At 41.5% G+C, this 138,787-nt stretch overlaps 1 protein-coding gene across 1 annotated transcript; it reads left to right on the top strand.

Annotated features, from left to right (window-relative positions):
• Positions 1-34,977: 34,977 nt before the first annotated feature.
• On the top strand, positions 34,978-85,292 carry npffr2a (neuropeptide FF receptor 2a; the record flags this gene model as incomplete). The annotated part of the gene is made up of 3 exons (XM_081365106.1): positions 34,978-35,308; positions 60,064-60,163; positions 84,452-85,292. The coding sequence occupies 3 exons, from the start codon at positions 34,978-34,980 to the stop codon at positions 85,290-85,292; spliced, it is 1,272 nt and encodes a 423-aa protein (XP_081221232.1).
• Positions 85,293-138,787: the final 53,495 nt, after the last annotated feature.

The following is a 138,787-nucleotide window of genomic DNA, read 5'->3' as shown; positions in this document are numbered from 1 at the left end:
AAAAATGTAAATGCTGCCTAGCACTCAACTTTTAAACGAGTAAGAAGTAAGTTATACTCAGAATTTTTTTTATGAAGTTGTGGGTGAAGGAGAGAATATTGGAGGTCCAGTTTAGAAAGTTGGTCTGATATTTCTGCCATCCTGGTATTCTCAAATCTCCATAACTGACAGACATGCAAATATGTGGCAATGCGTGAAGGCTTTGAATGCCTCCCACAGTCTGTTGCTGCTAATAGAAACAGTGTCATTTATTTTAAAATATAGATTTATGAGATGTGAGGAAATCTTTGAAGATGTTATCAGAAAGTAAATGTGAACTGTCCATTATTTTAAATAAGTTTTGGCTTGTGAAAACCTAAAAATAGGTTTAGAAAATAGAAAACCCAAAGAGGTGGGGACATGATTGGAAATGACTACTAGGATAGTCACCGGAATTGACAGATTGCATCATTCTATTATCCAAAAGAAAAAAAAAAAGAAAAAAAAACTATCTGCGAGTATGAACGATGACCATGTGAAAAGAAAGAAAAGACTTTACTAATTAGAAACCTTGATCTCCATGGATCTAACAGGGCAATCTAGTCTGCCAGAGTTGGACAACATGGTATGTTTTGAAGACCAGTCCAATATTGTTGTCAGGAAAGACCAGGCATAATGACAGCAATATGGTGAGAGTAAAAGGTTTATTTTGCAGTGTAGTAGAAACGGGACAGACAGGTAAGCAATTTGATATAACAGACTTACCATCCACTTCATTGTGATGTGCTGCTATAGCAGCCACATACACTTTCAAGGTGGAAGAGGGCAGCCGGCCCTCCTACTTCTCCTGCAGGAAGGAAAGCACTAACCCAACTGCACATCTCTGTGAAAATGAGAACAGAATGATAACCAGAGTATTTACAGCTGGTGATGGAAAAACAAAATATGTTCTGTTGTCCCAATTGGGACCATACAGTATATGCAAGCTAAAACAACTGGGACGGTTTGTAAAATTCCGGACTCAATCACATAACAACCGTTTGGATCTGAGACCACTGTTTCAGGTTCAAAAGCAGTGTTCTTCTGTATAAGAATAACTGTCCCTCTTGCCTATACAGCAAATTGGGAATGAAAACAGTGACCAACCCATGTACACTTAATGCGAGAAACATTCAAGGTGCGAATATGAGTTTCTATGGAAGTAAAATAATGCCAAATGTTTTTGAAACAAAAAAGCCTGTTGAATTGCACTACTTGAAAAAAAAAAATGCATTGTATTAAACATGCATTGTATTTTTAGGGCTTGAATTTTTATGGGCTGAAATTCAGCATGGTTGAATATTTAAGCTGTGAATATTTCAATTCAAAACATTTCAAACACATTTTCATTATTCAAAATTCAATAATCCATATTCAACTTTCATATTTCACTTCCAAAATATTCAAACCGTTTAAAAATACAACCTATAATATTTCAACAGACAATTTTCGGTCCATTTTATTTCGCTTTGCAAATTTGCTCCCACAAATTCAGTGGTTCAAATTTAAGAATAAATTCAATGTTGACATCCAGGAACTGTAGGAATAGCAGTAGAGTACCGAGTTGTAATCGACCTCACCAGTAGGTGGTGCAAAAGCATGTGTTGTTGATGAAGACCAGAGCAACAGTTAGAGCAAGCCATTCATTCATAAAAACTAATTTACAGCAATGTAAGTGTATTTGTGATAATTATGACGGCTGTTTTATGTTAAATTCAGAACTTTTCCTGTGTAGCCTACATGCATCTTTCTCTACCGAAAAACAAGAATATAATGTTATTTCCCCCGATGCGGATGTATAGATCCAATGTTACATTTGAGGTAGACATATTTCTCTTGGTTGTTTAGTTGCCTTAACTTTATATTGCGGTGATGTGCTGCATGCAGTAGGCTACAAGGGTTTCCCTCAATACTTCAGGATTTCCCTGTTGGACATTTAAAACGCTTAACGTAGCTTAATGGACTAATACAGTGATATAAAAGACCAAACTCGAAGGCAAGCAGATGGACTTAACTTAACGCGCAAAGTTTAATGCTGAGCGTTTCCCAGTGATATACTGGCATAAAGTTGGCTTTACATTGGGCATTCACACATAGGGACCGTCTCTAAAGTTACATATGACATTGGTATACAAGTTTCTAACTTCAATTGCATTTGAAGATAATGACTTACAGTCATAAAACCAACTGTAAAGTGTTCATGTAGGTGTCAGGCATAATGCGCACCTTTTAGATTAATTTATATTTATTCAAATAAATTGAAGTTTGCTATTGAAGTTAGACACCTGTATACCAATGTTGTATGCAACCTTGGCGCCTTGGCTCTCATGTTCGCTTCTTGGATGTTTTCACTGTTTTAGTTACCATTTTAGACAGATACTGTTATTCAAAAGTTGTCGTAGTTTTTGTAGAGTGTCAGGAAAAGTCGGTGGGGTAGTTAAAGAAATAAAATAAGAGTGAATGGGGAAGAGAGACAGACACATCTACTCCATTACACTGCTCACCGGAAGTCAAGTCTTGATGTTTGTGCTGTACTGGCCCACCCAGACTTGGTTCTCGGAGCCGATGCTCCTTGCCATAGCCTCTCCCTGGTGATCCATGCCTGGTCCCTGGACAGGACATGGAAGACTTGTGTGGGCTATCACACATGGATACACACAATCACTCAGGATAGAGCCCCTTCTACGAGGTGGGCCTTTGCTTTGAAGCTTTGTTGAGCACCGAGCACTGGTGTGCTTCCCAAGGGAAAGACCCACAGAGATGTGCAGTTGGGTTAGTGCTTTCCTTCCTGCAGGAGAAGTAGGAGGGCCGGCTGTCCCCTTCCACATTGAAAGTGTATGTGGCTGCTATAGCGGCACATCACAATGAAGTGGATGGTAAGTCTTTAGGGAGCAATTCCCTGATAGTCAGGTTCCTCAGAGGTGCCAGCAGGTTAAATCCTCCTAGGCCATACCTTATTTCCTCATGGGATTTCTCTGTAGTCTTGCTGAACCTACAGAGAGCTCATTTTGAGCCTTTGTAGTAAGTAGAGCTAAGTTCTTTTCTTTTTGAATTCAGCTTTTCTGGCCATGCTCACTTCAATCAAGAGGGTTAGGGACCTTCAGGCAATCTCTGCCAGTGAAATGTGCCTTGAGTTTGGTCCAGCATACTCTCACATGATCCTCGGGATAAGGCAGTCCCAGCATTGTCGTTGCTGTGTCCAGTATGCGCCGTGTGTTTACTTGGACTGCAAGCAGAGCTTCAGAAGCTCTGAGCAGCTCTTTGTTGGTTTTGGCAGACAGCAGAAAGGGAAGGCTGTCTCCCAACAGAATATGGCTCATTGGATTGTGGATGCCATTGCCTTGGCATAACAAGCCTGATGCATGCTATGCCTTTTAGGAATGTGAGAACACTCCAAGACAAGTGTTGCATCCTCCTAGGCTCTAGCAAACGGCGCCTCTCTAATAGACATCTGTAAAGTAGCAGGCTGGGCGACATCCAATACCTTTGCGTGATTATAATCTCCGGCTTGAGCCAGTTTTATCCCATGTGTTACTGGGTACAAACAGGTAAGTTGCAGACAATGAACTGGGTGGACTGCTTGCACACAGCACCTTTCCCCTCCCTGAGATGATAACGTGTGCTTCTTTATCCATGCGAGTTTCCTAGACCGGCGAACTCTGGGCGTAAGTTTTTCCTCAGCAACCTTGACAGTCGAATTTGGTGGAGGAATTCAATGCCAGGCCTAGTACTCATGATGCATGCCTTTTTCAGTTCAGCGCAGATACTTGGGCTAGGTGCTCCATATGTAGTAATTCCCTGATGGTAATCCTATATTGATGCATTGTCCACGATATGGTTCCCTGCATGTAAACCCTTGTCTTCCCCTAGGCAGAGCTCTATCTCTACCTCTCTTTTTAGGTTGGACCTACCGCAGGGATCACTTTCCATGTGTGGTACTTCCCAGTTGGTAAGCCCATGTGATGTATTCTCCACATATTAACCTCCCTTAGGGCAGAATGTGGTCTCAGTTGTGTTCTTTCTGCTAAGTTCTGTCTTTTCCTACATGTAGTACTGTCCTATCTGTCCCTGCATGGTACGGAGGACTACATGGACGTTGGATAGGTTCTGATGTTGCGAGAGCGTTTGTTACACGACACGCAGGACTTGCCAACATCTTCACCACCAAAACCTCGTAACGCAGTTCAGCTGTTCTGGTGCTTTCTCTGGGGGAACCCTAGTGTAAGTCGTTGACATTGACACCATGTCCTTACGTTACGTTTGACAGAAGCTTCCATGCAACCAGATAATCTACTAAGGGAACCAGTCTCTCGAGGTGAACTGATGTACTGAGAGTAACCACTCCGGTGCCCTGAAGCGAATTGACAGGGAACAACTGACTTGACTGCTCTAATAACCTCCTCATAGGGTGCAAGCATTCCAGTGACACAACGTCTTCTGACAGACACTGAAAAAATACGCTTGCTGGAAGCTGCTGGACTTCAAGGCACAGAGGGTGGTGGGTTTGGCAGAACGGCCTTCTGAGGACATCAAGGATGAATGGGCACCATATAATGAAGTGTACACTACTCCCCTCCACATTATTTTTGAGGAGGGGCACAAGAAGCGACACTCTCTTTTTGTGTATGCTTTACCCACCAAAGCTGAAGAGGGTTTGAGTGGTTTGGTGGGTAGTGTTGGGGCCTTCAGGGAAGATTCCGTGCTTGGGGACAGATAGCTTGTCTGTTCCACCTTAGGCATTGCCCCAGACCCACACTCTTTCAGCCCCCTAATAGATGTGTACTTGAGGACTGAAAAGATGTGACGAGCAATGTTCCCTCAAATTTTTTTTCTTGCTGAGCAAAACTTTTCTCTATTGGGCGGACATTTTGGCCACCTGAGCAAAAACATTCTTTATACCAGACCAGATTTTTTTTGCAATGCAGCGCCAGGCACGACACAAGTGTTTTTATCTAGTTTCAGCCTGACGCAGTTATCTTTTTCACGTCCTCCACCACGTTGTTTAAATAGCAAATGCATTTGCGCCCATTTGTGCACCCCATGGGCGTGCTGGTCTGAAAACGAGGTGTGTTCGGGCGCATTGTTAGCGCGTTGCTATTTTGAGGCAACTGAAATAGACTGCGCCATTGAGTATTTTTTTTTTTTTTTGTTATTTAAAGGGTGCATTAGTAATATGCGCCTAGGTGGCTCCACAATGTCTGTACACTTTGTTTATTACACACACAGGGATGCGCAGAAGCACACAAACTAGCCAAATATTAAAAATAAAAGGATTACAATGTAAAAGATTAATATTGTGTACATACAGTAAAGATATGATGGAATCCAGCTTGTCCCGAAGATGGTCTGATTGTGCGCTTTAACCTCGCGCACGAGCAGATCCGTTTCCTCTCTGGAGATGCGTTCAGTCGTTCCACTTGCAAATTCCGCCATGTAAATAGCAATCCGCCATGGTGCAAAAGCAACTGGCTTTTAAAGGGAATGGAAGATGAGAGACTGATTGGTTTATTGCACGTTACGCCCAAAACACATCCATTACACATTAAGAGAATAGGGACAACACTTTCAGACCATGCACCGGGCGTGCCGACCATTTTTCCCGATGTCAGAGTTTTGTTAGCGTTCTGTGCCCATCATCCATTATTTATTCCACTACTTAATCAAACATGACAGTATTTCTACCGCGACTGATTAGGCTCATTGCCGCTCACATCATTCTCTTTCTATGAAACCTGCTTTTAGTGCAAAGGGTTCATGAACTGTATCTGATTTAGTTTGGGTATGCCATTTCTTGGGATTTTTTTCAAAAGCGGGGTTGCAGACTAACAGGTTAAAAATAACACTCACTACAAGATAATCTTTCCTGGTTTCCTAACTAAGAATTTTGCTGTCCAAGACTCAATGTAAGCATAACAATTGCTAAGAAATGGCCAGTAAGTCTAATACTGAAGCCAAAATTTGTAGATTAAATTATACGTGCATGACTTTGAGAAACAGAGAGCTTAATTCATGATTTTTCCATTTTCAAAAACTAAAGTTTGTTTCAACTTAAGAAGCACATTTATTTTTAGGGCCGACCATTTTATTTAGCACCTTCTGCCGAGGTTTCAACCTCGGGATTTTTCACACTTAACCATTATATTTTTAAATCCTCTCTCCATCTTTCTCAAATAGAATGATCCTTTCGGCAGACTATTTCAATTTTACTCAAATGACCCCAACTACCTTCGTGCTGCTTACCGTTGAAGATCCATTTCTTCGTAACTATGGCTGCAGAGATTCTAAGCCACACCATGGAAAGGATTTAATCTATAGTATAGATCAACAATTCCCATCCCAGACCTGTAATGGTCCAATAATCCAAAAGGTAGAGGTACATTATTAGTTCATATTGTTTTCAGCTAGGCGTTATGAAATCAGTTTCTTCTGTTGCACACTTTTCACATTCTCAAAATAACACAAATGAATGTTTCAGTCAAGGTAATCAATAAAATCTGCTTTGGCTGAGAGTCTGTTCTGCTTTTCAATCATCGGCATTACTACGCCACAGTTGCCATCATTTTCCAGACTTTAATAGACATATGGAGTCTTAGATCTTTGCTGGTTCACAGTACAAGTACACATTGATTTTAAGTATCTGGTGCACTGCAAGACCAGCTCAGATTTTTTTCATGACTCTTTTAGAGTGCCTCAGATCTGAGCACATTTGACTGATACAGTACCCATACGTATTTACAGACTTTAGGTCTTGGGCATATGGAGATTAGTGCAAAAGGCCATGATTTTAAATTAGCAGTTTAAAATCAGCAAATGAAAAGAGTTTGGTGAATACTTAGGCTTGTTCAGGCAGGCAGCATATATATTAAGTTTTAAATATATTTTTATGTTGTAACATTTTTATGTTGTAACAACTTTCACATTAAATTTCCAAAATAATGTAGAAACAATATAAAGATGGTATATTTTAAATATTTGTTTAATGGCATAGTTTTACTAAGCACTAAGATTGAAGGACTGTTACACTGATACTGTTACTGATGTCTCTATTAGGGATCTACTGTATTATGGATTCTTTCCTCGATTGTAGACATTAATTATAGCCATTGGACATTACAGAATAATAGAAAGCTATAATTTTTTAACATTTAATAGATTTAAAAATAGCATTACTTTTAATTTAAGTGAACTAGATAAATATACAGAATTTTTTTATATATATATAATTTCTGTATCTGTGAAGTTAAACACTGCAGTCTTCACTGCATAAATTATAAATTGAATATAGAATGATCCTTATTAACTACAAAAGTGATTCAGTCAAGAGCAGTGAGTGATTTTCTCTGTTCTGAAATGAGACGTCTTTTATGACGCATGAGGCCGACAAATGCAACATCCAGAGGCAACCTTCAAAATAAAACTCGTCCTTGCTTTCGCATACTGTCATCATCAACCGATCAACATAATCAATTTCAAAGATCAAGAATGCAAGTACAGTAATAATTATAATTATAATTATAATATTCATAGATCTAGCCTATGTGATGTGGTTGTGTATGCTTGGCAATTTGGAACAGGTCGGGAGGTGCTTGTAACGTATTCGGCTCGGCTTGTGATTCCTCTGACACAATGCGAGCTGCAACCATACGCGCATCAATGATTTCCAAGCAATTTTTCCAGAGGAAAAAAAATTGCCTTGTGTACAGAAGCTTCAAGCCTGTAAACTTTAAACTTCTTGTTCTCAGTTAAGAGATTCCTGCTGCAAGCTTGCAAATATGTGACAGCTCGTGAAAGTAAACATTTGTCCATTTCTTTTGCTGAATTTTAATATAGACCTGAAGAAAGCAGGTAGTACTTTTATTGGCATGTTAAAAAGAATCTTAACATTGACAAAGCATTGGTAACATTAAACCTACATACACATTTTCACAAACACATGCAGGAAAATAAAATTATAATATAATATAATATAATATAATATAATGTAATGTAATGTAATGTAATGTAATGTAATGTAATGTAATGTAATGTAATATAATACAATACAATACAATATAATATAATATGAAAATATTTTTTCCATGTATATATATATATATATATATATATATATATATATATATATATATATATATATATATATATATATATATATATATATATGGAGCTCTGGATTTCAATGGGGAAAGTAAGACTAATCTTAATGTTTAAGACCGATGGAGCACAATGCAAAAATCACACGCAGTGTCAGATATTATCAGATATTCAGCTAACCTTACATTTTAATGTGTCCTATCTGTATGCCCATCACTGCTCATGTGTAATGGGGAGAAATACAGTAGTCAACATTTGAAGTGGATCAAAAAAGTTCATCAAAGTTGTCCTAAGACAAGAACGGATATTGTTCAAAATTCATATATAACTTTGATGAAATTCATGATGAATCCACTTGTTCACTTGTTGATCCACAAATGTTGACTACTGTATTACATAATACGCACTGAATATATAAAAAACATTGTAAATTCAGAAAGGTTCCAGTGATACCTGCCCAGTGGATACTCTAAGTGACATGAACTTTATGAAAATCATGCTCACATTTTAAGTCATAATTATGCAGATTTTTTTTAAAGCTTTCTTTCATTTTTGGATTGTCCCTTTGACAAAAGATGCCTTTGTCACTGAGGGCCTGATGGGTTGAACAATGTGTCTTGTATAATCTTTCTGAGTATTCTGCGTGAAGTAGAGCATAATGTTTTGGCAAGACATGATCCTTGTATAAGCTAAACGATTTAGATGCGATGCAGTTGCATCTTTGCATAGGGTGAATGCAAATGGGACTAGTAAACATTTAAATGAAATAGCAAATTATTAGAATGTGCCCCAGACATTTTCTTTTACTCATCCTGTATCTGTACAGAGCATGAGATTATCTTTTTTCATAACAGCAGCTTCAAAGAAGCAACTGTTAAATCTTACTGAGGCTGCTGCGATCAAGGCCAGATGGCAGGTTGACACATTGGCATAGTAGATCACCCACCCTCATGCGAGATCATCTAGCTGTTTATATCCCTTTTCATTCTCGTTTACATTTTCATGACTCCAGGAGTCCAGGAAAGGATTATTAGGAAATATGCTGATATCTTATTGCCGTCTGACAGAGATGAAACGGCTGCTTCCTTTTAATTATGTATATATATATATATATATATATATATATATAAAAATCCACATCTATAGTTTATATCTTTTCTCCTATTTTCTATTAATTTTATTGTATTAATAAAATTATTAATACAGTATTCTTTTCATACTGAGCCTACGTTATGACGTTGCGCTGCCCTGTTACACTACGTGAACTCACGTCAGAGGCCCACACAGAAGAAAATGATTAGTTGAATAAAGTGATTATTTTTTTTAACACAAAAAGTATTCTCATTGCTTGATAAACTTATGGTTGAGCCACTGTAGTCACTTGGACTATTTTAAACATTGTCTTTACTAACTTTCTGGGCCAGCAAGTTTCAATAACATAGAAGCCTATGGAGGACAGAGACAGCTCTCAGATTTCATCAAAAATATCTTAATTTGTGTCCCGAAGATGAATGATAGTCTTACGGGGTTGGAACAACATGAGGGTGAGTAATTACTGACAGAATTTTCTTTTTTGGTTAAACTAACCCTTTAACGCATTATAGTCCTTCACGTCTATTGTGATCTCAAAATTCCGGCCAGTTGATAATACCTAGAATATCAAAATCGACTGCTGGCGGTAGATCTTTTTCATATTTAGCACCTAAACTTTGGAACAGTCTTCCTAACATTGTCCAGGAAGCAGACACACTCTGTCAGTATAAATCTAGACTAAAAACACATCTCTTTGACTTAGCATACACACATTATCAACTTGTATTATTTAATGTTAGGCTGCATAAACTAGGTCAGCCAGAACCAGAAACACTTCCCATAACACCTGATGTACTCATTACATCATAAGAAAAATGGCGTCTACGCTAATATTAGTCTCTGTTTATCCCAAGTTTTACCGTAGTCTGCCGGATCCAGGCAGTATCCAGATCTGATGAAGGACCTGCGCCTGGACACGACGACAACGCAGTCCTGAAGTGTCAACTATTCTCTCCTCTGTGAAGGCCTCCTTCCCTTTATCTCTGTACAGATAAAACATCATTATTAATGATTCCAGTTCGCATGGATATGCGGAAGCGACAAAAAATTCTGTATTATGCAGACCAGACAAGACATTTGGTGAGTGAGGTCAATTTTTAAAGAAAGACTAGGCGCCTATATATTAAAAAACGCATACCTATAGAATGAACACAACTTGTTCACACAGATTCACGTTTTTGAAGTTAACACAGAGATGATAACGTTTTTCTACATTTTTCAAAACTTCCACCTTGGAATGCATTTCAAAGTTTGCGTTCTCAAGCCACCAAACACTGTTGTCATGCAAATGAATGACCAGAACACATCAAAAGTTTTCTATAGAAGGTATAATAAATGGAGGATGAATCTGAGGTAGTATCAGCTATCAGAAGGACATATTATCCATGTACACAATAATTACATGTAAAACTTTAAAAAAAAAATTTTGGCAGGAAGAATAATTTTCTAATTTCATGCAACTGTTACTAAACTGTGCTTTTAATTCAGCTTATACCACCTGACTGAAAGGGGCTTCCAAGCTCTTAAAATTCCAATTTAATCCCTGTCTGTCTTCTCACAAGGAACTAGAAAATTAATAATTTATGATAGGCTACACACAATTGTTCAATGCACAGTGTGTTTTCTATATAAAGAACACACTCTAAAAACTGCTGGGTTAAAAAATAACCCAACCTTAACCACACGGCTGGGTCACTATTGGACAGAACACACGCTGGGTTGGTTTGACCCAAGTGCTGGGTTTTACCATTTAACCCATATTTCTGGGTCATTCATTTGACCCAACCAGTGGGTGGAATTAACCCTCTTGCTGGGTTAAGTCCTACTTATATGCTGGGTTATTTCGTGTCTCATTGCCTTAATAGAATTAGTAACAAATATTTGTTATATTACAAATATAAAATAATTATTGTCTCTGTAATACAATAAACCAGAGAGACCACTGTAAATTTGATTTAAATCTCGTTTAATTTTTAATTTTTTACATTTTTAATACATATCTTTAATAATTTTTTGTATACAATTATTACAATTATACAATGTATACTTCTAAGGTAATAAAAACATAACGTTCATTAAGTAAGGTCTTTATACACCACTGAAAACATAGTTATGTAGGCCTATATGATATTGCATTTCTGTCAACAGATCCTCGTAAATATTACACAATGCACCTTTAAAAGTCATTAAGCAACTCATTTGAACTTATACGATTACGAATTCATTTATTAAGATGTGTTAATTTATTAAGAACAGCAACAAACATTTAAAATGCGACTAAAGATCACGAGGGCCTGAAACAACTGTTGTCCTCAAATTGTACAGAGGAGGACTCTTTCCATTAATTTGATACATGGCATGCTGGAGAAACTCCCAGGCGGGAGTGTATTTAACATCAAAAACAAAAAAAGCTTTGAAACAAAGATGAACAGCCTTCAGCAAAGACTCGGTCTCGATGGCGTGGCCTGGAACAATGGCAAAGGTCTGACATGTCCCCCTCGTCTCATCCTTGAGGCACAGAATATGCAGCAATGCTCCAGTCATCTCATTTTGTGAATATTCAACCACGTTGGTCCCCACCTGTTGATTACACTCAATCACTTAGGGTGTTGCAATATAACTAACATGCAAGTTAAGCTTTTTTTTGTGGAAGTATCAAAAAAATGTTATTGCAAACATTACCAAATATGACTAAATGTGGCAAACAAACAAAATGTCTATTTAAATTCATTATTTGCAAACTGAATTATAGTAATAAAAGAGTACTTTGGACTAATATTTTCAACATTTAGGCAATAAAAGTAAAAATATTACTGTAGCCTAATGTTGATAGTGTCTTTCTTTAACATTAAAACTCACAAACCAACAAAGCTGCTCGTTAATCTCCTGACTGGCAGAGCTGATGATCGTCACGCTTAGATAATGTTACACAATAAAATGAAAGATGACATGCATGGCAGGGTATCATGTAAGTCTACATTTTTTAAGTTTTAAATATTGACGATCATTCTTAATAATTTTCTTCTCAAAACTGGCGCCTGTCCATTGACAATCCAGGCTGAAATTCCTTACACTATACTAACCAGATCACAATGTGACGGCGCGTATCGTGATGTTATTCCTCAGTTCATTTTTTTCTGAACGATCCCAGACATTACAGAAGACACACGCAGGAGGAAAATGCTGGAACTTACCCCAGTCGCTTCTTCTGACGAGTATTTCTACAATCTACCAGCACACTTTCCACACACAACTCACTCACTAGCTAGGCCTAGTAACGTTAGCTACAATAGCCTCGAGACTGCGTCTCATTTCTCTGTCTTTTCCCGCAATTTTACGTGCAAGCCCTGTGAGGGACTAAAATTATACCGCGCTTGTATGGATTTCATTCAAAACGCTTTCCTCACTTTTAAATACACAACGTCCACAATGAATGCGATAATTACGTGATGAATTTACAATTTAAACTGCATATTTTAAAAAGGCTGCTGATATAGGCCTAGCTGGTTTACAATTAAGGATTTAACGATGCGGAATTTTGTCAACAAATCTAACCGGCTAACTTAGCTGTGGCTATTTAGGTTTCACAGAATAAATACGTTACCCCTCTTACTTCCATATCAAAGACTGTATGTTGAACAGTGAAATTAGCTTGCAGTTACCACAACTTTTTAAAAATATAGGTAAACATTATTAACTTACCATAAAACACTGCCTGCTCCCGTGTGGCGTGCTCCTCGAGTCTGAGGATCCAGAAAGTTCCGCTAAGAATAAACCAGTTGCTGGGTCAAAATAACCCAACCAACTGTTTATTTGTAAATAACCCCCTTACAACTCATTTGACCCAGCATGAGCAACCCAATAATGTGTTTACAGTACCCCAAACAACCCAATATTTTGACCCAGCACAATCAACCCAACAATGTGTTTACAGAAACAACCCAGCATTTTTTTGAGTGCATGAATGCACAGCTTATAATGTAAATATAAAACATCAATAGACTTACTTAATATGCCTTACTGACGAGCAGAATTCAAAGGAATGCTGGGGAAACTAACAAAGCAGTTGTGAGTCATGTTGATTTCTTATCGAACTTACAGCGAAAAGCTTTTACAAAAAAAGAGAAGAGAAGAAAAACCATTCCACTCATTGCCTGCACACCGCTCTCCAAAGTAGGCTATCTTTGTTCTATCACTTACCCGCATTCTGTCTCGGGTTGCCAACCGTTCCTTACGAACGCAGTTTGTCCCGCAGCCTATTTTCAGGCATAGCCTACGCTATAAATTGAGAATTAACCATTCCTTTGAGACAATTAAATCTTTGTTTGATTTGCAAACATAGACGTTCGCGGAAGGCTTTAAGACCCAGCAGAATCCTCTCCCGGCTGTCGCTCCCGCTTCACAACCATCGGGACTCGCGCTTACGGCAAATCCATTATTTTACAGTCCGCGTTTTGATTCCGGCTAATCAGTTGGGCGACTGCAAACAGGGTAATTATTGTTCATGAGTCCACATGAGCAACACAAGAAAACATGCAATCTACCTAAGACGTTATCAAAAATAGTTCACTATTGTAAGTTAATAAGTTAAAGTTGTTAAATAGAGAAAAACATTTTACATTAAAGTAACTTGTATGGCTACTTGGTTGGACCACGTTATTGAAACACAAAATAACCAATAAAATCTCAAGCACCAAAAGCAGCATAGCCTACTAACAATCTAAGTTATTGTGCTTTAAAATGTTATGCCATCTATGTATCTTCCTGAAAAAAAAACAAAAAAAAAAAAACAAGAAAACGTACTCGGTTACTAATGTAACCTCGGTTCTCTCTAGAAGAGGGAACGAGTATTGCGTAAGGTTAGCTTACGCATCGGGAAAGTCTTCTTTCTTCGAGATCTGAAGCCATTAAATTATCCTTAATTTTGTATACATTGTCAACGCAGTGCAGCAGCCGACAGACCTAGGCAGGCTGTATAAGCGTGCTCATTGGCTGCTCGGCGGCAACTGCTTAAGCCTATCGGTGAGCGCTCTGAACGCGGCAACCAATGAGGGCGCTTCGCGCCCTCCACACCCTTCTAACCGTCAGAATGGGTGTGGCCAGCGTGTATATATTCAGCGCTCATAGGCTAAAATTCTGGTTTTCGCAGTCTGAAGCGCAAAAGCTCGTGGCGCGACAGCAGGTTACGCAATACTCGTTCCCTCTTCTAGAGAGAACCGAGGTTACATTAGTAACCGAGTACGTTCTCTTACGAGAGGTCTCTCGTATTGCGTAAGGTTAGCTTACGCATCGGGAACCCTTTGTCAACGCCGTGTGCGCCGAGCATCCAGCCCATGAATCCCAGGGAAACCGGGGAAAACACTCTGCTGGGAAAAGTGGCCGGTCGGAGAGACGGGCCAGCGCAGTACAGGCACTTCATGCAGCATATGAAATAGAGCGGCGCGGCCGGTCTATAAACATATAACAGTACAAATAGTAGGGCCGGCAGAGCGAGCCCATACAGTACATAAGCACTCATAAGGGTAGGAGAAAAACGACATAATCGGTCTCACATGAAGGGAAAAATTCCCGCGCGACAGAGAATAATACGGGCGGCCAGCAGCGCGGGCCAGCACCGACAACAGCGCGTAACGGGAAATAGGAAACAGAGCGGATCAGCCGGTCTGAGTCAAACACTTCACCCTGAGTATAGTACCAGAATAGCGCCAGCATATGAACGTAGTCTGCACACGAGAAATGGGCAGAGCATACATGTCACTTATGCTGACAGTATTTTTGCCTGTAGGGCAGGAACTTCCAGGTTATAAAACCTCACGAATGTTGATGGGGAGGCCCAGCCCGCCGCCATACAAATACCGTGATTAGAAATTCCGCTGGACCAGGCTCACGACGAGGCCATGCCTCTAGTGGAGTGGGCTCTGATGCCCAGAGGGCACTGCAGGTGTCTGGAGGCATAAGCTGCTGCTATCGCGTCCACTATCCACCTGGACAAGCTCTGTTTCGAGGCGGCAAGACCCTTGGTGCGTCCGCCGAAGGAAACAAAGAGCTGCTCTGAACGCCTGAAAGCGGCGGAGCGCGTGATGTAAACTCTCAGCGCCCGGACAGGGCATAGGAGGTTATCACTGTCCCCACTGTCGGATGCTGGCAGAGCCGAGAGGGACATAACTTGTGCCCTAAACGGGGTTCCAATCGCTTTGGGGATGTAACCGTGTCTCGGTCTGAGAATGACTTTCGAGTCATTCGGCCCGAACTCAAGACATGCAGGGCTAACAGATAGCGCGTGCAAATCACCCACTCGTTTGACTGAAGACAGAGCTATCAGAAAAACGGTTTTAAGCGACAGATACTTTAGATCCGCAGATTCAAGCGGTTCAAAGGGAAAAGCCTCTAGGGCCGCTAGGACCAAGGACAGATCCCACGAGGGAACCGAGGGGGGCCGCGGGGGATTCATCCGTCTAGCTCCTCTGAGGAAGCGGATAATGAGCTCATTCCTTCCCATTGCCCGGCCGCGCGTCGTCTCAGCGAACGCTGCAATAGCGGCCACATATACTTTGAGCGTGGAAGGGGATCTGCCCTTTTCCAACAGCTCTTGTAAGAAGGAGAGCACCCGCGGGACCCCGCATGCGCGCCGATTCAAGTTTTTAGTAGCGCACCATTTAGAAAACACCGACCATTTAGACGCGTAGAGCCGTCTCGTGGAGGGGGCTCTCGACTGTGTGATCGTGTTCACGACCCCTTCTGACAGGTCAACGGGTATCCGTTGATCACCCATGCATGCAGCGACCAGCGCTCTGGATGGGGATGCCAGATCGATCCACCGGCTTGGGAGAGGAGATCCTTTCTCACCGGGATCGGCCATGGGGGTGAGTGCGACAGCCTCACTAGCTCTGGGTACCAAGTTTGGTTTTCCCATCGCGGGGCTATAAGCAGCACTGAGTGGTGCGTTTCTCTGATCCTCGAAATGACCTGTGGCAACAGGGAGATCGGAGGAAAGCATACAGCGGGAGGCTGGGCCATGTCTGGGACAGCGCATCCTCGCTCTTCGAATAAAACTTCGGGCATTGAGCATTGTCTTTCGACGCAAAGAGGTCGATTTCCGCTCTGCCGAATAGGCGCCAGAGAAACTGGTCTGTCTGGGGGTGCAGAGACCATTCTCCCGGGGGAATGTTGTCCCTGGACAGTCTGTCTGAACCGACATTCAGGTGGCCCGGCACGTGCGCGGCTCTCAGCGAGCGCAGCGAGCGGTAAGCCCACACGAGAAGGCGTTCTGTCAGCCTGCACAGATTCCTGGATCTGACACCGCCCTGTCGGTTCACATAGGATACCACGGACGTGTTGTCCGAGCGGACTAGCACATGGTGATCCCGTATGAATGGGAGGAAGCGCCTGAGCGCGTTCTCGACCGCTATCATCTCCAAACAGTTTATGTGGAGGCATTTTTCCCAGTCTGACCACAGGCCAGAAGCCGGTTTGCCCTCGAACAGAGCGCCCCAGCCTGAGGTGGAAGCGTCCGTCGAGATAACTTTGCTGTGTGAGATAGCTCCCATTGTCACTCCCCGCTGGTACCAGTCGGCCGCTAACCAGGGCTTCAGAGCTGAAACGCAGCTCTGAGTCACTCTGATGCGGATACCGCCGGAAGCCCATGCTCTGTGAGGCACTCGGGCATTCAGCCAGCGTTGTAGCGGGCGCATTCGTAAAAGACCCAGCCGAAGCACTGCTGCGGCTGAGGCCATACATCCTAGTAACCTCTGAAATGTTTTGAGAGGTACAGTGCTGCCCGGCCGGAGGGACACGGCCAGGCGTCGAATGCAGCGCGCGCGCTGTGTCGACAGGCGGGCCGTGTACTGATATACCTGACCGTCGAAGGCGAATCTCAAGAATGGCCTGTGACGGGGTATTATCAGGATCTGAAAAGCACGCGTCTTTTAGATCGAGAGATATAAACCAGTCCCTCGGGCGAATTTGCGCGAGAATTTGTCTGGTTGTGAGCATTTTGAACGGTCTTCTCATAAGAGCCTCGTTCAAACGTCTCAGATCCAAAATTGGTCTGAGAGCTCCGTCCTTCTTGGGAACGAGGAAATAACGGCTGTAAAAGCCAGACTCGCTCATGGAAGGGGAAACCGGTTCTATAGCCCTTTTTGCAAAGAAGTGTAGCTATTTCTGCTCGAAGTAGATGTGCTACTTCCCCATTCACTCTGGTCTCGATACGCGCTTGAAAGCGCGGAGGGCGGCGAGCGAACTGCAGAGTATAGCCCTGTTTTACTGTGCTTAGCACCCGTTCTGATGCGCCTGGAATAGTTTCCCACGCTTTTGCGTGTGCAGCCAGGGGCAGAATGGCCTCCGGGCTCCGATCGCCGCGCATCGCGGGCTCGAGAGCTCAAAACGGAGGGGCGGGCGCGGCGCGCGCGCTCTTGGTGCTTAGATACGGTGGATCGCACGCAGCGATAGCTGGCCGTTTTACACACAGTGTCCCGGTGGCTTAGACGGGGAACATAAAGTGTGAGGCGCGACGCGCAATGGCGGCGTCGGGGCCGAAAATGTTCGTTAGTATGTGTGAGCGCTCGAGGGCGGGCACAGGACTTACATTCAGGGGCGGGCGCGGCGCGCGCGCTCTTGGTGGTTAGGTACGGCGGATCGCACGTAGCGATAGCTGGCCGTTTTACACACAGTGTCCCGGTGGCTTTGGACGGGGAACATATAGTGTGAAGCGCGACGCGCGATGTCGGGGCGAAAATGTAGTTAGTATGTGTGAGCGCTCGAGGGCGGGCACAGGACTCACATTTAAAACATGACCGGTCGTGCGAGGCCGTGTGACAGAGCGGGCAGTGAGTAGGTGTGGGCACGGAGAAGTGGACACGTGACCTACTTTTAACACTAAAGCGGCTTTTGCCTGCTTCATGAGAGTGGGCTCTGTGAGAGACACGGGATGTATAGTGCTTGTGTACAGGGGTGAGCACAGAACGTGGGCACATTCACTGTACTAGAAACACATACGGCGTCAGCCGTGCAACCAGACATTATGCTCTTTTGAAATTTTTCTGGGTTGCCGTGAGAACGGCGGATGCGCGCAGGCGAGCGGGTAGATACCGGCTCGTTGACTGCGGGGTAAACAGCTGCAGTAGCCGTGGCAACGGGGACTGACAGAGCGTTAAGCTTCGACGGTGGTCCAGCCGCAGGGCTGCGGGATTTAACCGTCTTTTCTTCTCTCGTGTTTAGACGCTCAAAAATACTCGAGCACCCTGAGAAGGTGTGGTGCGAGAGGCGGGTTCGCTTTCTGTAAGTAAGAAAGACTGGCTGCGAGCTCGGAGAAGCAAGCAGCATAAATTTTTATTTTCCCCGAGAGCTGGGATCGAACGCAGATCTCTCGCATGAAAGCGTATGATTCTGCCACTGAGCTACAGGGGAAACACATAAGCTTTTAGATAGCGCGAGCATATACAAAGCAACCTCATGTGTCGCGTCGGCGTTTGTTTGCAGGCGTGCGTGTGTTTAAAACAGGCTCGTTTACTGCAATAGTAATATTTCCAGTCGCCTGAACTTAAGAGGGGACTGAGAAATGTATGAGGATTGGCGGTTGTCCAGCCGTAGCGAGACTAACACACTCTCTTCTCTTTTCGCCGGTGAGTGAGGCGCGCACGCTGAACGCTGCTCGTGACCGTCCGCTTTGTCATCCCTTGAACGGCGCAATCTGCGCGGCCCAACGAGGGAGAGAGCGGGCTTGTTTTCTGTATGTAAGAAAAACTGGCGGCGAGCTCGAAGAAGCGAACAGCATAAACTTTAACTGCCGCGAGAGCGGGGACCGAACCCCGGTCTCTAGCTTGACAGTCTAGGATTCCGCCACTGAGCCACAGGGGAGAATACATTAGTATCATGTCTTGTGACGGCGTTTGCTTGCAGGCGAGCGTGTATTTATAACAGGCTCGTATACTGCAATAGTAACAATTCCAGTCGCCTGAACTTAAGAGGGGACTGAGAAATGTGTGAGAATGGAGGTTATAGTCCAGGCCACGGCGGGACGAAAACACTCTGTTCCCCTTTCACCGGTGAGTGACGCGCGAGGACGGGGTAGCTTTCTTGTAACGTAAAGAGAGCTCCAAGACCGTCCGCTCCTGCCATCCCTTGTGAGCGGCGCAGTTTGCGTGGCTCGAACAGAGGGAGAGGAAACTCGCTCCGAGACCGTCCGCTCCTGCCATCCCTCGTGAGCGGCTCAGTTTGCGCGGCTCGAACAGAGGGAGAGGAAACTCGCTCCGAGACCGTCCGCTTCTGCCATCCCTTGTGAGCGGCATAGTTGCACGGCTCGAACAGAGGGAGAGTACGGGTATCTATCACATTCGCCTCATCTCCTGACGCGGCGGCGGCGCGGGCAGAGCCGGCGGTTGAGCGGCCGGGAGGGAGAGGGCGAGAGAGAGCTCGAAGGAGAGGTTCCGGCGAGCTCCTCAGTCACAACAGTCTCCGGTGGTCGCTGCGAGCGGCGCTTCTTACTGCGCGGCCCGGCAGGGACAGGCGGAGCGACAGCTTGGTCGAAAGCTTCAAGTCGAGTCCGCAGGGTCGACATTGAAAGCTCTTCGCACTCAGAGAGTGCGGTGGCGGCGTGCCCGCGGCCCAGGCGGAGAGCGCAGAGAGGTGGCGGTCTCCGTTGCTGAGCGGGGCGCGGCACGAGCCGCAAAAACGAGGCGTTTTTACAAAAACGCCTCGTGCTCTTTTAGAGTACACACAGAAACAGTAATAATGTAAAGGATATGTCGCCGGATAGCGTAGCAGGCACGGATGGCTGAGGGCGGCTAAGACGGCCGGCTTCCTCGGGCGCTGTCCTAAGCTTGCTGGTCGCTGGTTTCAACGGCGGCGGCTCTCAAGATCCAGCGATGCGAAGAGCGTCGCTGAAGACAAGAAAATCAGAATTTTAGCCTATGAGCGCTGAATATATACACGCTGGCCACACCCATTCTGACGGTTAGAAGGGTGTGGAGGGCGCAAAGCGCCCTCATTGGTTGCCGCGTTCAGAGCGCTCACCGATAGGCTTAAGCAGTTGCCGCCGAGCAGCCAATGAGCACGCTTATACAGCCTGCCTAGGTCTGTCGGCTGCTGCACTGCGTTGACAATGTATACAAAATTAAGGATAATTTTTTGGCTTCAGATCTCGAAGAAAGAAGACTTTCCCGATGCGTAAGCTAACCTTACGCAATACGAGAGACCTCTCGTAAGAGAACGTATGTTTATCCTTTTAAATAGAGGTTGATGATACAGTAATATCTATTGGTGTAGCTATATTGAAAATGGGTCAAATTCATCAATTTGAACATGGAGCCACATTATATCTATGGGATTGAACCATATAGGGCCTTTAAAATAAAGATTACAAAAGAAAAGTTTATTAAGAATGAGAACAGAAGGATATTAATATCTTTATTACTTTAAGAGTTACAGGCACACAAACTTTGGAAAAATACTATTTATGGCAATCCGTAATGTTCAATTGTGTTGATAGAAAAAGGAAAATTAGATACATTTCTAGTTTCAACATTATTTGTTCTTCAGAAAATGTGCGACCATTGAAAATGTGTAGCCTACTAATTTACTCATAGAGCCACATTAACATCCCTATATATTGGGACTTAAAATTAACCATATTCAGCCTTAAAAATTAAGAAACCAAAAGAAAAGTTTGTTAAGAATTAGAATCTAAAAGGATATTAAGATATTTTTTAATATAAGTTGCAGGCATGCAAACTTTAGGCAAAACACAAAAGTATAGGCCTAGTGATTTTTTCCATTTTTAAAATGTCACCGTTGGCACAGCTATAATAAAACAAAGACGGCTAAAGTCAACCGATTTAGCTAATAGACCTAACAATCTCTGTGTAAAAGTAAAATAATGATGCAGTTAAGCTCATTTTAACCCCCCTGTAATCTGACTCCAAATCTCTGGTGAAAATTGACATTTTGATACATCCATCACATGTAGCCTAATATTTTGGCTTTATTCTTCATTTACGTTTGACTTCCTTCAGAATATTTTAAAAAAAAAATGTTTAAAAAAATTGAGCCTGGAAAGTTTTTTAAATTTGGTTGATTTTTCCATGAAATGAACCAAATGTGTTTGTCTGAGAACCTTTTATATGTCTTTTGTACACATATTTAACTGCAGATGCTAAAATGATATTCATTGTGTGGTACAGTACAAATATTTTGAGTGCCCCTTATTCTGTCCCATATTTTCCTATAAAGAACCACGATTGTCCCTTATTTTCCTTTCCATAAGTTGGCAACCCTACTGCTCATTGTTGTCAATGTATTGTTAATAACAATACATGTAATTTTGCCAAAGAAGACCTTTTTACTTTAAATAGCTAAATGTTAACTTAAAAGCAGCCTAGTTCAGTGTATAATGTTATGATATCATCACGCTTAACAATTTGAATTTGAAATGAAATGTGAAGATCGGGTGTGGATATAGGCCATGTCCACACTAATACGTTTTCTTTTGAAAACGTAGCCTATATTTTTCTCTCCGTTTTGGACTTCCTATTTATTAATGACAACAAAGTTTTTTTGAAAACGCACTCCAAAGTGGATACATTTGAAAACGACTGTGAAACCGGTGGTAGCCTATTTAAAAACGATGACGTAAATTTAGTCATGTGACGCATATTGTACCAATAGATATTCATGTTTATACCAGTACTGTGCCTGTTATGTGCTATTCACTTTCACACTGTTGCTAAAAATATTCTACATTGCACACTCTTTATATCACAGTCCTGCAAAGATGACAGAATTGACTCACATTTGCTGTCCTGCGGCAATACATGAGTAGCCTGACTACGTCAGACTTCGTACTTCCGCTCAATTTCATTTCGCTTCTGTACCAAGCGGCAACATTCTGATCTGAAAAATGAAGCCTACCCGGAAGTGCGAAGAACTGCAATACATCGGAAATCCGCTAGGGCGAGGTCCCAAAAGGGAGCAAATGTCCATAGCCCCCATGTTAAAATGTCCGTTTTCACAGCATAAATTCATGTTTTTACAGGTTGGTCCCATGGAATTTTATTGTATTTTTCGATAGGTTCCGAGTGCCTGACAACCATGAGGGCTGTGAATTTTTTTCTAACTCGTTAGTTTAGATCGTATTTAGATATAAAATGTATGACAATAAGGGCGTGGTTAACTTTGAGTGACAGCTTGATTGACAGCTGACAAGGCAGCGCCACGGAGAATGACAACATAAGAAGCGCCATTTTTTAATACAGTTGACATATAATACTACTGTTTCTGTATCATGAAATTTAGTTTTAAGAGTTTTTCAGGTGAGAATGTAGTTGTTTAAAGCTCAAATCAGTGGTTTATTTATAAAGATTTATGAAAATTGTATCCAGTTGTGAGATCCAGCGATGACCGGGCGCTCAGCGCGATGTACCCCGCCTGGAACAGCCTTTCCTCGGCTAGTCGTTCTGAGGTTTGCCGCTGACTCTGGTGTCTCTGTAGTGGTTAAACATGAGATATAATTCGTCTTGTGTATATCTAACGGGCGCTTTTTGGTCTTGTAAATCTATAATTTGTTCCCTGGCCAATCGTTTTAGCTGAGGGGAAGTTTCATAACTTTATAAGCTATTTAACTTTACCGTTGAATGGTTAGACTAGATCAAGCGCTGACTTTGTATGTTTGACTGAATTGTTTGCTTTATTATGACCGCCGCTAGCGTAGCTAGCGAAAGCGGTCATATAGGGATTGTCAAAGTTTTTTTTTTTTTTTTTTCCGTCACCTTACTGAATTTTTCGTCAACGATACCAGGGACACCGAAGCACCGGGGAACATGAAATTTGGTGGGCATGTAGCCCCACTAGACTTCTAAGGAAAAATTTCGTTTGGTCCCCGGGGGCCACTCCCCCCCTGCGCTGGGCCCCCCCAAACCCCAAAAAATGCAGTTTTTCCTAAATAACTACCTGAACCGTGGCACCGAGGATGAAGAAATTTTTATGGTATGTTGGTCTACTAGACTTTTACAGAAAAATTTCGTTTGGTCCCCGGGGGCCACTTCCCCCCCCGCGCTGGGGCCCCCTTAAATTTTTCGTCAACGATACCAGGGACACCGAAACACCGGGGAACATGAAATTTGATGGGCATGTAGCCCCACTAGACTTCTAAGGAAAAATTTCGTTTGGTCCCCGGGGGCCACTCCCCCCCCGTGCTGGGCCCCCCCAAACCCCAAAAAATGCAGTTTTTCCTAAATAACTACCTGAACCGTGGCACCGAGGATGAAGAAATTTTTATGGTATGTTGGTCTACTAGACTTTTACGGAAAAATTTCGTTTGGTCCCCGGGGGCCACTTCCCCCCCCCGCGCTGGGGCCCCCGTAAATTTTTCGTCAACGATACCAGGGACACCGAAGCACCGGGGAACATGAAATTTGGTGGGCATGTAGCCCCACTAGACTTCTACGGAAAAATTTCGTTTGGTCCCCGGGGGCCACTCCCCCCCCGCGCTGGGCCCCCCTAAACCCCAAAAAATGCAGTTTTTCCTAAATAACTACCTGAACCGTGGCACCGAGGATGAAGAAATTTTTATGGTATGTTGGTCTACTAGACTTTTACGGAAAAATTTCGTTTGGTCCCCGGGGGCCACTTCCCCCCCCGCGCTGGGGCCCCCTTAAATTTTTCGTCAACGATACCAGGGACACCGAAACACCAGGGAACATGAAATTTGATGGGCATGTAGCCCCACTAGACTTCTAAGGAAAAATTTCGTTTGGTCCCCGGGGGCCACTCCCCCCCCGCGCTGGGCCCCCCCAAACCCCAAATAATGCAGTTTTTCCTAAATAACTACCTGAACCGTGGCACCGAGGATGAAGAAATTTTTATGGTATGTTGGTCTACTAGACTTTTACGGAAAAATTTCGTTTGGTCCCCGGGGGCCACTTCCCCCCCCCGCGCTGGGGCCCCCGTAAATTTTTCGTCAACGATACCAGGGACACCGAAGCACCGGGGAACATGAAATTTGGTGGGCATGTAGCCCCACTAGACTTCTACGGAAAAATTTCGTTTGGTCCCCGGGGGCCACTCCCCCCCAGCGCTGGGCCCCCCCAAACCCCAAAAAATTCAGTTTTTCCTAAATAACTACCTGAACCATGGCACCGAGGATGAAGAAATTTTTATGGTATGTTGGTCTACTAGACTTTTATGGAAAAATTTCGTTTGGTCCCCGGGGGCCACTTCCCCCCCCGCGCTGGGGCCCCCTTAAATTTTTCGTCAACGATACCAGGGACACCGAAACACCGGGGAACATGAAATTTGATGGGCATGTAGCCCCACTAGACATCTAAGGAAAAATTTCGTTTGGTCCCCGGGGGCCACTCCCCCCCCGCGCTGGGCCCCCCCAAACCCCAAAAAATGCAGTTTTGCCTAAATAACTACCTGAACTGTGGCACCGAGGATGAAGAAATTTTTATGGTATGTTGGTCTACTAGACTTTTACGGAAAAATTTTCGTTTGGTCCCCGGAGGCCACTTCCCCCCCCCGCGCTGGGGCCCCCGTAAATTTTTCGTCAACGATACCAGGGACACCGAAACACCGGGGAACATGAAATTTGGTGGGCATGTAGCCCCACTAGACTTCTACGGAAAAATTTCGTTTGGTCCCCGGGGGCCACTCCCCCCCCCGCGCTGGGCCCCCCTTAACCCAAAAAAATGCAGTTTTTCCTAAATAACTACCTGAACCGTGGCACCGAGGATGAAGAAATTTTTATGGTATGTTGGTCTACTAGACTTTTATGGAAAAATTTCGTTTGGTCCCCGGGGGCCACTTCCCCCCCCTGCGCTGGGGCCCCCGTAAATTTTTCGTCAACAAAACCAGGGACACCGAAACACCGGGGAACATGAAATTTGGTGAGCATGTAGCCCCACTAGACTTCTACGGAAAAATTTCGTTTGGTCCCCGGGGGCCACTCCCCCCCCGCGCCCCCCCAAACCCCAAAAAATGCAGTTTTTCCTAAATAACTACCTGAACCGTGGCACCGAGGATGAAGAAATTTTTATGGTATGTTGGTCTACTAGACTTTTATGGAAAAATTTCGTTTGGTCCCCGGGGGCCACTTCCCCCCCCTGCGCTGGGGCCCCCGTAAATTTTTCGTCAACGATACCAGGGACACCGAAACACCGGGGAACATGAAATTTGGTGAGCATGTAGCCCCACTAGACTTCTACGGAAAAATTTCGTTTGGTCCCCGGGGGCCACTCCCCCCCCCGCGCTGGGCCCCCCTTAACCCCAAAAAATGCAGTTTTTCCTAAATAACTACCTGAACCGTGGCACCGAGGATGAAGAAATTTTTATGGTATGTTCGTCTACTAGACTTTTACGGAAAAATTTCGTTTGGTCCCCGGGGGCCACTCCCCCCCCCCGCGCTGGGGCCCCCGTAAATTTTTCGTCAACGATACCAGGGACACCGAAGCACCGGGGAACATGAAATTTGGTGGGCATGTAGCCCCACTAGACTTCTACGGAAAAATTTCGTTTGGTCCCCGGGGGCCACTCCCCCCCCGCGCTGGGCCCCCCCAAAACCAAAAAAATGCAGTTTTTCCTAAATAACTACCTGAACCGTGGCACCGAGGATGAAGAAATTTTTATGGTATGTTGGTCTACTAGACTTTTACGGAAAATTTTTGTTTGGTCCCCGGGGGCCACTTTCCCCCCCGCGCTGGGGCCCCCGTAAATTTTTCGTCAACGATACCAGGGACACCGAAGCACCGGGGAATATGAAATTTGGTGGGCATGTAGCCCCACTACACTTCTACGGAAAAATTTTGTTTGGTCCCCGGGGGCCACTCCCCCCCCGCGCCCCCCCAAACCCCAAAAAATGCAGTTTTTCCTAAATAACTACCTGAACCGTGGCACCGAGGATGAAGAAATTTTTATGGTATGTTGGTCTACTAGACTTTTATGGAAAAATTTCGTTTGGTCCCCGGGGGCCACTTCCCCCCCCTGCGCTGGGGCCCCCGTAAATTTTTCGTCAACAAAACCAGGGACACCGAAACACCGGGGAACATGAAATTTGGTGAGCATGTAGCCCCACTAGACTTCTACGGAAAAATTTCGTTTGGTCCCCGGGGGCCACTCCCCCCCCGCGCCCCCCCAAACCCCAAAAAATGCAGTTTTTCCTAAATAACTACCTGAACTGTGGCACCGAGGATGAAGAAATTTTTATGGTATGTTGGTCTACTAGACTTTTATGGAAAAATTTCGTTTGGTCCCCGGGGGCCACTTCCCCCCCCTGCGCTGGGGCCCCCGTAAATTTTTCGTCAACGATACCAGGGACACCGAAACACCGGGGAACATGAAATTTGGTGAGCATGTAGCCCCACTAGACTTCTACGGAAAAATTTCGTTTGGTCCCCGGGGGCCACTCCCCCCCCCGCGCCCCCCCAAACCCCAAAAAATGCAGTTTTTCCTAAATAACTACCTGAACCGTGGCACCGAGGATGAAGAAATTTTTATGGTATGTTGGTCTACTAGACTTTTATGGAAAAATTTCGTTTGGTCCCCGGGGGCCACTTCCCCCCCCTGCGCTGGGGCCCCCGTAAATTTTTCGTCAACGATACCAGGGACACCGAAACACCGGGGAACATGAAATTTGGTGAGCATGTAGCCCCACTAGACTTCTACGGAAAAATTTCGTTTGGTCCCCGGGGGCCACTCACCCCCCCCCCCCCCCCCCGCGCTGGGCCCCCCCAAACCCCAAAAAATGCTTTTGTTATTGCTTTGTAATTTGTAATTGTAAACATTTGTAATTGTTATGGTATGTTGCTCTTAAGGGCCCACATCAACCTAGCCCATAATCACTCATTTGTGATTTGCGCCCCTCCCATAAAAAATGAAAATGCAATATTATTCTGCTTTAATCGCCCCTATCTTCAGTGGAGATGTTCAGAACTGCACCATATTTCATGTGTATGATTAACTTGACATCCTCTGGGGGTATCCTCTGCTAAGTTTTGTAGAATTTCATCCATGGGGGGGTATAAAATAAATTCATTTATGTGCACATTTAGTGACTGTACACTCATCGGCCTGTAGATGGTGCTGTTGAGCGAAGGGTTGCTGGTTTAGGATGATACTGTCACACACACACATGCAGGAATACAAACAAACGCAAGCATGCACACACACTGACATCCACACGCACAGACACACACCCATACACACACATACAAATCCACATGCACAGACACACACACACAAACACACACGCGCACACATGTACGCACACATACATACACGCACAGACACACACACACACACACACACAGACACACACATACACACACACACACACACACACACACACACACACACACACACACACACACACACAGACAGACATGCACATACTATTACTTTTTTTAGGTATATACATAAACACGCAATACAGCCAAATTACTCCACGTCATTTATTTTTGTGGAAAGCCAGTGCAGGCCTGAGCGGCGGTCATATTTTGTACCGCGATGCGGTACATCTAGTTTTTATAGCTTCTTGTACCTTTTACTTATACTTTAATAATAGCTAATATTGATAAAACTGAAATATGATCTGTAATGTTGTTTACTGCAACATCTGTTGTTTAGTACAAATGCACATATTGCCTGGACCATATTAAAATGTTTAATATTTTTATATTATATTTAAAACGAAAAGAGGCAGGTTTGTGTTTTATATATATATATATATTTTTTTTATAAATAGGCAAACGTTATGTGCAGTGAATATAATCAATACGCGTTCCCTGAACCACATTTGTGTGGCTATAATGTTTAAGATTTCTTTAAATGAAAACGAAAAGAGTTAGTATGGTGTTTTATAACATATTTCGTTGCCTAAAATATACACAGAGATAACCGAAGTAGCAGAGCGAGCTGAGAGACGCACGCTGCGTCAGAAGGTGGGCGGGGTTAGGATTTCTCCAGATTTTCCAAGATGGCTCCGCCAATACCCCCCATAAATGGCTTCAAACCCGTTCTTCAGAAAGTCTATGGGTGACGTCACAGACGCTTTGTCCATATTTTTTACAGTCTATGTTCTGTACTGAGTCTGAGACAGCGTAATAGCTTTCCGTTTTCCTCCGGCCTGAAAACAGCCGGCCAATCACTGAACAGAGGGCGGGCTGAGAGCCGTGATGACGTAGACACTGACTGTACCGTGGATGCATAGATTTACTTCACATAATCTGCAAAAGTCGTTCACAGCCATGTTCACTTCGGTATTTCGCTTGATGGTTTTGTTTTCACATCATACATGTGTTTACAGTGGAAGTTAGATGCGGCTGAGCATGTGCATAACACACGCCATAACCAAACGTTATGTGATTGGCTTACGGGTGACCAATGATTTTAAACTTCAGACAAGCACCCCCCCCCCCCCGCGAGAAAGAAAACGCTTTTCTATTATGCCATTCCAGACTCTGTCTACGAAGCAAAGCGAAGTAGCAGAGTTTGGTATTACCAGGCTAATACATGATTCGGAATTTCAGAATTGGCCTCAATTCAATTCATGAATTTGAATTTGAATTGAATTTACTCCGCCCCACAGGACGTTGAATTGAATTTGAATTGGAATGACAGGAAGTGGAATTAAATTCATGGCAATTCAAAGAAATTCCACACAGTCACAAAACAGAAAGAATCTGTTGAGTCTTGCATGCATTCAGTGTTAGGAAGGTTACTTTGGAAATGTTATTGCTTACTGTTATTAGCATTATAAATGTGGTTTGGATTACTTTATTTGGATAACTTTATCAATAAGCCATTTCGTTTTAAGTTGATTAGTAACTAATTGAATTAAACATTTTACCTCAGTAATACAACTAAATACAATTACATTAATTTTGTAATTTAATAACAGAAATTTCATTTCATGTAACTATTTACTCCTCAGCCCCTGCATACATTTTGTTTTAAAATAGATATTGATCAAATTCTTGAAATAAATTACCCCCTCAATGTTGTTCATCAGCTATTCTCAGTTTAGTGATAGGCAGCTCCCTCGAGTTATGCTCAGCTGAACTTAATTAGTTTTGTTTTTAACATTGCTTTTAACATTCATTGCTGGGGGAAAACTTTTAATGTAATCTGTACAAGTAGTTCAAACTACTCATATCTGACATATACTGTAAAGCTTCATTGTTAAACACTTCACTTAAAATACGTATATGCATTTCTCTGAATTTTTATTGAATTGCAATTCTGCTTCCTTTAATTCAAATTCGAATTGTAATTCTAGATCCTGTTTTTGACATCAATTCAAATTCAAGAATTGAATTGGAATTAAGGAGTCATTCTCAATTCAATTCTGAATTGTGCACAAGCCTGATGTGCAGATGGTGGGCGGATGACTATTTTTAAAGCGGATTCAGGTGATGTTTCAGCTGATCCGCGCATCTCTAGTTGGGACGCAGATGTATTTTGATCAGCAAAAACTAAAAATTTTAACCACCACATATTTAAAGGGTAAAATTTAAATATTTAATTTATTTATATATTTAAATGTAATCATTGCAATCTTATTAAGGTTATTTGTTACTCCTTTAATATTTAATAGACTACATATTAATAATATACTGTCACGATCACCAGCTGGAGTGCCCTTGAGAGCCACCAGGGGGCACTCCATCTCGGACTATTGTTCATTGCCATTCCATCCCCCATAATCCGCTGTTGTTTCATCATCACTGATTGTCTACAGCTGTTACTCATTAGCTCTGTCTCACAAGGACCTAGAAAATTAATAATTTATGATACACAATTGTTCAATGCACAGCGTGTTTTTTATATTGAACATGAATGGACAGCTTATAAAACATCAATGGACATAGGCTATGCCTTATTACAAAATACTGGCACAAGCAGAATTCAAAGGACTGCTGGGGAAACTAACAAAGCAGTTGTGAGTCATGTTGATGCATGTCTTATTGAACATAGCGAAAGGCTTTTACAAAAAAAGAGAAGATACATTCACTTTCTCAATCCCCAAGAGAGTCATCCTTTGAAGGTTGTTCAGTTATCCTACAGTGCACTCAAAGAACTTCAGTATGTAGCCTATTTGTGACTCAAAAAACCTTTGCCTAAGAACTCCAGTGGTCCCCAAGTATCTTTCCATGTTGTACATAGTAGCTGCATAATTTTTTTATTTTTTTTGCATAATTTTGTAACAGTCACAGCCTCGAACGGAGCAACACACACATTCATCATTTATTACAGAAAACAATGAACATGCTTGCAATTTTGTATTGTTCAACTTTTCACAAAACATGAAGTCTCTTATCACAGTTACATGAAGGCTTTTAAATCTCTATTCGTGGCTTCATTTTTACACTCTGTTAAATTGTGTTATTCTAACCTCTTTTGAGATGCATGACCCATACACAGCACCGCATCAGAAAAGATTAGCTGACTCTTTGCAGAACCTAATGCTTATCTCTCCTATTTCAAAACAAAATGGTCCAGTTTTTTATGTCATGTAGATTTATACAGCACACCTGCCTGTTATATAAGCCTTCATTAGGCCACAGAAGAAAATGGCAATAAAAATGGGCCCCTTCGCCCCTAATTTAGGTGCTACTGTTTAGCCTTTAGATGATTCACCATCCCACTGACACTGTCCCATTGGTACAGAGCACATAAAATCAAACAGAATCTTCATTAAACAATATACCCGTAGCCCTGAATAAAAAGCTGATTTTTATCACATTATCATATTAGTGCAGTGAGGCAAACATTAGTATATCCATTGGGATTGACTTTGAATATGCACCTCCTGAACTTTCATTTGCAACCAGATAAATCCTAAATCTTAGAAATCATAAATCTTAGAAACATTATAGAGAATGAGATTTATGCTGTATGCAGTACTCACACACTTGCTCACTTTTAGATTATTTGGTATGAATCAACATTGTTGCAAAAATACCATAGTTACGTACATGGTAACATAGCTAAACCATTTATTTATTTGTTTAGACAAACTAACAAATACATTCTATGACACATTATGCTAAAATGAGAAGAGTTACTGTAATACCAGTTTTCTCATTAGTTTGTTTTAGGCAAATAAATTAACTAAATAAATCTAAAATGAAAGAAATAATGTTCAGACATAATAATCATAACTGATGTGTCTGTCTCTCTCTCTTCTTTGGAAGCCCATTTTCAGCTAATTGCTAACTGACAGACACTTAAGACTTCCTTACACTTAAGAGTTCCTTACAGACTGTGAATGACACTTTTGCTCAATATTTATATCTTTAGCACATTCTATCCCTCTATTCAGTAATAACTATATGTTTCCACTTTATTTAGATCACTTTAGACATTAACGTTGCAAGTACGTCAACTATCAGTCATAGACTGTAGACTGTCAGTAGACTTTTAGGTTATGGTTAGGTGTTAGGATTCGGGTAGTAGAATAAGTTGACTTGTAGTTGCCAAGTTACTTATAGTCAGTAGAATGTCTGTTTGGGGAACATCAATAAAGTGTTAGCAGATATTAAGCAGACAGTCTACTGATACTCTAATGAGAGTTAGTTGACATGTAGGCTACTGTAAACCCTAACGCTCAAAATAATTAATTGGTTTGAGTAGGACAAACTTAAATTAAACTAATTAGTTCAGTCAAATTAACTTTTATGAGTATTTAGCACTTTCTTTTTCTTTCAAGTACACAGAACTGATATATTTTAAGTAAACTGAACTGTTTCATTGTTTTGAGTTTTATGAAATGATTTATTTTAATTTAAACAAATTTAAGTTTAACTGAAACGGCTGGGATGTCTATTTCCCAGCATGCTTTGCCGATGGCACTTGAATGGGAGAGTAAATGCTAAAATTAAGTGTAATATAATGTTTTTTTTTGGTGCAAGATTAATGTTAAGTGGGAGATTGAGTATTGATTAATGTTTTGTTATGCTAATTCAGAAGAATTTCTGTTAATGTTGGTTTTAGGATAGTTACCATCATGGTGACAAGTGGTGCATGCGGCTTGATTTGAGAGCAAATATAATCTTTATTTTGTTGCACTCATGCAGCAAGTGCTGTAACACACTATTGTTAGCATGATAACAATAGTATGTTAGCAAACTAGCTTTTTAAAACTATAAGTTAATATTAATGAAAGTGTTCACATTGAGATTACATGAAGGTTTTAATTTAAATGTATGAAATAGTGTACTCTGATTTTAATTGTTCTTAACTTGAAATGTTTAAGTACAAACTTAAAATCTGCCAGTTCTGCTTACTTAAACTTTGAATTTCAAAACTTAAAAAAATTGAGGCAATCGATTGCCTTAAATTTTTTGATTTCTGCTAACTTATTCAGGTTAGTAGAATGTCTGACTATCAAAATAAAGTCTTACATAATAGTTATTCCTGCATGTCATTATTTTTTTTATTCATGTGCCCTCATATTATTTAATCTAAACAACTGCCTTCCTCTTGCAACGACATCTCTTCTCTTCTAATATGTCTGTAACAGAGTTGACAAACAATACTAGAAAGAAATAATTTTTTTCGTTAAAAGAGAAAAAAGAAATATCGTTTTTGGCAAGCAATGAATAATTAAAATGGAATATGTTTTCAATAAGATACTGGAACAAATTTCTGATAGTTAACAGTTTTTTTTCTTAACTTTTTTGAAATGCAAAATGTATCTCCAATTATAGAATCATTCACATGTTTTTCAGTGTGAGGGAGGGACAACCTGTCACTTGTCACATGAGATCACAGCAAAGCAAACCACAATGGTCCAACGATCCAGTTAAACAAATGATAATATCCTTTTCACTTGGATATATAGCGAAGAAAAGACCATCGCAACTTCTTTCATGCATATTTTAAAACAATTAGTTCACCCCAAAAGTGAAAACTCACCTCACCTAAAACACAAAATCAGATGTTAGACAGTAAGACAGTTACCATTCACTTTCATTATCTGGAAACAGATCCAGTGAAAGTGAATGGAGACTGAATCTGTCTGTCCCCAACTTTCTACTAAGCATCTTATTTTGTGACCCATGGAATAAAGAAATTCATGCAGGTTTGGGACAACATAAGGGTGATTAAATAACAGAATTTACATTTTTGGGGAATTATACCTTTATGTAGGAAGGAATCAGTGGGAATGGGTGCCCTGTTCACAAACACTAGTGAATAGTGCCCCCTATTGCTGATACACATAGCTATGTCAATATAAATACGATCACAGAACGGTGATAACATGATTATATAGAACCTTAAAAAGCACTAATACAATTGTAAATTAAATTGAAATCAATTGCACCAAATAATTATTATATAATTGATTAAATAAAGCAAGAATCTCAGCTTCAAAGCAAAAAGGTCACCCAGCAAAATAAATAATAAAAACACTTTGTGCTTTACTGTTTACCTTTTTGATGTTTTGTGTGTCCTGTAGTCCGAAGCTGAAACTATCACACTGGACGCAAGTAGAGCCTAGACTAGAGCAATTCAATGCTGTGTCCATCACCATGCGCGCTGTGACGCTTAAAAGCGCATCATCACTCCGCCAGTCTCTCCGCCAGTCTCTCTCTCCCCTTCTCCATCGTGCTCGCGCATTGTTCACTGACAGTTCGCTGAAGATTGTGGAACTGACACCGGCAGCTATGCTTCGCTTGGAAAACTTGCTGAAACTACGAATTATGGCACGCAATATGTCGGAGTTCTCTTTAAGAGGAAATTAAATTCATTCGTAAACAATAATTCAGGTGTTACTCGTTATAAAAATCTTTCAAAAGACTATGTCCTATGTCTCTCCTTGGAGGACCAAGCGAACGAGGAGTTCGTTTTTACCTGGAAACAGGTAGTACTTTGGGGAAACTGGGTATATAAAAAGGTAAGAAAGACTGATATTGCCTGGTTGGCTACAAGAAGCACTCTGTCTGTGTATGTTTTTATTATTATTTGTTAATATATTTAAAAGTGTTAATGACACAATGTGTAATGTTGTTGTGGTAAAAATTAGATAATATCAGTAGGGATATGCATATAATTAATAGACTAGCTCTAGTTGCTACTCTGCATTTTAGTATTTACAAGTAGCTGAAGCCCATACTGTATAAGTGCTCTCATTGTAATTTTCTGATAGATAAAACGGCCTATTATAAGCACTTTAAAGATATGTTTATCTGTATTCTGTTCGATTTAATTTATCCTCTGTGAGATGTATGGTGATTATTTAATTGAAAAAATAAAATAAATAGAATCTTTACTTCAGTTGCATGCCATATCAAAACAATGTGAGTGTCAGGCAGAATTGACACATGATTATTTGATCCAGACTGTATTTCACGACTCTGTTAATTGTGTGCTTCACAAATGAACTCCCAATACAAATGAAGTAGCCAATAAAATATTTCAGATTACATATAACCAGGCTCAAAGTCATCTGAAGTGTTGATGTGTCTACATTCTTATCAATTTTGAGTGATTACAGAGGCAAATGTTATTGCAGAGTGTAGATCACTGCAAGCCACTTTATGAAAAGTAGGTTAGTGGTAGGGCGTTATTTGTCAATAATCAATAGCTTACAATATGCTTAATTAATTATACAACTGGAGGTCGGAGAGATAAACAGATTTGTTCAGTAGCAACTGCATACGAGAGAGGTTGAAAGCAAAAAAGGGAGACTATAATACCAGAAAGACAAAGGCTTGATATTGTTTGAGGGGAACTGTGGGAATAAAGCCCATCTCTCAACTCTATTCTATTATCCTCAGATCTAAAATGAACGAAACACTGGACCTGAACTTTACCCTTGTGGATGATGGTAACTGGACTTTTCTCAATGGCTCTGGTGAATTCTTCTTACCTCAGAACAACATCACATATGTTGGATATTACCTCCATCAGCCATCGGTAGCAGCAGTCTTTATAGTGTCCTACCTTCTCATTTTCCTGGTCTGTATGGTCGGAAATGGAGTGGTGTGCTTCATTGTGTTGCGGAGCAAAAACATGCGCACTGTCACCAACCTTTTCATCCTCAACCTCGCCATCAGTGACCTTCTTGTTGGGATTTTCTGCATGCCCACAACGCTTCTTGACAACATTATTACAGGTCAGTGCAATGCCAGGAACCATATATGTAATTATTTGCATCTTCATTAAAGTCTCTTGTTCTAGCTAAGGTTATAAATGCTTGAATATTCAACTGACATTTATGAATCTCCCTAGGGCTGTCGTGACCAGAAAAGTGACCATCTATTCTAGTAGTATTCTAGGCTTCAGTTAACACTGAGTTAATGTTGTGTGTGGCAGTAGAGGATGCTGTTCACCATTAGAATGACAGATTTAAGATAGGAACATGAAAAGCTATTCATGACAAGTTGGACCACAATTTTCATAAAGATTTACATTTAGAAGTGCTGCTAGACTATAAAAAATGTTTTTGGTGCCACCCATTAGTGATAGGGAGTCACCATCAGTTTCTGAAATATAGTCATATGTTCTTGCATTTGTATCACATAACCATAGCCACAAGACAAAACTGCTACAAATTATGTATGCTTAGATAAACGAGATATACAGATAAAGTTGGTTCTTTACATAGTCTGTTTATTTCAAACAGACTGTGCCATTGCTTTAACTGCATTGACATGTCTTACAGATGTGTTTCAGCTATTCTGAAACCGCTTAAATAAGATCCAGCTCTGAATCTAAAATAAAATGCCTTTGCATCTTGATTATGAGATTGTTGCTAGTTATGCAATTTGTTTTTGTTGTTCTGGCAAAGTGCTAATTTCTCTGGTGTGTATGAAGTAACCATAACAAGTTAGTTAATTAGAAGCGAATGGATAATACCAAATCATAACTGATAAACTATACTTCTGTCATCTACTGCCACTATATTTATGTGAACATTACTTTTATGTAAAGAAATTTGAGTGTATATAAATTAAGTTGAGGTGGCAATTTACCTCCAGCACAAAATGAAAGGACGCCAAGTGTCATACACATACATGTGTAACAACACTGCTGCTATATTCACTCACTGTCAACTCACTCACTCACATTTGTATTTAATATTCTTTTTTTTTTTTTTTTTTTTTTTTTTTTTTTTTAACTGCAAGACCATTGCCATATTAATAACTGATATACTCATGGCAATTTATAACTATGTTACGTTTTGGTGAATTGGTGGCGAATTGTATGAAATACTTTCTCTCTCGTATGTGTTAAAACAATCTGCTGACGGCCCACTGATGGTTAGTTTTAGGGGTGGGGTTAGGAGTGGACCTACTAATCAAATCCCTTATATTAATACAAATTTGCTACCAATTACCAAAAAAAAAAAAAAATCATGACAAGGCTGACAAATTCATGAAAGTACTTTTAGTACTATTTTAATGCTGTAGGTAGAATCAGACACTGAAAGAGAAACAAATTGGATTCTAAGAAAGCACAGTCTTTCTTTGGAACCTTCTGCTGAGAGGTAGGAATTGTGTGTTTCCATAGAGACAAAGTCATTGGCAAGTTGGGAGTAGTGTACATTGGTGAAATAACAAATTACAAATAAAGAAATTTAAATTGTACTTCAAGTAGTTTAAAAATGGTGTACTTTTACTTGAGTACATTTTAAGTGATGTGACTGTACATTTACTCTAATATCTTCGCTCCGTTTGTGGTTGTTACATGCTTGTTTTAATTTTATTTTATGCATCTGGGGAAGTATTTGTATCATGCAATGCCTAAATCAAAAATTTTCATTAACTGGATCATTGAGGTTGCATTTAACTCAACTTTTAGACATACTCACAAACTTCACCTCAGGGGAATCGCCACCGCCATTTTGAAGTGTGTTAAATTTCGTCAAGTGGACGAGGGAAGTTTATTTGGACAGACCCTCGACCCCTTGATTTTGACAGAGGGAGCGAGTCTACTCAACATGTACACTTCAGGCAGATCCTTAGACCACGATGCAACATGATTGTGATGTCACAGCAGATCACGCTTAATTTACTTCCACCCCACACAATTAGTGTGTGATATTGCCGTTATTTTGAGATTTAACCGCATTTATGATTGTACCATTAAGTTGACAGTTCTTTTTTTTTTTTTGGCGGACCAGATTCAGTATGCACCTTATTGGTGACCCATGTCATTATTTGCATCTCTGTCAGTGCGTAATGTAGATGTGATAAAACTACAGCTCGTTAATAATCAACATTTTTTGTGTGATCCATTTCATACAGTCATACAGTCCATCTTCATTTAGTGAGTGCACTTGCACTAGGGCTGCACATTTTGGTTAAAATGCCATACGATTATTGAGGTAAATATTGCGATTGCGATAAGCCATTGTGATATAATAACCAAATGGTTTCATGAGTCAACTTGCTTGGTTCTCAAGGAAAATGCTCTCACAGATTATTGATAATGCTGAAATGTGTATTTCTCAACTCGTACTAGCAACAACAACTAAATGATTGAGAACACCTATAATGATCAATAAGCCATTGATGTCTGGATAAAAGGGATTCCGTCATTGCAATTGAAAGCTATCAATTTTTAAAAAACATTTATTAGGCTTAAAAAATATAACTTTTAATTTAAGTGAACTTCAAACAATCCCCACATAAAGCCATAAAAAAAAAACAATAAAAAAAACACTCACATATCATATTTACCTGTGTCCTTCCTGTCTTACAGGTAGGACATACATAAATTGAATAAAGTTATCAAACAGTCTGTGCTGCATAATTATAAATTATAAATTATATATAGACTAATCCTTATTAAAGTTACAAAAGTTATTTAGTCAAGAGCAGTGAGTAATTTTCTTTGTTCCATTTGTTCTTTGAATAACTTTAAAGACAGAGATAATTAGTGGCTACTGTGTACTGACCCTTTAAGTCCAGCCGCTGCTGACAGATCTCGCGCGTGCTTCATTCTCTCTCACGAGTTACAACTCTTTACGTTCATCATAATGCTGCGTTCACACCAAACGCGAATAGAGCGTCTGGCGCGAGTGTTTTCCATGTTAAGTCAACGCCTAGCTTAAAGGTCCCGTTCTTCGTGATCCCATGTTTCAAACTTTAGTTAGTGTGTAATGTTGTTGTTAGAGTATAAATAATATCTGTAAAATTATAAAGCTCAAAGTTCAATGCCAAGCGAGATATTTTATTTAACAGAGGTTGACTACATAAAACGGCTCGTTTGGACTACATCCCTCTACTTCCTTCTTTAATGACGTCACTAGAACCGTGTTTTGACTAACCTCCGCCCACAGGAATGCTCCCTCAACTCTACCGAAATTCGTTCATGTACTTGCGCACTTCTTATAACTTACTGTGTTTACTCAGCTCTTACGGTGATTTTCTGAAGTAAAACTGACGCTTCATCTTTTGTGTGATGTACAATAAACTTGATTAAACTCATCAGTATATGTTTGATCATCATTCGGACCTGGTCCGAAACAGCAGACTTGTAGGCTATTAATAATGGATACATACAAGCAGATGACAAATACGTTATAATAACCGTAATTAGACTACTAAACTATACCTGGCTGTTCCATCTCTATACAGCACTCTGACTCTGTAAGCATTATTGTCCGACTCAAAATGAACACCGTTACTGAGAGTTTCTGATATTATCATCATTCCGTGAGATGAAATTGTCCTGAGAGACTGAAGCCGAGCTCATGAAGCTCCGCCCCCTGGGTCGTCCAGCAGCAACTTATTTGCATTTAAATAAGTGTGTATTTAAATTACCACTGTGGGCAGGACCAATACATCTGGGGAGGCGAGACCCGAACTGAATTGTGTAACCCTTTTCAACTGTGCGCATAAGGTCTCCTAACAGGTCAGCCTGGTAGGCTTTCAGCAGTGATATTGTGTGAAGACCAGCTGCTGAATAAGCCTTACCCACCAAAGGTTTGGTTGGTTATGTCGGGGCCTTTAGGGACGATGCAGTCTGAGAGGAGAGAGAGCTGGCCAGCATCTCTTCCACCTTAGGCATCTCCCCATAACCGTACTCTTTGTAGTCTAATAGCTACGAATAGTGTGATGTTTGTGCACTATACGCACAATAAGAGACTGGCTTATTCCATGAACTCAACACCTCGGTGTGGAAATTGGGAAAAAACGGCAGTCCCAACGAGGAGGCTGTGACCTAGAGGGCGGGAAATGTGCATCTAATTTACTTTTGGGATGCATGCTCTGCTTCTTGGCTGGTCAGTCGATGTTTAACCTGGCAACAGCGCAAGTCACAAACTCCACCAGCTCCTCATATGCAGGAGAGTGAGGTGGCGAATCCTCAGTATCTCCTGCATCGATGATTAAAACATCTAACTCCTCAGAGCTAGAATTGCAGCACCGGTGCCTTGCTTGGGGCAACAGAAACCACAGCACGTGCTTCCAAACCCTGAGAAAATCATTGGACTGATTTCTATCACGCGGAGCGTTCCCACAGTGTCATTCAACACAGCGTGAGTTCCCTTGAAAGGGAATTTCATTCAATATGTATTTTAAATATAATACATATTCTTTTAATTCAAGTGTTCAATTTGCACTTAAGTATATTATTTTAAAGTATATTATTTCTGTAATAAGTACTCTTTTTAAAAGTGTGATAGACTGTACTTTTTCACAAGGTGTATGACCTCATATAGATGAACTCAAAGATAGATGGATGACACAGAGACTAAAAGCAACAAAACTCAAATTCTGAATTCTAAATTCTGTTTTTTATAAACATTTAAAATCCCCCTGTAGTCAATCATTTTATCACTTAAAACTCGTTTGATCACCAAAATTACATATTTAAATGTTTTTTTCCTGTGAAAATAATTTATTCATGCCTTAAAACAGCTTGAATGTATCTCTGCATCCTTGCTTTATTTAGTATACGTAGTCCATGAATATGCACATTAGTCCCCTCCTCCACTCAATCACAGCAGCTCAGACTACCTGATCCACTCGGTCAACTTTACTGTAGTAAACACTGCAATACCGGTTTAATTTAGCCATATATGTTTGAACCAGAAACCGATTCAGAAGAAGAAGAGGAAGAGTTAGGCTTGTCTACAAGTCGATGTTTCAGAATGGTAACACGTTTTATGTATCGCTCTCAATGTCGCACACAAGGGCGTAGATTTGGTTTGAACATTGGGGGGGTTGAAAAATTATTCTGCATTATTTTTCATGTGATCATGGTATAAATATTGGGGGGGGTTGTAATGCAAAGATTTAAATATTGGGGGGGTTATCTCCCCCCTAACCCCCCCCACAAACTACGCCCCTGGTCGCACATATGACTAATTGATATGAATAGTCTTTGACTACATTATCAAACAGCAAGTAATGTGTTGCTAATGTTACACAAACACTTTGAACAATTTAGAACGTCAGTAAAAAAGGCATATAGTTCATCATAACATTGTTGTATGCATAATATACATATTTTACCAGCTATATTGCTAAATCCAAATTTTTCAGATCAACAGAAAAATATACTAGGATAACCTGGCTTCTCTTGATGCTATAAGAAAATGGGAATGTGACATCATGATTGACAGCTGTGATTGACAGCTTCCCTAAATGAAGTAGTCACTGAGGCACCAATGGACATTTTTGGGGATTTTTAGGAGGAGATTGGAGTTTCAGCTTTAATTTCTACATGCCCATGACTGTTTATTTCACACTTACATAATGAGTTGATCTGCAGTAAACTGATTGATATTGCGGCTCTGTCATGTAGAGAAATGCCGAAAGGCCTGGGAGAAGATAGGAAGGCTCAGTACAAGGGAGTGGTTTTCAAAATTCCAGACGTGATTTATTTTAGAAGTTGCATCTTCAAGAAGCAGTCCACAAGGTGCACAAAAATAAACAAAGAAACAAAAGAAACAAAAAAAAAACACTTAATGCAACAAACACTGGTGTTACAAAACCAAAAATAAAATGCTGTGAGCAGCAAAACTGGCACTAAACAATGCCAAGTGGCACATCCACATTGGTAACAGCATGTCTCACCTCAGACAAGTTCAAATGTTTGCACAGAATTCACAGGATGCAACCTCCTTTACTCTGCTCAGACCTTTGTTTAAATACACAAGTTTCCCGCCCAAACACTGGTGGATCAAACCATATGCCCGGGGGGAACCTTTCTCCAAATCACACAACAGACTTTCACAGCAAAACATTTGTAGCTACATAACTAATATACATTCTCATAAACTCATTTTTTCCTAAAGTAACCATAATACAAACATACATAACATGCATAACAAACACTCAAACATTAACACCTCATAGCACTCATGTCTCCCTCCATTTTGTAAAATGGTACGTTCCGGATATGCGCACTACCAGAACCCATCTCTAAACACTGGATTAGACAGACAAGATCTAATATGTGCTGTAGAATGCAAACTTACACAATAAATAATTTAACAAACAAGGGCTCTTGTATCCTTCACCACATTAACACATGGAACACATGATCTTGGAACTGTCCATCAACATACCCATTGTCAACACACAAAATACAACAAACTTTAGGCTGGCACCCTAGTGATGATGTAATTAACCTAGCCCATCATCACAGGCTCCACTTCACGCTCACAACTGCGCAGACTCTGGTCCTGCGCTCACTACTGCACAGAATCAGGTTCCAAATCTGCAAAAGATGTCAGTGCCATAGGACTTTGGCGGCTTCACTTTTCACCAATGGAAAAGAGTGAAGGGGCGTCATCCATCTTTTTTTAGTCTATGATTTGCACATAATTTGTCTTAAAACATTAAAAACACCACATAGTCATATAAACAATGTAAGGATGGCGCCAGTATGTCTGGTCGACCCCTCGATGAAACAAAAGGCCCTCCTGAAAATTAACACTTGAACTATCTCCTGCATATGTAACAGGGATTTCTGAGATGCAGCACACAGTGCAGTTCACACTTCACACACACTCCCCTTCATCCCCCCTCCTCCTCACCTAAAATACACTGAAAACCTATGCAATGTAAACTATGTACAAGAAGTATCTATGCATGTTTGATATCATTTAAAGTGTCTCAGTGCACCTGGTAAAATGTTCTCATTCTCCCAACCATAATGAAAAGTTAAAAGAAGTTATAAAATATGAGAAAAGTGAATCCCTTAAAGGTGTTTCCCTCCCCCAGATCCTCCATTCAGACTATACCTCCTGTATGTAAAACAAGAACCTATTCAAATACAAATTCTGATCTCACAGTGTGAATCCCTGAATAGGGAACCAAAATCTAATTATAATGACAGACGCCACCATTTGGTAAGAATATTGAATTATCTGGGTATATAAGGAAAATGTGTAGAAAAGTTAGAGGAGTCTGTAGTAATTTTGTTGACAGGTAATTTCTACAAATTCCGTGATTTCTTAATTATTATTATTATTGGTATGCTTCACTGATGATTTTATTCTTTTAAATTGGATTTTTAATTATTACTTCATTACCTGGTCAATAAATTGGAAACGTTTGATCTTATTCTGACTGACTCTGAGATTGTTTTTTCCCTTATTGATTATAGGATCCATATATTTCCACAAGCCTGCGCTAGACATTAGTGATGACTAATACTGATATCAGATTCAAGTGTACTTGAATGAGGGGGGCGAGTTATTTCCCTCTAGAATCAGCAAATGCTGTTTGATCAACCTGGATTCGGGTGCGTCCATAACCTCTGTTCTAATTTAATGTTCCTTTAGATAAGTGTACGTGGAAATACCACAGGCTTGACTAAACTAAAGCCATTTTAAGAAAAGTAAGTTGATCGACTAACGTCTTTTAATGGTGGTCATGATCTCTACTAGCCTAGAAATCTAGACGCACCCTAGCGGCATCAAAATGTATTGTGCAGCCAGGGTAGTCTAGCAACTCTCCGTTGACTTTCGGAGCTGTAAAAACCTGAATTGGGTCAGGCCAATCACATCGTGTATAGAGTAGGCGGGGCGGGCTTAACATAATGATGACAGAGTTTCAACGGTTCCCTGCTACTTGAAAACAAAGAATGGCCGCGTTAGCTCCTCTGTTGGGAAAACGCTCTGGTTGGTTGAAGCGCTGTCCTATTGCATGCAGAGGGAATTTGAAAGAAAATGTCTATGGTGAGTTGCCAGACCTGACATCTTGATGTAGGTCTGGCTTGCCAGGTTAGACCTCTACTAAAGTGAAACGATTTAATTAAGTTCCTGAGGTGGCATTCAAGGGGGCTATGTAAGTGTCTTGTTATTTTGTACATGTGAAAATGGCAAATCTCAGATATTTAGCCAATTACCTATATAAATCAGACTGGCGAGATTGTGATCATGCAACCTCGAGAGAAGGACTGCAAAGCGATATAGTTTCCTGATCTAAACGGGTAAAATATAATCAGAGTTTAAAAGAATAATCAAATATTCGTTCACGTTTAATGATGCACAGATATCATTAAAACCTTTTCATTTATGGAGTCAGATGAAATAACGAGAAAATACATATGAGAATTGTGTTCCATTTAATCTTGTTGTGTTGCGTAAAAGGAAAGACAGTAACGCGCAGAGAAACCTTCCCCGTACTATTGGAAACCCCCATTGGACCAATAGACGGGCTTACAACAATGTTAAAAACATGACCACAGGGGGTCTTTAAAAAGCAGTTCTATCATAACTCTCAGAGTGTTTGGTCTCGGAATACATCTGCGCTGCTGCTGTTGCTGTTGGTTATTGCTGCTGCAGAGCAAATTATGGGACTTGCAACTGCCAATTCATGCACTGCTGTAAGCAATTCATACATGCTGTTGCTGTACAATATAGTGCACATGAATTGCCCACAACAGATCTATACTGGTGCAGCTGGGGAATATGGAGGGCTTCTGAAAGCACGCTGCACTGCTAAGGCAAATGCTAACCAAGTATTTCAAGGTTTAGTGTGCAAGCTCATTGGCTACTGATACAGCGGGAACCAATCAGCTGTGCCCTATACAATGATGTAATTGCAATCAGGTTGTGTTAAAGGTCCCATTGCATGGATTATTTTATTATTTTAGAATGTTTCCTGGGGTTCCCTTATAATGTTAGTATGTTGTTTAGATAAAAAGTTGATATAATTTAGAAATAAAAGGCATATTTGCTAGCCTGATTTTAGCCTCTGATTTGAACACTCTGTTTGAAGGGGCGTGTCTGCTGTGAGACTTCAGTGTAAACGCCCACTGCTGTGATTGGCTGACATGCCTGCATATGAAATATCCAGAGGTGGACAAAGTATACAACTTCCTTACTTGAGTGAAAGTACAGATACTACTGGTCAAATATTACTCCGTTACAAGTAAAAGTTGTAAAGACTGATTTTTACTGTAAAACTGTAAAACTGTAAAACTGTAAGACTGTAAAAGTACAAAAGTAGCCTACTCATTTTTAAAAGCACTGAAGTATCAAAAGTAAAAAGTAAATGTCAATGCATTGTTTTATTATTGTTGCATTGTAGTCGTATGTAATACTTACAGTACCTTATGCCTCTGAATCCATGCCTGCCTACCTACCCTCATATCAATATCAAATTTATTTCTAGAACACAGTTCCAGTAGTGGGATTGAATAAGTGTGAATAAGTGAATAAGTGACACCCAAATGGCTGTTCCTTCAAATAGTGCCCTATTTAAAGTTTTTTGGCTTTTAGTATGAATATGTTAGCCTTACCGTTATCTATAAGTTAGTGTGCTCCAAAACAATGGCAAAATTCGCATTTAGAAGACAAAACCCAACGTTGAAAACGAAAAGCAGGTTGATGTCAGCATCCAACGTTAGATTGACGTTAATCTCCAATGTTGTATTGTGGTTGAAAATGAAAATTGGTTTGACGTCAGAAACCAACATCAGCCGGGTTCTTACGTCAACCCGACTTTCATTTCCAACCAAAATGCAACCACTGCAACCAAAATTATCCCCTGACTGACGTTAGGATTGTACTTTCTACTCAAGGACCTTGACAGAAATGTAGTGGAGTAAAAAGTACGATATTTGTCTTTCAAATGTAGTGAAGATAAAGTAAAAAGTTTCCAGAAAAAAAGTACAGATACTCAAAAAGCGTACTTAAGTACAATACTCAAGTAAATGTACTTTGTTTCTGTCCACCTCTGGAAATATCTAGCATTACATGTGGAACTCTCTCGAAAACTTTTACTATTACAGCTATTATACATTTTTACTATTACAGCTTAAATGGATTAACAAATCATGAGAAGTTTTTTAAGTATTTAGATCTATTCCCATCACATAAAAGGTTGCAGTGATGAGCATTGAGCAGATGACAGTCTGTTGATCGCGTGAATGAAGAATGCACTCTCATTAATGCTTTCACCAATGCAAACATGAGGTAAGAGCTTTGTTGTGCAGTGTAACAGCATCATTGATTTCATAACGAGTTTTGGCAAGTATCCAGATAAACTCGCGCTGTGTGATTGACAGCTTGGGTGATTGACAGCTTGGGTGATTGGAAAGGCATTGTTCTTTGATCGCTTTCTGTATATATATATTAATCACAGTTTAAGTAAGATTATTTTCATCCTACTAAGAGAAACGATGTGAAGTTGATCGTTTAGTCACTGGCTTGATTTACTGATGCATAAACAGTGTTGAACGATTTTGAGAGAAGGATTATCTGTCTGAACTTGAACAATTACACATCAGAAATTCACATTACCCACTGGTTCTTCGGAGGCTCGGATGAAGGAACTAAAAAAAAAATACTTTTGTGTTCATTTGTACATACAAACACTGAGCAACTGCCATGCTTCGCTCGTTTGCAAGCCATGATGTCTCTCGAGGAAAAAACAATATCAAGTCAAGTCAAGTCAAGTGTATTTGTATAGCGCTTTTCACAATACAGATTGTATCAAAGCAGCTTCACAGTATTAAATTAAAATAATACAACAAGGTTTGTTTCTAATGGAATTTATTGATTGATAAAATTAAAATTAAATATCCACAAAATATCCCCAACTGAGCAAGCCAAAGGCAACAGTGGCAAGGAACCGAAAAACTCCATCAGGTGACCTATTGGAGAAGAAAAAAAACCTTGGGAGAACCCAGGCTCAGTCGGGGGCCAGTTCTCCTCTGGTGTTTATGAACTAGAGACCTGATTTAACTGTAAGATTAAAAATATTATATGAATGCCTGGCTGAAGAGATGCATCTTTAATCTAGTTTTAAACTGGGAGAGCGAGTCTGAGCAACGAACAGTATCAGGAAGGCTATTCCAGAGTTTTGGAGCTAAATGTGAAAATGCTCTCCCTCCTTTGGTGGATCTGGATATCCTAGGTATGACCAAACGCCTCGAATTTAGTGGTCTTAAAGAGCGCGATGGATTATAGGGCGATAGAAGATCCGTTAAATAGACTGGAGCTAAGCCGTTTAGGGCTTTATAAGTCAGTAGCAATACCTTGTAGTTAATACGGGACTTTATAGGTAACCAATGTAGTGATATTAAAATCGGTGTTATATGATCATATTTTCTTGATCTAGTAAGAACTCTAGCGGCTGCATTTTGGACTAACTGTAGCTTGTTTATTGAGGATGCAGGACAACCAGCTAATAAAGCATTACAGTAATCTAGTCTCGAGGTCCTGAATGCATGAACTAACTTTTCTGCATCAGAAACTGATAGCATATTACGTAGCTTAGCAATGTTTCTAAGGTGGAAGAATGCTGTTTTTTGTAACATATGAAATTTGATTTTCAAAAGACAGGCTGCAATCTAATATAACTCCCAGGTTCCCTTTCGTCATCAGGGAACTCCGACGCCTCGTCGGGGGAGTTCCCCTGACGAATTGGGATCACACTAGGGAGACCAACTGCCTTCGAGTGAATTAAAACGAGCCAATGAACATTGGCATGCAACATTTGCATTCCGCAGCCCTCCTACGAGTGCGGGTATAAAGGCGGAAGCAAGCGCATACACAAATGCTTTTTGCTTCGGAGCTGACCGGTTGTGTCCTTTCTGAGTGAATGAGCTTTAAGATTGTATCTTTCTTACGTTCTACGAGTCTGCTGTTTCGGGAGGGGATCTCTCTGTGTTGGTGAGATGGCGTTTCAGTGACCACGCGATTCCTGTCTGCCGGCTACGTCTACTCACTGTTAATTCAAAAGCTGTTTTCACAGCTGGTAAACGGTTGAGTGCGCACAGCAGGCTTGCAGTTTCCCCGCTGTGTAGCCGCGTTGGATCCCTGTGTGCTTCAGCATAATAAAGAGAGTACTTTCTTCCTGAAAGAGCAACACGAGTGAAGATCGCGTCCTTATCAGGATGACGTTTCACTCGTGTTTCTGGATGCGATCGTTTTCCTGTCCTCATTGACGGCCACGATCGCTGTTTCACATGCCTAATCAGTGTGTTGAAGCTGCGTTCGTGGGTGGTTCATGTTCTCTCATGAGTGCATGACCACGTCGGCACGTTGTTCGTCTCTCCCTTTTCGTAAGGGCTTGAACCCAGCGCGCGTCATTTGGCGCTCAAGATGCGCGGTCATGATCAAGACTCGCGTGCCTCTATGAAGTGAGTCCCTTTGTTTATTTCCCGATCTAGTTTCTCTTCTGGTGCACCAGAGGAGGGCTACTTTGGCAAATAACTTTGGTGATCTGAGGGTTACAGTGAGCATGAACCACTCACTCCTCTAGCGCATCGCAAACATGCTGAGACTGTGTTCGTGGGTGGTTTATGCTTTCTTATGAGAGCATGACCACGTCGGCACGTTGTTCGCCTTGCCTGCAGGCTTGAGCGCCCAGCGTGCCGTGTGTCATCGAGGCGATGGCCACGTTCACTGTCTTGCATGCCTGGTTGACGGCCACGATGACTGTTTCACATGCCTAGAGAGTGTGTAGACTGTGTTCTTGGGTGGTTCATGTTCTCTCATGAGTGCATGACCACTTCGGCACGTTGTTCGTCTCCTCTTTCTCGTAAGGACTTGAGCCGCTCAGCGTGCCATGTGCCATAGATGCTTTCGGATGGGGTTCTGGTCCTTCTCATGAGGGACAGAGCATTTCATTCGGGGCTCCAGAGGAGGACAGATGTCGATTACTACATCGGAGAGAGGGCTGTTATACTCTGAAAATGATGCTGATTTCCTACTATAATGGTGTGTTCTCATGCTGAAGATTCAGACTTGGCAGCCACACTTTCCTGGGCTATTCTAAAGTGCCTGGATGTGTGTGAAATTTTTTTGGCAGTATGGAAGCTTTTTGGTGCCAATATGGCAAGCCAAACATGCCTAAATCTGCAGAAGTTTTTCCTCTCTCACTACCCCTACACTTTCACTGCACGTGGGTAGTTCTGACTCGGGGTGGAGCTGCGCTTAGTGACTGACCGTGATTAGTCACAACGCTGGCCCTCGGTCAGACGATGTCCACACTGGTGGTCCAGAAGCGCCTCAAAACCAGCCTGCTCAGAGTCTGTTTCCCCCCAGCAAAAGGAAGGGAAATGACCCTGAGAGAAGCGACCCAGAGTATGTGACGTTCTGCTCTTTGGGAGTGTGTGTCATCACCACTCCTTCCCCCGGGGGAGGGCCGGGTGGAGAATTTTGTTTCTGTTCCGCCGCTGGTCATCCAGTCAGCGGTACCCAAAGTTTGAGCAGTCCACTTCCTCTGAGTCGCTCACAGGCCCCAGCGCTCAGATGGCAGTGAAGGCTTCGGCCTCATCACTCTCGTCTCTCGCTGGGTGAGGCGGAAACCAGGACTCGATGCCCCCGGCACCGTTTCCCCTCAAGGTCGAGATTGGCAGTAAAATAAGACCAGTCTCCTCCGTCCGAGAGGGTCAGAATGGCAGTGTGCGCCGCCCCGAGCTGCGCCGCTCTCGTTCCCCTCTCCCCAGCTCTCAGATGGCAGATGGGCCTCGCTCCTCATCTCCTCCCCTTCTCTCGCCAGGTGACAGCCCGCAGCAGAATACTCTAGGGTGTTCTCTGCCATCTGTCCCCCGGTGGAAGCAGGTAGGTGTTGTCCAAGCACACACCCAGGCCCCGCTCTCGGCCGCTACAATGCCACCGGAGCCGTGTCCCTGCCTTTCACCTCGCTACCCCTCCGCGGGTACGCCAGCGGTGCGGGTGGGCTCGTTGCGGCAGTTTCTCGGAGCCTGGCTAGCGCTCCCGAGGCCGTTGCACTGGCTCATCCACACCATCCGGCTCGGCTATGCAATTCAGTTTGCACGCCGGACTCCCAAGTTCAAGGGCATCCACTTCACCCGTGTGCGTCCAGTGGATGCTCCTATCTTGCGGTCCCTCCAACCGATATGAGGTCAAGGTTTTACAGCCCTTACTTCATTGTACCCAAGAAAGGCGGTGGGTTACGGCCAATCCTGGACCTGCGAGTATTGAATCTGGCCCTGCACAAGCTCCCGTTCAAGATGCTCACGCATAAACGCATTTTCGAATGCATCCGTCCCCGGGATTGGTTAGCAGCGATCGACCTGAAGGACGCGTACTTTCATGTCTTGATTCTTCCCCGACACAGACCATTTCTTCGGTTTGCTTTCGAGGGTCAAGCATATCAGTACAAGGTCCTACCCTTCGGGCTGGCCCTGTCACCCCGTGTCTTCACGAAAGTCGCGGAGGCGGCCATTGTTCCCATGAGCGAACAAGGCGTTCGCATTCTCAACTATCTCGACGACTGGCTCATTCTGGCGCACTCGCGAGATGTGTTGTGCGATTACAGGGACATGGTGCTCCGGCACCTCAGTCAGTTGGGGCTTCGGGTCAACTGGGACAAGAGCAAACTCTGCCCCGTGCAGAGGATCTCTTATCTCGGTATGGAACTGGACTCGGTAGCCCAGACTGCGCGCCTCACGGAGGAACGCGTCCAGTCAGTGCTCAACTGCCTCAAGTCTTTTCGAGGCAAGTCAGCGGTCCCACTGAAACACTTTCAGAGACTCCTGGGGCATATGGCAGCCGCAGTCGCAGTAACGCCGCTTGGTCTGTTGCATATGAGACCGCTCCAGCACTGGCTTCACGATCGAGTCCCGAGGAGGGCGTGGCAGAGCGGCACATTCCGGGTCAAAGTCAACCTGCACTGTCGCCAAACCTTCGTCCCTTAGTCGGATCCTGTGTTTCTACGGGCCGGAGTGCCCTTAGTCCAGGTTTCCAGGCATGCTGTGGTATTCACAGATGCTTCTGCCAAGGGCTGGGGGGCCACGTACAAAGGGCATGCAGTCTCGGGTCTGTGGATGGGGCCCCAACTGCATTGGCACATCAACTGCCTAGAGTTGCAAGCAGTACGCTTAGCCTTGTGTCACCTCAAGGGCCTTCTCAAACACAAGCACGTACTGGTCCATACGGACAGCACTGCAACCGTTGCGTACATCAACCGACAAGGTGGTCTACGCTCCCGTCGTATGTCGCGACTCGCCTCCCACCTCCTCTTATGGAGTCAGGAGCATCTGAGGTCGCTTCATGCCGTTCATGTCCCCGGGGAGCTCAATCATGTGGCCGACGAGCTTTCACGTCAGCCTCCCCTTCCGGGAGAATGGCGACTCCATCCCCAAGTGGTCCAGCTGTTTGCCTCTCCGGACACGACCCATTGCCAGTGGTATTACTCCCTGACCAAAGGAACTCTCGGCATGGATGCCCTGGCACACAGCTGGCCCCGGGACCTACGCAAATATGCGTTTCCCCCAGTGAGCCTTCTTGCACAGAACTTGCGTAGCACAGGCCCCGTATTGGCCAACCCGGACTTGGTTCCCAGAACTCATGCTCCTCGCGACAGCCCCTTCTTGGCCGATTCCTCTGAGGAGGGACCTACTTTCTCAGAGAAGGGGCACCCTAGTGCACCCGCGTCCAAACCTTTGGAAACTCCATGTCTGGTCCCTGGACGGGACGCAGAGATTCTAAATGGCCTGCCACAGGCAGTGGTAGATACCATCTCTTCAGCTAGAGCCCCCTCTACGAGGCGCCTCTACGCTCTGAAGTGGAACCTGTTCGTCGGCTGGTGTTCTTCCCACGGGGAGAACCTACGAACTTGCCCGGTCAGGGTCGTGCTCTCCTTCCTACAAGAGGGGTTGGAGCGAAGGCTGTCTCCCTCCACTCTCAAAGTGTATGTTGCCGCAATAGCCGCACATCACGATGTAGTTCACGGTAAGTCCGTAGGGAAGCACGACCTGGTCATCAGATTCCTCAAGGGTGCTAGGAGGCTAAATCCACCTCGCAATTTGCACCCTGTACCCTCTTGGGACTTAACTTTAGTGCTTAGAGCACTCCAAAGTCCTCCTTTTGAGCCTTTGACGACAGTTGAGCTTAATATCCTGTCCATTAAGACAGCGCTCCTGTTAGCATTGGCTTACTTCAAGAGGGTAGGGGATCTGCAGGCTTTTTCAGTCGACGAATCGTGTCTAGAGTTCGGGCCTGGCCTTTCTCATGTTATATTGAGACCCTGGCTCGGATATGTGCCCAAGGTTCCTACCACTCCCTTCGCGGACCAGGTAGTGAACCTGCAAGCGCTGCCCCAGGAGGAGGCAGACTCAGCCCTAGCTTTTCTCTGTCCCGTCCGGGCCCTCCGGGTTTATATAGACAGAACGCAAAGCTGAAGCGAACCTCAGATAAGCTCTTTGTTTGTTATGGAGGCCAGTAGAAGGGCAAGGCTGTCTCCAAGCAGAGGTTAGCCCACTGGCTAGTGGATGCTATCACCAGGGCTTATGAGTCCCAGGGTGAGCCCTGCCCACCCAGGTTGCGGGCTCACTCCACTAGGAGTGTTGCCGCTTCCTGGCCTATGGCACAAGGCGCCTCGCTAACAGACATTTGTAGAGCTGCGGGCTGGGCGACACCGAACACGTTCGCTAGTCTTTTTGCTCCGTTTGGTTACCCAACAAACGGCCAACCTCGAGAGTTCCTCCATCACCCCCTCCGGTGCCAGGCGTTGCGGACCGCCCGGCACCAGGTCTGCTACCTTCAGTAAGTAGTTGCTAGTAGACTGGGTGCCTTTTCCAGTGGTCCCTGCGGCGTCCCATGATTGCCACGTGCAGTTCAGCCGTGTCTTCCCCTTGACAGACTCATTCTGTCGATCCCAATTCGTCAGGGGAACTTCCCTCGATGAGGCGTCGGAGTTCCCTGATGATGAAAGGGAACGTCTCGGTTACGTATGGTAACCCTCGTTCCCTGAGTCCAGGGAACGGAGATGCCTCGTCCCGTCGCCATGCTGCTGTACCTTCGCGGAAGACTGGACACCGTCCGGCTCCTAAGCGAAAAGTATTTGTGTATGCGCTTGCTTCCGCCTTTATACCCGCACTCCTAGGCGGGCTGCGGAATGCAAATGTTGCATGCCAATGTTCATTGGCTCTTTTTAATTCACTCGAAGGCAGTTGGTCTCCCTAGCAAGATCCCAATTCGTCAGGCGAACTCCCCCGACGAGGCATCTCCGTTCGCTGGACTCAGGGAACGAGGGTTACCATACGTAACCGAGACGTTTTTTACTGTAGAGGATAAAGTAACAGGACATCCTACTATGTTAAAGTTGTAGTGTGAGAGGTTTTGTGGGTGGTTTTTTGAACCAATAAGTAGTACCTCTGTCTTGTCTGGATTTAATAAAAGAAAATTACGCGTCATCCAATCTTTTATATCTTTAACACACTCTGTCAGTTTAGATAATTTAGCGTTTTCATTCGGCCGTGATGAAATATGTATTTGAGTGTCATCAGCGTAACAATAGAAACTAATTCCATGTTTCCTTATAATATTTCCAAGTGGCAACATATATATTGAGAATAGTAGAGGGCCTAACACAGATCCTTGCGGCACTCCATAGTTTACTGGAGTTATGATCGATTTTTCTCCATTTAAATACTGTAAGTATGATCTCAACCAGCTTAATGCTTGTCCTTAAACGCCAGTATAATTTTGTAGTCGATCTAAGATTATTGTGTGATCTATAGTATCGAACGCAGCACTAAGATCAAGTAAAACTAATATTGAGATACAGCCTTGGTCAGAAGCTAAAAGTAAATAATTTGTGATTTTAACGAGCGCAGTTTCAGTTCTATGGTGCGGCCTAAAACCAGACTTTTCATAGATGTCATTTTCTTGCAAGAAAGAGCCCAGTTGAGCGGACACAACTTTTTCTAATATTTTAGACATAAATGGAAGATTTGAAATTGGTCTATAATTTGCTAGGTTATTATGATCTAATTGTGGTTTGTTAATGAGTGGTTTTATAACTGCCAATTTAAATGTTTTGGAACATAACCTAAAGGTTAAGATGAGTTAATAATATTGAAGAGAGGCTCTTCCACTATAGGTAACACTTCTTTCAGTAATTTAGTTGGTATAGGATCTAATAAACATGTTGTTGTTTTAGAGGAAGTGATAAGTTTATTTAGCTCTTTTTGTTCTATAGTTGTAAAGCACTGTAATTGTTCTTGCGAGGTGATAATTGAGGCTGAATTATAAGGCGCGATTGAAGATTGAACGTTTACAATTGTGGTTCTGATGCTTTCTATTTTCTCAGTGAAGAAGTTCATGAAATCATTACCACTAAACTGTAACGGGATATTTTGTTCTGGTGACGCTTGTTTATTTGTTAGTCTAGCCACGGTGTTAAATAAAAACCTTGGATTGTTTTGGTTATTTTCTATTAGTTTGCAGAGATGCTCAGCCCTGGCCGCTTTTAGGGTCTTTTTATAACGTGACATACTGTCTTTCCACGCGATTCTAAAGACCTCTAAATCAGTTTGTTTCCATTTACGCTCTAAATTACGGGTTTCTCTCTTTACGATGAGTGGGACCAGTGATGTTTTGCTTGACCCCAAAGGAGTTTAATAAATCTGTAAACGCAGTCTCTAACGCATCATTTGAATTATCTACGTGTATGTCAAAATCTCCAACAATTAATGCTTTATCGACGTTGACCAATAGATCTGAGAGAAAATCTGCAAACTCTTTTAGGAAATCAGCGTAAGGCCCTGGCGGTCTATATAAGGTAACCAAAGCTAAAGATAATTGGGATTTTTTTCTTACATCTGAGAGCGTAACATTTAGTACAAGTACTTCAAACGAATTAAACTTGTCACCTGTTTTCTGGGTAACATTAAGAATATCTCTATAGATTGTTGCAACACCACCAATCAGACGGGGCTCATGCTTATATTAGTATCCAGAAGGAGTAGACTCATTAAGACCGAAATGATCATTTGGTTTAAGCCAGGTTTCAGTAAGGCAAAGTACATCGATGCTATTGTCTGTGACTATTTCATTTACAATAACTGCCTTAGGTGTGAGTGATCTAATGTTTAGAAGACCTAGCTTAAGAAATTGTTTTTGTTCACTAATAGCGAGATTTTCTGTTTCAATAACAATTAGATTTTTCCTAGATCCTGCAGTAGATTTATTTGATCTCACTAAACGAGGAATAGACACAGTTTCTATGCAATGTTATACACTAGTATTTATATCAATTAAGTTGGTGCAGCAGAGACTGTAATTTGAACTTTTGGTTACTAGTCAAACGGTATTTAACGACTTGGAGATGTAATCAGACAGAAGATCTGCTCCGATTCTACTTGGGTGTAAGCCATCAGCGCGGAAGAGCCTAGGACGCTCCCAAAACAGATTCCAATTATTTACAAAGAGCAGTTTCTGCTCATTACACCATGACATTAACCATTCATTTAGCACGAATAATCTACTGAACTTTTCATGCCCTTGTCGGTACGTGGGAAGCGGTCCAGACACAATGATCGTTTTTTTAGGCGATGTGCTGCGTACCGTCTCGATCAGGCTCCAAAAGTCTTTCTTCAGAACCTCCGTCTGCCGCAGCCTGATATCGTTCACTCCCGCGTGCAACACGACGGCTCCGACACGCTCCTTATCGTTCAAGATCTCGGGTACCCGCGCAGCGATATCGAAAACACGAGCACCAGGAAAGCAGTGAGTACGCACCTTACTTTTACCGAACGTAGCGTGGACGTGCCGGACGATGGAATCGGTGATGATCACAGCATCGCGTTCCGTTTCGCGAAGAGGGGAGAAGCGGTTCTGGGTGGAGATCTCGAAAACCGGGAAGGGCGGAGAGATTCTTGCTCTGATCCTGGCCCGCGTCTTCCGCTGCGGAACCATCCAGGGTTCGTGGTGGCGTGTCGGAGCCGGAGTGAACGAAACCATGGCTGATCGTGGCCTGGGCGCTCGGAACCAATGCAGAGAAACGCACGGAGTAGACGAGGTCAGAGTCAGCGGGTTAGTAACGGTAATCACTGATTTGTGTGCATCGGCGCGAGATGTTTCAAGAGCTAAACGCCGGTCCCTCAGCTCGGCTTGTCTCACTAAAAGGTCGTGGATCTGTTTCTCAACAGCTTCTAGCTCAGACTGCAGTGCGTGCAGCTCAAATGTGTCCTCACCTGCACCAAAAGGTAGACTACTTACATCTGATATATACGCCATTTTAACAGATGGACAGTAAGTTAGCAAGGACGCTACCAGTGATGCTATCAATATTAATACTAATTTATGACTGAAGTCTTGGATATAATCCGTCTTTTTAGTGGTACGGGTGTAGAGTAGATGCACGATAGGCGAAAAAATTTTTGTTTGTAAGTGAGTGTGGAGAAGTCGCGTTCAGCCGTGATCCACAGGAGTAACCTATAAGAGTATCCGATGTTAGATCACTAATAGGCTTGAGACGCGTCTGCTCAACAGTCCGCGTTGTAACTATGAGGTGAGGAAAAGTAGAAAATGTTTGTTGTAAGTGAGTTTAAAGAGAAAATCAAGAATTATAAATCAATCGATGGAGCTCCAAAGACAACAGCGCGTTCAGACGCGACGCATGCGCATTCGTCAACAGGAAGTACGTCGTGCTCGTGTATATTGTCATATTCTCATGGGTGGGCCAAATTCTTTTTGCGGGCAAAGAAGAGAAAGGGGAGGTAACCTTTCTCCTTATGACGACATAAAGGGAATATTTCTACAGTAGATTCGCCCGTCTGAGCTTTCATTTTCGCAAAGATACCCAGGGCTTGGATTACACCCATCAAAATGACTAGCCTCTGGGGGACCATAGGCAGGCTAGAGAAACTCATATTAATGTTAAAAAACCTCATAAAGTGAAATTTTCATGCAATGGGACCTTTAAGGACCTATTAGCTTGCGCTATCTAGAGTTTCATGACAGAACTTTGTATTTCAGACTGATGCAAGAACATATCCTGTGTGAACGGTCACTATAAAACACAAATTAATTCTGTCTCCTACACACACACACTCCCCACCCCCACAGTGAAATATAGTTAAGCCTTTCCCTAAGCCAATTCACCTCCTCCAATCATACACAAAATACATCAAATCCCACCAGATGGTAAGTGTGATTGCAGCAACTGACCCACATGCTGTATTCACCTTATTTTCCATGACAACAAGGGCAGCGCCATTACGCTCATTTTGTCATCTTACTTCCGGCTGAGCGGGACTTCAACTTCCGGCTGAAAGGACCTACGCTAGTTTCTAGCATAATTCTATAGTTGTAACGGTAAAATATGTTAAGTATTATATGCTCAGTTAGGGGCTGACATAACAATTGGATTAAGATGATAGAACGATTTAACCAACGGTGTTACGAACACAATGTAGCTAAAGCGATCGGAGTGTTGTGGTGTGCTTTACGATTTACACGTGGAGCACCTAAGGCAATGGCGGAAGGCGCTAAACTTGAAGTGCTCACCCAAGCGCTTTGTGTTCGTACCATGTGTGTTATGTGTGTTCGTACCACTTTATGGACGGGAGCAGACTGACGAACGAACACCCTTACACCGAGTAAAGGCTCGGCTACGATGTTCTGGTAAAGAAGTCCCGCCGGGTGCTGAACAGGTTGTCAGATTCAGGTAAGCTACCTAACTGTTGTTACCTAACTTACCTATCTATGTGCTTGTTAGCCTAACGTTACATGAAGTCCGTTCTATGAATACATTTAAGATTAGTAACGAGCTGTTCACAAAATACAACGAATCTTGCATGATTACCATTGGCCACCTATATGTCATATTTCTTATATTTCGTTTACTTTGTTATATGGACCTAAGGGTCTGAAATAAAGAATGAATGAATATTCACGATAGTACACTATATTATGGTACATTACAGTCTTACAATAGCTCACATTATTCCTGTAAGGAGGCCAGCTAGCTACATCTCTCACTCAGATATTGATTTTGACCTACGGCGAGTTAGGAGATTGTGTGTATACTGTCTCTTTTTTAATGCATCTCTCTTTTTCACACTGTTCTAAGTATGAGTGCCATCATAAATTAATTAATTCTCATGATCTATTTTAAGTACTAATGTAAAAATTTTTATTGTTCTATTATTTCCTTAGATCATCGATGAGAGTCAGTGTTGCAGTGGACAACTGTGAGGATGATCACAGCCACATGCCCCAGACCTGTGATGCAGAAACACAATGGGAGGATCCATCCGTCTCTGATCCAACTACACTTCAAAATCTCAACTCATCCTGAAGCCTACTACATCTGAAATTGGAACACAATGCGTTGAGCCAGTGCCATAGTACATAACTCTGCTGAGAAACGACCACCTTTGTCAGCTCTACACAGGGTCGACATTGATGCATTCCACTTGCTCCTGATGACTCTGATGAAGCTGCGTCTTAAAGGGTTAGTTCACCCAAAAATGAAAATTATGTCAGTAATTACTCACCCTCATGTTGTTCCAACCCCGTAAGACCTTCGTTCATCTTCGAAACACAAATTAAGATATTTTTGATTAAACAGAGCTGTCTCACTCCTCCATTTTTTTTTTCTCAATTTGTGTTCCGAAGATGAACGAAGGTCTTACGGGGTTGGAACAACATGAGGGTGAGTAATTACTGACAGAATTTTCATTTTTGGGTGAACTAACCCTTTAATTGCAGGGTGATCTTGCTGAAAGGTTTGGTGTTTTTCAGTCCATTGTAAGCAAGGTGATTTCGTGTTTGCGTGACATCATGGAGGAGAAGTGTTTCAGAGAGCAGTTTCCAAACACAACATGTAGAGCACAATATATCAAAATATCGCAAATGTATATATTGCAATATGCATAATTTTTTTTTGCTTTAATAAGCTTTAATCAGTTTATATAATTCATACAGTGAAAAACTATGCAGTGTTTTACTTTTACATTTGATTATTCAGTTTCTGTTGTTAAATAGACCTAATGTAGGATAACCTGAACCCCGTGGTTTACACTGATGTTAAAATAACACATCTTATATACAGTAAAACACTGATGTTCACTTTCACAAGTTGAAGGGATGTTTTCTTGTTACAAAAAAAATGTGAAACACATATGTAGGTTACATAATTTTAAATCTAATTTAAGTTAATTTTATATACTTTAAGCATTATCGTATCGCATATCGAATATAGCATTGTTTAATGAGTTATCGCATATCGCATTTTTCTTCAATAACTTAATAACTTCGTCCAGGCAATGAAATAATGGCAGACAGAGGCTTCACCATTACTGATCTCCTCTATGAAAGGAAGGTGAAACTTGTCCTCCTTGTGAATCTTGTAAAACATATGTTACCTGTTGTGAATATAGTTATTTTTATAAACATTTACAATGTGCCCAGATGTTACCTGTTATGAAGTTTTTTTAATAAACCTTTACAATGTGACCAGATGTTACCTGTTATGAAGTTTTTTTTATAAACCTTTACAATGTGACCAGATGTTACCTGTCAGTTATTTATTATAAAACAATATAATGTGAGCTCTGTAGATTCCCCTTAAAACTTAAATGAATTAAGTCTTCTAGTTAGAAGGAATAAGTCACGTCAAGTTTGCAAATGAATACCATCTTGGTTTATTACTTATGAAATTTAAATGGTGAAATGTATCTACATGAAGGTCAGTAGAAGGTGTCTCTAGCTTCCTGAAAACATCAAACACTTCTTACAACTGATTTTATACAACTTATTTAATCGTTCATTTAACCAATTACCTAATCTCCGATCCTTAACCCTAAATATTCTAATTCCTTATTATTTACAAATATTTTTTTATTGCTGCTCCGTCAGCTCCTTCTGACAGGACGTAGTTAAATATTCCCATAGGTTAACGTTACCTCTGGCCACGTTAACAATGACGATGGATGAGACAATGTGTGACGAACTGATAGTAGTACGAAGTTTTCTCCGTGCTCCCAATTTAAAACATTTACGGTATTAACGTTATTTGTCATTTTGATAAAGTTTTGGCTAACTATAAACAATCTTCTAACGACTGAAATAGCTACCGGATGTGCCGTGTCAGTTTAACGGAAGTCGGATGACAAAATGCGGAAGCGCAAAGTATTAAAAGTGGGCGGGGCGGAATAAGGTGAATACTGAGGCAAATCTGAAGGCATCTTGCTGTTCTGGCCCACATCAGTGCGTTGTTTAAACCCCAGTCAAAAATTAGCCTAATTTTAAAGTCAAAACTTGCTAAATTAATTGAAATGATTATCAGTATCGTTAACCATGAATTTGATTTTTGTTTATAAGGTTTTCAATCTGTCATAGTTTCCACACAAATGTTAATTATTAGCTCAGTCAAAAATGGATTTCTAATATCTGTATTTCTGATTTTTTTCCAACATAAAGTGGCATTTTGTCAATCTGCAAAATACCATCCACTGTACATGAAATTTAGTACCCCAGCTGCTTGGGTGACTCTATGTGTCCCAAATAGATGCATGCCAAATGACACTCAACATGATGAACTGCATCATTGTAAACGCTATGAAAGTGCATACATTATTGGACACCATTTACAATAATTTTAACAGACATTAATGTTATCCAATTAATGTGTATATGCCTGTATAATTTAGCCAGGATTATCTCTTAGTATGTGATCTCACTCTTCTCCACAGGTTGGCCATTTGGGAGCATGGTCTGCAAAATGAGCGGTATGGTCCAGGGCATTTCAGTCTCAGCATCAGTTTTCACCTTGGTTGCCATAGCGGTTGACAGGTAATGTCATGGTAATATCACATTGTCCCTCAGCTAAGGCATTAATGATGCACTCTCAAAAGATCAAATATTCAAATAGCATTTGAGCTTGATTATTTAAAATATTTAAGTGGTTTCTTAACCTTTGTGACTCGAAGGCCCCTCATTATCCAACACAATATATATAAAGGCTGGGATATTTCTGGCGTTTCTGCTGTAATCATGACAAAGCTGCTTGTTTTCAAACTTTTTTTATTAACAAATCGTGAGTATTGATGTATAAAAAAAAAATAACTATGTGTACTTTTGTGTTTTGTGATTTTATCTTGTTTTCTTGTTTTCTTTTTTACTTTTTTTTAAGATTAGTGTTAAATTCTTTGGATATATTATTAATAACAATGTATTCATGTAAATACTTAAAGTTATCCTGCTGCCCCCTTGGTGTAACGTGTGTGTTCTGTTTAGTTCCGGGGTTTAAGCCTGCCTGAGTTTGTACAGTAGTTTGTTTCCTTGGTAACTCGTTAGTTAATTATTCTGTTCAACTTTGCGTGTTTAGCTTCCTCATTTAGGGCACGTTTATACAACAACGATATGCTTAAAACGGATAAGTTTTTACTTTGAGTTTTTCGCATACAGATGACACCTTTGTCAAAAAGCTCCCAATTCACACGGATCCAAGAAAACGACTAAAAACCCTGTTTCAGTCAGGACCACTTCGCCAAGCATATACATTTATTACATTTATTACAATTATAGCATAGTTAGTGTTTGGCGGTATGGTTCTGTTCTGGGCAAAACTCGCATGCAGCTATGCCTTGACAGAGTGGGGAGAGCAGCAAGTCAAACCCCCGTGGGATACAGAACAATTACATGAGTTGTAAAAATAAAAATAAAAACTTGATAGAAAAGCTTGCAATGTATTGAACTGTACGGAAAAAAATAAATAGTCAGAATGATTAAAGGTTCGGTGGAGTTGGGGTTGGAGGAGGGAGTTTAAATGCGAGCAGCGATGCTATGGAGGAAATGCTGAAGGAATGGGAATTTATATGTGCCGCTGTGATAGATGTCGATGCTGGATTGGTACACGTCAGGAACAGCTGGCTATCAGCTGATGCGAGCTTGGCTGACATGGCCTGCCTGAACTAACGTAATGCTTGATTTCAGTCAGGACCATGACGTCATCGTCATCAGAGATTCATGTTTTTGTTGTTTACACGGAGACTGTTTTCAAAAACTTGCTCTTTGAAACCCGTTTTCAAAACTTTGCCGTTGCCATATAAACGAACGGCCGAAATGCCAAAAAGGTGTGACGTTTTTAGTTAAAAACAGTGTTGTGTAAACAGCCCCTTAGTTTGTGTATATATTCTCCCAATTTTGTTCAGTTCTTTGTCCGTTCTCATCGATGTTAAGTGGTTGTGTTATCTCCTTAGTTTCTATGACCTGTTATCTGTTGGATTATTGGATTAAATACTGTTTATTTGATCTACTCCTGTGTTGTGTGATTTATATTCGCAACCCACACCTGTGACAGAAGAAAGAACCCATAAAGATGGACTTACCGGCAATCCAACTGTTTTGCCTCGAGCAAAAGCAGCAAAGCATTGAGGGCCACTTTCATGGATTTCTCCATCTGGCGAGCCTTACGGACTATCCCGATCCTGTCCCTGCTGGTCCCGTCTAGTTCTCCTGCATCTACGATAATTCCACCCAGCTCAGAATTTCTTGCCTCCCGGCTGGTTCCATCCTGCTCAAAGTCTCCAGAGTTCCCACCCAGCCTCCCTCTCCTACCTCCTCTTCAAACTTCAGGCAGTCCCTCGTCTCCTCCTCCTCTGCCTCCCCCCTGTGACATGGATCCACCTTGGGCCTTCCAGCATCCAGCTCCTCCTGGACGAAGGTATCCCCTGGCTCTGCCTCCAGCCATTGATCTCGTCACTCCACCTCGGCCCATCGTCCAGACTCCTCCACCTTGCCTCCTCTCTCTCTCCGTCGGCTCCACCTTGGACCATTGGACTTATGGCTCCACCGGGCTCCCTGGATCCTCTGGCTCCACCTTGGTCTGACATTGCGAGCCGTCCGCTGCACTCCATCTCTCCACCCCTATGGCTCTGTCTGGCTCCTCCAGTCCTCGTTTTTATTTAATCTGTTGAATTCAATTCACTGAGATAATTTAAGAAAGATTTTGTTTTACATGAGTGATTTACACAGAAATTCAGCTTGTTTCATGAATGAGGCCTGTGAATAATTAAATTGAATAATATTTAATTATTAAATATTATTAATATTATATATTTTATATATATATTTTGACAAAAACAGCCAATTCTTATGCTTTTTCTTTAGCATTTAAATCTTCATATAAAAAGTCCTGCGGGTCATACAGAACTTTGTTTCTCCACTTCCTATCATCCATTGTGCAGCCTTCTAGTACCATGTAATTCTCTGACCACCAGCCTGTCACGTGATTTTCAATTTCTGCAGAGATGTAGGGCCCTTGCCCACGCATCTGGCAGTTTTTAAACTTAAACATAATTCTTAAATTGAAAAAAAATAAAAAAAATAAAATGGGTTTAGTATATAGCTGCGAGCAGGGATGACTGGCCCAAGCCGGTGCAATATTGACTGTTTTTGTTGTTTCAGCAGCGAAAATAGTTAAACAAAGATCACAGCAGAACCATCACGCATCTCACAGCAACGTGTTAAAATAATTAATAAAATAATTTATTTCACATTTTCATCATTTAGAATACTGTAAATGGTTAAACATTTTCTTGTTTTACATGAATTTGTTGTTTTAATACCCAAGTTATTTTTAATTTGTTTACAACTTTGAGCCAAATCTCAAAATCGTCCTATGGTGTGATGGTAGACAAAATTATTTCATAAATATTAACTTAAATAAATAAAGAAAAGAATGTTTAAAAATCTTAATGAACACTCCTGGCATAATTGTGCAAGTGTCTATTTCACTAAGTGGCCATCACTTTTCCTATACATACATTTCTAAAAGTGTAGTAATTTCATAAAGTTTGTCACAGAAAAAAATGTCCTTTGGTGTTATGCAATAACCTGATATTAAGTTGGGCAATATCATGGACAACTACATTTAGTTGAAAGACCCCATTCAAGGTCATGTGACTGAAGACCCCTATGAAGCCCATGAGCAGTGCACATGGCAAGTATTTTTCTCAGAATTGTTCAAATATTTAACTATGTTTTCAGACCACTGTTTTTTTGTCTTTTGATGTGACACCCCTAAATGTCATTTTTTAATTCAAATTTGTATTTTTAACAGCAGGACTATGTAATATTATGCAAATGTATCATGCCAATTGCTAATGACAGTTCAGCTAGTATTAGCATGGTTATTAACTGCCACAAAAGTTCAAATGTCCTTTGGTGTGACAGGAAATGTCACAGGAAATGTCCTTTGGTGTGACACTTTGGCCTGTCACACCATAGGACACAGATGTCACACAATAGGGCAAGACCTCCTTAAGAAGCTATTAAAACAAATAGATAAAGTTTCAACAAAAAAACAAATGTCCTCCTTTATAATTGTTACAATAAACTCTATATATTCTGACTCTTTTTATGCAATGACTATCTTTGTCCTTTGGTGTGACGTTTTATCCTATGGAATGACAAACATAAAACAACAGAAAAATATTCTGATTTTAAAATATCTTTTAAAAAAAGAGTCAAGTTTGGCATTAGGGGAGTAACAATAATATCTCCTCTTAGATAGGTACAATTTCAAACAGTTTTGTAAGGTTGGCGAAAAAGTTTCATTGACATTCGTAGGGAAAAGTTTATTAAGTTCATCTATTCATGGTGAAAATGATTCTAATTAGTACTTTCATGTAAAATAAATATCATTTTAAGAAAATAATGTTTTAATAATGTGAACAATTCTGTCTCAAGTATTTTTTTATGTTATTTAATATAATTTCTTAGTACTTTTTAAATGTCACACCATAGGGCACATTTACAGTACTGTTGAGTGAAAACGTGAAAAAAAAAATGAAGTCATTGACAAAATGAGTGACCACTACTATTTTCTGAAACTGCAGTTTTCATACTCCATAAATATATGTATTTTTTCTTAAAAAGTTAAGTTTTCCAAAAAAAGTACTTTTTCTTGGCCATTTGTCAACTACCCATATACAGTATATATATATATATATATATATATATATATATATATATATATATATATATATATATATATATATATATACACTCACCTAAAGGATTATTAGGAACACCTGTTCAATTTCTCATTAATGCAATTATCTAATCAACCAATCACATGGCAGTTGCTTCAATGCATTTAGGGGTGTGGTCCTGGTCAAGACAATCTCCTGAACTCCAAACTGAATGTCAGAATGGGAAAGAAAGGTGATTTAAGCAATTTTGAGCGTGGCATGATTGTTGGTGCCAGACGGGCCAGTCAGAGTATTTCACAATCTGCTCAGTTACTGGGATTTTCACGCACAACCATTTCTAGGGTTTACAAAGAATGGTGTGAAAAGGGAAAAACATCCAGTATGCGGCAGTCCTGTGGGCGAAAATGCCTTGTTGATGCTAGAGGTCAGAGGAGAATGGGCCGACTGATTCAAGCTGATAGAAGAGCAACTTTGACTGAAATAACCACTCGTTACAACCGAGGTATGCAGCAAAGCATTTGTGAAGCCACAACACACACAACCTTGAGGCGGATGGGCTACAACAGCAGAAGACCCCACCGGGTACCACTCATCTCCACTACAAATAGGAAAAAGAGGCTACAATTTGCACGAGCTCACCAAAATTGGACAGTTGAAGACTGGAAAAATGTTGCCTGGTCTGATGAGTCTCGATTTCTGTGGAGACATTCAGATGGTAGAGTCAGAATTTGGCGTAAACAGAATGAGAACATGGATCCATCATGCCTTGTTACCACTGTGCAGGCTGCTGGTGGTGGTGTAATGGTGTGGGGCATGTTTTCTTGGCACACTTTAGGCCCCTTAGTGCCAATCGGGCATCGTTTAAATGCCACGGCCTACCTGAGCATTGTTTCTGACCATGTCCATCCCTTTATGACCAGCATGTACCCATCCTCTGATGACTACTTCCAGCAGGATAATGCACCATGTCACAAAGCTCGAATCATTTCAAATTGGTTTCTTGAACATGACAATGAGTTCACTGTACTAAAATGGCCCCCACAGTCACCAGATCTCAACCCAATAGAGCATCTTTGGGATGTGGTGGAACGGGAGCTTTGTGCCCTGGATGTGCATCCCACAAATCTCCATCAACTGCAAGATGCTATCCTATCAATATGGGCCAACATTTCTAAAGAATGCTTTCAGCACCTTGTTGAATCAATGGCACGTAGAATTAAGGCAGTTCTGAAGGCGAAAGGGGGTCAAACACAGTATTAGTATGGTGTTCCTTTAGGTGAGTGTATATATATTTACATGTATATATATATATATATATATATATATATATATATATATATATATATTAGTGGTGGGCCGTTATCGGACTCTTATCGCGCGATAAAAAAAATATCGCCGTTAATCTATTCTCCAAGTTGGGTTGGGAGCTGGCTCAAGCTACACAAGCTATGATGACGCAATCTACCCGCGGCCGCGAGGAAGACACGGCTGCAACGCATCATATTCGTCGTCATCTTAAGTAAGCACGGCTGAAAGTTAAAGCTTGTGTAAAAGATCGTGCAACATCCATTATTTGGACTTGGTTCGGATTTAAGCCGTCCGACGTAGACTGTGTGGTGTAACAGTTCGGTAAGTTAACACACGACTAATCCGTTCTACCACCTCAAATTCAAAACGAAACATATCACTGAATACCAGCGCGCGCGTATTATTCCCAATATATCTGAGTGGTGTAGAACATAATCTCTGTCTGCGCCCGATTTAAAGAATCGTTGTTGTGTTTCTTTTTAACTGAAAAGACATCAGTTAGAATATTCTAATTTTAAATTTGGGGTTTCATAAGCTCCAAGCCATAATAAACATTAGACCTACTTAAGTCTCTGCAGCTAGTGTACTTAAATTTTATTTATCTGCAAAATGATGTTGTATACTTACAGTTTTGCACAATATATGTTCTCAAAACTACATGCACCCTTAAAAAAAAAAAAAAAAAAAAAAAACATTTAGCAGTTGTTTAGCAGGGTCTGTGTAACCTGTTCTGAAATGGTTTTATTATAATATCGTTATCGCAAGAGGCTGCAATGTATATCACAATATGGATTTTAGGCCATATCGCCCATCCCTAATTGATAGCCTATAGTAGTTGATAATAACATAGGCCTACCTAATGTTGCCTACGGACGGTAACAGTACAGTAGTAACTTTTTACAGTCTATGAGTAGAACAGCTTTCTCAAGCAGTTTGTGATGCATTTTGGAAACAGGAGATGAGCCCCTGGTCTAATGCGCCACCTGGCTTGAGAAACCCGTTCTCAAAGACTTACTTTTATAGTCATTATTTGGGTAGCACACATATTCTGAATGCCTTCGGCAGAATTCAAATGAGCCATTTTAATCTAGATTAATCTAGATTAATTTCAAAATTAATCTAGATTAATCTAGATTAAAAAAATTAATCTATGCCCACCTCTAATATATATATATATATATATATATATATATATATATATATATATATATATATATATATATATATATATATATATATATATATATATATATATACACACACATATTTATATTATGGCAGTCCACTCTGCTTATTGTTTTTCGAGAATGTTGCACTCCTGTTTGTCATTGTGCATGAAACTTCACGCCAGTAAATCATCAGGAATATTTGCTGACATGTGCGCCCTCTTTACATTCGTCCTAATGCCTGTTAGTTGTCCGTGGATTTGCCCATATTTTGCGTTTAAAATGGAAACGTCTTTAGACATGGAAAATTGATTTGACAATCGATTCAATGAACACTTACGTCTCAAAAATCGAACAGGATTTTTTCACAAAAGTGACAGCCCTAGTAGTGGTGCTATAACTTTGACTCACAATAGTCACGTCCATGTGATCGGCCTCTTACAACAAACACGCTGCTGAAGTTTCATCTAGATCAGTTAATGTATGCTGAAGTTCACAGCCTGTTCATTATAGCCTTAATAAAATATAAAAATAAAAAGTCAACCTAACATATAAAAATTACACTGCTCTGTTTAAATAGTCAGTAGTACAATTCGTACATTCACAGTAAGCACCGCTCCACTGTGATGTTTCCAAGCACATTTTTGCGCGTGTGAAGAGGATGATTTGTTCCATCAATATTGGAACGTGATTGAAGTACAAAGCCTAAGTCCAATCTGCCCCAAACTTCACATGTTTGATAGAAGTCCTGCACTGAACACATCTACATAGCAAAATTCAGATATAGACATAGCCTCACCTACTGGCAACAGAAACTGACATGGTTAACACGGTAATGCAATACTAACCACATAATTATTGTGTACTAAGCATGCTAGAAACATACTTGATGAAACTTCAGCAGTTTGTTTGTTGTAAGAGGCCGATCACATGGATGTGACTATCGCGCCCGCGCCACACACACACACACACACACACACACACACACACACACACACACATACACACACACACACACACAAACACACACACACATTCCAGCATTGCAATCTTGACATCGCAGCCTGTGCCCGTCATTGCTGCTATATTTATATATATACAGTACCAGTCAAAAGTTTGGAAACATTATGTTTTTGAAAGAAGTCTCTTATGCTCATCAAGCCTGCAGTTAAAAAAAAACAGTAATATTCTGAAATATTATTACAATTTAAAATAGTGGTTCTCTTTTTTAATATATTTTAAAATGTAGGCCTAATTTATTTTTGTGATGCAAAGCTGAATTTTCATCAGCAAGTACTCCAGTCGTTGGTGTCTTATGATCCTTCAGAAATCATTCTAATATGATGATTTATGATCAATGTTGGAAACAGTTGTGCTGCTTAATATTTTTTTTATAACCTGAGATACTTTTTTCAGGATTATTTGATGAATAAAAAGTTAAAAAGAACTGAATTTATTTAGAATAGAAATCTTTTGTAACAATATACACTACCGTTCAAAAGTTTGGGAACAATAACTATTTTTTTTTTAAGAAATTAGTACTTTAATTCAACAAGGATGCGTTAAATTGATAAAAGGTGATGATAACGATTTATATTGTTAGAAATGTTTTTATTTTGAATAAATGCTGTTTTTATGAATAAATGCTGTTAACGTTTTACTCATCAATGAATCCTGAAAAAAGTATTCCAAAAAAGTATATTAAACAGCACAGCTGTTTCCATCATTGATAATAACTGAGTATCAAATCATCATATTAGAATGATTTCTGAAGGATCATAAGACACCAAAGACTGGAGTACTTGCTGATGAAAATTCAGCTTTGCATCACAAAAATAAATTACATTTTAAAATATATTAAAAAAGAGAACCATTATTTTAAATTGTAATAATATTTCATAATATTACTGTTTTTTTTTTTTTTTTGTTGTAGTTGTTTTTTTTTAACTGCAGGCTTGATGAGCATAAGAGACTTCTTTCAAAAACATTAAAAATAGTAATGTTTCCAAACTTTTGACTGGTACTGTATAAAAACGTGGACCGTTTGAATGAAACCAATTCTGCGTGTATCTAATTAAGTCTCTGTACTCAGTAAAACCATGCAGAAAGACTGGTATCATCACTTTTGCACAAGAAAAACACGAAGTGGTATAACTTCTGCATACATTGACTGATCTTGATGAAACTTCCGCAGTGTGTGCATGGTAAGAGGCCGATCAGATGGATGCAACTATTATGAGTCAAAGTTATAGCGCCACCAACTGGCAGCAGGAAGTGTGTCACTTTCAAACGGGCGTTAGTCCACTGGAAGGTCCAGACTGTGTCCAGACTGTTGTTCTCAGATTGGTTCTGTTCCTTTAGATTGGACATCTGGGTTTCCATACCCACCTGATGTCATTGTTATATCATCACGACATGGGGCCTTTGGGGGAAGCAGTGAAATGAAAACTATCAATGCTGGATTGTGTGCGTGTGTGTGTGTGTGTGTGTGTGTGTGTGTGTGTGTGTGTGTGTGTCATCGCTGTAGTGCATCTGTTCCTGCTTAATACTGCCAGACGGTGAATTAGAGTGTTAAATTAACCCTCATCTCCTCTTACATTTTTACACATGGAATCACATTTAATTATGTGTTAAGTAGTCATCTGAGGTCATGTTTTACAGTGTTGTTGTTTCCTGTCTGTATGATTCTTTCACAGCTGCATAGTGAGTATCCTGTCTGTAGTTTGTAATTGATTGTTCTGGCTATCAATATATTGTGGATATCTGTTTATAGACAATAAGGCATTATAACAAATACTTCATAGTACACCACAAAGCTTAACTATTTTAGATTCATCCATTACTATGTAGTGCATAAAATCAATTATACACTAATTTAGGCAAACATTTTAGTCTGACCTCAGTTTTCAAGTTTGTTTTTTATTCTGACCATTCATATGAAATGTGAAGGATGTATGGATAAGTCATGGACCCCCTCAAAATAAATTGATTTCATGGCCAATGTGCCTGTAATAGGGGAGTGCGGGGCACAACCTAAAGCGGGGTTAACACAGACCTTTTACATAGTTAGTCAGGGTCAAGGAGGTTGTGTTTACGCTTTTTTTCTATTGTTGCCAGAAGACGGTCTCCCACAGATTTGTGGAAAGTTTTGATAAGATTTCGTGAAGATACTGGACAAAGAGTGTTTTGACACCATGCAAGTAAATTTTTTCATCATACGTTTTTTTTTTTGGTTTCTGAGTTGGGTGTGTATGTCACCAAATCTAACTTTATATTACCTTAATCTCTGTCTTCTTGGCTAAAACATAGCATTTTGAAACATATCAGCAACTCAGTAGCTAGGCTTAAAATATTTTTTACACAGCGGGGTTAGTTGTAGCACAGTGTTAAAACTAAGCCACCAAGTGTACAACGATAATAAAATGAAAACACGGAGCCACACAGCTTTTCACGTTTGAGTATTTATTTATAATTTATTTTGCCACATTTAACTTTGTTGGACTTTCACAAACAATGTTGGAATTTAAATGTCAAAGTATGATTTTTTTTTCACATTTGTTTACTATGCATTGATCTTTGTTTATTAATTAAAAATATAGCCTGTTTTCATCCAATAAACCATTTAAAATGTGATTTTGAGCTTGTTTTTATTGTTATTAATAATAATAATTTTACATGCAGATGCCACACACAAATATAATTCAATTGCAATTACAATAATTGATGATTTGATTTATTTATTTATTTATTTGTTGCAAAAATGTGCAGCCCTTTCCTATATCTCTATTCATGATATTGATCCATAAAAGAAGGATGATTGGATAAGGGATGGATGTATGGATATCTATATACATATGTACAAATAATATCAAACTATACTGATAAAATAGTACTGAGTTATGTCTGTTACACACAAGTGTTACAACTAACCCCTCTGTCTGTTACAATTAATATTGGGTAAGTTGTAACATTTGCACTTCTGTCACTTTCAGTGCAACTGTACGAAAATGGTAGGTCCTAGTAAAAAAACTTTGTGTTCATTTGTAGCAGAGATGTGTATGTTGCTTGTGTAAAAAATAACAGTAAATCTAACTTAATTATTTTTTTAATAATTGAGCCAAAACTAAAATGTGTTGTGCCCCGCCCTCCCCTATGCTGTTATAATAATACTGTAAATTTTCTTTGAAGGTTAAAAAGTCAAAACTTTCAAATTTAATTCAAAACCAATCTGCATTTTGGGTTTGTAATATATCTTTAAATTTTTTAATCAACCAGTACAAAATAAAGATTTCAGTCTTTTTGCAATATGGGTAAAGGCCCGTTCACACCAAGCACGATAACTATAAAGATAACGATAAAGATAACTATATATGTGTCCACACCAGCGACCGATAACGGACTTTTTATTCTAAGCACGCGCGTGCCCAGATGATCCAGATCCATTTTAAATGCGCGAGACCTTTAAATTAGAATGGATTCTGATTGGCTGTCAGTGTTTTATCGTTCGACAGCTGGAAAAAAATCGTTCTGAAAGTGATCCCAACGATATCGTTCCTCATATCTTTATCGTTATACTGTAGTTGGGGTGTGAACTCTGTTATTATTTAATATGGAGAACGATTTTTAGAATTATATCTTTATTGTTATCTTTATAGTTATCGTCCTTGGTGTGAACGGGCCTTAACACTGTATTGATATGAATACATGTGCGCTATTAATCAGAGTGCATTATGGTTATAAATGAGTATGCAATATATAGGGAATGAAATTGTCAATTGAAGCCGGGTGCACACTGTGCGATTTTGGCCATGATTTGGCCATCTGAGACAAATTTTGAAAAAAAAAAAAAGAATCCTCTGATCATTGCCTAAAATCTAAAGTCTTTGATCGTTAGTTTGAAATGTTCACCGACAGCCGATTAATGACCGTTGTGATCAAATTTGACCTCAGACCTCAAGATTTTGACTCCTATGACAACCATCAAATTGTCTTTGTTTTTCAAGACAAGCCGTGACCAAAATTAACGTTAGATTTCAATTCCGCGTGTAATGCAGCTCACTGTCACTGAACATGTCATTGATTGATTGATGATGTAAAATCCGGACAAGTTTTCTTGTGTGCGTCCGTTTTTAACGCGTCTTAACTGTCCTACAGTCTGACATTAATGACAACTGAGATCTTGCAGCAATGATCATGTTCGTACAGTCTGAAAAGCAACGATCGTAAATGACTATTATTAATCGCACAGTGTGCACCAACTAACAGGGTGGTTTCGGACACAGCTTGCAGAAATACATTGTATATGGCATAGAAAATATAGGCTACATAAATGTCCTAGGTGTGCAGTTGAAGGATGTATTATATGCTGTAGCCTACATAAATTCATGGTAAGTGGTGACTCACCCCGTGTTTCATGTCAGAGCGCTCTCTGGTTTTTCCTGATTGTTTGTGTTACTGTACCTTGCCTGTTTCTAACCTCTCTGACTGTCTGCAGCCTGCCCAGTGACCGCCGCCTGTACCTGGACTCTGATTCTCGCCGCCAGCCCTGAACTTTGCCTGTCTACAGTTTTCCTGTTGTCTGCTGCCTGCCCCGACCCGAGCCTGTTTCTGATCTTGAGTTTAGCCACTGCCCTGGGCTCCTGCCTGGACCTTTTCAAGCATATCTGCCTTTTGTTATCCTTCTACTGAAACGCTTTATGTTTGCTTGAGACTGCTTATTAAATTGTTGCAAATGGATCTGCTTCGCATGTCTGATTCATCACAGAATACTTCGCCGAACGAGGATCCAGCGACAATGTCTGTTCTGTCGGCCGCCTTCACCGCCCAAGCCTCTCAGCTGGCCACCCATCACCACCAGCTGTCCCGTTTGACCACTCTTATGGAGGAACTGATTTCAGTGGTTCAAACCCTGCAGAAGTCTACCGCGGAGTCCACGGCCGCTTCAACGCCCGCCGCGCCTGCTCTTTCTCCAGACCCACTTAATGCTGCGAGCACAAGCCCACGCCTCGCGCTTCCCGAGAAATACGAGGGAGACCCAGGTAAATGCAAGGCCTTTATATTACAATGTTCTCTGTATCTCGCCCAGCAGACCTCTCAACACGCCACAGATGCAAGCAAAATCGCCTTTGTATGCTCATTACTCACCGGACGCGCGTTGGAGTGGATCACCGCGGTCTGGAGATCGGATGGGTCCACCTTCTCATCTTACGGAGAATTTCTGGAACGTTTCCAAGCCGTCTTTGAACATACCAAGGAGGGGAAAGGAGCTGAGGATTTTCTCTTGGAGCTCAAACAGGGAAAGTCACCCGCCTCGGAGTACGCGCTCACATTCCGAACTCTGGCGGCTCAAACCAACTGGACGGAGAAGGCTCTCAAAGTGGTTTTTCGGAGGGGTCTCAGCCACGAATTACAAGCCGAGCTGGCCTGTCGTGACGAGGGAAAGGGCTTTGATCAGTTCGTTCACCTCACCATCCAGATTGACAACTTGATGAGCTCACGTCGCTCCAGCCACCGCTCAACGAGTGCTTTTATGTCTAAAGATTTTGCCCAGGTCCATGAGATAGCTCTAATTCCCTGCACATCTCCGCTTTCAGTTGAAGCTATCGACGGACGCCCACTCAGCACAGGACGCATCACACACATGACACAAGAACTTCACATGCGTACTGGTCTGCTTTATCATGAGAAAATCCATTTCTATGTTCTCCAAGCTCCTAACACTCCGGTAATTCTGGGCTTACCCTGGCTAAGGAACCACAACCCTCATTTGCAGTGGATGACTGGACAGATAGTCAGCTGGGGAGAGAGCTGTTTTTCAAGGTGTCTGTCTACCGTCAAACCCTTGCCGGTCCGAAGTATCTCCGAGCCCCGAGATGAATCCATGCTATCCCGTCTGCCAGCCGTGTACCACGATCTAGCCGAGGCCTTCAGTAAAGTCAAAGCTACCCAATTACCACCTCATTGTGAATCTGATTGTGCCATTGATCTCTTACCTGGTACCACACCACCCAGAGGCTGCATCTTCCCACTGTCCCAACCTGAGACCGAAGCCATGCAAAAGTACATAGAAGAGGAGCTCGCAAAGGGATTCATTCGTCATTCAACTTCTCCAGTGTGGGCTGGTTTCTTCTTCGTTAAAAAGAAAGACGGGGGACTGCATCCTTGTATCGACTACAGATCACTAAATGAATGCACTGTTAAGTTCCGTTACCCGCTGCCTCTGGTACCTGCCGCTCTAGAGCTCTAGAGCTCCTTCGCACGGCCAAATACTATACCAAGCTGGACCTACGCTCTGCCTATAACCTGGTTCGAATCCGAGAGGGGGACGAATGGAAGACTGCATTCTCCACAAGCACTGGGCACTATGAATATCTCGTTATGCCATTCGGGCTTTCAAACAGTCCAGCTGTCTTTCAATCCTTCGTCAATGATGTTTTCCGTGATCTGCTCCACCGAAGTGTAATCATCTACATAGACGATATTCTGATCTATTCAGACACCCTCGAAGCCCACATCCAGCATGTCCGAGCTGTTCTTCAAAGACTCATCCAGTTCCAACTCTACACCAAGATAGAGAAATGTGACTTCCATCAGACTTCCACAACCTTCCTGGGATACGTCATCAGTCCAGAGGGCGTGGCTATGGATGAGAATAAGGTTAAAGCAGTGGTAGACTGGCGCCAACGCTCCACTTTGAAGGAATTGCAGCCTTTCCTGGGCTTCGCTAATTTCTACCGTCGTTTCATCAGGGGATTCAGCTCCGTGGCAGGCCCTTTGACAGCTCTGGTTCGGAAGGGCACGAATCGACTTCCTTGGAACAAGGACGCTTCCCGGGCTTTCAAGCAGCTCAAAGTCAGTTTCACTTCTGCTCCCATCTTGCATCATCCTAACCCTGAGTTGCCCTTCGTGGTAGAGGTGGATGCCTCGAACACCGGACTAGGAGCGGTTCTCTCTCAACGTCAGGGCGATCCTCCCAAGCTGTATCCCTGCGCCTTCTACTCCAGGAAGTTGAACTCAGCGGAGAGAAATTATGATGTCAGAGACCGTGAACTATTAGCCATGAAATCAGCATTCGAGGAGTGGCGTCACTGGCACGAGGGAGCTACTCACCCGTTCACAGTCTACACAGACCACAAGAACCTGGAGTACCTACGCACGGCCAAGAGACTGAACGCACGTCAAGCCAGATGGTCACTATTCTTTTCCCGGTTCCACTTCACGGTTACTTACCGTCCCGGCTCAAAGAATACCAAGGCTGACTCGTTGTCTCGGCAATTTGACTCCGAAGCAGCTGTTGGGATATTGAAGCCAAACTTTATTCAAGCCAATGCTGACATTGAGATACCTCCTGACTGTCCTCCTGGGAAAATCTTTGTGCCAGAAACATTTCGTGACAAGGTGATCAACCATGTGCATGCCCTTCCCAGCTCCGGGCATCCCGGAATCACTGCCACCATTGTTACGTCCCAGGGCGTAATTGTTGTGTGTACAGTGTTTTGGTGGTTTTTTTTTTTTTGTTGTTGTGCTCTCTCTCTTTCCCCCTCCTGAGTGCAAATGAAGACCAGCTGACACCAATTACCATCATCTCCTGGTTGTCAGTGATTGGTTCTTGATTGAGAAGGCTTGGGGATAAAGCTGGAGAGGAAAACCCAGTTTGCTGAGCTCCTTTTTGACTCCAGGCTGCCAAGACTGTCTTCTCCTGCCTCACAGTTGTAGCATGTGTGCTAAAGTTCTCATTGTCGATTGTAACTTGTTGGTTGCTTGTTGTTGTTGACCTAAGCAGACTTGGACTGCAGTTGAGCTAAGTTTTCTTAATTTCATTTGATTACTGTAAGAGCCTTGTTTAAAACATTAACAATTTTGACTTTGATTATTAAATTTTGGTTTAGTTAATTTGGGAAGCCGTAGGGAGGTGGATGCCATTTTTGTTCACGTCCATGTTTTCTCCTGTGTTTGGTTAGAGAGGGAGTAAGGTAAGAATTTTGTCATTTGTTTTGAATCTTGCTTTGAAAGGTTTAGAAAGTATACCCCCTAAAAGGTTAGAACTTTGTGTTTGTTGTTTTGGCCTTGTCCCCTCCTGAAGCCTATTGATGCTTTCCCTTTTTTTTGTACCAAATAAAGTCATTCTTGAGTGTTACAAAAACAGTGTGATTTTTCTTTGTAGAGAGGTGGGACAGGAGATGAGAGTTCTTGGTTGCCTACTCTTTAGTTATTTCCTTGTTACTGCCTCCCTGACCCCCTAGACTGGGAGGCACGTAACAATTGGGGGCTCGTCCATTTTTCCACCAATTCGGAATTGTGTTGTTGTAAAAGCATATTTTTGTTTGGCTGCTTTAAACTTTGGTGGGTGAGGAAGTCGCATATTGTTGATAAATATGGATTTCGATTTGATCAAATTTACGCTGTCTCCTACGTTAGAGGAATTCAATCATTGTAGAAAGAAAGACCTGCTTGTAATTGCTGACTTTTATAATGTAACGGTTGCTAGGACAGCACAGAAACAGGTGATAAAAGATGAATTGTACAAGAAATTGGCAGAGGTAGGTATTTTTCCAGAACTGGTAGTAGAGCATGTGGTCGACACTGAAATCAACACAGAAGTTGCGTCCAGTGATTCCAGTTCAGGAAGTAGTGTTAAAAAAGAATCTTATCAAGATCCTCAAGTGGTGCTTAAATTAAAAGAGCTTGATCTGGCATTAAGAAAGCAGAAGCATGAGACACAACTGCTTCGTCTGAGAGCTCTTGAAATTAAAGCTGACCGCGACATTCAGCTGCGTAAGCTTGATCTTGAGGCGCAAACCTTTCGTGATCGACAAGTTCCTATTCCGCCTTCCCCTACTGATCTTGTTGAGTCTAAATCTGACTTTGAAATGGGTAAGTACATCAAGTTGGTACCTCCTTTTCGTGAAGCAGAAGTAGACTCTTATTTCGTCGCTTTTGAACATGTCGCCTTTAAATTGAAGTGGCCGAAGGACATGTGGGCTTTACTGCTTCAGTGTAACCTGGTTGGCAAAGCACAGGAGGTGTGTGCGGCTTTGCCAATTGAGGAGTCATTGGACTATGACACTGTGAAAACCGCAGTCTTAAGGGCATACGAGTTAGTGCCGGAGGCGTATCGGCAAAAATTTAGAGCATGTTCAAAGCAAGCCAAACAAACTTATGTCGAATTCGCTAGAGAAAAGAAATCACTTTTTGAAAAGTGGTGTCTTGCCAGTAAGACTTCAACTTATGAAGAGTTGCAAGAGTTAGTCTTACTGGAAGACTTCAAGACTTGTGTACCGGAAGGTGTTGTAGTTCATTTGAATGAACAAAAAGTATCAAAGCTTTCAGATGCCGCGGTATTTGCAGATGAGTTTGCGATCACCCACCGAACCGTCTTTTCCATTGGTCGTCAACCAAAAACTTCCTTGGCTACAGAGTCTGTGGTTCGGGACACAGCCCGTGGTAATGTCAGTAAGCTTAGTGGGGGTAAAACTGTCTCTAAAGATGTGGAAAGAAAGAGAGTCTGCTTTTACTGTCTTGATCCTGGCCATATAATCTCTGACTGTCGGGCTTGGAAACAGAAGACTGCAAATGCAAGACCTAAAAATGTTGCACTCGTACAATCTGTTCCCGACTTATTTGCCACTGACACCGCGTCCTATTCACCATTTCTTCTGACTGGTTATGTGTCTTTGGCTGACAGTTCTGTAGTTGAGTGCGTGCGGATTTTGAGAGATACTGGGTCAGCTCAGTCCTTCATTCTGGATGGTGTTTTGCCTCTCTCTGATGCTTCATACACTGGTGAAAATGTCCTTGTTCGTGGCATCGAAATGGGCTGTGTTAGTATTCCATTACACACTGTTAACTTAAAGTCTGACCTTGTTTCGGGCTTGGTTCAGTTGGGTGTATGTAAAAAATTGCCAGTAGACAACGTCAGTCTTATATTGGGAAATGATCTTGCAGGTGGTAATGTCTTTCCCAATCCAATTGTTGTCAGTGAGCCAGTTGTGTGCAGCTCAGTTGATCTTTCTGGAAAATTTCCCCTGGCTTTTCCTGCGTGTGCTGTTACTAGGTCCCAGTCACGAAAGTTTCAAGATGTTGTCGGTCTTTCAGACTCTTTCCTAGCTGTGCAGCCTAATCCAGTAGAATGCGAGTTGTCAGTCGAGACTGAAATGGTGCCTAGTCATGAGTCCCAGCCCATCACTGATCCTCCTCCTGTGTTCGGTAAGGAACATCTGGTTGTTGCGCAGAAATACCCTACTCTCGCAAGGTGCATTAGTGCTGCAGTTGACAATTGCGATCTCTTGATAGCGCAGGTAGGATACTTTTGGGATGATGGGGTTTTAATGCGTAAGTGGGAGCCAAAGTCTTCAGAAAGGTATGATTGGCAAACAGTTTTCCAGATCGTTCTACCTTCCAGTTACCGTTCCCAAGTGTTAAAATTGGCACATGAAAATGTTCTCGCTGGACACCTCGGTGTCACTAAAACGTTTCAGCGGATCACTAAACATTTCTACTGGCCTGGGGTAAAATCCAGTGTGTCTAATTTCTGCCGGTCATGTGATGTCTGCCAGCGTGCAGGCAAACCAAACCAAACTGTCCCAAAAGCTCCTCTTAATCCAATACCTGTTATAGGAGGGCCCTTTGAAAAACTGCTAATTGACTGTGTAGGACCTCTCCCGAAGTCAAAACATGGGCATCAGTATATTTTAACAATAATGTGTACTGCAACCCGTTACCCAGAAACTGTACCGTTGCGTTCGTTGAAAGCACAGATGGTGCTGAAGGAGGTCGTAAAGTTTTGCACCACATTTGGTTTGCCCAGAGTAATTCAAACTGACTAGGGGTCAAATTTCACTTCAAAGGTTTTTGGACAGATGTTGAAAGAGTTGGGAATAAAGCATCACATGTCTAGTGCTTATCACCCCGAGTCGCAGGGGGCGATAGAACGCTTTCACCAGACCCTGAAGTCTATGATCCGTATCTTTTGTGTAGAAACTGGAAAGGATTGGGTAGATGGCTTACCGCTCCTCATGTTTGCTGCAAGGGAATCTGTTCAAGAGTCACTAGGGTTTAGTCCTGCTGAGCTTGTGTTTGCTCACACTGTTCGAGGCCCCTTAAAGTTGTTAAAAGAACAGTTAGTAGGTAAGAGTGATGCATCAGTCTCTGTTCTAGACTATGTCAGTTCTTTTCGTGACCGTCTGCACAAAGCTTGTGAACTGGCAAAGACCCATTTAGCCACGACACAGTCTAAGATGAAATCTTGCTTTGACAAAAACGCAGTACAGCGCAATTTCCAGCCTGGTGAGTCTGTACTTGTGTTACTTCCTGTTCCTGGCTCAGCTTTTCAAGCCAAGTTTTCTGGGCCATATGCCGTTGAACGGAAACTTAGCGACACAGATTATGTTGTGAGTACCCCCGATCGCAGACGAAAGAAGAGAGTATGCCATGTTAATATGTTGAACATTATTTTGCACGTGAAGTAATTAAACCATCTCTTCCTTCTGCATCAGTGTCTAAACCCTCTGTTTTAGTAGAGTGTACAGTAAGTCCTGCCTGCGAAGAGTTGTTCCTGGCTGAAACGCAAACTCCTGAAGTGCGTTTGAACAATTCTGCTATAATGGCTAGTCTAGATTCACATTTGTCCTATCTGCCTAAATTTCACAGAGTGGATGTTGTAAAGTTGTTACAAAAACATCCTGTCCTGTTCTCTGATGTTCCTGGAAGAACCCACGTGTTGTCTCATGACATTGATGTGGGTAACGCTGTTCCCATCAAACAGCATCCATACAGAGTGAACCCTGCAAAGCGAGAGATCATGAAGGCCGAAGTAGATTACCTGCTTAAAAATTCACTGGCGGAACCTAGTCAAAGTCCCTGGAGTTCTCCTTGTCTGTTAGTACCAAAGTCGGATGCTTCCTTTCGCTTTTGTACAGACTACCGAAAGGTAAATAGCGTCACCAAGCCTGATTCCTTTCCCCTACCACGAATGGAAGATTGCGTGGATAGAGTTGGTGCTTCAAAGTTTGTCTCCAAGTTAGATCTGCTAAAGGGCTATTGGCAGGTTCCGTTAACAGCACGTGCACGTGAGATCTCTGCATTTGTTACCCCGGACAACTTCCTGCAGTACAATTGTATGGCCTTTGGGATGCGAAATGCTCCAGCAACATTCCAACATCTAATGCAAAAAGTTTTATCAGGTTTGCCTAATTGTGAAGCTTACCTGGATGACATTGTAGTCTTTTCAAGTGAATGGAAAGACCACCTCTGTAGTTTGGAAAGTCTGTTTAACAGATTAAGTGATGCTCAGCTAACCCTGAATCTGTCCAAGTGTGAATTTGCTAAAGGGGTGGTAACTTACCTTGGGAAAAAAGTGGGTCAGGGTTACGTAAAACCTGTTACAGCTAAAGTAACTGCCATTGTTGAGTTTCCTACCCCTAGTACCAAGCGTCAGTTACGCCGGTTTTTAGGTATGGCCGGGTACTATAGAGGTTTTTGTAAAAACTTTGCAACGTTAGTGTCTCCCCTTACTGACCTGCTTAGTACTGTGAAGAAATTTGTTTGGACTCCTCAGTGTGAATGTGCTTTTGTTGCTGCCAAAGACCTTCTCTGCAATGCCCCGGTCCTATCAGCTCCAAACTTTTCTCTTCCATTTAAACTACAAGTAGATGCAAGTGCTGTGGGAGCGGGCGCAGTCCTGCTGCAGGAAGACGGTGCTGGGGTCGAGCATCCCGTCTGTTACTTCTCTAAGAAGTTCTCCAAATGTCAACGCAACTACAGTACCATCGAGAAGGAAGCTCTGGCGCTAGTGATGGCACTTAAACATTTTGAAGTGTATGTGGGAGGTAGCTGCATTCCTCTGGTTGTCTATACTGACCATAACCCTCTCACTTTTCTTTCTCGCATGTGCAACCAGAATCAGCGTTTGATTCGCTGGTCACTCTACCTGCAAGAGTTTAACTTGGACATTCAATACAAAAAAGGCTCAGAGAACCTGCTGGCAGATGCACTCTCCAGAGCCTGTGACGGAGATTAACGTGTTACGGTACCTGTGAAAGAAACTGTACATGTAAAGTATTTACAAGCCATTGGTTGTAAATTTGGTGATGGGGGTGTTACGTCCCAGGGCGTAATTGTTGTGTGTACAGTGTTTTGGTGTTTTTTTTTGTTGTTGTTGTGCTCTCTCTCTTTCCCCCTCCTGAGTGCAAATGAAGACCAGCTGACACCAATTACCATCATCTCCTGGTTGTCAATGATTGGCTCTTGATTGAGAAGGCTTGGGGATAAAGCTGGAGAGGAAAACCCAGTTTGCTGAGCTCCTTTTTGACTCCAGGCTGCCAAGACTGTCTTCTCCTGCCTCACAGTTGTAGCATGTGTGCTAAAGTTCTCATTGTCGATTGTAACTTGTTGGTTGCTTGTTGTTGTTGACCTAAGCAGACTTGGACTGCAGTTGAGCTAAGTTTTCTTAATTTCATTTGATTACTGTAAGAGCCTTGTTTAAAACATTAACAATTTTGACTTTGATTATTAAATTTTGGTTTAGTTAATTTGGGAAGCCGTAGGGAGGTGGATGCCATTTTTGTTCACGTCCATGTTTTCTCCTGTGTTTGGTTAGAGAGGGAGTAAGGTAAGAATTTTGTCATTTGTTTTGAATCTTGCTTTGAAAGGTTTAGAAAGTATACCCCCTAAAAGGTTAGAACTTTGTGTTTGTTGTTTTGGCCTTGTCCCCTCCTGAAGCCTATTGATGCTTTCCCTTTTTTTGTACCAAATAAAGTCATTCTTGAGTGTTACAAAAACAGTGTGATTTTTCTTTGTAGAGAGGTGGGACAGGAGATGAGAGTTCTTGGTTGCCTACTCTTTAGTTATTTCCTTGTTACTGCCTCCCTGACCCCCTAGACTGGGAGGCACGTAACACCATTCAGCTCCTTCAAAACCATTACTGGTGGTCCACGCTCTCCCGAGACACAAGCGAATTCATTCAGCGCTGCCGGACCTGTAACACCCAGAAATCTATCTACTACCAGCTGGTCTTCTTCAACCTCTGCCTATTCCTCAACGGCCTTGGTCTCATATCGCTATTGATTTTAGCACGGATCTGCCTCCCCTCAGAGGGTTACACCACCATTCTCACTGTCATTGACCGCTTCTCTAAAGCATGCCGGCTCATTCCACTCACCAAGCTGCCCACAGCTCTTCAGACAGCTGAACATCTATATAACTTAGTATTCCGGTTTTATGGATTACCAGAGGATATTGTGTCCGACAGAGGTCCTCAATTTACTTCTCACGTCTGGACTGCCTTCTTTGAGAAACTTCAGATCAATGTGAGTCTCACTTTAGGGTATCATCCCCAGGCCAACGGGCAAGTTGAACGTCTCAACCAGGAGATTTCCCGCTTCCTTCGTTCCTACTGCCACAGTCATCAGGAGTATTGGTACCGATATCTCATGTGGACCGAATATGCACAAAATTGCATACTCAAGCACTCTACAGGGATGACTCCTTTTCAATGTGTCCTTGGATTTCAGCCGCCTCTGTTCCCCTGGTCTGGTGAGCCCACCAGTGTCCCTGCTGTGGATGATTGGCTCAGGCGCAGTGAGGAGACCTGGAACCTGGCCCATACTCATCTCCAGCGTGCTGTAAGGCGTGGCAAGGAACAGGCTGACCGTCGTCGCAGGCCAGGTCCAGAGTACCAACCCGGCCAATGGGTATGGCTATCCACGCGAGATCTATGCCTCAGACTACCCTGCAAGAAACTGGGGGGGGGGGGGGCTCTGTTACGGCGTCTAGCCCTGGTGATCCCCTGCACTCTCAGGAATACTGAATACTAAGTGTCTCATACTTCAGCTTAGTATGGATCGTTACGCTCTGATTGCATTACACCTGTTCCGTATGAACTCTGGTCCCTAAGCTATATCTGCCTTGTTAACTCAGCGTCCTGTGCGAAGTATTGACTCACCCCGTGTTTCATGTCCGAGCGCTCTCTGGTTTTTCCTGATTGTTCGTGTTACTGTACCTTGCCTGTTTCTAACCTCTCTGACTGTCTGCAGCCTGCCCAGTGACCGCCGCCTGTACCTGGACTCTGATTCTCGCCGCCAGCCCTGAACCTTGCCTGTCTATGGTTTTCCTGTTGTCTGCTACCTGCCCCAACCCGAGCCTGTTTCTGACCTTGAGTTTAGCCACTGCCCTGGGCTCCCGCCTGAACCTTTTCAAGCATATCTGCCTTTTGTTATCCTTCTACTGAAACACTTTATGTTTGCTTGAGACTGCTTATTAAATTGTTGCAAATGGATCTGCCTCGCATGTCTGATTCGTCACACCTCCGATGCAAAAGCTTCTGCCACCTATTTCAAAAATGAGATAATAATATTGAGTGAATGCTCTCCGCATGTAGGATACATTTATCAAATACTTTTAATGTCGGTACTTAGGTAGAAACCTATACATAGGAGCCTGATAAAAATGTTAATATTAAAGAAAAACGTTAGACAGACTTAGAGGCTTTTGCATCTGAAGTCTTCATTTGTTGTCTATTCTGCAGATAATAACACTTTACAGTGACAGTCACTATAGTCGTTACTCTTCCACTTAGAGATATCATTAATATTCTTCCTTCTCATAGCTTCTCATTTGGTTTTGTTTCGTTTCTTCCAATTAAGTGTTTTTTTTTAAAGAGTAGTTTTCACTGAAGAACGTCTCTAAAACATCAAGTTAGTATCCTTGTTTTAAACCGTTTTTTTTTTTTTGGGGTTAAGAATCAATTGTGCTTTAGGACTATTAAGAGTGCTGAGAAATCGAGTGCACTTTTCATTTGTGTATTTTTTTTACACTATTCAACACTATTAGGCTGACCACTTCTGTTGCGGGTCAGCAGACGTGATTTTGCAGGACAATGCAGGACCTGTGGGAGAGCAGACTTTGTAAATATTGATTTATGTTAGATGTAACATTGGATGATAATATGATTTAAATTGCAAATAAGCTTTATAAAATGTTAATTGTGACCAGCTCTGTGATTGCACTCAATTTTCAGAGATTTGGGGAAAATATTCCGAAACTCAAATTTTAGAGAAAAAAGACCGAATTGCAAGATAATACATTGCATTTAACATTTAGATTTTTTATTCCATGGTGGATATGGGCTTCCATCATTAGTGTGACAGATACAACTATAAATGGGATAGTATAAATCATTCTATCATACTAACCATCTATAGTGAAACAATCTGGTCTATAGAAACCTTTTTCAGATTTCAAAATTATTCAGCAAGTCTAAAGAGTGTTTTATGTTCTATTCAGGTGTGATCTAAGTGCATGTATGTTCTTTTCATGTGTAATGTGTTCTGTTTGTGTGGTGGGGTGTTCTCCTGTGCAGTTATGTGTGGGCGGGAATTGGGGGAAATTTTGGAGTTGGCCGCACAAGTGCTCAAGTTAATAAAACCGTTAAGTGAGTCCATCATTTTCTCAGTTCGCTACAGTACTATTAACCAAGAAACATTGAGTTGAGAGAACATGAAATGAGAGCGAAAAATCTTTTGAAAAACTGTCTTCCTGTTCATCTACAAAAATACTGGAAAGAAGAAACTCTGAAATAGCCTCAGTCATTAGTCTGACCATGATAAAAACAGAACTGTTTCTTCATAGAGCTGTTAAATGTTTAACCTGTTGCCTGTTGCTGTCTTTTGCAGATTCAGATGTATTGTATATCCCTTCAAACAGAAATTGACAATATCAACAGCCACCCTCACTATTGTGATAATCTGGGTCCTGGCAGTGTCCATCATGTGCCCCTCTGGCATCATGCTTCAAGTGACTAAAGAACAAACCATCCGCGTGTTCCTGGGAGATGGCAACCGAACAAGCCCTTTCTACTGGTGCAGGGAAAACTGGCCCAACCAGGAGATGAGGAAGATCTACACAACTGTCCTGTTTGCCAACATTTACCTAGTTCCTCTGTCCCTCATAGTGATCATGTACGCAAATATTGGGATCACTCTGTTTAAAACGGCTATGCCAGCGGGGGCCAAACCTGGCCACGATAACCGTCACTCTGTGTCGAAGAAAAAACAAAGAGTGATCAAAATGCTCCTCATCGTGGCCTTGCTCTTCATCTTATCCTGGTTGCCTCTGTGGACGCTGATGATGCTAACAGACTATGTTAAACTTACTGAACATCAGTACAGGCTTATTAACATCTACATCTACCCCTTTGCCCACTGGCTAGCCTTTTTCAACAGCAGTGTCAACCCGATAATTTACGGGTTCTTCAACGAGAACTTTCGCCGTGGATTTCAGGCCATCTTTAAGTTCGGCTTGTGTCCTGTCGGTGGTCAACATCGGACCTATTCTCACAGGGTGCAGGGGAATTCTGTGCAGCCGGTAAACCTGCAACCCTCCACAGAGCCCATCTCTCTTAATAGCCTGGAGAACCACAGCTCGAGGAGGATGAACCACGTCAACGAGCAAGACTTAGTGATGGAAGATTTAGAGAAAGTATCTGAATGCAGCATGGAAGGAGCTTCTCTTTAAGGGCTTCATAGAAGTGAATAATAATGGGCAGACGGTTTTATATCATGACAATGATATAGGATACATAACAGGCTCATTTCATCTAATGACTATTATTTCATAAAAAAAAAATTGAAATTACATATTGTTAAGATTATATAATTGTGTATAAAATGGATTTTACTCACATTTGTTTTGAACAGTCATTTGCTGTTAACATGAATGTACTTTCTGGCACATCTGGGAGTTTATCAACTGTAGTCTTGTAAACTGCAATTTGTAAAGATAAATTCAGTTAAAAAAAACTAAGATTATTGTAAAATTATGTATAAACAGAATCATTTTGTTTATTCACTACTGTATACTATTGTAAACATCTGGGATTTTACAGCACATTATTTTATTTATTTATTTATTTAATTTTATATGCAATCTGAAAGTATCAGAACTGCCATAATCCAGAATTATTAATTGTTTCTGGGATTTTAGGCACAGCACAGGCACATCATAATACTAAAATTAAACATACCTCATTTGTGACAAATCCCTCTAAATGCTGAAATAAATTTCAGTGGGAGTTCTTTTTTTAAATACCATATTTTTTAAACTCGTGCCAAAACCGGGTAAAATGAGCCTTTTAAAATGAGATTTATCTGATTGTTCACTGTACAGAACTTGTAGTAAGTAACTCTGTTCATCAGTGTTGACTTTTGTTAAATTGTTTGACATAGATAGAAAGAAGTAGGTTTTGTATGGGCAAAAATAATAGTTGACGCTCATGATTCTGGATGTATGTAGCACTGTGATTCACTGGCCTAAAGCTAATTTATTCTTCAAGCATGCTTTTACCTGTCTGTGCCAAAACCAGTCATCATTTAATTATTCATTACCATTTTCTACCCTCTCTGTTTGCATGTGGAATAAACCACTTGCTTTCCTTTCAGGTTTTTTCTAGTATATTAACTACCCCTTCCTTCGGCCTGCATTATCTTGTGACAGCTTCACAAATTAATCTATATTGAAACTGTTAAAGTCAGACTGGAATCTCTTTAAAGATAAACCTCAGCTCTCTGTTAAGGATATACGGAGCAAAAGCCAGGACAAGCACAAAGTTTAGGAATAATTGTTTCTGTCTGTCCTACTTTGTACTTTTTATTCACAGTGATTTAGAAGAACAGAACAAGCTGTTTTTGCGGATCAGTTTCAATAAATATTTTTATTAAGTACGCATATATTCAAACTGGTAAGGATGTTCTGAAAGTCGCAGTAAGACTTTTGACTTATTTTGTATCTTTTTACTTATTTACACCCCCACTTCAGTTTGCTTTGGGTGAAGTTCCAGAAAAAAATGCCATGCAGTGTTTATTTATCCCAGTTTATTTATTTTTATTTCATCTTGAATGAATGAATGTCCTACATTCAATGTGAATGTCAGCAGAAAAGTCTTTTCTCTCCCTCAAACAGAGCAAAACATTTCCATTTCCTATAGTATTTTTCATTCAAATACTGTGACAGGAGTTTGTTGGATTACTTATTTGAGCCATTAAAGGCGTTCATACAGAGGATTTGTCTTCAAGTAATTCTAGAGTCTGTTGTCGACAGTAGATTAAATCTGTCGGCAGTCAGAGCTGTGTATTTATGATTATCATAGCAGATGGGAGATGAGAATGTTAATTCTGCCCTCTTCTTGACAGCAGACACAACATAAACCAATGTGATCTCAACATGATTAAGGCAGCATCACTGTATAGTGAGATTGAAAATTAGCTGACGGAATGTGTGATAGAAACAGACAGAATATGAAGAAAAAAAACAGGTGACTAACTTTATGGACTCTCTAGGTCTTGAAGAAAAATGTCTAGAAGAAACAGTCATTTTTATCTCACTGTTTACTAAACATGAATATGCTGTTTATGAACAACAGAGTACTTACTGTGAAATTGTTAATTTGTGTATTTCTAATTATGTATTTGCAAAAGCAATGCTGTAAACTCAGTATTTATGGCTTCATGAATCTTGTTATATTAGTGTTGACTACATGATAATAGTGAGTACAGTTGTTTCAAAAGTAATTGTGACAGACTAATTTTGATTTTATAAATGCACTTTTCAACAAGGAGTAAAGCAATCTGTGTTCAGGGTTATCTTTTGGATATGGGCTAAAATGGTCTGTCCTTCAGAGTGCTTTTTATATTGTGGAGATGCCATCATTTGATGTAGATTAATAAAGCAGTGTAACTCAATTGCTCTTTTTGATTTATTTATTTTCTTTTTACACTGCAAAAAATGTTCTTGTTTTAAGCATAAACTCACTTAATTTAGATACTTGTTTTCATAACGAATATCTTATGTCATTTTGCTTCTCAAGTAAATGGATCTTGATTTAAGAATGCTTAGATATTTGTACTGGAATATAACACAAAAATACCAAGAAAGAAAATTATTTTTGTACATCGGTTGTTGTCTTGACTCTTGACACACTAAAATCATCACTGATTCTGTCACCGTTTCCTTTTCCTGAATGGCTGCAAATTATTCTTTATGTGTGCAAGATAATTGCCATAAGCCTGCAGACTTTAGTGTTGAAGTACACAGCATTTCAATGTAAAGCAAGAAATGTCTGATCAAACTGTCATGTGATTCATCACTGATCTATTCAAACTGAACTTTCTGCTGTAACCAATGAGGGAGCTGAGATCGGCTCTTGGTAATGTAATCAGGCGTTGCATGGCCCAGGGCCAGGACCTCTGACGTCGCTGTAAACAGAACAATTCTGGCCATGATTCAACCTGCTGTGCTTTCAGTTCATAATGAAGCACTGGTTCACAGTGAGCACTGGTGCGAATCTAGTGACGTGTGAGTACGATGTTCCAAGTAGCAAGACAAAAACTGTCACAAAGAGTCAAATCAGAGAGTATAGAGGAGACTGGAGTGAATGACGTATTCATTCAGGTCACTGCTGGGGAACTTGAGAAATGATTCATCATACTTACGATTTTAATGTAATGTGTTAGTGATGTAGACGTGATGTGGTCACAACTCCTAGTGCCAATGAGGCAAGTCATTTGTCATGATCCGGTCACTGACCTTAACTGCATGTGTAAACATTCATCATGTGCAAAAGTAAAACATATAGTAAAACATGTTGGCCGAATTGATGGCACTGTTGAAAAGGACATCAATCATACAGACCTGTTATTGTGGCAACATTTTAAAATTGAGGGAAGTGAATAAAAGAAAATGACTGTACTTCTATGTTTGTTTCCAGTGATCGTTGTAATTTGTCAGAATGGAGTCCAAGGCTTGTGAGTTTCAGAGTTATGTAATACAAATGTGCTCAGGGTAATAAATCAATGTGAAAGGGCTTGAATACAAGTCTCTTCTTCATTTGCCTCTGTGTGCTGAGCATCAACGATGTGATGCTCATTTTTGTCTGGATCCGATTTCCTATGTTAATACATTAAAAATGCCATTCATACATACTGTACAATGACTTGAATACACATCTTCTATTATAAGCATGTTTTTAATTTCTGAATTAAAATTCTGAATTTTGGGGGCATAAAGTAGAACATGTCAAGGTGATACAACTGTTCTAAAATCATAATGTTGAGAAAAAAAATCTTATTAAAAGGACGAAATTCATGACAAGAAAAATTCATGACAAGTTGTTTGGCACAATCTTTCATTTCAAGTTCAAAGTACAAGTGTCTTTAAAAAAAAAAAAAGATTTGAAAAATGTTTCTGTCAAAGTCAAGTGGTGCGACCAACATGCATTAAACAGCATTAAAAAGGTAATGGTAGCAAGGATCAAATCAATTAAATAATTTGACCTTTTTTATGATGAGATAAGGTTAGTTGTCATGTGATGTGATCCATCCATCCATCCATCCATCTAAACCATTTGTCCTATGTAAAGTCACAGGGATGCTGGATCCTATCTCAGCATGTCTAACATAAACTAACAATGAACAAAACATTTGTTACAGCATTCATTAATCTTTGTTAATGTTAGATAATAAAGATACAGCTGTTTATTTGTTTGTTCATGTTAGTTCACAGTGCATTAACTGTTAACAAATACAACTATTATTTTTATAACATATTATTAAATGCTGAAATTAACATTAACTAAGATCGATAAATGCTGTTGAAATATTGTTGATTCTTAGTTCATGTTGTAAAAAAAATTAATAGCACAATAATACTGTAACTTCTAAAACTTATATATTTTTCATTTTCTTTACCTTGAATACCTATATTTGTCACTGACTCTTGTAAAAAGATCAACTTTAGTATTAAATGAGATAACTGAAATGTGAATCAACATAAAAGGCCAGTAGCTTTTTGAGTTTGCAGGAAGGATGTCAAAAGGATTTGCACCTACATGACACTGCAAAACATTCTCAGACATGTCTAAGATGGAGTTGTTGTTCTCTTAAAGCCATGTTAACCAGGAAGATCATCTTTTTTTCTTGCTGTCACTGTACAAAGACTACAGAGTCAGAAATCATAGTGACTATAAAGAGATCACAAAAGAATCAAAGACACACTTATTCATTGTAAAATATTCTCAGTGATGTTATGTGACCCCAGATTTATGTCTGAGTCCTTTATTTATATATATATATATATATATATATATATATATATATATATATATATATATATATATATATATATATATATATATATATATATATATATATATATATATATATAATTTTTTTTTTTTTTTTTTTTTTTGCTCAGTCGCCTTTGAAATCCACTGTTTAAGTATTTGCTGGAAGTTGCATTCAAATTACTACAATCTAGTACACTTCCAAGAATGAAGAAACACTCCAAGAATTATGGAAATCGAACAAACCCAAATAACTCATAATGACTCATGTTTTCATTAAATATGTTTGATTCATTCAGAACTGATTGTACTTTTTCTTCTAAACAGCCATCTGAATGTTTTGGGCACAAGAAGCCTAAAGCGTGCACAATCTTTAACCTCTGAAATTCCCTTTCCATAGTCTAAATCCAGCATGAAAAGGCTTATCCTCTGCTTTTGTCCCACTTGGTTGCAGAGTGTAAAAGCCTATTAGTGTTCTGGACAAGATCATTTAGACAACAAAGAAACCAGCGCTCTGAAATCTTGGCCTTGGACTTGGATTGTTTGTTCTGCCGAATAGCTGCAGGAGTAAGTGGCCATGACATCCATCAAACGTTTCCTCTGCAGACTGCTCCACTGATCTCTTATGGGATCATTCAAACCTTGACAGAGTAATTCGTTGTGGAATTAGAAGAAAGAATAATTTAGTGCATAACAGTTCAAATTCTCACTTGTATGCACAAAATAGTAAAAACAAGAGTGAAGAGACATTGTGGCTTTCACTGAATGTTTTTAATTGGAGCATGAGGAATATTACATTGAGGTGCAGACAGATGACCATAAGCACAGTTATTGTTCATTTCTGAAAAAATACATTACCATCTGATTCTCATTCTATTCTACTATCTCATCTCTGAAGCCTCAAAAGCTTTACTCAGGCTACAACAACAATGGAGTTCAGTTGTTAAGCTTGACATTCGGGCATCTGAGGCATAGTTCTGTCATTATTTGCTCTCCTTCAAAAAACAAAAAAACAAGAAAAAAATCCTAACATGATTTAGAGGTGAAGAAAAATGGGAGTATTTATGGGGACATTTCATAGACATAATGATTTTTATACGGTGCAGCTTTTCTGTATTTTTACAATTTTTATACAATTGTTATATCTCTGCTGGCACATATTTAAACAAATTTATACAATCAAATGAACGCACACACAAACATGCACAAACATTGATTTGAACAGATGCAATCCAATCATACAGTATTAATGATGACTATATGCAGACATGCCCATGTTTTGTATGGAATTGGAAATTATTATTCTATGGAAAACAGCAGTGAATATTTTTTGTGTGGTTGTGTGTGTTTGTGTGTGTGTGTATGTGTGTGTGTGTGTGTGGTTTATGAGGACACAAATATGTATAATGACATGGGTATTACAATGTAAACATTCTGTGTCACTTCCTGTGTCCTCATAAACCAAATGGCTTAAAAAAACATACTAAAGGGTGTTTTTTTTAAATAAATAAAAAAATGCAGAAAGTTTTTGATGATGGGTATAGGGTAGGGTTAGATGCACAGTTTGAATATGCAGTTTGTACAGAATAAAAATAATTTTGTCTATAGAAAGTCCCCATAAAACATGAAAACCCAACATGTGTGTGTGTTCAGTGGATATAGGTGTGGAACAACTAGAAGGTGAGTAGGCCTACATGATGATTCATTTTTGAGTTAACTATTCTTTTAAAGGAGTCATGAAATAATAACTCAAAATTCCATTGATCTTTTGACATACAATAGGTCTTTAAAACATCTTGCAAGTTTCATAGCTTAAAACGTCCTCATCATTATAAAAAAGCATTTACTTAATCAAACTCCAAAAATGGTTCATTTGGATATTGTGGGAAATCCATGTCATGACCCCTTTAAATTATGCGACTGAATAACTTTTTTTTTCATGTCGTTCCCCCGGTAGTCCCAGACTAAAATGCATGTTTTAACTTATAGCAACTTGCACTGACATATCTTAAAATACGTCAGTGCCATTGTTTTGTCTCAAGATGCACACCCGTACTCCCCCCCCCCCCCCAAGGTATGTTTATAAAAGCTATTTAAATAACCTAATTGAACTGAGGCCTAATTCTGGCTTAATCTAAGCCCTGTCTGTGAAACCAGGCCATTATCTCTTTGTGACATTACAAACAGTTTCCTTAATTTTTCATGTATCTTACACAAAGGTTTGAAATGCCCCTCACGTAACTGTTTGAATAAACATTAGAAGTTCATCATATGATTCAGTGTAAATTAATTATCTCGGTTTATCTTAAGAGTCTGCATAATACAAAGGGCAGCAGAGGAGGAGGTCAAGTTCTCTTCTATCATTACACACACCTGATAAAGTTGTGGCACTAGAAACTGCTCAGTGCACACAGGTCTTAACATTGCTCTACTGAATGTATATTACAAGTGTGGGTGCACTGTATATAAAAAAAAAAATAAAAAATACGGTAAGCAGCTGGCAGCTTTTCCACAATCTGAGAAAGTTAATACTAATAAATATATATATAAGCTGCACAGTTTCATTCATACAAACACTATACATCATCATGGTAACACACATGAAATTTAAAAAATGCAATAAACATTAATTTAACAACATTAAATGTAACATAAAACCCTAATGTACATAACTGATTTGAAAAAAAAAAAAATAAGAAAAACTATGAAGAAACAGTTATTTCAACAAAAATGTATCAAATGTAAAGTGTCACTCAGTAAATTGTGGGAATGTCCATTTATGTTTTTTCACTGTAAATTATACAATGAATTTTTCTTTTTCACTTCCAAAAACTGTAAACTTTTACTGTAAAATTACATTAATTGTACGGTAAGATCGATCACAGTTATTCACCTTATATAGTACAAAAATCACATTTTTTTTTACAGTGTGCCTTTTAATTGGTGAGGGTTTAAACCTTTCATATACAAAGAACATAACAATTCAGGGTTTTTACAAGCATTATATAAAGCAACTGATACTACAAAACGTCTTAGACAAAAAGTTATGGTTCACCCAAAAATTAAAATTCTGTCATTATTTGCACCCTCATGTCTTTCCAAACCTAAATGACTTTCTTTTTCTGAACATATACATATACATATACATATACATATACATATACATATACATATACATATACATATACATATACATATACATATACATAAAATATAATCCATCAACATAAACTCATAAATACACAGGAGAAACAATATTAAACTACAATGCAACATTAAAGAGAATGGACAAAGAACTGAACAAAATAGGGAGAATATATTATATACACTTCTGTCATGACAACTCTCTGAGTGTTTGACATGGTAATGGGTATGACAATATTGATATATTTGGTCTTGGCTGAATACATCTACTATGCTGCTGCTGTTATTTGTTGCTGCAGAGAAAGTACAGGGCATGACACACTGCTGCAGTATATAGCATACATGAATTATTCATACCAGATCTATACATGTGGACCTGGGGAATGTGGAGGGTCTCTGAAAGCATGCTGCACTGCTAAGACAAATACTAACCAAGTATTTGAAGGTTGAGCATGCAAGATTATTGGCTACTGATACATCATGAACCAATCAGCTGTGCCCATTAGAGAATGATGTGATTGCAATCAGGTTGAGTTAAGGACCTATAGAGCTGGTAAGTCCCGCCCCTTCCGCTAACCCCACTGGACCTCTAGGTTGAAAAATCGTCAATGCAAGTGAATGTGAGAAAATAATTATTTTCTGGTCCCGTTTGGGTACAAAACACACAGGCATCTCGATCTGTCTCCATAGATTATCGCAGCATTAGCACCGTGATTTGACAAGTGCAGGGAAAATGTGTTATGGGGTGACGTCACATAGGCGACATGTAGTCTTTCTCGTTATTCGAACCCCTCACCCGTATGTACTTTCAATGGCAGATTATAAACTTACGAGAATACTTTATTACTTGAAAGAAGTAAATATACATTAATGAGCACATATATTTTTGAAAGAACAAAGTGTTTTTTGCTAAGAATCAACAAAAAAATTTACACAGTGTAGCTTTAAAAGAGAATTTTTTTGTAAATTTGGAGTGCTGTCAGCACAGAGAACAACGACAAAAATCGGTGTTGCCTACACCGTGTTATCCTCTTTTTAAAATTTGCACCCTGTTGACTTAAATGGGGCAAGTTTTAAACCTGCTTTTAGCCTCTTAACATCCTTGATGTGTCATAAAAGTAATGTTAATTCAGCCAGCGCACATACCTGTATTTACTTCCTGTTTTCGGTCGAAGTCCACAGTAGTCGATTGTCGAGTTCACGCGTGTGATGTTAGGTAACTTAACCTATGCATGTGAACTCAACAATCGACTACTGTGGACTTCGACCGAAAACAGGAAGTAAATACAGGTATGCTTATATATATTTGCTTTTATATATATATATATATATATATATATATATATATATATATATATATATATATATATATATATATATATATATATATACCTCCCTGAAATTACTTTTTGCAGGTTGGGATGTCTGAATTCAGTGGCCTTGGAGTATACAACTAACAAAAAAAAAAAAAAAAAAAAAAAATCCCTTGGTTTGTAAGCCTTTGGAAAATGGGTGATCCATAGAGGATGGTCACAGTAACCTACAAATACTGGTCTCAGATTGGCTTCACACTGAATTATTCAGTATATGCTACAAGGACAAACTTGTATTGACTGATCTGTTTTTCTATGTTCTGACAGGTTGTTTACAATCTGAGCGATTAAGTGCAAAGGTCAATGTTTCAGAGTCCTATTTGAGAAAAATAGATCACATGGGATGCAACTGACAGAAATTTGCCATTTTCTCATGAGGTAAGGTTGAGAGAACTCTAATTTTATTAAGCACTTTAATGGTTTGTATAAACACAAACAAATTTAGTCAGGAAATTAGTTATAATGAGGCTCTTAGTGAAGTTCAATTTAAAGGGGTACTTCACCACTCAAGTCTTCAAGTCTTCGTCGTCGTTTAGGAACCTGGGTGTGCTCTTTGACACCAGTCTTTCATTTGAAAGCAACGTTTCTAGCATCTGTTAAACCGCATTCTTGCATCTTAAAAATACATCTAAATTACGCCATATGTTTTTAAAGAAAAATGCGGAACAGTTAGTTCATGCGTTCATGACCTCGAGGCTAGATTATTGTAATGCTAGTATGGGTGGTTGCCCTGCACGCATAATAAACAAACCACAGCTGGTCCAAAATGCAGCAGCTAGAGTTCTTACTTGAACCAGGAAGTATGACCATAGCCCGGTTCCGTCAACACTGCATTGGCTCCCTATTAAACATCATATAAATTTTAAAATATTGCTGATTACTTACAAAGTACTAAATGGTTTAGCTCCCCAGTACTTGAGCGAGCTCTTAACGCATTATAGTCCTTCACGTCTATTGCGATCTCAAAACTCTGGCCAGTTAATAATGCCTAGAATATCAAAATTGACTGCTGGCGGTAGATCCTTTTCCTATTTAGCACCTAAACTCTGTAACAGTCTTCCTAACATTGTCCGGGATTCCAGGAAGCAGACACACTCTGTCTAGACTAAAAACACATCTCTTTAACCTGGCATACACATATAGAATTATACATTCCTATTATTCAAATCAGTTAAATGATTATTAGGCTGCATAAATTGGGTCAGCCGGAGCCGGGAAAACTTCCTATAACACCCGTTACATCATAAGAAGAATGGCATCTATGCTTATATTAGACTTTTTGCATATTCCAAGGTTCACTGTAATCAGCTGGATCCAGGTCGTATCCAGATCAGATGGTGGACCTGCGCCTAGACATGACCACAATGCATGATGTAGTCAGCCGGATCCGGGCCATATCCAGACCAGATGGAGTACCTGCACCTAGACATGACCACAACGCATCCATTAATTGTCAGCAGAGATTGTGTCAACTAGACTCTCCCCTGTGAAGGCCTCATCGTCACGACAGCCATCGGCACTGATCCTCAACAAACCCATCTCCATACCCTTTTGCTAAATAGGTAGGAAAACTTCAACACCCATAATCCACTGGGCTACTGCTGTCCAAGGCCACTCCCACCAGTGTGCGCGCTCACCAGTCAAATGCCTCCTTGCTTTAGTAGGAAATACTTTTTAGCAAACTTTTAGTCATAAAAGTGTCAACTTGTATTGTTCTCGGTTGCATGAATTCAAAGATCAAACATTTTGCGAGAGTGAGTAACATTCGGTTTCCAGTGAAGGATCCAGCGTGTTGTAGGCAGTGTCTAAAGGCTGCAAAGAATCTTAAATACGGAGAGAATGCAGAGACCGAAAATCTGAAAAATCTCCATGTTTGTAATAAACATTTCAAACTGGATGACCACAAACACAGTTTTTTTAACGGAGGGGAAAAACTGAAAGAAACTGCTGTTCTGTCAGTTGCAGCCAACCCCCCGAAGCAAGACGCCGTCATGTACAGGTAAGAAAGCTGTTGCCATATTGTTCCATTTTTTACCATAATCAGTGGCAGTTCTAGAGGGGGGCCAGGGGGGGCCAGTGCCCCTGTGACAACAAGCTTGGACCCCCTTGTGGCCCCCCTAAATGTGGAGTGTGAAATAATTTTTACAAAACTGTTTTTTGCTATTGTTGTTTTTCACATCTGTTATTAGACCGTGGCAATGCGGAACACAAATGTAACCCACACATTTTCTAGAGGGACTGCTTAAATCGGATCTGCAGGGTTTTTTTCTATTCAGAAATTGGTGGACGTTTTGCGCGAATATTATAGGCTAGTTCAAGCAAAGGAGGAAATATAGAGGTGAGTAGTTGTTAATATGTTGTATTTGTAAGAAGTGTAACGTTAGAACAGCTAATCTTAACCTGGCCGTTTGTTTTCGGCAGTTTGAAAAAGGATAAAATATATGATGATCAACAAACAACTCAGGGTGCTGAGGATTTTCAGGGATGCAAACAGCACGCTTTGGTGCCTCCCGTTTTTTTCACGTCAGTTTGGGTGACTTGGGTCTGATTATTTTCACAAAGTCATCTGAAGCCATTCTATAGCTAATGTGAGGGACAGAAGTCTATTTACATCATTAAATTATTAAAATTTACGGAAACTCGTTTTCCCTCCTCTACGGCTGTCAATCATTCTCCATTCAGTATTCAAACAGCGCGTGTGCCTCGTCCGGTTACAGCAGGATGCACGGTAAAACTCTCTCCAATATGATATATTCACATTATAATGCTTGATATGTAGATAAAAGGCTGTGGATTTGCAAAAAATTACTTTATTTTGTGTATTTGTATTTTATGTTTGTTGCTGTTTTTAAACGACTCGCTACCGTGTGCCTGTTAGATCACTCCACAAGGACTATGAATCGGCATCAAACGCACAATAACTGGAATTTAAAACTGTGAAGAAACAAATTATCAGTAAACTATTGGACAGATATAGGCTACACTAGGATTTGTGCGATCGACATTTCTTCGCTTTGTGCCGTGAACTTTTAAATGCACACTTGTGCAGTGCTGCTGTGACACCACGTTGCTTTGAGCACATCATTCTGCACCCGCGATGCACATACGCGCTTTGTGCGCTCTGTTTTGAAGCGTTTCATATTATCATAGTTTTTCCTATATTTTTTATACCTAGCCTGCACAATACATTTAAAATAAGCATAATTTAATTGTATATTATATTGTATATGCACTAAAGCTGGTGAGAACCTATTTCAGGTCCACAGTGTCAGATGACAGATTAAGCAATTTAGCTGTTCTAAGCATTGAGTCAAGGAGGACAAAGGCCTTAAATCTAGATGAATTTTCTGATCTTTTTGCAAAAAAAAACAAAAAAAAAAAAAACAACCCCGTAGAACACAGTTAATGTGACTGATACTGAATATGTAATGCAAATGTAAAAATATAATGGAAATGCAAATACATTGTTGAATGATTGTAAACATGGTATTTTGCCTGTTAATGCCTGGCAGTGCAGAAAATGATATGACAACAATAAGGTCTAAATGTAACTGGCCCCTCTAACAGTACAACTGGCCCCAGTTTTTTCTGAATTTTCGGAGAGCTCCTACCTGTACCACGTGACCGCTGTACAACCTGACCACTACAGATTCATTTAGGTGTTGATAGTGTTGCCATGGGTGGCTCAGTGGGTAGCACTGCAGCAAAAGGGTCCCTGGTTTAAGTCCCGGCTGAACCAGGAGTCCTTTCTGTGTGGTGTATGTTCTCCCTGTGTGTCAGTGTGGGTTTCCTCTAGGGCTGGGCGATAAAACGATAACGATATGTATCGCGATAGACACGTAATCAATATCAATAAAAAATGCGTTCGATAAAACGTTCGATAAATTTTTATTTTTTTTCCGTCGGAAGAAAGCAAGTTTGATTGCATGAACTAAGCCACTCACACGAGTCTCTAGTAACATAGCAACGTAGAAAGTGACACGCTAACAGCCAGTCAGTATGGTTGCGCAATATTGTTGTCTCGTGTTGGATTGTGTGACATTCTCTAGTAACATAGCAACGTAGAAAGTGACACGCTAAGAGCCAGTCAGTATGGTTGCGCAATATTGTTGTCTCGTGTTGGATTCTTCAGTAACAGAACCGGCGTAAAGTGAAAGTATAAGATGAGTAAAGTAGAAAATGAGTGCCGCAGCGATTGTTGATAAAACAGGAAAAGTCAGCTCGCCCGACTTCAAGTCTGACCTTAGTCAGACCAATGTCGTCTGCAGATTATGCAAGACCGTCGTCAGTTTCTCTGTTATTCGCGTGCTGATGCCTGTTCTAGCGTGTGCGTTTCTCAGTGCGTAACGTTACATGTGAAGCTCACATGCACTAAAAGCCTGTCTACCAGCGCCTGAATAGTGGACTAAGTTATCTTTTCGAGTCTTATTGTGCTAATACTGTTATATATGTTGCCCCCTCCTGGTGGGCGATGGCAGTACTGACTACGCCACCCCTTGGACAAGACTGGTGAGAGCAAGGGGACTCTCCTTTTTTTTAAAAGAACCACGCACAGGCTTGGTTTAGCAAGTAAAAAGATACAATGTTTATTTTATCTTAGTTAAAAAAATGTCGCTTTAGATAGTCAATAAATAACACACAAATTCATAATTTAACAGGGATAAGCCATAGTAGAGTGAGCCACCAGAATGTAAGCTTAAACAGGCCTAGGTTTCGTTACCACCGTGAGCTAAAGCACACCACTTTAGAGTAGAACAAACACTACAAACTCAGCTTACACACCACAGCAACGTTGCTTGTTGAGCTATTACAACAGATGCACGCTTCACAGCATTACACTGCACACCTCAGTTTCAAATTGGTGAAACACTCTAAGGAAACCAGACTAGAGCCCGAAAGTCTAATCTATCTTATGGGCCCAATCCACAGTAGGCTATTAATAGGGAAGGGGGGGAGACAACAAGCAAAGAGAAGAAACCGCTAGCCGGTGGCCACCATCAGTTCACTAACACACATATCTTACAGCCCACCGGCTAGTGGTAAAAGAAAAGAAAAAAAAAGAAAAATACAATAAATCAATAAACCAAACGAAAAAAAAAAATGTCTAAGAAGCAGCACCTGCACATACACATTCAAACACATTCAAGAGAACAGCAGCCGGCAATCTGATTGCTGTAGCCTCTATAAAAACAAACAAACAACAAAAAAAAAGAAACAAAAGAACCAGTTGAGTGCTCTGTGCGCCTAAGAGTCATAATCAGTAGTCTGTTTACATATAGCTACTAAATACATGCGCACACACGGCAAACGCGAGACCCATAAATTACATACTGTTAGATCCTAATCAGACGTGAGCCAGTAGATTTACTGCGAGAAAAACCCTCTACCATTACTTCTTTAGCAAAAAACCATAAGCACATAACTTTGTTACACGTTTTGCTTTTTACCAAACACCTTATTATTAAAGCCATAACATACCTTTTGCAAGCTAGCGATTGGGTGAGTAGACAGTGTTCCGTGCTTCACGCATTCACCAGGGTCACTGGACGCTAGCGAACATAACAACGGAGCCCCATTACAAATAACGTAATAGACCAACAGAGATATGCTAAAACAGATGAAATAAAAGGGTACCTTCTCTATACGCTTGTCACTCTAGGCATCCCCAACGTGTTTTGGAAACGCATGCACACACACAAGACAGTAGCGCCGTTGGCAATCACTCGGTAACACCTTAGCCCATCAAGAAAACATTAAAACTTCCCTTAGTGCACTGAACGCAAATAACCATTATAGTCATTCAACAACAGCTAGTTTAGACCTACCTTGCACGACAAACAGCACCCAGGAACACTGCTGCACTCCAACGCGTCAATAGCTAGCTACAATGAATGGCTACCGGCATGAGGACCCCAGGTGCTTATACACCTGCCTGCGCTTAATTGCCAACCTCTCCCACCCACATTAGGTGACGTAGCAATACGGGAAAGAGTGAACATGAGCGAGAGGCGAAGAAAGATGGAGAAGAGAGGGAAAAGAGAGCACCCCAAATCCACAGGCTACAATCCACCCCCTCCAAATGAATCGGCGGCCCGACGATGACACCTCATGCCCGGGAGTCTTCATCCTCTATTCCTGATGGGCCATCATTTCTGCCACAAGTTGGCCGGGGTAGATGGTAGAGATTGGAGTGCTGCCCTGCCGTAGACCTCGCTGACCGGCGCACAGCCACCGTATTGTCCTCAGGCACCTCAGCCATATCCTCAATGTCAATGTCGTCAGATGCTGAGGTGCCGGTTGGCGCAGGTACAGCTTGAGGTTCTTGTTCCGCCCCATACCAAATGATCACATCTCGGGCATCACTATCGTTCCCGGCAAGAGGATCTTTGAGGGTCTCCTCTTCCCAAGCTGGACCAGGAACACCACCTGGCCTGGGCCCCAATCCCATAGGGATGGCGCGCATCTCAAAACGATGTACCTGTCGAACAGGTCCACCCGCATCCGCAGGGGTCACCGTGTATACCGCTCCTGCTCCAGAAGGACAGCGTACAACTCGATAGGCCACAGAGTTCCAGTAGTCCTGGATTTTATTTCTCCCATGTGGATGGTTCCGCAGATAGATCAAATCTCCCTCTTGGAAGCCGGCATCGTTCACCTGATCATTGTGGTTCTGGTTCCGCCTAAGGGCCAGTTCTTCTGATCTCTGCCTGACATGTTCATGAGTCATCCTGACACTTTGCTGGTGCTTTTCAACCCATTCTTCCAGGGTGTTGGTGTCTGGAGCAACCTCCCTGATACCAAGCAAGAAGTCAACTGGCAATCTTGGGTGGTGGCCAAACATCAGATAATATGGTGTATGCCCTGTGGTCTGGTGTGGGGTAATATTATAGGCAAAGGTGAGCTGAGGCAGATGATGTGGCCAGCGACGCTTCTCTGTCTCAGGTAGTGTGCGCAGCAAGTCATGGAGGGTGCGGTTAAACCGCTCACACTGGGCATTCCCTTGAGGATGGTACGGAGTGGTGCGGCTCTTTTGTATACTGTACATCTGACACAGTTGCTGGATCAAGAGGCTCTCAAAGTTTCGCCCTCGGTCAGAGTGTATACGAGCTGGGGGACCAAACCTATGGAACCATTGCTGCACCAAGGCCCTGGCCACAGTAGGAGCTTTTTGATCTTTAGTAGGGACAGCCTGCGAGTACTTTGTAAATATGTCTGTGAGAATCAGGACATTCTCTCGTCCATCACTGGCCGGCTCTAACAGAGTGAAATCAAGAGCCAGGATTTCATTCGGTCTAGTGGCTTGCATCGTGCTCCAATACGTACGGACTTTGGGCTGGACGGCCTTCCCCAGAACGCATCGCTGACACTGCTGGCACCACTGTTCAGCATCTTTAGTCATACTGGGCCAAAAACATCGGCTTCGGAGTAGCTGGAGTGTTCTTTCCAGGCCTTGGTGCCCTTGCTCATCGTGAACACTCCGTAGGACTTCAGCTTGCAGGCACTGAGGCAGCAACAGCTGGAGAGTCTCTGGACCCCCCCCTGGTGCATGAATCCGGCGATACAGAACTCCTTCCTCGTTAACTAGGCGGTCCCAGTGCCGGAGCAGGGCTCTACTGGACTTGGGTAACGCTTCACGCTCCATTGCACCTGGCCGTCGCCCTTCTTGATAGTACTTCCTCACGGGCCCGATGGCTGGGTCAGCTTCCTGAAGCGAGCTGAGATCCTGAGGTGTACGCCCCGGTAAGGCCACCACCTCCTTGCATTGGCCCTCTATGGCCGGTGTCAGACCAAGGCTGGTCAATGCGCCCTACACGGGGACCTCTGTCCCTAAGGTGAAGCGTTCCAGATACTGGCGAGAAAGAGCGTCCGCATTCTGATTGCTCTTGCCCGGACGATATCGGAGGGTAAAATTGAATGACGCCAGTTGAGAAGCCCACCGCTGCTCGGTTGCTCCCAGCTTTGCCGTGTGCAAATGGCTCAGAGGGTTATTATCAGTAAGGATTGTGAAATGGTTCCCCAGCAAATATTCACGGAACTTTTCCGTAACTGCCCATTTTACCGCAAGTAGTTCGAGCTTCATAGAGCTATAGTTCTCCATATTTCTTTCGGCAGCTCTGAGTCCCCGACTGGCAAACGCAACTGGGCGTACTTTCCCTTCATGCTCTTGGGAGAGGACTGCACCAAGACCTCCGTGGCTGGCATCTACCTCCAAGATGAAGGGCTTCTTAAAGTCGGCATAAGCCAGCACAGGAGCCGAGGTGAGTCGCTCCTTCAGAGACAGAAATGCTTGCTCACATCCTTCATCCCATGCCGAGGCCAGAGAAATTGGGGGGGTCCTTCCCTTCCTTCGAGGTCCACTGAGTTTTCCTACCAGATGGTGGAGCGGGGCTGCCAGCTTTGAAAATCCCTCCACGAAACGGCAATAATAGCTCGCGAAACCCAGGAAAGATCGTAATTCAGCCAGATGTCCAGGGCGTCTCCACTCCTTAACCACCTCTATCTTGGCGGGATCCGTAACCACTCCCTCAGCGGAGACCACATGCCCCAAGTAACTAACCTGGTGCTGGAAGAAACGGCATTTTGACAGTTTTACTTTTAGCCCCTGTTTTTGCAGACGGGAAAACACCTCTCCCAGTCTTCCCAAATGCTGCTGGACGGTGGTGGAAAAGACGATTACATCGTCCAGGTACAGTAAAACGGACTGGTATCTGCAATCACCAAACATGCGCTCCATTAAACGCTGGAACGTTCCAGGCGCATTACACAGTCCGAATGCCATTCTGTTAAACTCAAATAGGCCAAAAGGCGTACAGAAGGCGGTCTTAGGTTTATCCTGCTCCACCATTGGCACCTGGTTGTATCCACTTGCAAGGTCCAAGGTGGAGAACCATTTTGCTCCTGAAAGTGCATCCAACGATTCTTCGATACGGGGAAGGGGATATGCGTCACGGCGGGTTTTTGCATTTAGCTGCCTTTAATCTACACAAAGGCGCAAACTCCCATCCTTCTTAGTCACCAAGACTATGGGAGAAGAATATGGACTGCTACTTTCTCTGATGACTTTACTATCTAAGAGCTGTCGGATGTGCGCTTTTACAGTTTCATACTGGGAGGGTGGAATCCTACGATATGGCTGTCGAACAGGAGCATTGTCCAACAAGGGAATCTCATGGCTGATTAAGGACGTGCATCCTAGGTCTCCCACCCCTTGGGAAAAGATGTTACTATACTGGACAAGGAGGGCCCTGGCCTCAGCAGCTTGTTGCTGGGTCAACCCCGGAAAGTCTGGCACCATGAACTCAGGAACACTGCAGCACTCAACTACCTCCTGGGTGGATACATAAGCTTGACACTGTTCCCATGAAGGGTCGACTGATATAGAGGCAGCGGTTCCTGTTACAGCTGCTGCCACAACTTGTACAGTACCAATAGGGCGGCAACCATACCTTTGTGTTACCCACATTCACTACAGGTGCATATAGACAACCCTTTCTAGCCGGCACCAGGGTAGGGGACACTAGTAGGCCTTCGGGCAATTGCTCCTCGTCAAAGTCCAAGGGCTCCAGCAAAAACTCTACGGACTCAAGCAGGGGGCATGTAACCGGGACCATGGTTAGGGCTCCTGCCTCCAGGCAGACTGCCCGTTTCCCATGGACTTTCACTTTGAACGGCTTTGGTGCATTTACGATGGCCTGGATCTGTTCGCAGTGTCTCAACGCACGTCGGGCTGCCGGTGCCGCCGATTTCACAGGGAGGGAATGAAAGAGCTGTGACCCATGTTGTTTAAAAAGGACCTGATAGCATTCCCCAATTACATTCATTCCCAGTATCCCGGGTGTTACAAGCTTACGATCTTTAACCTGTTAAGCTGCAACGCCACTTTTGAAAAATCCCCAGAAATGACATACCCAAACTAAAACAGATACGGTTCATGAACCCTTTGTACTAAAAGCACAAGTATGATCTCGTTTGAAAGCTGACACCTGGCAGTTTATTGTAAATGTAGAATTAATTATTGTCGTAATGACAAAAAATGTTATAAATAGCTTCAAAGTTTTGTAAAGTTATTAGAAATTATTTTTTATGAAACATCCTCATGAAAATAAAATTGAAATTGGCACTGGAGCAATCTAGAAATGCACTACAGCTAAAGCCACATGTCTACACATTTTATGTTTAAAATCTGAAGATAATAGGGTAAACGTACCTATTAAGCTCAAGTACCCATTAAGCACACTACCATCTTGGAACTCAGATTATAAAAAGAAACAGCAATGTATTATCCTATTTGATGTATTAACCAATTGATGTGTTTGTTACTATATACCTCCTGTAATTTTAAACCAATCAGACCATTGCACACTGAGATATGTGTGTCCATGTGTTCACACTGTCTGGCGGCTATTTTCAAAGCTGTCTGAAAACTTTCACCAGAAGAGGAGCCCCTCAGATGTGCATTTTTTATATGTTTAAGCCTTTATTTTGAAGAAGTACATCTTCTTATTGCAAAATTAAGAGATTAATGTTTAGACTGTTGAATATTATAACCTGGAACCTGGATGTGGGAAATAATTACAGTTAGATCTAAAAGATAGTTTTAGCAACATAGCCCAGATGCTACGAACATAGCTAGCTTACTAGCTGTATAAGATTGTGTGCTACATTAATATATTACTTCACAGGAATTAATGGCTTGTACTTTTAAATCCATAATATTATAATTTTACATTTTATTGATAGTCTGTGGTTTTAAACTGCTGTAATTTTTAAAGAATTCATATTATTGTTAGGTGAGCTTAAAGGGTGCACTACTATGACAATCACACAGCTTCAGTGTGACATCAATTAGAAAAAGCATAATTTCATAGATATTGTCTATAATAGTTGTTCATATTAAAATTGGTATAAACTTAATACATTACCTAGATTATTAATTTAGCTAAATATTTTCCTTTAAATTTTAATTTAATATTTATTAATTAAAAAATGTTTTTGCTCCAATTAAGCACAGCGTGTGCTCCCTTTAAGCTCACCCACATTAAACGTCTATGTAAATACTTAATAATCAGAATTTAAATATTAACTGATGGTTGTCACTATGTTAATCTTCAAAAAAATGATTAATAAACTTATTTTCACAGTCTTAAGATGACAAAAGCTAGACGAAACTATAGTGTATGCCCAAAGATGAAAGAGGCATGTCATACAAAGAAGGAGCCATCAGAAACCTGTCGTATCTGTCCAAGAAGTTTGGAGTAGACAGGAAAGCTCTGACCCAGAGAGTTAAAGGGATACTCCACTTTTTTTGGAAATAAGCTCATTTTACAACTCCCCCAGAGATAAACAGTTTTACCGTTTTCTAATCCATTCAGCCGATCTCCGGGTCTGGCGGTACCACTTTTAGCATAGCTTAGCATAATGAATTGAACCGGACAAGACCATTAGCATCTCTCTCAAAAAAATTACCAAAGAGTTTCGATATTTTTCCTATTTAAAACTTGACTCTTCTGTAGTTACCTCGTGTACTAAGACCGACTGAAAATGAAAAGGTGCGATTTTGAGAGTATAGTTCCTAGCCATATCAGCCTAGAAAATTTAAACTTTACATTTTCCGTCGGTCTTATTACACGATGTAACTACAGAAGAGTCGAGTTTTAAATAGGAAAAATATCGAAACTCTTTGGTCATTTTTTTGAGAGAGATGCTAATGGTCTTGTCCGGTTCAATTCATTATGCTAAGCTATGCTAAAAGTGGTACCGCCAGACCCGGAGATCGGCTGAATGGATTCGAAAACGGTAAAACTCAACTGTTTAACTCTGGGGGAGTTGTAAAATGAGCCTATTTCCAAAAAAAGTGGAGTATCCCTTTAAGGAGCACATTGGTTTGTTTTGTTATTTGATTTTTCAATATAGGTTACCAGAACGTGGACTAGTCTAGATGTTGCAATGAGTTTGAATGACACGTCACTATGAATAGGATAGGCTACCTGATCAAATTGAATGCCTTGTTGCTTGATTTTAGTGTTCTGTTTTTTTGTGATTGACTCTGTACCTTCAAATAAAACTTTTTTCAATTATTCCTTAAAAAGGTTGTTTAAAATAAACAAGAATTTTTAATAAAACTTGTTGTGAGCTTATTGGGAACAGGGGTGTGCTTAAAGGGTACAAAACGTACCCATTAAGCACAGCCAGACTTTTTATATTTAATAATGTACATCTTAATTGAAATACTTTTGTCATTTAAAATAAAATGAAATATTATAGTGTGAGAGATTAATATTTTATTTTAAAATAACTTCTTGTACTAAAACCAATATCTTGTGCACTAAAAATGTCTCAATGTAGATTTTGGTGAGCTTAATAGGTACGTTTACCCTAAGCCCAAAACTCTGTATTTAGTTAAATGTTTTTCAAGACCATGTCATGTGACTAACAGTTAGGGCTAGCTAGCATGTTAGCTTAGCACACCATCAATACACGACAATATATGAGATTAAAACCATATTTATGCTCAAAACGTACTTTATAACTCAAGCCGAATGTTTTAAATAATCTTCTGTGATCTAATTTAGCTTCAGATAAAAAAATCAGACAGAAAATATATTATTTGATAGTATTATGCACAATGATGAAGTCTATATAGATTAGCATTACATTATAAATATAATCTATTATTATAAAAATACCTGGCATGGCTTGAAGAACACAGGCAAATCAGATATCATTGCAATCATGTTTATTGTCTTCAAAACATCTTTTATCTGCATGATTACAGCCGATCTCTGTTAGCTGTGTGTGTGTTCGAGGCTTCCTGGAATGTCACATGATCATGGCTCTTCTTCATGTGCCATATATGGACTATATTACTGTGCATATAGCGCCCTCAGGCTATTGGTATGAATTGAAAACACTGTGAATTAGAATACCAAACGCTCATAAAGATTACATTGACGCATTTGGGTATAAATTCAATAAATATTATTCCTGTCTATAGAAATATGATGTGAATCTAAAAGAATCTATCAATATTTCTCCAAATCTGCACATTTTTGAGCTAAAGCCCTGAGGGACGTTGTTTTGTGTATCGCTGTCATGACGACAGCACGGGAGTTTTTTATGAATGAAAGCGGCTGACGCGCATAATTCATATCAAAGGTATCGACTCATTTTTTCATTTCATAACTCCTGACACAAATTAAGACATAACTGTCACTATGAGTTTCTCAGAATACAAAAGTGGTCAAATACTGAAACTTGAGTCTTATATCTTTTTAATGATGTATAGTTTGTCAAGGTATAACATTAAATCTGATAGTAATTTTGAATTAAATAAATAAAAAACGCTTCAGTGCGCCGACGCACTGGTGAAGCTTAACAGGTTAAGAGTACTATTCTCTGGGTCTTTATCAATTAAAATTCCCCTCCCCTGAATGCATTGCCCCAGTACCCCCACATCCAACTCTAGGTAACCAATATAGGGGATGTCTAAACCATTAGCGGCCTTAAGTCCAAGCCATCTACAATCCTTCTTTTGTAGATGATGAAAATGCTCTTGAAAGAAACTCTCGGTGATGGTGGTCACCATTGACCCAGTGTCAATCAAGCAGGGAACTGTTACGTCTCCCATAGAAACAGACAATACAGGGCAAGTTTTAACTAACCTATCATATGATTGAGGATAAATTGAGCCAGACACATCCCTTCCCAGCGTGTGGCTCTGCACACTGGGAATTTCTAGTTTCCCGATTGACTAGGGAGGTTGTCTTGGCCCGGTGCTTGGTTAGGGGGGATATCAGGGGGCAAACGTAAAGCTAACCTACTATTGTGGGTGGGGGGAACTGCCTGGCAGTAACGGGCTATATGGCCTGGCTGATCGCACCGTAGACAAATGGGCTGACCATTGGGGGCACGTTTGTATCGCCCACCCCGGTGTGGTGGAGGGGGCTGTGATCTACCACTATGGTGTCCTAACTGCCTCACGAGCATGTCCAACTGAGCTTGTTGCTTAAGGACCAAATCTTTTAATTCAATGAATTCCGATGACTGTGGGGCTGTAACACATTGCGACACAACCTGAGCTTCACTGCTTGCGCCTGAAGCACGGTAACTACGGTCTCGGTTGGACTGACCCTCCTGCACCCACCTTATAGCTTCTTTCCGTACGGCTAGAAGAGTCAACCCACTATCTGCTCGTACCAGTCGCTTGAGTTCCCTGCGCAACAAAGGATCACAGACATTTTCACAGAACTGGTCTCGCAAAACAATATCAGGGCTCCTAATGGCACCTTCATTTGACTGTTTTACTTTATCCAACATTTCCATTAAAGCATGAGAGAACTCAAACAAAGTTTCATTGTCCTTTTGTTTTCTGTTAAAGAAACGCTGTTGCCAGTATATAATTTATCACACCCATATACTTCCCTTAAGACTTCAATTATCGACTCAGGGTTTTCACGTGTGGCTATAGAACGGTACTTAATCTCATTTCGGGCTTCACCCTCTAAGTGATCATATAAAAACAGGGCCTTGTCAAAATTAGACATATGCGTTGCCCGAATACAACTTTTTGCCTCTTCAATCCATTCTTCAACAGACAAAGACCCTACAGTTGTGGAGCCAGAAAACTTTGGGCATCGCCGCTCTCGAGGTATAAAGAACGCTTGCTCTCGTCGAACCGGCTGGGTACTAGTACTGCTACTAGCATTGCCCGCTGTCCCTCCCCCCGAAAGTCTCTCATTTTCAGCCTGGAGCTGCTCCAAACGTCGTTGCAGCTGCTGTCGCTCCACCGCGGACTCCTCTCCATCACTCATTTTGTTGCCAGCTGCTGTTCTCTATACACACTTGCGTACTCTCTCTCTCCCAGATACACACACACACACACACACACACACACACACAGGTGCTGCTTGAATAAACTAATCTAGCGACACAAATGCTACCCTGCCGACTACGCCAATTGTTGCCCCCTCCTGGTGGGCGATGGCAGTACTGACTACGCCACCCCTTGGACAAGACTGGTGAGAGCAAGGGGACTCTCCTTTTTTTTAAAAGAACCACGCACAGGCTTGGTTTAGCAAGTAAAAAGATACAATGTTTATTTTATCTTAGTTAAAAAAATGAGTCGCTTTAGATAGTCAATAAATAACACACAAATTCATCATTTAACAGGGATAAGCCATAGTAGAGTGAGCCACCAGAATGTAAGCTTAAACAGGCCTAGGTTTCGTTACCACCGTGAGCTAAAGCACACCACTTTAGAGTAGAACAAACACTACAAACTCAGCTTACACACCACAGCAACGTTGCTTGTTGAGCTATTACAACAGATGCACGCTTCACAGCATTACACTGCACACCTCAGTTTCAAATGGGTGAAACACTCTAAGGAAACCAGACTAGAGCCCGATAGGCTAATCTATCTTATGGGCCCAATCCACAGTAGGCTATTAATAGGGAAGGGGGGGAGACAACAAGCAAAGAGAAGAAACCGCTAGCCGGTGGCCACCATCAGTTCACTAACACACATATCTTACAGCCCACCGGCTAGTGGTAAAAGAAAAGAAAAAAAAGAAAAATACAATAAATCAATAAACCAAACGAAAAAAAAAAATGTCTAAGAAGCAGCACCTGCACATACACATTCAAACACATTCAAGAGAACAGCAGCCGACAATCTTATTGCTGTAGCCTCTATAAAAAAAAAAAAAAAAAAATAAAAAAAAAAGACCCAGTTGAGTGCTCTGTGCGCCTAAGAGTCATAATCAGTAGTCTGTTTACATATAGCTACTAAATACATGCGCACACACGGCAAACGTGAGACCCATAAATTACATACTGTTAGATCCTAATCAGACGTGTGCCAGTAGATTTACTGCGAGAAAAACCCTCTACCATTACTTCTTTAGCAAAAAATCATAAGCACATAACTTTGTTACACGTTTTGCTTTTTACCAAACACCTTATTATTAAAGCCATAACATACCTTTTGCAAGCTAGCGATTGGGTGAGTAGACAGTGTTCCGTGCTTCACGCATTCACCAGGGTCACTGGACGCTAGCGAACATAACAACGGAGCCCCATTACAATTAACGTAATAGACCAACAGAGATATGCTAAAACAGATGAAATAAAAGGGTACCTTCTCTATACGCTTGTCACTCTAGGCATCCCCAACGTGTTTTGGAAACGCATGCACACACACAAGACAGTAGCGCCGTTGGCAATCACTCGGTAACACCTTAGCCCATCAAGAAAACATTAAAACTTCCCTTAGTGCACTGAACGCAAATAACCATTATAGTCATTCAACAACAGCTAGTTTAGACCTACCTTGCACGACAAACAGCACCCAGGAACACTGCTGCACTCCAACGCGTCAATAGCTAGCTACAATGAATGGCTACCGGCATGAGGACCCCAGGTGCTTATACACCTGCCTGCGCTTAATTGCCAACCTCTCCCACCCACATTAGGTGACGTAGCAATCAGTGGCGATTTCTTTAAGACTGCAAGGGAAGCTCGGCTTGCTAGCCAATTTTTATAATACATTTCACACAATTATACATTTACACCTTTATTATATTATTACTTATTATATTTTTTATATTATTATTATTAGTAATAATTCAAAAATAATTATTTAAATAATAAAAAATATATATTATTATTAGTAACATTATTATTATACTTTATTATATTATTATTTATACCTTTATTATATGATTACATTCATTTTTCACAGAGCATTTTCTTGAAAAGGAACGTAGAATTTACGTATAAATAAATTAATAATTTTTATGATGTAGGCCGAAAATGAGCTTCCCCTCTTTGAAAGACCAGCAGCCTCCACTGGTAGCAATACGGGAAAGAGTGAACATGAGCGAGAGGCGAAGAAAGATGGAGAAGAGAGGGAAAAGAGAGCACCCCAAATCCACAGGCTACTTATACACACAAGGTTTACATAAACTAGTCGGATATGTCTAAAGTGAAAGCAAACTTGAGAAAATCTGCTTCTCAAATGCGTGTAACAAGTTATAATAGGCGCGTCACGCGCAGCTCTTAAAGAGACAGTAGTAATACAGTAAACACGCTGCCGCTTGTCCTTAAAGGGATAGTTCACTAATAATTATCTCATTATTTACGCACTCTAATGTTGTTCCAAACCTGTATTAATTTCCTTCTAATATTTTCTAATATTAATAATTTGAAAATAGTATCCAAACAGTAGCTGGTCCCCATTGACTTCCATAGGAGAAAAATATACTATGGAAGTCACTGGGCAGTGGTGTAGTGCAGGGTATATGCAGGTATACGGTGTATACCCACTTCTTGTTCAGTCGGCATTGCGTATACCCACTTCTAAATCCCCTCTGATGTGCGTGTGAAAACACCCAGTCGGGGTCGTACCCACCATTGAGGTCCCCGAGGTCCGGACCTCAGTAATTGTTTTTAGTTTAGCCTATATAATGAAAGTTGTGAAATAATTGCCTACTTAACTCTAATTTGGTGCTGCAATGATTTGCCCATCGCGACGATAACCGACCTTCTCATCTGAGTTGCTTCAGCACTCAAACATCCGCTCGTCAATGTCAAAATGTTTGAGACCAATCAAAGCAAGCGGGATTTATGTTCACTCACAGAAGCGCGAGCCGAGCGCGAGCCGAGCGCGAATCCCAACGCGACGCTTCACGCTTGAGTTAACGATAATACAAGTAGCTAAAGTTTAGCTACTAAAGTAAACTGAACAGCTGTTTTTCGATCGAAGTTTTAAATGACCGACAGAAATAAAAAGTTTGATCAAAGACAGTGGAAACTATAAGCTCAATTTAACAACACAAGCACCATATTAAATATATTGCCATTATTATTATAAATAGGCCTACAATGTATAAATGTATTTGTATAACGTTACCTCGAATGTATTTGAATATTTCCCCAGTATCAGCACTTAGACTTTTCACTGTTTGTATCACTCCGCTTGTCTGTGTTTGCGCAACTTGCATCATTAAGCCAGAAGGTGGCACAAGTGACTGTCTTTATGAATGAGCAATTAAACCATTGATTAAATGAACATATTAGTCCAAAAACATTGATTAATTTAGGAAAGAAAAAGTAGCTGAAACTGATCTTTGATACTCATATAAATTGCTCATATGCCTCTGGTCTGGACACAGAAGGATTGCATTGGCGTTTGTTTGAAATGTAACATCTATGCAAAATAATCCTTGAACCATTTCTTATTTAAGGCCATTCCCGTTTCGAATATGTGATTGTGTATTGTCAACAATAAGCATAAACATTCTGCATTTTCATTTTGTAGTGTGGATCATTCATTGCGACATTTAAACTGATTCTCATGTTTAAAAATATCTGATAAAATACTTCATGCTACTGCCCACTGACATGCTTTTAAAGCTACTGTTGTCCATTTATTTTGGTCTTCAAAACACCTTAAAATGCACATGTCGATATCAGGAAAATCTATATTTTCTCAAGGGGGCATGCCCCCGAACCCCCCTAGCAAAATATTTTTTGGGACCTCGGTTTTTATAAAACCCTGCGTATGGCCCTGCGCCCACTAAAGAGTGCTGCAGTGATCCCTTGAATAGTCGTCCAATTTTCATATGTGGATGGACTAAGGAATAGTCACTCAAAATTCATAATTATTTAGTATTAATAAATAATTAAAAGCCAGTATTAATTACAAAAACTGCACCTCTTCTGTGGCTAATATTAATTGTATAATGACCCTTTTTCTGTGAAGTCAAGCAGCAAAAGTTAAGTGATAATGTGTAAATACTATACTGGCCCATTTTGGGGTGAACTTATATGCAAGACTATCTTACATCACTGTTTATAACACAGAGCGTTCATCATTCCTGGGGCGCTTAAAAAAATTGAGGCATAAATTAAGAGTATACCCACTTCTCCAGGCACCACTACATCACTGTCACTGGGGTACATCAACTGCTGGTCATTCTTCCAAATAACTTTTATTTTCAACAGAAGAAAGACTTTTGAGTTTTCCATGGTCGTGTTGACATTTCTGCCTTTATAACTGATGGGATTATAATCAGAGGTAGGTTAAGATTAAAATAAAAAATCTTTAAATGTAATATATTTGTCTCCTGGACTGGTCCTTATTTTAAATATGTCATAAAAAATATCAATAATTATCGATATCGACCGATATGAAACACTTATATCGTGATACAGTTTTCAGCCATATCGCCCAGCCCTAGTTTCCTCCGGGTGCTCCGGTTTCCCCCCACAATCCAAAAACATGCAGTATGAATTGGGCAGGTGAATTGGAGACGGAAAATTGTCCGTGTGTGTGTCCCAATGGGTTGGGGAAAGACCAGGCAACCTATGGCCATAGAATCACCAAGAGTCGGATACGGCTGAAACATTAATGAGAGAGAGAGTGTTGCCATAGAAACGCATAATTCCCTGACCAAGAACGTGAACACCCCCGAATAGAATGACACATGTTGTCATCTCGAGATTACAGTTATTACGACTTTGCGTGAACACAATTGTAATTAGTGACATAATGAAACAGAAGCTTAGTGCGTTTCTGTTTCATTATGTCACTAATTACAGTTGTGTTCAAACTGTGCTCGTGCCCGAGCGCCTATTGTTTTCAGAGAAACACGCGATCAATGAAAAACAAAAGGTTTGTTTGACTTGAAGCGTTACACAGACCGATCGGTGTATAAAATCAAAGTAATGTGAGGACGATTAGAGAACAGACGGCTCCGAATCGCTCTCGCTGTACTTTCTCAAGTCATACACTGATCGGTCTGTGCGGAGCTGCTTTAGGTCGAACACACTAAAGCCTCACTTTCTTTCCAGTCACGTGACTGCTTCACTGCTTCACATGTTCGAATGTTTGAATCCAGACCACTTGTAACGGTCACCAGCTGGAGTGCCCTTCAGAGCCACCAGAGGGCACTCCAGCTGGTGACCGTTACATATCAGTACGGATCTCGCCTGATCTTCCTAGCATGAGCCGGGAGTTCGCTGGACAGATCGCGACCTTGGCCCTGGATAGCCTCGATCTGTTCCAGTACACCTGGGGGTTTGTTCCTCTCGCTGCCTCTTGCTCTCTGGGTGACGAGGCAGTTAAGTTGTGTTACCGGCTGGTAAGGAGGTCGACCCGAGGGAGCTCCCCGATCTCTCCGGTCTGGATTGGAGAGAGGCACTCTCCAGATGTCTGGAGAGCTTCCTTCCGTGGCACGCCATGTCACCGCCTGCACTTCACGCCAGTCCAGCCGAGCCTGCACTTTACGCCAGTCCAGCCGAGCCTGCAATTCACGCCAGTCCAGCCGAGCCTGCACTTCATGCCAGATCTGCCGAAGCCAAGGCAGTATGCGTCATGCCCGCCGCCCCAGAGACTGAGAGCTTCATGCCCGCCGTGTCTGAGACAGCAAGCGACATGCCCGCCAAGCTAGAGCCTTCACCGCTGGTCTCGTCCAGCACAGAGTCCTCTTCACCGCTGGTCCTGTCCAGTCCAGAGCCCTCTTCGCCGCTGGTCTTGTCCAGCTCAGAGCCCTCTTCACCGCTGGTCCTATCCAGCACAGAGCCCTCTTCACCGCTGGTCCCGTCCAGCACAGAGCCTTCACCACTGGTCCTGTCCAGCACAGAGCCTTCACCGCTGGTCCCGTCCAGCACAGAGCCTTCACCGCTGGTCCCGTCCAGCACAGAGCCTTCACCGCTGGTCCCGTCCAGCACAGAGCCTTCACACCACTACTACCACTACGGTGACCGTTACACCACTACTCTACAGGTTTATGGAAGTTCAAGTCCATTTACTAATATATATACATATATACATGACCATATATTCTGCCATTTAAGCAGTATAAAAACCATATAATAATTAGACCACCATTTACTACTAATTATTATTATTACATTGAAGTTATTGCAACACTTTATTATGTGAATAATATGAAAACTGAACATTTAATTTGTGCTTAATGAAAAAAAAAAAAAAAAAAAAACTGAGCTGCACACTCAAGTTTATGGCTGCTGTAAATTTGACCTGCACTGGCACTGTTTTCAACACTACTTATGGTTCGAATTTTTCCCTGAAACAAGCAGAGATAAGTTTCATAGTTTTAATAGGCTTCCTTTCTCCATCCCTAGCTGTAATGAAGCTGAGCTTTACAAAATGCAGGAGAGTAAAATCCAATTGCAATAATCACATTTATTTACAAAATAAGCAAAACACAAGGAACAGGGCATCTATGAACTATGGCAAACAAACAGCCATGAAGGACAAGACCTGACAAAAAACACAGGAAACACAGGGGTTTAAATATAAAAGGGCTAACAATATAACAAGACACACCTAGGAACAATCATAACAGACTGATAAACAGGGAACTAATCAACAAAAGGACTACAAAGGACTATAAAACCTAACCCAGAAACTGAACATAGGAACAATAGGAACAACATTATATTTCAAAATTTGAGTCCAACACAAGACAGGGGAACACAGACTGGGATCATGACTGCAGCATATAATCTATTGTTTTCACAAATATCCTAGGAGCTTTCAAAAGCAAAACTGTTCCTGACAAACAAACGTGAATTTCTCTGTCCAGGTAACACAGATAATGAGTAAACATTGTTCATTTACATCTAGGCTACTACCGACAATGTAACAATACAACGCGGGTTGAAAATCTTAAAGGTTTAGTTACCTATGATCACGCGCGTGAACTCAGCAATCGACTACTTTGGACTTCAACCGAAAAACAGGATGTAAACACAGGTATTTGCACTGGCTTAAATAACATCATTTTATACATATCTTTCACGTCTACTGCAGTCAGATTCACCCGTGATCACTCTGAAGGAATCACTCACATTAGCTGTGCACTTGTAATGACACATCAAGGATGTTAAGAGGCTAAAAGCAGTTCTCTTACGAGAGGTTCTCTCGTATTGCGTAGTTAGCTTACGCTACGGGAAAGCCTTTCTTTCTCGAGATACTGAAGCCAAAAATTATCCTTAATTTTTATAATCTTGTCAACGCAGTGCGGCAGCCTGCAGACCTAGGGCAAGCTAACTAGCGTGCCCATTGGCTGCCCTGCGGCAACTGCAGCAGCCTACCGCTGAGCCCTTGGCGTGACGTCACGACCAATGAGCGCGCTTGGCGCGCTTAATGCGTCACAGCCCGCGAAAAGGGGTGTGGCTTAGCGTATATAAACAGGGCTCGGAGGCTGCTTCTCTGATTTCTGTCTTTTCAGCGAAGCTCTTCGCATCGCTGCTCTCTGAGGAAGCCGCCGTCGAAACAAGCGACCAGCACGCCGAGGATCTCAGCCTGAGGACGCCGGCCGCCTTCGCCGCCTTCAGCTTTCCCTGCCTGCTTCGCTATCCGGCGATCATATCCTTTACTGCTCTGTTTTGTATGTGTTTGTGTGTTCGCCCCGCGACACACTTTTGCATCTAAAAGAGCGCGAGGCGTTGTTGCAAATGCCTCGCTCATCCTGTGGCTCGTGCAGAGCCCCGCTCAGCGATGGAGACCGCCACGTGGTTTGCGCTCTCTGCCTGGGCTTCGACCACGCAGCCCGCGCCCTCTCCTCGGGCGGCTGCGAACAGTGTGAGGACTTGCCGATGTCGACCCTGCGGGCTCGACTCGCCATGTTTGACGATCCTCCACCTTCCCCGGCTGCCTCTTCAGGGCCGCGTAAGAAGAAACGCCGCTCTCAAAGGCCTCCAGAGCCGGTGGTTATAGCTGAGCGCTCGCCGGAGCCCCTCCCGCGAGCCTCGCTTTCTCCTTCTCCCCCGCCCTTCACCGACGCGCAGCGGCCGGCTACTGCCCGCACTGCCGTCGCCTCAGGGGATGAAGCAGATGACGCCGCTGACAGCTGCTCTCTGCTTGCTTCGGACAGCGAGGAGTGGTCGGGCTCTCACCGCTCCGCCTCCTCGACTCCTGAGTCTGGCAGGTCCCGCTCCAGTGTCGACGCGGAGCTTATCCGCCTCCTCACCAAAGCGGTCGACCGACTGGGGTTGGACTGGTCCCCACCCAAGGAGCCCGCGCCTAACCGACTCGACGGGTGTTTTCTGCCTAGCCGCCGCCAAGCGCCAGCCTCTAGGTCAGCACCCTTCCTGCCTGAGCTCCACCAGGAGCTGTCGAAGTCGTGGAACGCGCCCTTCTCCGCTAGACTCCGCTCGTCTGTCTCCTCGGCTCTCTCCCAGGTGGACGGGGCCGCCGAGAAAGGCTATACCGGCATCCCTTCCGTTGAGGAAGCGGTGGCAACGCACCTTTGCCCGCCGTCTGCTAGATGGCGCTCAAAGTCTGCCCTGCCGTCTAAAGCCTGCAGGACCACATCAGCTCTCGCCGGCCGCGCATTCGCCGCCTCCGGCCAAGCTGCTTCTGCCCTGCACTCGATGGCTGTTCTTCAGATCCTGCAAGCCGACCTCCTCCGCGAATTGGACGAGAAGGGCTCGGATCATACAGCCTTAACAGATCTGCGCAGCGCGACGGACCTTTCGCTCCGTGCTACTAAGACCGCTGCACAAGCCATCGGCAGATCTATGGCCGCGCTCACCGTCATCGACAGACACTTATGGTTGACGCTGGCGGATATGAGTGAGTCAGAACGCGCTGTCTTCCTCAACGCCCCGCTCTCGCCCACCGGCCTCTTCGGCCCTGCGGTCAGCGGGATTGTGGACCGCTTCTCTGAAGTGCAGAAGGCGTCGCAGGCTATGAATCTCTTCCTGCCTCGCCGCTCGAGCCCAGCCGCAGGCCGCTCTCAAGCTCAGCCTCCTGCGCGCAGCTCCACACAGCGCTCGTCTCGGCCACCAACCACTTCGCAGCGACGCCAGGGCGGCCGCCCTAGGTCGCGCTCGACCAGCCGTCACAGACCGCCGCCCCCCCGGGGTCCGCGTCCCAAGATAACGCTGAAGTCTGAGCCCGCGAAGTCCTCCTAGCACCCGCAGGGAGGAAGAGATGGCTGAGTCCCGCTGCGGCCGGACCGCCATCAAAACGCCCAGCTCTGTCAGTCCCCTCAGTGCAGGCTACTGCAGCAGCTTACACCGCAGCCAACGAGCCAGTAATACCACTCGCTCGCCTGCACACAAACGCCGTTTTTACGGCGGCCCAAATAAATCTCAGAAAGAGTGTAAATTCGGGCTTTCCGGCTCCGGCCGAAGGTGTTGTAAGTGTAGAAAATGTGCCCACTCCCACGTGCTCACTGCTTCACACAAACACGATCCCCATGGTAACGCGTTCAGAGCGCTCTCTCATAAAGCGGTCACACGCCGCTCGAGTAATAAGTGTAGTAAATGTGCCCACAACTCTGTGCTCACATCTACCTGTAACTCGCTCTGCCACTTGGTTACCCCGGGCAACAGCGGCTCAAGCCGAGGGTGTTATAAGTGTAGAAAATGTGCCCACTCCCATGTGCTCACTGCTTCACACAAACAGGGTCCCCATGGTAACGCGTACAGAGCGCTCTCTCATAAAGCGGTCGCAAGCCGCTCGAGTATTAAATGTAGGAAATGTGCCCACAACCTTGTGCTCACACCTACCCGCTGCTCGCTCTGCCAGCCAGTTACCTTGGGTCACGGATCCTCTAAAGCTCCCAAACACTGGCCGTGTCATAAGTGTAAACCCTGCGCCCGCTCACGAGCACGCGCACTCACTTGTAGACATGATAATCCCCACGCCTCTCTCGCGCCTGGGTTGTTTGACAGCAAATCACGCTCCATCCGATGGGACCGAGCTACTGAACGCTGTACAGTCGGCCAATACTGTTTACCAGCCCCCGTGTTCGAGCACCAGCGGCGCGCGCGCCGCGCCTTTCTCTCTGATACAGGCTCCCCATCCCGCGCAGCGCGGCGATCTGAGCCCAGAGACCATTCGACCCCTAGCTATGCATGCGGAAGCATGGGAAGCGATTCAGGGCGCGTCAGAATGGGTGCTGAAAACTATAAAACACGGCTATTCGCTTCAATTCGCTCGTCGCCCTCCGCGCTATACAGCACAGACGGAGACGAGAGTGAGTTCAGAAGCGGCGCACTTGCTTCAAGCAGAAATAGCGAAGCTGCTGCGCAAAGGGGCTATAGAACAGGTTCATCCTTCTTTGAGCGAGTCGGGCTTTTACAGCCGCTACTTCCTCGTGCCCAAGAAGGACGGAGCGTTCAGACCTATTTTAGATCTGAGACATCTGAACAAAGCCCTCATGAGACGGCCGTTCAAGATGATCACAACCAGAAAAATCCTCGCGCAGATTCGCCCAGGAGACTGGTTTATCTCTCTCGATCTAAAAGACGCATACTTTCAGATCCAGATAACTCCCCGTCACAGGCCATTCTTGAGATTCGCCTTCGAGGGTCGAGTATATCAGTACACAGTCCTGCCGTTCGGCCTGTCTTTGGCACCCCGTACATTTACGAAATGCATGGACACGGCCCTCGCTCCCCTGAGGAAACAGGGAATGCGAATACTGAATTATCTGGACGATTGGCTTATTCTAGCGCAGTCAGAGACGGAACTTGTGTCTCACAGAACAGCGCTTCTCAGCCATCTGGAGGAGCTGGGTCTCTCGGTCAACTGGACCAAGAGCTCGCTATCACCCCGTCAGTCAATTTCCTTTCTTGGAATAGAACTGGACTCGGTGGCTATGACGGCCAGACTGTCGGAGCAGCGCGCGCGCCGCATCCGCCTTCTCGCCGCATCCCTCCAAATAGGCAGCCGGGTTCCGCTGAGGACATTCCAGCGTATCCTGGGGCATATGGCCTCAGCTGCAGCAGTGCTCCAGCTGGGTTTACTGCGCATGCGCCCGCTCCAACGCTGGCTGAAAATGCGCGTGCCCCACCGAGCCTGGGCGGCCGGCGGCTTGCGAGTCAGAGTGAATCAGGGATGCATTTCAGCCCTGCAGCCCTGGCTGGCAGCCGAATGGTATCACACAGGAGTGACTATGGGAGTGATTTCACACCGGAAAGTTGTCTCGACAGACGCTTCCAACCTAGGTTGGGGAGCGCTCTTCGAAGGCAGACCGGTCTATGGCCGCTGGTCAGACCAGGAGAATCTCCTACACATAAACTGTCTAGAGATGCTCGCGGTCGAGAAAGCGCTCAAACACTTCCTCCCATTCCTCCACGGTCACCATGTTCTAGTCCGTACGGACAATACATCGGTAGTGGCCTACGTGAATCACCAGGGCGGTGTCAGATCAAAGATGCTCTGCACCCTGGCGGAACGCCTCCTCGTGTGGGCTCAGCACTCTCTGCGCTCGCTGAGAGCCGCGCATGTGCCTGGCCACCTGAACGAGGGCCCCGACAGACTGTCCAGGGACAACGTTCCCCCTGGGGAGTGGTCTCTACACCCCCAAACAGTCCAGTCACTGTGGCGACGGTTCGGCAGAGCGAAAGTCGACCTTTTTGCGTCAAAAGACAACGCTCACTGCCCAGAGTTCTTCTCGAAGAACGAGGACGCGCTGGCCCAGATCTGGCCCAGCGGCCCGTTGTACGCTTTTCCCCCGGTCTCTCTGCTGCCTCAGGTCATCGAGAGAATCAGGGAAGCGCGCCACTCAGTGCTCCTCATAGCCCCATGCTGGGAGAACCAAGCTTGGTTCCCGGATCTAATACAGCTGGCAGACTCAGCCCCCTGGCCGATACCGGTGAGGAGAGACCTCCTCTCTCAAGCACGCGGATCGATATGGCATCCCCATCCAGAGCGCTGGTCTCTGCATGCGTGGAGCCTCAACGATTACACGCTAATCTGCCAGACGGGGTCATGAACACGATCATACAATCTAGAGCCCCCTCTACGAGGCGGCTCTACATGTCGAAATGGTCAGTGTTTAACACATGGTGCACTGCTAAGGGGCTCGATCCACAGACATGTGGGGTATCGCGAGTACTGTGTTTCCTTCAAGAGCTACTGGACGCGGGCAGGTCCCCCTCCACGCTCAAAGTCTATGTTGCGGCCATTTCAGCGCTCTCGGTTTCTGAGCAGGGCCGCGCATTAGGAAGGAACGAGCTCGGCATCCGCTTCCTTAGGGGAGCCAGGAGGATGAACCCCCCGCGACCCCCCTCGGTTCCTATGTGGGATCTCTCTCTGGTCTTGGAGGCCCTGAGAGCGCATCCCTTCGAACCCTTGGAAACTGTGGATATGAAATACCTCACGCTCAAAACCGTTTTTCTGATAGCACTGTCGTCAGTCAAACGAGTGGGAGACCTTCACGCGTTATCTGTTAACGCCGCGTGCCTCGAGTTCGGACCTAATGACTCCAAAGTCATTCTCAGACCGAGGCATGGGTACGTTCCAAAAATTTTGGGCACTCCCTTCAGAGCACAGGTCATTTCCCTCTCAGCCCTGCCGATGCACGGCAGCGAGGCCGATAGTAATCTCCTCTGCCCGGTCAGGGCGTTGAGAAACTACATTTCACGGTCCGCCGCTTTCAGGCGCTCGGATCAGCTCTTTGTTTCGTTTGGTGGGCGCACCAAGGGTCTCGCCGCCTCGAAACACAGCCTGTCCAGATGGATAGTGGACGCTATTGCTGCTGCTTATGCGTCTAAAGACCTGCAGTGCCCATTGGGCGTTCGAGCTCATTCCACTAGAGGCATGGCCTCGTCGTGGGCATGGTCCAGCGGGATTCCCATTCATGACATTTGTGCAGCGGCAGGCTGGGCCTCCCCCTCCACGTTTGTTAGGTTTTACAACCTGGATGTTCCCGCCTTGCAGGCGAAAGTCTTATCAGTCTAAGTCTCGCGTATGCCAGCCCACTATCTGTGCGCGGGCTACGTTGTGTGATTTAGCTCTACTGGTTGAGCTGCACTATACAGGGAATTGGCAGTTAGGACCGGCCGTGCCGCTCCTAACCCCCTAGTGTGTGCTTATGTACGGCGCTAGCCCTCTTCGGGCTGCCCGGCTCTCCGCTATCACGTTCCCCGGGCTCTCCCTGGGACTCATTCAGTGGATGCTGGGCGCGCACGGCGTTGACAAGGGCGTTCCCGTAGCGTAAGCTAACTACGCAATACGAGAGAACCTCTCGTAAGAGAACGTTTCGGTTACTCACGTAACCTCTGTTCTCTCTAGAAGAGGGAACGAGTATTGCGTAGCCCGCCGTGCTCGCGCCACGAGCTCATTTCGCTTCATGCGACAGAAACCAGAGAAGCAGCCTCCGAGCCCTGTTTATATACGCTAAGCCACACCCCTTTTCGCGGGCTGTGACGCATTAAGCGCGCCAAGCGCGCTCATTGGTCGTGACGTCACGCCAAGGGCTCAGCGGTAGGCTGCTGCAGTTGCCGCAGGGCAGCCAATGGGCACGCTAGTTAGCTTGCCCTAGGTCTGCAGGCTGCCGCACTGCGTTGACAAGATTATAAAAATTAAGGATAATTTTTGGCTTCAGTATCTCGAGAAAGAAAGGCTTTCCCGTAGCGTAAGCTAACTACGCAATACTCGTTCCCTCTTCTAGAGAGAACAGAGGTTACGTGAGTAACCGAAACGGTTTAGTACTTGCCCCATTGAAGTCAACAGGGTGCAAATTTTAAAAATAGAATAACTCGGTGTAGGCAACACCGATTTTTGTCGTTGTTCTCTGTATTGACAGCACTCCAAATGTACAAAAAAATGAGCTCAATGTTAAAATTGACCGGAGTTCTCCTTTAAGCTGTCCGTTCAGAGGATGCTGTTTTTTTGTTGCACAGGCTGAACTGTAATGACAGACTATGCTGCATGCATCATGTTGCAAGTGCTTTAGAGCACACGTTCATTAAAGCCCCAAAGTAATATTCATTGTTTTTGTAATAGATCTAGCAAAACAGTGTCAGTCTTTGTCCACATTGGTTTTAGACTGTTTTATTCTTGTTGTTGTTGTTTTCTAAATTCAAAGCACAGCATATGCTCTGTTGAATCCTATGCAATTTTGCACTTTTTTCCTCAACAAAAATTAATTGCTACATAGAGTTGCAATTCAACCCCCATTGGTTTATTGGCAAAATGTACAGACTTTCAGCTGTTTGCAATGAACAAATCAAACAAAAGTAATTGAAGCTCAACACAACAAATGTTTCAAGTGGTTTCCCCAAATTCAACTGAAAATGCAACTTTTAATGCATTCTGCAGTCTTTTAAAAGTTATTCAACCCCTTCATGGCAAGCATGTTTAGTATTTCGTAGAACACCCTTTTGTTGTTATGACCTGCTGCAAAAGAGATGTATAACCAGACACCAGCTTCTGGCAGCATTTCTGAGGAATCTTAGCCCATTCCTCATGAGCAATTGTCTCCAGTTCAGTAATATTTTTGGGTTTGCATGTAGCATGAATACACATATCTAGTGTAGCTAGAATTGTAGCAACCACCTTCTTCAAATCCCACCAGAGATTTTCTATGGGGTTCAAGTCAGGTGACTGTGAAGGCCACTGTAGAATCTTCCTGGACTTCTTCTGCAACCAAGCCTTGGTGGAATTTTAGGTATTCTTGGGATCATTGTCCTGTTGTAAGGTCCAATGACGCCCAAACTTCAGCTTCCTCACTGATGGCGTGACGTTTTCTCCTGGGATTCCCTAATACTTAAATTAATCCATCTAGTCTTCCACACGCTGCAGGTTTCCAGTGCCAGAGGATGCAAAGAAGCCCCAGAGCATCACGAGCCACCACCACCTTAACTGTAGACAGAGTATACTTTTCAACATATGCTTTATTCTTCTTCCTCCATACATACCGCTGATCAATAGGGACGAAAACTTGCAGTTTTGTTTCATCGCTCCACAGAAAAGAATCCCAAAACCTCTGTGGCTTATTTATATGATTTTCAGCAAATTGGAGATAACTTTTCTTGTGCATTTGGGTCAGTAGTGGTGCTGCAGGTATTTTGCAGTCACCGAAAGGTTTTTCTGAACCTGCCATCTTGAATGTGGTTGCAACCATTGATGGCTTCCTTTTTCTGCTCTGTCCAGGTAGTGTAATCACTGTTTGAAAAGGAGGTTTGAGAGGGATGTGTAGGTGGCTGGCTTGAGACCAGTGGAGGTGTCAGTAAGAACAGTCCAGTCCAGTCACTTTAATTACACAATGTCTTTCTTTCTTAGGTATGTGTGTGTGCTTGTGTGTGTGTGTGTGTGTGTGTGTGTGTGGTTTCTAGGAGGGAAAAGGATATGTGTGACCTGTGGGTTTGAGGTGCTCTCTTTTCTCTCTCTCTCTTCTCCCTCTTTCTCCACCTCCCGCTCACTTTCACTCTTCCCCGTATTGTTACGTCATCTAATGTGGGTGGGAGAGGTTGGCAATTAAGAGCAGGCAGGTGTATAGGCACCTGGGGTCCTCATGCTGGGAGCCATTCAATGTAGCTAGTTGCTAACGTGTTGGAGTGCAGCAGTGTTCCGGGGTGCTGTTTGTAGCGCAAGGTGTTACCGAGTGATTGCCAACGGCGCCACTGTTTGTGTGTGTGCGCGTTTCCGAAACATGTTTGGAATGCCTAGACTGACAAGCGTAGAGGAATGTTCAGTGACCCTGGTGAATGCGTGAAGCGTCGGAACACTGTCTACTGCACTGTCTAGACTCCAAAAAGAGGCTGCAGCCAATCCGATTGTCGGCTGCTGTTCTCTTGAATGTGTTTGAATGTGTATGTATGTGCAGGTTCTGCTTTTTAGACACTTTTCCATTTTTCCCACTAGCCGGCGGGCTGTAAGAGATTTGTATTAGTGAACTGTTTGTGGCCACCAGCTAGCGGTTTCTTCTTTTTGTTTGTCCATAATTTGTTTCAATCAGAAAAACCTTCATATTCAGAAAAACCTTCTTCTTTTTGTTTGTCCATAATCCATAACTTTTAGTCGGCAAAGTTCGAAAAAGTAGGTTTTGAATGAAAATCAAGATGGCGGACAGGAAGTTCGGCCAAATAAGGAAAACTTGGTATCTATGTTCTCGCCTGACCTAAGGAATCTATTAAGACCTCAAGAGACTTTACAATAGCCAGATTTATTCAAAAGTTATTAGCATTTTTGGAAATTGTTATAACTTTTGACCACTAGGTGGCACTGGTTCAAAACTTCTCATGCTCCTTCAGGGCATTGTTCTGATGACCCATACTGAGTTTCGTAACAATCTGTTTATGCGTTGTTAAAATAGAGCATTTTTGCACTAAATTCAAAATGGCCGAGGAGGAGTTCGAAAAAGTCGTTTTTTTTGGAAAATTCAAAATGGCGGAGAAATTTCCATGGCGGAAAATGACGTCATATGCAATGTGCAATCGAATCATCTTGAGCTAAGGAATCAGGTGAAAAAATAATTTTGTTTCTAGCCCTTGTGGTTCAAAAGTTATTAGCATAAACATGAGTGCAACGTTGGACAGTTGGTGGCGCTAGAGGGATTTGTTTTAAGACACCCAATTTGCTATGGTGACAGGCTGGACTGTTCAGAAGATGGCCAATCCTTTGGATTGGATCAAGCTTTGGATATTCCAACAATAACAAAACACGTGATTTCTCTCTCATCCAAATAAAATCTCAGAAATATCCAGTAGCGGAGTGCAGCCTTACACAGAGACTCACAACTTTTAGACCTCACCTGGACATTTCTGAATGGTTATTGGGTACAAATGTAGTTGTTGTGGAGTTGCATTGATTAATTTCATCGACTTGGATGTACCGTCATGTTTAACTTTTACACAAGCTGACACAGTTCCCAGAGGTCTTTATAAGACAGCTGTGATATTTTTTTTGGTCAAATAGTGTTCAGTGCCAACGACAGAACAGTTTGCATGCTTTGCTCGAACTTTTGCCATTGCGTTATAACTGGTTACACTGTTGTCCCTTGTGAAAACCAAATGGTGGCGCCATGGGTGGAAACGCGCAGATTAAGGGGCGGTAATATTATAATAAGATCCCCTTCCTACGTCAGAAGGGAAGCGAGATCTGATCGGAATTTTTTTTTACATGCTTGCAGAGAAAGTTTTACCAAACAAAGTTATTGGGTTGCCACTTTTTCACGTTTTCTGGGTTGTTAGACATTATCTGGGTTGCAGCGGGGACCGGATTATAGCACTTGAACACGGAAAAGTTAGATTTTCATGATATGTCCCTTTTAACTTTTTGGACCATTCTTTTGACTTATTTCTAACATGCATGATATTTTGTGTGTTCGCACTCAAGTACATCTGGTGCAACTAATGAAGCCCTTGATTAGTTGCATCAGGTGTGCTTGAGACAAAACCTGTTTTGTAGATTTGTGCTGTTTTGAATAATTTCGAGACTGCAGAAGTTATTAAAATTGTATTTTCAGTTGAATTTGGGGAAACTATTTGGGGAAATTATTTTGTTTGATTTGTTTATTGCAAACAGCTGAAAGTATGTCAATTTTGCCAATAAACCTGAATACTTGGGGTTGAATACTTTCAATTACAACTGTATAATGCTTTTATTTGAATTATATTAACCTCTCACTCATGATGATATAAAAAAAAATATATATGATCTTGTAATCATGCATGTTATCTCAGTGTTGCAAATTATATTTAACTGTGAATCAGACTCAAGAATATAACAATGTTAATGAGTGTAACTGAATTATGAACCAGGCTGTGAATTTAAATAGAATCCAAGCTGTAAGTTAAACATGTCAGTGATGGGGGATGGGGGTTTGTGAGGAGGATACAAAACCTTGGAAAAGTGTCTGTCCCAGAGGTAATGCCTGTTTGATGCCTATAGACCCATTCTACAAACAAACCACGAGAGTAGCTCAGGCAAACCATGCAGCTCACTAATCATAGGAAATTCCCAGCATAGTGATACAGACAATTTCCCAATGAACATTAATTTTGCACCTACTGGAAATAGATAAAGTGAACACTATCATAAGTGGATCTTGCGAACTACTGCTCATTTGAACTAAAACTTATCTAAATGCGAGGTTGTGATAAAATGGAGTCAGATAAAAGTAAATTGGAATTAAACTACATTGCCACACTGAAAAGGCAGAACGCGCGGGAAAACCTTCATCCGCTTATCAGAAACTGTTGTTTGGCCGATTGGGCGGGCCTTACAGTTACCTTGGTTCCCTGAACATTGAGAGTCTGGATGACAATCAGCATTATGGGCTGATCTGACTACAAATCGCCCCAAGCCTTTTTCAGCATTTTTTTACCCAGACCAAGACAAAATATCCCCCTTTAATGTGGGCCATGAACTTAACAGGAAGTGGTTTGGATGAAGGACTCTCGGAAAGGTGCACACCCACCACAGTAAGCAATGTATCTCTAAACTCTTAAAACCTTTATTACCTTTTGGTTTACTTCTGTGGAGACGAGACCATTGTACCAGAAGCACTGAGACATTTTAAATGAGACCAAACGTGATTGTTAATTCATTTGCAATTGACATAGAACAATAATTTATATACTCTTTCTAAGTGAACTGAGTAAAAAAAAAAAAGAATGTGTAAAGGGAAGGAAGTTGGGGAGAAGGAACAAATGTGAGGGGAGGACGGGGGGAAAGAAGCTTTCCCACAATTTCACTCTGTGGGGTGTGGAGACAAATGGCTGTATGTGTCTGTGTTGTCCATATCTCGGGAGATGAAAGCATCTGAGGTTCTGTTTGTCTTGAAGTAACCAAGTACGTTATGAGGTGGTCTACCACATAATAACCCCCTATGAACCATGCAGGAACCACGTGGCAAGCTATTCTATTTTTAAATATACTTTTATTATATATTTTGGCCCTATACACCCTATACATTGTTTAATTATGTAACTATTACCTTACAGTAACACAGAAAAGGTTGTGGATCTGATTCAATGTCGTCTCGATGGTGGCACGGTACAGGAAAGACATAGGGATGAAACCTAGTTAACCAGATTCAATAGCATCCTGATCACTTGCCCTTGACAGAGATGACAGACATTTCTGTTGAGTATGAGATGTTGAAAATGAAAGCTGAAAATACTATTTGTGGCCCTGGACCACAAAACCAGTCACATGGGTAAATTTTTTTTAAATTGAGGTTTAGACATCATATGAAAGCAGATTAAATAAGGTTTCCATTGTATGGTTTGTTAGGATATGACAATATTTGGCCGAGATACAAGTATTTGAAAATCTGGAATCTGAGGGTGTAAAAAACATTGAGAAAATCGCCTTTAAATGGGTGGTAAAATGCCCTTTTCACAAGATGTAAAATAAGTTTCTGATGTCCCCAGAGTGTGTGTGTGAAGTTTTAGCACAAAATACCCCACAGATATTTTTATATAGCATGTTAAAGTTGTCACTTTTTGAGGGTTTGCAAAAACGCACCGTTTTGTGCCTGGCCCTTTAAATGCAAATGAGCTGCTGCAGAGGGCGGGGTTTCAAGAGCTCGTGTGTGTTAGCAGCAAGATTTCCTCAGGTAGACACACTAAAATGGCAGAAACTGTTCTGCCTTTAATGTTAAAACGGAGTCAGACAAAGAATGAGAGACTCAAGAAGAAGTGACAACATGTAGAATGCAACAGGACGCCTCTGAATGGTTAGTTGATGAATTTATGTTGCTGATGTGGAGTTAACTATCTTCAATTAGCATATTCTGTCATTATAATCTATAAATCGCTCGTTTAGGAACTGTTGTGAGATGCACACAGAGTGGCTTTCTAGTGTATGTGAAAAGATGGATGCTAAAGTTTGAGCTGACTCACAAATGTACTCTTAACTTTTCCTCTTCTCAACACAGACTGTGTGTTCCCGGGGGAGGGGTTTATGTAAATTTTAGGGTTAGTGATGTCACTAACCCTGGAGGAATGTCATGTAGTCTCTACCAGCCGTTTGTTGTAGTCCTTTTCTTTAAAAGCAAATATCTCCCTTTGCTTTGAACTTTGAGCGTTGTAACTTTGCAGATGTTGTTTATGCTCAAACAGCAACATTACACACTAACTAAAGTTAGAAAAGTGAAATCATAATCAACCACCCCTTTAAAGTTGTCAATTTATGTTCACGATTGTGCTGCATTCACTCAAAAAAATAAATGTTGTATATTATGGTAGGGAATTTACAAAACATCTTCATGGAACATGATCTTGACTTAATATCCTAATGTTTTTGGCATAAAAGAAAAATCAATAATTTTGACCCATTACAATGTATTTTTGGCTATTGCCACAAATATACCCGTGCTACTTGTGACTGGTTTTGTGATCCAGGGTCACATTTCTATGTGGTATAGAGTAATCTCAGCACTCAAATGCTTGAATAAACAGGAAACGGTAGGAATTATTTCTCTAGTAATTGCAGTTATGCATTCAAAGAGCTTGAAAGCAATTATGCTGGAATTATTCATCAAAACAAATGTAAGTTTTCTGATAGAATACCAACAAAATTCTCTTTCAGGATTTTCCTTTCAGAAACAACAAACCTGATTTCCCTTTCAGAAAACTCCCAAAGGTTTCCAGAACCTTCAAAAGTCAGTTCTTCTCTGACTGTCAGTTTCATTGTTGTCATTGTTTTGGATCTCACTCATTCCTTTGGAATTGCATCATCATGAAGAAGAATCAGGAGCATGCTGTGCTTACCATGGACTTCAGTGACCATGCAAGAGGGACTGCAGGACATCAGCCGTCGATCTGACAAACCCCAGAGGCTTGGACTGAAACGATCTCAGAATTGTAGTCATGGTTACAGGGACCACATTCAGACTGTATCCTATACTGCTCTGGTTAACAATGATCATGACATCACAATACAATTAGGCTTTCAAAATAAAGTAACATGTCTAAATGTATAGAAAAAATACAGACACAGAAAATCGCAAAACTGTTGTGGACAAAAATTCAGTTTCAAATGGTTGTAGGTCAAAAGCGTGCTCTTTACGGGTAACCATGACAACAAGTACCATCCAGACATGACAACAGGGTGACTTTTTTTTTAGTAAATGATAAACCCACACGTGCAATGGTTTTCATGGAAAAGAATAAGAAGCCTTCGGCAAATCAGTCGTCTCTAGCTCTTAACATCCACAAAAGTGTTACATTTACAAGAAAAACTATTTTACATCAGAAAGCCCTACAAGGATCTATTTTGCATCTTAGGTGTGCCTTGCAATATGAACACAGTGAGATACAAAATAAACATGTCTTGTAAATCTCTAAAACTGGTTGGATTTTGAGAATGACTCTGTGCTGCAGTCATTGCATAAGGCCATATCGATCAGTCTAATAGTGAAATGGGAATTTCTTCACAGTCACACAGAGGCTGGAAGGGTGCCATTTACCATCCACATACTGCAGACTGGTTAGCTTGCTTTTACTTGACAAAATGTATGACTTCTATTTGCAGTTAAAATAGGTTAAAATAGGTATTAAAAAAACTGTAAAATACCAGAAAAACAAAGGCATCATGCTGCAAGGTTTATTGTGTGCCATGATAAATGAGACCTACGTTTTCAATTTCAGTGGTGGCAGTTGATTAAACCTTTTTTCTTTTTTTTCTTTTTGTGGAATCTGCTTTCGGTCATTCATCCCTGTCTGTGAAGTGCTGCCTCACAAATTAAACAGAGCTCAATGAGGATCTCTAGACATGGTGAAACATGAAAAAGTGCTGTTGGGCTGTTAAAAAGTGTGGTCTATTTTAACCTGATATTTCTAATAATTGCTTTCTGGTGTAACCCACACACATATACTGTTAATTAAGTCATATTATATAATATTTTTGTCTTTAAAAATGTTTCTACATTCAGTAGCACATCTTCAGCTTACCTGACAAAACATTTCATTGTGCACTCTGCTGTAGCCGCTCATATTTGTTTTACATGATTGTTAATTTCTGCTGAAAGCTACATTTTTGAGAATATACGATTAGGCAAGTCACGAGGAAAGAAAATGTTTAATTATTGATTTTCAGCAAGTCAGGTATATTAATTCTGGTTAATGGCTATACAAATTAAAGTGGTAAGACAACAGATCAACATGAAAATGAAATGAAAAAGATATGATATGAAAAAGAGACCCCCACACATGTCCCCATACTGATTTTTAAACCTATTTTAATTATGTGGTATTTAGGCTACTTATATTTAGCGATTAAGTTGATCACTCTTATGTTTATAATTCATATCTTTAGTTGTGAAGAAATTTAAGCTAATTGTGAATTTTCAGCATTCTCATTCATACAATCTTATTCCAAACAATAAACCAATCCAGTGGATTTGACATTGGTGTCTTTTACAACTAAAAACGGACCATTCATTTACACGACAATGGCGTTTTGGGGTCCTGAAAATGCAAATTTTTGAAAACGATACCTTTATCATCTCTGTGTAAACCACAAAAACGCTAATCTTGTGAACATGGTGATATTATGCACATGTGTCTTCAGAATGCACAGTCCGTGTGAACTGTGATTGCTTTGACAACGTTGTCGCTGTGTACGTTAACATTTTCAAAAACTTTTTTAGTACATCATTGTTGTAACTTGGTACTTAGAAATTCTCACGACGAGGAATAATTCTAGAAGGAAGACTTTAACCATCAATCACTCAGGAACCAGGAAAAAAGCAAGAGAAAACCACATTACAACAAACATAAGAAAACCGACAGAGACTGAGGGAGAGCAAGGTATATTCATGATACAAACAAAGGACCTTAACAAGATAATTAATGACATACAGCTGAACCAAATTAACTAATGAAAAGGGTAACCATAGAAACAAAGGAGTGGTGTGAAACTGAACAAATGAACACAGAAACTGATCAAATACAAACAGAAAGTCCAAACACAAATTGGAATGTGACAGTTGTCTTATAATTGTACCCTTAAACACTCAGGCTCAGAAAACCAGTTGAGCACACAGATGAATTCTGTTCTAATTATATTTTGTATTACAGCACCATCAACGCGTTGCTACATATCGATCATGGAATTTTTCTGTTGGCTGCATTTTTTTTACACCATCCTCTTAACTGTATATATCACTTTGTTTCACAGTTATATTATTTTGTCATTACAGAATTACATTTGTTTTGTTACAGATTTTCGAAGAGTGTGATGCGACCACTCATTAAGTGAACATTAAGCATTTTCCCATAGAAAACCATTTTAAAGAAATCATTAAGCATGCAATTTAATGAGTTGAATTCATATTCTGTGGCCAGTTGCATAAACTGCTTAGACTAGTCTTCAAGACTGGCCATAACATTTTTAAGTCAATTACCTAAAAAGGTAGATAGGTCTAAAAATGTCTGATTTTTAGTAAGATTGAAAAGTAAGACTGATTAGCCCTAACTAATTGCTTGATGGTCAGAATAGTAAGACACAGTTTTAAATTAGCGATTATGTTTATGCAACTGGTCTCATCTGCTTGCCTATATAGAGTGTGCATCATCTTTAAGGTGCATATTGAATTTTGTCTTAGTCTTAGTACAAGGTTGCCGGGATTTTGCCAAGTAAGACTTGTCCCTGGATCAACATCTTTTGTTAATCCTGGAACAACATAGCCCTACTCTATCCCTACCCCTAAACCTAACCCTACCCATAAGTTATCCCTAAAATGATAGGTGAATAATACTGATGTAGAAGCAGCTACAATAACCCTGGTTGTAAGTCTAAACTTGACATTAACTGTAAACCTATCCCTCATATCTGATTGGTTGATTGGAATGTTGTTCCAGGATAAACAAGGATGTTGATCCAGGAATATATTTTACTTGATTAAATCAAGTTCACCCTTAGGACAGTAGGGGACATTTTTCAAGGTAAACATTTCATATTGTCCCACTGATTTCAGTACATGTGGCACGTGCTATATGGATCTCAAGTGGCCAAACCTATCGTTTGTTCACACGTTTTTCTTCTTGAGAGGTGATCTAAATATTTATGGTTTGAAACAAAAAGAAAATTGACAGGGTAGTGCACCAGTTCTATGGATATTTTGCCTTCCAGGACTAGGAATAGTACATATGGACATATATTTACACATATGGTCCATAATAGTATGGACAATATTTAGCTTGACAGTTACAATCAAAATCATCTCTCATCCTTTCGTTTCACATGAGTTTGATGAAACATATGTGGGTGTGTAAATAACAGGACTTTTCTTTCATTTCACTCCTGTAAAGCAGTATCACTTTTTATTTATTTATTTTTGTCATATTGTACAATTTTACAACTAAAACGGAGCTTCAGCATAAACAACTGAGAACCATAGCCTAAGTAAAAAATATACAGGTCAAGATGTGCAGTGCCGAACTTGGACTGCTCCCTACACAAAGATTGTTTTGAGTAGGCCTACACTACCCAGGGCCGTGCACAGACCTTTTGGAGGGCAGGTGCTCAAGTGGAAAAAAAGGGCACTGTCTTATAATTATTAATAAGAAAAAAGAGTAAAGTTTTATTTTTCATTTTTATTCATTTTGGTGGCATTTCCGACCTTGCACGACGCTATTTTATATCAAAGCCAGAACAGCTTGCTTGTTGTTATGCATAACAGAGGGCTAATTGCCCAAGTAAGGCTGGCTGTATTGAGATGTTTTAATAGTTGTTTAATTTCACAGCTGTGTCAAACAGTGCCAAAGTTTAGGGTAAACGATTGTTACCTGGGTGTCACCAATAAAGGTAACGTTATTCCTGGGAGATGTGGATGCTGTGACAAGGATGTCGGAGAGTGGGAGGGGTTCGTGCCGCCTTGTCGAATTATTAAGAATTTAAGAAGATGTCAGGCACACACTAGACACCGTGTCCTAACGACACGCAATAAAAGGTATCTTTTCCATGTTAATCAGAGTTTTTGTCCTAACCAGGCGTGACGGCAACACGCGACGTTTCTAATTTAGAAACGGTTTCTATTTTTCTGCGACGTCGCGCTGGAACAACAAACACAAAGTGTGGCAATGATCATCTCAGGTACTGTTTATGTTCTTTATTTAATGTTAAAAGCGTGTAATGTGACTTTGAATGTCATTTAACGTTAGTGCTCCAAGCTTTGTAGAAGCAACAATGGATAATTCACCTCAGATCTTGAAATTAAACAAACGGAAACAAGAACGTTAAAACTGTGAACAAACAAGTGTATTATTTGACAAAGATTGTTTTAGTAACTCAGTAGCCTATATTTTTTAAATGGTGTAATATTTGTGAATTTGATTATGTAGCTACTTATCCATTTTCTTGCGAGTGCCGTCAGGATTACTCTCTAGCTGTGCACTCGCCGCGAGACTCCGCCCACACGCTGTTCTGATTGGCTGTGATTTTTGATTGACGTTGTGGCGTCTCACAATCGCGTCGCGTCTAGTGTGGACAGACACACTGCCTGTCGCTGGAATTTTATCGCGTCGCGTGTAGTTAGGACACGGTGTGAGAACTGATGCCACGGGCCAAACTTAAACAAAAACAATATGAAATAAAATGAATTTATAAATAGGGCACTATTTATATCAGAGTCCAAAAGGGCAGGTTATTGAGCACCACTAAGGGTATATCTGTGCACGTGCCTGACACAACTGACACTACTATCTCCATTGGCTGTGGCATTTTCCTGCTTGTGAGTTGCTTGGCAAGCATGATTGGTGTCTTGTATCATTTTCATCAAAGTGTGAATCAGTTGTGCCGTTCTACTCGAGTTCTCTGTGATAGCTGCAGCTGGTGGTAAAGTCATGTTTTTCATTACCTCCAACACTCCAACACTTCACACTTCACTCCATCCCCGGCCTACAGCATCAACGCAATCTGTATCGCTGTTGAGGCAATCAACTCATGCAGTTAATCTTGTCACTCCTCACTATCAAGAAGTTATCTGTTTTGTATCTCATAATTTTAAATGATACTAATTTCACATTGTACACATTTAGGGGGTAAAATGCATTTTGGGGCTGGTAAGTTTTCTATAATTTTTCATTGACAGTAGCAAAGTGTTCCAGAACATTGTGCCCATGTCATTTTAAAATTAACTGTCGATGAAAGCTCAGATAGATTAACTAATACCTAATCTGATGCTCTCTCTTTTTTTTTTTTTTTGGAGCTGGAGGATTCTTAATCACAGGAAACCCACAGTAAAAGTTAGTGTCAGATGATTGTCACAGTTCTCGTCTTTTCATTGAGAGAGATCAGAACCAGCATGCTATGCTCTTATGCTGAATTGCTTGAAGGGGAGTTGCAGTCTTGCTTGTCTTGAAAAGAATTCAAGCTAAACTCACTGAATGGTGTTTTTTTTTATGTCACGGTGCTGTTGTTCAAGGAAGAAAATAACGTCTGTCTACCCCCTGTGCTTGCTGCAATTATCGCTCTGAGGGCAATCAATACCATTTCTTCACTCCCAATAAGAATCTGACGGGGTCTCTGAAAGATGAACAAAATCGCATGTCATATAAGCTTTATTTTCCATGACATTTTATTAATGAGAAAAAGACACGGGTAAAGCAAAGGTTTAGTCTATACTCAGGTCAACCTTATCCCCTTTCTCATAACCCTCTGGAGGAATTTAATGATTTGAGCTGTATTCTCTTTGTGCAAGAAGAATTTCTGTGCCATTTTTATTTATTCAATATTACTGGGATGCCACTCTTGAATGAATACATGGGGCAGGTGTTTTTCACAGCACATCAAGGTCACAGCTAAAGAAAAAAGAAACTTGATTCAAATAATGTTATTTGTTGGGACTCTGTAAGACATATGTTACAGGTCCCGGGTAGTCGGGAGGACTGTAAGCAGTTTAAAAACTTAAAAGTAAATGAGAGAGAGAGAGACAATAGTTAGTGGTTGCTTAAAGGTCCTCTTTGTTGTCTGAGGATGCACCACAGTCGTCACGGCAACTAATCTCTCTCAACTGCCAACCAGAATTCAGAAGATGCAGCTGAGCTGCCCAATGTAAAATTTATATATACAAGTAAACTGAAATAGACATAGGTAATAAAAGAAATAAATAAATATATACAAACAATCCAATATTCCTGTGACCCAACTAAATTCAGGGTGGTCACACATATTATAGCATTTTGGTGAATGATATTTTCAATAATTTTTCAATATTTTCAACAAATATAAACATGCTAGGAAGAGTAGCACTGCAGCACTGAGTCTCATTCCAACACATATGCATTTCAGCTTGTACAAGTTTGTACACTTTTGCATCTTGTATGAATGAATAACTTCTAATGACACTGTGTTGCTGCACAACAATCCAATCAATTCCCAATGGACAAAATCAAAGAAAGGATTATAATAATTTCTGTTTCATGCCTACTTTAAAACACAATCAATAGTTGGACAATAAATAGTTAAATGTGATCGCACCTCAGACCTCTCATTTTTTATTTGTGCATTTTACGTTTGGTTTATTCTTTCTGTACAAGTTATTAGTGTACAAATGATTGATTATTAGTTACCTAGTTATTTTTTTTATAATGATAATAATAATAGTATAAAAAATATATTTTAAAATTACAAATTCAAATTATAATACATTTTAGTGCAGACTAATTATTGAATCGGGATTTTAAGCTCAGATACTTGCATATGCTCAGTTAGTGAATGAGAACGTTTTTAAAGGAGATAATGTGAAAATACTCCAATATCAGACTAAAAAAAAAAAAAAAAAAAAATTATAAAAAAAGAAAAGAAAAAAATCATTTTGAAAGACATGTTCTTGTCCAAGTCCATCTTCACAGCAGCAATTCACATCACCCTTTTATAAAATAAGGTTCCATAACCCTGTACCATTTATAGCCAAGGTGGTAACAACATGTCCTTGTGCTGAAATAATAGACTACCTCAGAAGTAAAGGGTGAAGTAAAGGATTGACATCTTTGATTTTGTAAGAAGGGTTCTTGGGTGCACAGTGAAAATACACACAGTGACTCTAATTCAAATTCAAGACCATCCTTGAGGTGCCATTTCCACACAAATAATTGACCTTGTTTGAGGATATGTGGAACAGAATAACCTGCTCACTCCTAGTAAGTGATGATGGGCCACTTACAGTGCAGCTATTTGTAATAGATGGCAAGATTCTCAGTAAAGCATCATGTTTTCAATAGTTTTTCTCTGTAGCTGAAAGCAGACAAAATATACAGACATTTTAAAGCACTGTAGAAAACAAATGAGGACAAAAGTCTCAAGTCTACATTGTAATTTCAAAGCTAGAGAAGGGAGTACTGTAAGTAATGAGTCAATATAAATGTACATAAGCAACAAGATTCACACCGTACACATTCATACGAAATTGCCAAAATAGTTATGTTTTCCAATAAAATCAGGTTGACACTCCCCAGTTCATTTTCTTTCATTTTAATGTACACATGCCAGCAACTTGGTGAAGAACGAGGAAGATATATACTATATTTTCTAAACACAGACAAATATGCTATTATTCCAGGTACTATTAAAATAGTAATAGTAATAAGATGTGCTGTACATTTTTGTACATTTATGTAAATCTGATTTAAAGGTAGGGTAGGCAATAGCAAGCTTTGAAAGCATGAGATCCCACCCTCCCTTCAAAGCATCTCCAAAGCCACACATTACAAGAGAGAGATGGCGTTAAACTACCTCATGTCTCAAGGCACATAACATCACAATAATAATGAACATAACTTAAAGAGCGATGACCTGTACCACCTGACTGCTGCAGATTCAGTCATTTAAACTGAATTGAATCATTTAAACCCATGTCATGGGTGTTGGAGCCATTTAAGTTTGAATGTTATCTTAATTGTTAACTTAAACTATGATTTAATGTTTTTGATGAATTTAAAGGAGATGACTTTTATCTTGTAAGGTGACTCTGTATAAGGAAGTGGGCAGATTGGAATCAGGTGTGAAGGTGGAGAGAGCACATATTGGGTATGGAGGTAATTTCTTGGATTATGTGCTTCAATGAATCCCTAAACCTTCACACAAGATGGGTGGCTTTAATTTTGGAGTAATTTGTGGACAAAAAGCCCCCACAAATCAAGTCGAAAGCTCGCATAAAAAAAAAATAAAACTGAAGAGGATCTCCATAAAACACTGGTATTTCTCTAGAAGGTTTCCCTTTCTTCTAAATTACAGTAGTTATGGTGTGAACGCAGCATAAGCTCACTGTTTTGGTTCAGGAGGAACTGTAAAAGATGGCTGCTGTTTCAGTTGCGGTGCTCTGTGACTGAGGTCTGTCTAACTCTGCATAGCATGAAACGCGCTGAAGATGTGTGATGTCTGCGCCAGCAGGGTTCGTGGAGGTATGGAAATAATTATGTTGACAGGTAGAACATTGTATGCAGTGACTGGACTAGCATTTTGTGGTCCTACGCCTTCCACAGATCATATACAAGCATACATTTAGACCAATTAACTTAGTGACTGCTATCAGGATGTGAAGAGACTTTCAACCAGCATAACAAAAAATGTTTCTGGAACAAATCACCTACCCTGCCTTTAATGGAGGCTTTGCAAAAAGGCTTTTATTGAAGGATTGACAGAACCATATATA

The sequence above is a fragment of the Scardinius erythrophthalmus genome, assembly GCF_964197995.2.
Source record: "Scardinius erythrophthalmus genome assembly, chromosome: 5".
In the NCBI taxonomy this organism is placed as follows: domain Eukaryota; kingdom Metazoa; phylum Chordata; class Actinopteri; order Cypriniformes; family Leuciscidae; genus Scardinius; species Scardinius erythrophthalmus.
Note: the sequence above shows the minus strand (reverse complement) of the source record. Positions and strands in the feature narration are given on the sequence as shown.